The sequence below is a fragment of the Mya arenaria genome, chromosome 3 (genome assembly GCF_026914265.1).
Source record: "Mya arenaria isolate MELC-2E11 chromosome 3, ASM2691426v1".
NCBI classification, from domain to species: domain Eukaryota; kingdom Metazoa; phylum Mollusca; class Bivalvia; order Myida; family Myidae; genus Mya; species Mya arenaria.
In genome coordinates this window covers 50,252,691-50,396,869 of record NC_069124.1, presented here as the reverse complement: position 1 = coordinate 50,396,869, position 144,179 = coordinate 50,252,691, and the positions used below count along the sequence as shown (strand labels likewise).

General features: G+C 36.5%; 6 protein-coding genes across 12 annotated transcripts; 3 read left to right on the top strand and 3 right to left on the bottom strand.

Annotated features, from left to right (window-relative positions):
- Window positions 1–15,032: 15,032 nt before the first annotated feature.
- LOC128227712 (magnesium transporter NIPA2-like) lies at window positions 15,033–23,725 on the bottom strand. The gene is made up of 4 exons (XM_052938483.1): window positions 23,383–23,725; window positions 21,451–21,541; window positions 20,132–20,292; window positions 15,033–19,184 (listed from the first exon to the last, which is right to left on the bottom strand). Exons 1-4 carry the CDS (start codon window positions 23,678–23,680, stop codon window positions 18,424–18,426), a joined length of 1,311 nt encoding a protein of 436 aa, XP_052794443.1. The 5' UTR covers window positions 23,681–23,725; the 3' UTR covers window positions 15,033–18,423.
- Window positions 23,726–25,984: 2,259 nt separating this feature from the next.
- Window positions 25,985–52,760, top strand: LOC128227711 (transient receptor potential cation channel subfamily V member 3-like). Its single transcript, XM_052938482.1, has 4 exons — window positions 25,985–26,987; window positions 28,027–28,111; window positions 48,789–49,032; window positions 49,548–52,760. The coding sequence occupies exons 1-4, from the start codon at window positions 26,084–26,086 to the stop codon at window positions 50,910–50,912; spliced, it is 2,598 nt and encodes an 865-aa protein (XP_052794442.1). The 5' UTR covers window positions 25,985–26,083; the 3' UTR covers window positions 50,913–52,760.
- Window positions 52,761–63,236: 10,476 nt separating this feature from the next.
- On the bottom strand, window positions 63,237–80,829 carry LOC128228935 (magnesium transporter NIPA2-like). 3 transcript variants are annotated; one of them, XM_052940498.1, is made up of 6 exons: window positions 80,706–80,829; window positions 80,280–80,316; window positions 71,427–71,773; window positions 69,523–69,613; window positions 68,210–68,370; window positions 63,237–67,261 (listed from the first exon to the last, which is right to left on the bottom strand). In XM_052940498.1, exons 3-6 carry the CDS (start codon window positions 71,722–71,724, stop codon window positions 66,501–66,503), a joined length of 1,311 nt encoding a protein of 436 aa, XP_052796458.1. In that variant the 5' UTR covers window positions 71,725–71,773; window positions 80,280–80,316; window positions 80,706–80,829; the 3' UTR covers window positions 63,237–66,500. The 3 variants fall into 3 exon arrangements, with proteins under 3 accessions (XP_052796458.1, XP_052796457.1, XP_052796456.1); XM_052940497.1 differs by lacking the exon at window positions 80,706–80,829 and adding an exon at window positions 80,544–80,599; XM_052940496.1 differs by lacking the exon at window positions 80,706–80,829 and having other exon boundaries at window positions 80,280–80,638.
- A 3,272-nt stretch (window positions 80,830–84,101) lies between these two features.
- On the bottom strand, window positions 84,102–100,386 carry LOC128225585 (magnesium transporter NIPA2-like). Of its 5 annotated transcripts, XM_052935469.1 has the most exons (8): window positions 100,346–100,386; window positions 99,261–99,335; window positions 98,848–98,932; window positions 94,738–94,994; window positions 93,880–93,936; window positions 89,799–89,889; window positions 87,353–87,513; window positions 84,102–86,872 (listed from the first exon to the last, which is right to left on the bottom strand). In XM_052935469.1, exons 4-8 carry the CDS (start codon window positions 94,973–94,975, stop codon window positions 86,085–86,087), a joined length of 1,335 nt encoding a protein of 444 aa, XP_052791429.1. In that variant the 5' UTR covers window positions 94,976–94,994; window positions 98,848–98,932; window positions 99,261–99,335; window positions 100,346–100,386; the 3' UTR covers window positions 84,102–86,084. The 5 variants fall into 5 exon arrangements, with proteins under 5 accessions (XP_052791429.1, XP_052791430.1, XP_052791431.1 ...); XM_052935470.1 differs by lacking the exons at window positions 98,848–98,932; window positions 99,261–99,335; window positions 100,346–100,386 and adding an exon at window positions 98,626–98,833; XM_052935471.1 differs by lacking the exons at window positions 98,848–98,932; window positions 99,261–99,335; window positions 100,346–100,386 and adding an exon at window positions 97,008–97,253.
- Window positions 100,387–100,559: 173 nt separating this feature from the next.
- LOC128226888 (transcription initiation factor TFIID subunit 7-like) lies at window positions 100,560–111,857 on the top strand. The gene is made up of 8 exons (XM_052937000.1): window positions 100,560–100,682; window positions 102,960–103,091; window positions 103,541–103,621; window positions 104,262–104,367; window positions 105,232–105,290; window positions 106,589–106,778; window positions 107,094–107,273; window positions 111,037–111,857. Exons 1-8 carry the CDS (start codon window positions 100,608–100,610, stop codon window positions 111,111–111,113), a joined length of 900 nt encoding a protein of 299 aa, XP_052792960.1. The 5' UTR covers window positions 100,560–100,607; the 3' UTR covers window positions 111,114–111,857.
- Window positions 111,858–123,192: 11,335 nt separating this feature from the next.
- Window positions 123,193–134,909, top strand: LOC128229043 (heat shock 70 kDa protein 12A-like). The gene is made up of 5 exons (XM_052940684.1): window positions 123,193–123,362; window positions 124,376–124,522; window positions 128,849–129,085; window positions 130,737–130,878; window positions 133,427–134,909. The coding sequence occupies exons 1-5, from the start codon at window positions 123,219–123,221 to the stop codon at window positions 134,485–134,487; spliced, it is 1,731 nt and encodes a 576-aa protein (XP_052796644.1). The 5' UTR covers window positions 123,193–123,218; the 3' UTR covers window positions 134,488–134,909.
- Window positions 134,910–144,179: the final 9,270 nt, after the last annotated feature.

Genomic DNA, 144,179 nt, shown 5'->3' with positions numbered 1-144,179 from the left:
ACCCACACTTGAGTACATACATACACGGGCCTTGTACGGCCCGCACTTGAGTAAATGCACACACGAGCCTTGTACGAACTACACTTAAGTACATGCATACACGAGCCTTGTATGACCCATATTTGAGTACATGCACACACGGGCATTGTACGACCCACACTTGAGTACATGCATACACGAGCCTTGCACGACCCACACATGAGTACATGCATACACGAGCCTTGTACGACCCACATTTGAGTACAGGCACACACGGGCCTTGTACGACCAACACTTGAGTACATGCATACACAAGCCTTGTACGACCCACATGCATACACGAGCCTTGGACGACCCACACTTGAGTACATGCATACGAGCCTTGTACGATCCACATTTGAGTACATGCGCACACGGGCATCGTACGACCCACACTTGAGTACATGCATACAAGAGCCTTGTACGGCCCGCACTTCAGTACATGCATACACGAGCCTTGTATGGCCCACATTTAAGTACATGCACACACGGGCCTTGTACGACCCACACTTGAGTACATGCATACACGAGCCTTGTACGACCATACTTGAGTACATGCATACACGAGCCTTGTACGACCCACATTTGAATACAGGCACACACGGGCCTTGTACGACCCAAATTTGAGTACATGCATACATGAGCCTTGTACGACCTTATTTCAGTACTTGCATACAAAAGCCTTGTACGACCCACACTTGAGTAAATGCACACACGAGCCTTGTACGACCCACACTTGAGTACACACATACACGAGCCTTGTAAGACCCACATTTGAGTACATGCACACACGGGCCTTCTACGACCCACACTTGAGTACATGCATACGAGAGCCTTGTACGGCCAACACTTGAGTACATGCATCCAAGAGCCTTGTAAGACCCGCACTTTAGAACATGCATACAAGAGCCGTGTAGGAGCCGCACTTTAGAACATGCATACAAGAGCCGTGTAGGAGCCGCACTTGAATACATGCATCCAAGAGCCTTGTATGACCCGCATTGTAGATCATGCATACAAGAGCCGTGTAGGAGCCGCACTTGAATACAAGCACACACGAGCCTTGTACGACCCAAACTTGAATACATGCATCCAAGAGCCTTGTATGACCCGCACTTGAATACATGCATTCAAGTACATAAATCCACGAGCCTGGAAGGATCCGCCCTTGAGTACATGCATACACGAGCCTTGTAGAATCCGCATTGAATACATGCACACACGAGCCTTCTACGACCAACACTTAAGTACGTGCACACAAGAGCCTTGTACGACCCACACTTGAGTACGTACATACACGAGCCTTGTAGGACCCACACTAGAGTACTTGCATACACCCGCCTTGTACGATCCACAACTGAGTACATGCTCACAAGAGCCGTGTATGGCCAATTCTTGAGTACTTGCATACAACCTTGTACGAGCCTGTACGATCCGCACTTGAGTCTTTGCATACACCAACCTTGTACGACCCGCACTTAAAAACTTGCAAACACCAGCCTTGTACGACCCGTAATTGAGTTTATGCATGCACGAGCCTTGTACGACCCACATTTGAGTACATGCATACACCAGCCTTGTACGACCTACACTTGAGTACATGCATACAAGAGCCTTGCAAGACCCTCACTTGAGTAAATGCATACAAGAGCCTTGTACGACCAACACTTGAGTACATGCATACAAGAGCCTTGTACGACCCACAATTGAGTACATGCATACATGAGCCTTGTACGACCCTCACTTGAGTACATGCATACACGAGTCTTGTACGACCCACACTTGAGTACCTGCATACAAGAGACTTGTACGACCCACACCCGAGTGCATGCATACAAGAGCCTTGTACGATCCATACCTGAGTACATGCATACAAGAGCCTTGTACGACCCACACTTGAGTACATGCATACACGAGCCTTGTACGACCCACCCATTGGTACAGGCATACAAGAGCCTTGTACGACCAACACTAGAGTACATGCATACAAGAGCCTTGTATGGTCTACACATGATTAGATGCATAAAAGAGCCTTGTAAGACCCACCCTTGAGTACATGCATACATGAGCCTTGTAAGGCCCCCACTTGAGTACATGCATACACGAGCCTTGTACTACCTACACTAAAGTGCATACATTCAAGAGCCTTGTACGACCTAAACCTTAGTACATACATACAAGAGCGTTGTATGGCACACACTTGAGTACATGTGTACACGAGTCTTGTAGGACCCACATTTGAGTACATGGAGGACCCACACTTGAGTACATGCATACACGAGCTTTGTAGGACCTACACTAGAGTACATGGATGACCCACACTTTATTACATGCATATACGAGCGTTGTAGGACCAACAAATTAGTACATTGACGACCCACACTTGAGTAAATGTTGCTGGCATACAGGAGCCTCGTAGAGCCACACTTTAGTACTTGCATACAGGAGCCTTGTACGACCAACACTTAAGTACATGTATACAAGAACCTTGTACGACCTACAAATGAGTGCATGCATAAAAGAGCCTTGAAACACCAACACTTTAGTACATGCATACACGAGCCTTGTACGACCAACACTTGAGTACATGCATACAAGAGCCTTGCAAGACCCACACTTGAGAACATGCATAAATAAGACTTGTAAGACCCGTACTTGAGTACATGCATACATGAGCCTTGTCAGGCCCACACTTGAGTACATGCATATAAGAGCCTTGTAAGGCCCCCACTTGAGTACATGCATACAAGAGCCTTGTAAGGCCCCACATGAGTACATGCACACAAAAGCCTTGTAAGGCCCCCACTTGAGTACATGCATACATGAGCCTTGTAAGGCCCCCACATGAGTACATGTATACAGGAGCATTGTAAGGCCAACACATGTGTACATGTATACGAGTGCCTTGTAAGATCCCCACTTGAGTACATGCATCCAAGAGCCTTTTAAGGCCACCACATGAGTACATGCATACAAGAGCATTGTAAGGCCACCACATGAGTACATGTATATAAGAGCCTTGTAAGGCCCACACATGAGTACATTTGTACAGGAGCCTTGTAAGGCCCCCACTTGAGTATATGCATACATGAGCCTTGTAAGGACCACACATGATTACATGCATACAAGAGCCTTGTACGACCCGTATTTGAGCACATGCATGCAAGAGCCCTGCAAGGACCACACATGACTACATGCATACAAGAGCCTTGTAAGGACCACACATGAGTACATGTGTACAGTAGCCTTGTAAGGCCCCCACTTGAGTACATGCATACAGGAGCCTTGTAAGGCCCCACATGAGTACATGCATACATGAGCCTTGTAAGGACCACACATGAGTACATGCATACAAGAGCCTTGTACGACAACATATGCATGCAAGAGCCCTGTAAGGACCACACATGACTACATGCATACAAGAGCCTTGTAAGGACCACATATGAGTACGTGCATACAAGAGCCTTGTAAGGACCAACTTGATTTCATGCATACAAGAGCCATGTAAGGCCCCCACATGAGTACATGTATACAGTTGCCTTGTACGACCCGCTATTGAGTACATGTATAGAAGAGCCTTGAACGACCAACACTTGAGAACATTCAGACAAGAGCCTTGTACGGCCAACACTTGAGTACGTACATACACAAGCCTGGTACAACCCGCAGTTGAATACTTGCAAACACCAGCCTTGTATGACCCACACCTGAGTACATGCACACAAGATCCGTGTACAACTAATACATGAATACGTACATACACCAGTGTTGTACGACCCGCACTTGAATACTTGCATATACCAGCCTTGTACGACCCACACCTGAGTACTTGCATACAACAACCTATATGACCTTGTACGACCCACAATTGAGTACTTGCATACACCAGCCTTGTACGATCCACACCTGAGTACATGCATACACTAGCCTTGTACGACCCACACTTGAGTACATGCATACACGAGCCTTGTACGACCTACACATGAGTACATGCATACAAGGGCCTTGTAAGACTCACACGTGAGTACATGCATACAAGGGCTTTGTACGACCCGCACTTGAGTACATGCATACAAGAGCTTTGTACGACCAACACTTGAGTTCAGGCATACAAGAGCCTTGTACTACCAACACTTGAGTACATGCATACAAGAGCCTTGTATGACCAACACTTGAGTACATGCATACATGAGCATTCTAAGGCCCCCGATTGAGGACATACATACACGAGCCTTGTACTACCTACACTTTAGTGCATACATTCAAGAGCCTTGTACGACCTAAACCTTAGTACATACATACAAGAGTCTTGTACGGCACATATTTGAGTACATGTGTATACGAGCCTTGTAGGACCCACACTTGAGTACATGGAGGACCCACACTTGAGTATATGCATACACGAGCTTTGTAGGACCTACACTGGAGTACATGGACGACCCACACTTTATTACATGCATATACGAGCCTTGTAGGACCAACAATTTAGTACATTGAAAACCCAAACTTGAGTAAATGTTGCTGGCATACAAGAGCCTCGTAGAGCCACACTTTAGTACTTGCATACAGGAGCCTCGTACGACCTTCACATGAGTACATGCATACAAGAACCTTGTACGACCCACACTTGAGTTCAAGCATACAAGAGCCTTGTACGACCTACAAATGAGTACATGCATAAAAGAACCTTGAAAGACCCACACTTTAGTACATGCATACACGAGCCTTGAAAGACCCACACTTGAGTACATGCACACACGAGCCTTGTACGACCCGCACTTGAGTACATGCATACAAGAGCCTTGTACGACCAACACATTGGTACAGCCATACACGAGCCTTGTACGACCCACACATTGGTACAGGCATACAAGAGCCTTGTACGACCTACACATAAGTACATGCATAAACGAGCCTTGTACGACCCACACATGAGTACATGCATAAAAAAGCCTTGTATGACCTACACATGAGTACATGCATAAAAAAGCCTTGTAAGACCCGCACTTTAATATATGCATACATAAGACTTGTACGACCCACACTTGAGTATATGCATACACGAGCCTTGTATGACCCACACTTGAGTACATGCATACATCAGATTTGTACGACCTACACATGAGTACATGCGTACACGAGCCTTGAATGACCTTTACATGAGTACATGCATAAAAGAGCCTTGTAAGACCAACACTAGAGTACATGCATACACGAGACTTGTACGACCCGCAGGTGAGTACTTGCATACAAGAGCCTTGTACGACCAACACATTGGTACAGGCATACACGAGCCTTGTACGTCCAACACACTGGTACAGGCATACAAGGGCCTTGTACGACCTACACATAAGTACATGCATACACGAGCCTTGTACGACCAATACTTGAGTACATGCACACACGAGCCTTGTACGACCAACACATTGGTACAGGCAAACAAGAGCCTTGTACGACCAACACATTGGCACAGGCATACACGAGCCTTGTACGTCCAACACATTGGTACATGCATACAAGAGCCTTGTACGACCAACACATTGGTACAAGCATAAAAGAGCCTTGTACGACCCACACTTGAGTACATACATACATGAGCCTTGTACGACCAAAATATAAGTACATGCATAAAAGACCCTTGTACGACCCACACTTGAGTACATGCATAAAAGAGTCTTGTACGACCCACACTTGAGTACATGCATAAAAGAGCCTTGTACGACCCACACTTGAGTATATGCATAAAAGAGTCTTGAACGACCCACACTTGAGTACATGCATAAAAGAGCCTTGTACGACCAACACTTGAGTACATGCATAAAAGAGTCTTGTACGACCCACACTTGAGTACATGCATACATAGGCCTTGTAAGGCGTCCACGTTAGTACATGTATACAATAGCCTTCTAAGGCCCCCACTTGAGTACATGCATACACGAGCCTTGTACTACCTACACTTTAGTGCATACATTTAAGAGCCTTGTTCAACCTAAACCTTAGTACATACATACAAGAGCCTTGTACGGCACACACTTGAGTACATGTGTACACGAGCCTTGTAGGACCCACACTTGAGGACATGGAGGACCCACACTTAAGTACATGCATACACGAGCCTTGTACGACCAACACTTGAGTACATGCATACAAGAGCCTTGTACGACCCATACTTGAGTACATGCATACACGAGCCTTGTACGACCCGTAATTGAGTACATGCATACAAGAGCCTTGTACGACCAACACTTGAGTACATGCATACAAGAACCTTGTACGACCGACACTTGAGTACATATATACACGAGCCTTGTACGACCCACACTTGAGTACATGCATACAAGATCCTTGTAAGACCCACACTTGAGTACATAAATACACGAGCCTTGTACGACCCGCACTTGAGTACATGCATACAAGAGCCTTGTACGACAAACACATTGGTACAGGCATACACGAGCCTTGTACGACCCACATATTGGTGTAGGCATATAAGAGCCTTGTACGACCTACGCATAAGTACATGCATACGCGAGAATTGTATGACCTACACATGAGTACATGCATACAAGAGCCTTGTAAGACCCACACTTGAGTACATGCATACACGAGCCTTGTACGACCCGCACTTCAGTACACGTATACAAGAGCCTTGTACGACCCACATATTGGTACAGGCATACAAGAGCCTAGTACGACCAACGCTTGAGTACATGCACACACGAGCCTTGTACGACCAACACATTGGTACAGGCATACAAGAGCCTTGTACGACCAACACATTAGTACAGGCATACACGAGCCTTGTACGTCCAACACATTGGTACAGGCATAAAAGAGCATTGGACGACCCACACATTGGTACATGCATACAAGAGCCTAGTGCGACCAACACTTGAGTACATGCACACACGAGCCTTGTACGACCAACACATTGGTACAGGCATACAAGAGCCTTGTACAACCAACACATTGGTACAGGCATACACGAGCCTTGTACGTCCAACACATTGGTACAGGCATAAAAGAGCCTTGTACGACCAATACATTGGTACAGGCATAAAAGAGCCTCGTACGACCCACACTTGAGTACATGCATACATGAGCCTTGTACGACCAACACATGAGAACATGCATAAAAGAGTCTTGTACGAAGCACACTTGAGTACATGCATAAAAGAGTCTTGTACGACCCACACTTGAGTACATGCATACCTGAGCCTTGTACGACCAACACATGAGTACATGCATAAAAGAGTCTTGTACGACCCACACTTGAGTACATGCATAAAAGAGTCTTGAACGACCCACACTTAAGTACATGTATACAAGAGCATTGTACGACCCACACTTGAGTACATGCATAAAAGAGTCTTGTACGACCCATACTTGAGTACATGCATGCATGAGCCTTGTAAGGCCCCCACGTTAGTACATGTATACAATAGCCTTCTAAGGCCCCCACTTGAGTACATGCATACAAGAGCCTTGTACGACCCACACTTGAGTACATGCATAAAAGAGTCTTGTACGACCAACGTATGAGTACATGCATAAAAGAGTCTTGTACGACCCACACTTGAGTACATGCATACAAGAGTCTTGTACGACCAACACTTGAGTACATGCATACAAGAGTCTTGTACGACCCACACTTGAGTACATGCATACATGAGCCTTGTAAGGCCCCCACGTTATTACATGTATACAATAGCCTTCTAATGCCCCCACTTGAGTACATGCATACACGAGCCTTGTGCTACCTACACTTTAGTGCATACATTCAAGAGCCTTGTACGACCTAAACCTTAGTACATACATACAAGAGCCTTGTACGGCACACACTTGAGTACATGTGTACACGAGCCTTGTAGGACCCACACTTGAGTGCATGGAGGATCCACACTTGAGTACATGCATACAGGAGCCTTGTACGACCAACACTTGAGTACATGCATACAAGAGCCTTGCAAGACCCACACTTGAGAACATGCATAAATAAGACTTGTAAGACCCGTACTTGAGTACATGCATACATGAGCCTTGTCAGGCCCACACTTGAGTACATGCATATAAGAGCCTTGTAAGGCCCCCACTTGAGTACATGCATACAAGAGCCTTGTAAGGCCCCACATGAGTACATGCACACAAAAGCCTTGTAAGGCCCCCACTTGAGTACATGCATACATGAGCCTTGTAAGGCCCCCACATGAGTACATGTATACAGGAGCATTGTAAGGCCAACACATGAGTACATGTATACGAGTGCCTTGTAAGATCCCCACTTGAGTACATGCATCCAAGAGCCTTTTAAGGCCACCACATGAGTACATGCATACAAGAGCATTGTAAGGCCCCCACATGAGTACATGTATATAAGAGCCTTGTAAGGCCCACACATGAGTACATTTGTACAGGAGCCTTGTAAGGCCCCCACTTGAGTATATGCATACATGAGCCTTGTAAGGACCACACATGATTACATGCATACAAGAGCCTTGTACGACCCGTACTTGAGCACATGCATGCAAGAGCCCTGCAAGGACCACACATGACTACATGCATACAAGAGCCTTGTAAGGACCACACATGAGTACATGTGTACAGTAGCCTTGTAAGGCCCCCACTTGAGTACATGCATACAGGAGCCTTGTAAGGCCCCACATGAGTACATGCATACATGAGCCTTGTAAGGACCACACATGAGTACATGCATACAAGAGCCTTGTACGACAACACATGCATGCAAGAGCCCTGTAAGGACCACACATGACTACATGCATACAAGAGCCTTGTAAGGACCACATATGAGTACGTGCATACAAGAGCCTTGTAAGGACCAACTTGATTTCATGCATACAAGAGCCATGTAAGGCCCCCACATGAGTACATGTATACAGTTGCCTTGTACGACCCGCTATTGAGTACATGTATAGAAGAGCCTTGAACGACCAACACTTGAGAACATTCAGACAAGAGCCTTGTACGGCCAACACTTGAGTACGTACATACACAAGCCTGGTACAACCCGCAGTTGAATACTTGCAAACACCAGCCTTGTATGACCCACACCTGAGTACATGCACACAAGATCCGTGTACAACTAATACATGAATACGTACATACACCAGTGTTGTACGACCCGCACTTGAATACTTGCATATACCAGCCTTGTACGACCCACACCTGAGTACTTGCATACAACAACCTATATGACCTTGTACGACCCACAATTGAGTACTTGCATACACCAGCCTTGTACGATCCACACCTGAGTACATGCATACACTAGCCTTGTACGACCCACACTTGAGTACATGCATACACGAGCCTTGTACGACCTACACATGAGTACATGCATACAAGGGCCTTGTAAGACTCACACGTGAGTACATGCATACAAGGGCTTTGTACGACCCGCACTTGAGTACATGCATACAAGAGCTTTGTACGACCAACACTTGAGTTCAGGCATACAAGAGCCTTGTACTACCAACACTTGAGTACATGCATACAAGAGCCTTGTATGACCAACACTTGAGTACATGCATACATGAGCATTCTAAGGCCCCCGATTGAGGACATACATACACGAGCCTTGTACTACCTACACTTTAGTGCATACATTCAAGAGCCTTGTACGACCTAAACCTTAGTACATACATACAAGAGTCTTGTACGGCACATATTTGAGTACATGTTTATACGAGCCTTGTAGGACCCACACTTGAGTACATGGAGGACCCACACTTGAGTATATGCATACACGAGCTTTGTAGGACCTACACTGGAGTACATGGACGACCCACACTTTATTACATGCATATACGAGCCTTGTAGGACCAACAATTTAGTACATTGAAAACCCAAACTTGAGTAAATGTTGCTGGCATACAAGAGCCTCGTAGAGCCACACTTTAGTACTTGCATACAGGAGCCTCGTACGACCTTCACATGAGTACATGCATACAAGAACCTTGTACGACCCACACTTGAGTTCAAGCATACAAGAGCCTTGTACGACCTACAAATGAGTACATGCATAAAAGAACCTTGAAAGACCCACACTTTAGTACATGCATACACGAGCCTTGAAAGACCCACACTTGAGTACATGCACACACGAGCCTTGTACGACCCGCACTTGAGTACATGCATACAAGAGCCTTGTACGACCAACACATTGGTACAGGCATACACGAGCCTTGTACGACCCACACATTGGTACAGGCATACAAGAGCCTTGTACGACCTACACATAAGTACATGCATAAACGAGCCTTGTACGACCCACACATGAGTACATGCATAAAAAAGCCTTGTATGACCTACACATGAGTATATGCATAAAAAAGCCTTGTAAGACCCGCACTTTAATATATGCATACATAAGACTTGTACGACCCACACTTGAGTATATGCATACACGAGCCTTGTATGACCCACACTTGAGTACATGCATACATCAGATTTGTACGACCTACACATGAGTACATGCGTACACGAGCCTTGAATGACCTTTACATGAGTACATGCATAAAAGAGCCTTGTAAGACCAACACTAGAGTACATGCATACACGAGACTTGTACGACCCGCAGGTGAGTACTTGCATACAAGAGCCTTGTACGACCAACACATTGGTACAGGCATACACGAGCCTTGTACGTCCAACACACTGGTACAGGCATACAAGAGCCTTGTACGACCTACACATAAGTACATGCATACACGAGCCTTGTACGACCAATACTTGAGTACATGCACACACGAGCCTTGTACGACCAACACATTGGTACAGGCAAACAAGAGCCTTGTACGACCAACACATTGGCACAGGCATACACGAGCCTTGTACGTCCAACACATTGGTACATGCATACAAGAGCCTTGTACGACCAACACATTGGTACAAGCATAAAAGAGCCTTGTACGACCCACACTTGAGTACATACATACATGAGCCTTGTACGACCAAAATATGAGTACATGCATAAAAGACCCTTGTACGACCCACACTTGAGTACATGCATAAAAGAGTCTTGTACGACCCACACTTGAGTACATGCACAAAAGAGCCTTGTACGACCCACACTTGAGTATATGCATAAAAGAGTCTTGAACGACCCACACTTGAGTACATGCATAAAAGAGCCTTGTACGACCAACACTTGAGTACATGCATAAAAGAGTCTTGTACGACCCACACTTGAGTACATGCATACATAGGCCTTGTAAGGCGTCCACGTTAGTACATGTATACAATAGCCTTCTAAGGCCCCCACTTGAGTACATGCATACACGAGCCTTGTACTACCTACACTTTAGTGCATACATTCAAGAGCCTTGTTCAACCTAAACCTTAGTACATACATACAAGAGCCTTGTACGGCACACACTTGGGTACATGTGTACACGAGCCTTGTAGGACCCCACACTTGAGGACATGGAGGACCCACACTTAAGTACATGCATACACGAGCCTTGTACGACCAACACTTGAGTACATGCATACAAGAGCCTTGTACGACCCATACTTGAGTACATGCATACACGAGCCTTGTACGACCCGTAATTGAGTACATGCATACAAGAGCCTTGTACGACCAACACTTGAGTACATGCATACAAGAACCTTGTACGACCGACACTTGAGTACATATATACACGAGCCTTGTACGACCCACACTTGAGTACATGCATACAAGATCCTTGTAAGACCCACACTTGAGTACATAAATACACGAGCCTTGTACGACCCGCACTTGAGTACATGCATACAAGAGCCTTGTACGACAAACACATTGGTACAGGCATACACGAGCCTTGTACGACCCACATATTGGTGTAGGCATATAAGAGCCTTGTACGACCTACGCATAAGTACATGCATACGCGAGAATTGTATGACCTACACATGAGTACATGCATACAAGAGCCTTGTAAGACCAACACTTGAGTACATGCATACAAGAGCCTTGTAAGGCCCCCACTTGAGTACATGCATACAAGAGCCTAGTACGACCAACGCTTGAGTACATGCACACACGAGCCTTGTACGACCAACACATTGGTACAGGCATACAAGAGCCTTGTACGACCAACACATTGGTACAGGCATACACGAGCCTTGTACGTCCAACACATTGGTACAGGCATAAAAGAGCATTGGACGACCCACACATTGGTACATGCATACAAGAGCCTAGTGCGACCAACACTTGAGTACATGCACACACGAGCCTTGTACGACCAACACATTGGTACATGCATACAAGAGCCTTGTACGACCCATACTTGAGTACATGCATACACGAGCCTTGTACGACCCGTAATTGAGTACATGCATACAAGAGCCTTGTACGACCAACACTTGAGTACATGCATACAAGAGCCTTGTACGACCCACACTTGAGTACATGCATACAAGATCCTTGTATGACCAACACTTGAGTACATGCATACAAGAGCCTTGTACGACCAACACTTGAGTACATGCACACACCGGCCTTGTACGACCCACACTCGAGTACATGCAAACAAGAGCCTTGTACGACCCACACTTGAGTACATGCATACACGAGCCGTGTACGACCCACACTTGAGTACATGCATACAAGAGCCTTGTACGACCCACACTTAAGTACATATATACAAGAGCCTTCTTAGACCCACACTTGAGTACATGCATACAATAGCAGTGTACGACCCGCACTTGAGTACATGCATACAAGAGCCGTGTACGACCAGCACTTGAGTACATGCATACAAGAGCCTTGTACGACCCACACTTGAGTACATGCATACAAGAGCCGTGTACGACCAACACCTGAGTACATGCATACATGAGCCTTGTGCGACCCATACTTGAGTACATGCATACACGAGCCTTTTAAGGCCCCACTTGAGTACATGCATAAAAAGCCTTGTAAGACACAAACTTGAGTACATGCATAAAAGAGTTTTGAAAGACCCACACTTGAGTACATGCATACACGAGCCTTGTACGACCTACACTTTAGTTCATGCATACACGAGCCTTGTACGACCTACACTTTAGTTCATGCATACGCGAGCCTTGTAAGGTCCGCGCTTCAGTACACGGACGACCCACACATTGCACATGCAAACAAGAGCGTTCTCCGACCCACACTTGAGTACATGTACATGTACATGCATTAAAGAGCCGTTTTCGACCCACACTTGAGTACATGCATACAATAGCCCTCTACGATCCACACTTGAGTACATGTATGCATTCAAGAGCCGTATATATATACATACCACTCAAATTTGAGTTTATGTTGTTGCATACGCGAGCATTTTGCCAGCTACACTTGAGAACATCAAACAACAGCGTTTTACGGCCCACACTTTTTGTGATGCTTCCACTGTATGAAATTCATACTTTGTAGAATTGTTCGTGTTGAGAACCAATTCACAAGTAGCAGAACCAGAAGGATTGCCTTCCTTGGTTGGCAGTCTTCAATAATGACGCCATCAGTCAAAGCTTACAAGGAAATACTGCATAGTTACAGCATAGTGCTCTGGGGTCAACCTTGCCGCACCATACTCACACACGGGTACTGTAGCTACCAGACGCCATCTGCAATAGTTTTGCTAAGTTTTTCCCTTATTTCCAAGAACGCCATTAACAATATATTGACAGAGTTGCTTCCCTTAGTTTATAGAACGTCATTCAAATATTAATACACTCGACTGTTAGACGTCGATTGAGATTTCATGGATTTAACGTCGATTGAGATTTCATGGATTTGCAAGGAGGAAAGTAGGGAGGCCATTACTATCAATACCATTGACCGGAAAAGGTTTCTTAGTGTAAAGAGAACTTACATTGAACTCTGAACAAACAGTTGAAAACCAAAGTGGCTTGATGACAAAGGTTCATTAAAGTCACAATAAATAATTTCAACTAGCCATATTATATTTTATACATACTTGAACATGTATATCACCAAAATAATACATTGCCATAAACATAAAACGAGATTTGACAACATTCAAAAATACCCTATACTGTAATATGAAACATAGGGTATATTACAGTATAGGGTATTTCTTGATTTTGTCAAATCGCGTTTTATGTTTATGGCAATGTATTATTTTGGTGATATACATGTTCAAGTATGTATAAAATATAATTTTTGCTAGTTGAAATTATTTATTGTGACTTTAATGAGCCTTTGTCATCAAGCTACTGTGTTGAAAACGGGGTATTTAAGGAATGAATTGCGGTGTTGATGTCATTATCGGGGTATGAACGTAATTGGGCTGGTTATTGAAGTGTGTGGAGTCCGAAGAAAGGCAAATGAAGTATGTGCCTACGTCAGCGGGTAAGAAGCTGGTTGTCAGCAATGTATTCAGCGGTTATCTGATTTACAATGGGGTGGGAATCCGTTAAGGAAAATATACTCAGATAAGTACTGCGTAGACCAGTAACCTTTGGTGTTTTATTACCAAGAACTTTCCAGAAATTGGCTATAGTTTTTAAGAGGATAATGCACCAGCGCATACATCAAGGAGGACAACTCAGCTGAAAATGAGAACAGCATTTCCTAAATGTATTGGCCTTCTCATAGCCATGACATCGATATTATCAAAAATGTGAGGCGTATAATCAACATCAAACTTGAAAGGATAAACATATGATCAAAGCATAACACTCCATCGAAGAATTTAAGAATATTTGGTATGATCTCCAAGTGCACTATAAAGCCTCCGTTTGTTACAAAAAAATGTTCATACAGTTGATCTAAAGTTCAGTGCTCGAAACAGATGCTCGTTTTGGCAGCCATTTTTGATAAGTTACTTATGGCCAGCTACTGTGCAAAGCTGTTCATGGCACTTTATTTTTAAGAATCGGTTTCATTTCACGCGGTTCATGGCACTTCACTTTTCAGAATCGGTTTCATTTCAAGTGGCTAGTCCCTCTTCCCAAATTCAATTCTACCTTACATAATGTTTTAGTAAATTGATAGATACTGAATAAGAAATACAATCGTTTAATCTTTATTCATAAAATACATTTTATATCCACAATATATATAAAAACAAATAAAACTTGATATGTGTAAAAGGATGGTATTGTATGAATATTTTCTAAAAGTATGGTTACATATAACACGTAAAATGTCAACATTTACGTATAGGTTTTAATTCATTGTGATTAAAACTATAACATTTTATGAAATGTGAACAGCTTCCATTTAAAGCAAAACAGATTGAAAATAAGAAATATAAAGACGATAAATAAATATGGACATATAATGTACAAAAGCACATTTAAGTATGACAGTGGTTCTATGGCCCTACAAACAGTGGCACAGAAGTCAACATGCTTAATATAAATTCATTTACACAAATTAAAAGCTAAATGCTACTATATAAGGACCATTGAAATGTTATTTACGTCCTAATTCGTAAAATATAATTAGTAGCTCTTTGTGATATGATTACCTTTTTTGCTAAAGATAACATATGGTTTACTTCTTCAACATTTCGAATCTAATTACAGCAACATCATTATAAAATATTTTGTGTCTTTTAAAACTGATCACTGTTACGGACTATCCGCAGAAATACATAACAATCCCTCATGTATTATGAGCATAACTATTTGTATTTACATAAAAGAAAATAGCATATATTATGTCGGGAATAAAACAAGTAAAAACATATTTCTCAAGTCACCTACACATATAATTGTATATTACATAAACCTACACTACATGAAAGTTTTATAATTCGTGTTCATTTATAATCGGTCACTACATGTAGGTTTTAAACTGTGTTTGTTTATAATCGGTCACTACATGTAGGTGTTATACTGTGTTCGTTAATAATCGGTCACTACATGTAGGTTTTATACTGTGTTCGTTAATAATCGGTCACTACATGTAGGTTTGACAATCCGTGTTCATTTATAATCAGTTCCTATTTGTAGGTTTTATACTGTGTTCGTTTATAATCAGTCACTATATGTATGTTGTATACTGTGTTCGTTTATAATCAGTCACTATATGAAGGTTTTAAAATCCGTTATTTATAATCAGTTACTATATGTAGGTTTTATACTGCGTTTGTTTATAATCGATCACTATATGTAGGTTTTATACTGCGTTTGTTTATAATCGATCACTATATGTAGGTTTTATACTGCGTTTGTTTATAATCGATCACTATATGTAGGTTTTATACTGCGTTCGTTTATAATCGATCACTATATGTAGGTTTTATACTGCGTTCGTTAATAATCGATCACTATATGTAGGTTTTATACTGCGTTTGTTTATAATCGATCACTATATGTAGGTTTTATACTGCGTTTGTTTATAATCGATCACTATATGTAGGTTTTATACTCTGTTTGTTAATAATCGATCACTATATGTAGGTTTTATACTATGTTCGTTTATAATCGATCAATATATGTAGGTTTTAAAATCTGTGTTCATTTGTAATCGGTTACTACATGTAAGTTTTAAAATCTGTGTTCATTTATAATCGGTTACTACATGTAGGTTTTGTAGTTTGTTCGTTTATAATCGGTCACTACATGTAGGTTTTACAATCCGTGTTCATTTATAATCGATCACTATATGTAGGTTATATACTGTGTTTATTTATAATCGATCACTACATGCAGGTTTTATACTGTGTTCATTATAAACGGTCACTACATGTAGGTTTTACAATCCGTGTTCATTTATAATCGATCACTATATGTAGGTTATATACTGTGTTTATTTATAATCGATCACTACATGCAGGTTTTATACTGTGTTCATTATAAACGGTCACTACATGCAGGTTTTATACTGTGTTCATTTATAAACGGTCACTACATGTAGGTAATATCAGTTATGTTCACTTATTAACTGACTTTATTTGTAGGTTTCATAACTAAAGTTCATTTTAGAACGAATACTACATGTAGGTTGTGTTATCGTATAACATGATCAGTGTGATTACATTCGCGAAACATACAGGCACAAACATTCAGCATCATTTGAAGATACAAAAGAATATCAAATGTCTGAACTTCAAAGGATTTGTAAAATCTCAAAGGTACTTTACATATATACAATCAAAATTTGAGTACACTGTCTATCAAAGATATTGCCGACTGGATATCTATTACAAAAGGGAAACAAAGCTACACGTACAGAGGACAACGGTAAACAATTACAACATGTTTGAAGGAAAGTATTAGCGATATGTTATTAAAGCTGCCAATGATGATATGAAACTAACTCCTAATAATGTTGTTGATGTCTAGGGGAATGATTAAGAAGAGAAATTAAACATTGAACTATGAAGCTAGACAATAGACACAACAACGATATACAGTTTCCATGGTTACTGATTATCTTGATATGTTTTTGCATCCAAGTATAATACCCAGTGTACAATTTGATTGTTCTAGTTATAATGACATCATTACAACACCAAATACATTCGGAACTCCTCGGCCATTTTCTTTCGAAAACAACTTCGAATGTATATAGACGGTTTACAATGTCAGAAATCTTTAGACTTTAACTACGCTGCAAATAGATCTCGTAGTAATTTCAAATTAGAAATTAAACTTAATGACTTAACTCTTGGGAATCTTAATTATGTTCGCAATAATATACTTCCATTGCAATCGATTTAAATTTAAATCTACAAATACAAGCTTAAACACTACATTTAGTTAATAATATAATATCAAATATTTTTAATCAAAATTTAAAGAACTACTTTTCGTTATGTACCGGCATCTGTGGTTGTTTTCGATAGAAAATGGCCGAGGAGTTCCGAATGCACCAAATACGGTCCTATCACAGATTTTCAGGTTAGTTCCCTTTACATATGTCTCCAATATTATGAAAGACAAAAAACACTGTGATATGTAATGGTGATATGTGATGGCCTACAAACACATCGTTAAATGGTGGAAATGAACATCTCTTACAAACATTTTCCGAATATTATACAAAAAAGCCTCTGTTCTACAAAGGCCGATCCGGGATATTTAAATTTTGTTAATTAAATGCGGAGTATCTAAAAGCTCCTAAATTATGCATTATATGCATATTGCTTTGAAATATATTCCTTGTGTACAAGTGTACTAAAATAAATCAATCAATTTCTACCTCAATTATACAATTATATCTATTTGAAAACAAATACAAAATTAAAGAAAAAAATAAACCGAGAAAAAGACCGTTTTCTTGGTAAACGAGAAATTCAATTTGCAGTTTTGCAAAAATATAATGGGCATAATCTTCATGTACAAATCAAGATGAGCATCAAGATGGATGCCTAGTTAAATGATTCAATACTGTGATTATAAAAAAAAGTCTTATGAAAACAAAAACATTTGCACATTGTTATTATGCAACTATTATTCAATAACTAGACTAGTATTCACATTGCTGCTGTATGAAATGTTACTGTTGGAATCAGTCGTTAGACCCTCAGTCATTTTATTTAAATCTGAGTAAACCGGACTTTCGGGATCGTCCTCGTAAATGCCCGTGTGACTCCGGTCGCCAAGGGCAACGGGCTCCTCGTCATGGCTGAGATTCTCGTTTTCTTCGAGAAGATGGTGGTCGTCATGGGCAACCTGTGTCATGACGTCACCGTTCTGGGAACTTAGAGATGTCGGCCTCTTCTGAGCTTTCGGCAAATTTCGTAACGAGACGTTCATGTTCTTGAAAGCGTTCAGTAAAAATATACCCGATATAATGACCATGAAACCTATAAGAGCTCCGATGATATCTTCTAATGTCATCCTACCGAACTCTTTAAACATCACTAATGAAAACATCACAGCACATGACGTGAATAACACGTAATACGTTGGCGTCACTATCGCCGTGTTGAATGTGTCTAGGGATTTATTGAGATACACGAGTTCAATCAAACTACAATCAATCACAATCGCCGCCATTACGTAAGTTAAGAAGTTGTCAAATTCGTTTCGTCCGTAGAACGTTTCCTTGATGGCGACGCCGAAGCCCTTAGCTCCCATGACGGTGAAGGATCCCAGGGTCGAGCAGACGCTGACGTACACCAGCACGTTCTTCTGGCCCCATTTAGGGGCCAGCACAAACATGCTAACCAGTGCGATGGCAATTAGACACAGGGACAAGATGATTATGCCTGAAAAAAATACATACTGAATAAAGTAAATAAAAATATACATAAACATGTATAAGAAAATGTTACAAATATATATTCGTAACAAAATACCTCTACACTACATGTCTAGTACAAATTAATAGTCGCATTAACTACCTAATCGCCTGTTATTAAAAAGTATTTTAGAACTGTATGACTTTTTAATTAACAGTTTCCGTCACCTGATACTTCTGTGTTTCTCATTAAGTTTACCTTATTTGAAACTAGAAATACGTTCACATGGTAACTTAGCCAGCAAAACTACAGTTTAATAAAGAGTCACTTCAAATATTTTATTGCCACAACGCCACAACTTGTTTCCTTCTCATCTTTGTTTGAACGACAATGAGTCCTTACAACGGATTCAAGTTCTACCAGATATTCTATACGACATGGTATGATAACAGTCCCCTATTCTGTACAAAACTGACTTTAGCAACTACAAGGTGAGACATTTGCTGTTAAGATCGTGTGTCTGTCAGCTCCTGTATGTTGCCATTTACAACTTTTCGTTCAAGTCGTTGTTGAATTTATAATGGCTGCATTATAGCTTGACCCCGTCACATCCCCAATGGTCATTTTTTTAAGCCAAAGGGGGGATTTTACCCCCACTGGTTGTTGGGAAATTTAGCCAAAGGAGTAATTTTGTACACAAAATACCGCGGGACATCTAGAGAGGTCCCACAGCCCTGACTATTTGACTATTCTTGATAAGTTGTAATTTAGAAATTTGAAATAACATGTCATTGCATAAAATCATCAACTTGTAAGAATGGTTTATTTAAAAGAATGAGTAAGTCTCGTTGTAATCAAAGTGCAGCTACATATGATCATAAAGTATGTTTTTACTTATTAGCTACCTACATGTTTATATATTTTGGAATTGTAATAATTGCAATGTTGTATTGAATACAGCTCTTCTTATTTACCAGGCTCGAGTATCCGGTCTTTAAGGCTCTTCATGGTCTGTATTTCCTGTTCCTCGGGCGAGTGGACTACGATCAGGGTGGAACCGAGGAGGCACAGCAGGCAGCCCACCTTCCCAAGGAGGTTTAGCTTCTCGTTCAGGAAGTAGCTGGACATGAGCGCACTGAAACCGGAAATAAGAAAATAAGATTGGTTTCACCGTATGGTGATACGGTGAGGATTGAGCCCAGGGTACACACCAGACCGCCAACATTCCCAAATAATATCAGCTTCTCGTTATGGAGTAAGCTGGGCATGAGCGACTTGAAGCAGAAATGGAGAGGGATGAGTTCAGTGGTTTTGGCGGAATGGTAGGGTATATCCCAGGTAGAGTTGATCCTAGAATACACAGCATGACAGTCGAATTTTCGGAGCAGGCTCAGCTTCTCACAGATTCTCGTTCAAAAAGAAACTGGTCATGAGAGCGCTGGACGGCACTGCGTATGGTTTTGTTTGAGAAGACATATTAATCTTAATGGCTCAAGTAGAATTTTAATTTCCGTGCATGCCATGCGGGCTAGTTAAGACTGTTTTAGGGACTCGTAACATTAACCAATCACTTAAAATACCTATACATTGTGGAAGATGCATTATTTCTTCCGGATTACTTGTAAGATTGTGTTTAATCCATACAAAGTACCTAAACGTTTGGATTTTATATAATGCAGATCTATATTTTAAACCTCGTCCTGAAAGTGCTTTTCAAATACCGTAATCCTAATTCATGCTCCCATTGAAAACGCTGGTGTTTGCATTTCTGCTTAAGATTTATAAAATATGCTAATGCCATATATTGACAAAATACTACATAGCTTCTTTATAATAACTAAATCCTTGAAATAAACCTTAATGCTTTAGAACATTAATATAAAAATCTTGTTCCAATACCAGTATATGCTTGTATTTGTACGAGGAAATACCCTGGTATTTTCTTCAACGGAATAGCTGTACAAGTATATAATAACACAAGCAGATCAATCGCTTCAATCAAGTCATTAGCTTTGCCCATTGCTCATAGATTGTTGAATACTTTGTATTGACAATTTGAATTATGAACCGCGACGTCTGCCAGTCACCCCGGTGTAAAATTTTATAATCATATTTGAGAAACATTTATGGATACTAAGTATGTATGGAGCCAAATTTTAATACCATATTTGAGATACATCTCCTTATTGACCAGTTTGTTAAAAACACATTAAATGCGAGCTCCAAATTGATGTTAAGCAAAATATATGTACACGTATGCACCTATGACGTATTTAAAGGTGACGTCACATACCTGCAGATGACGCTGAGGGCGCCGAGGGGCGTGACGAGAGTGGCAGGTGCGAAGAGGTACGCCATGAAGTTCATAATCTCCCCTAGGATCACTGGAAAGGCGGAAGAAAATGTGTTAAACAAATGTTAATGCGCAACATAAAAACAAACAAAAATGAACCAAACCAAACTCACATGCCGTGTTCGATTCCCGGTCTGGGCGCATGTGAGTTTGGTTTGTGGTCACAAAGCCGGACAAGTGGGTTTTCTCCGGGCACTCCGATCCCCCCCCCCCCACAAGTCCACACTCTCGCACAACATCGTACCAACGAGATAGACTTAGTAACTTTCTTCACAATCGTTGTAAAATATATACTGTTTAAACTAACCAAAAATAAATCAATTATACATCATTGACGTCCTTAATGAAACAATTTGTCAGCATTTAATTGCGATATGAATGCAAGCTTTCACAAATGCGTATATATAAAAGGTGGTGCAGCTTTAAGGAGATTTGATTTTTACGTGTCATTATTTGCACACCGTGTCCACTCAACATAGGAGAAATGAATGGACGTCAGAGCGAATCAATGGCTCTATATTTCGCCCGATCACATTTGTACATGGGAAGCATGCAGGCGCGGTTTTTTTAATATTCATACGGCATTTGCATATTTAATCTCAAAACCCATTGATCTCATTAAGATCCCGACGTGATTCCATTTCAAGATGCATAATAGATGAAAATTTAATCATATCTGTTGCTATCAGCGTCGTCGACGACAACCACTCAGATACTCTGTTCAAGTAGATACGCTTTCAAACATGTACGTTCAGTCATGAAACAAGTACATCTCGCACAGGATATGGACCAAGACTGAATAATCTCTCACATACAATTTTAGCTTCTTATAAAAAATTTTATGAAACAAGATCTATTTCAAATATGAATGACAATAATGGATTGCGTTCATCAAAAAGAACATAAAAGGCCTAAAATAATATATTTGGTTCGGGTTCCCCGACCCTACCTACGAATTAGGCGCCGATCCTACAGTTTTTATAGCAGTCTGTGTTTTAATATGTAGTTTAAAATCTTTAAAGTTTTATTGAGAATATTACTTTAACTTCATTCTTACAAGATGACAATTACTTTCTTATATAACGCCTGATAAAAAAGCCTTTCTACCGTACTTGTTTTTGAAAAGGACGTAACCCTAACCAAACAATTCGTTTTGGCCTTACTACAGATATCGTTACAACTTCCGTAGATCAAAGGAGCCGGAATGGGGTTTGCTCTGAATGGGTGATTTGATTCATATAATGTCGGAATTCTATTACAAATTTACAATATCCCCATAGTTACAAGGGCGTGTAAGGAAATGAATCCGGAAGTTCGAACACAGGTGGTGCTCTGTTTAAAGCTATTCCTGGAACAATACCCTTTTTATACCAAACATGAATTGTATAAATCGGTGTGCAGCTACATTACACAGACAAAATAAGTGTTTTATTTGTGAAAAACAGGCAAAATTTCAAAACTGTGTAAGCTTTAACAGTTTGCATCTGTGCATGCAATGTCAACTTGTAGATTCATATTACATAGCATTTACATCCGATCGCCATGGTATATACATGTATATTTAATGCAGTGAATCATTCGGTTTGCTATTAGACCGATTTCAATCTTAGTTGCTTATTGAATACGGCACCGAATTTTAATGGATACACTGGCTGTATTTCTATCAATAGTTGGGGCAACTGTATCAGCTGATTCATAACTTGTTTATATTTCAGTATGTGAGCACATCAGAAAGTAGTTCTGAATCACCTTTAAAAGTTAACAAAGCTGCCGGTAATCACATTGTTAACTTAAAATAAAGTTCTGAACAATCGCCTTATTTATTAATTAGTCTTTGCATCATAAGCTACAAAATTAATCATATCAACTTACTGATAATCATGCCAGCCCACCAAAGCCATTCCTTCAAATACCCGAAGCCTCCGTCACCCGCGCGAGCACCTTGCTTCCGTGACGCGTTCAGCAGCCCCTTCTTCTTGAGGATGAAACTACTTCCAGTAAAACACGCGGACGAGACTGCAAGTCCCAGACCGATCCAAAAGTTCTGGATGGCTTCCTCTTCGGTCTGTTTTGTCCAGACGGTTGTATTGCCGGTGAAGTTGAGGGTGGTTGATTCTATGGGTGTGCCGTTGGCCCCGGGGACAGGGGTGGGTAGCAGTGTTGTCGCCATGGTGATGTTGGTAGAATGGATGAAAACGGCGGTACTAAAGCATGTGGTTCTGGAAATATAAGATGTAAAAATATAACTAACCTTCACAAATGAAGCCAGTACCAGAGGCTTAGCAATGGGATATTAATTTTCATCTACCAAAAAACTGTCGTTCTTTGGTGGAACCGAATCTCAACATGACACATGTATATATGAACAAGCGCGAGTTGCTGTCGAGGGATGCCAACCGACATGTATACAACGGTTCCGTCCAGTACCACTACAGTAGAACCCGAAGCCACAACAAAAGATTCATTCATTGAAATGGCGATACATTTTGGTGTACAAGATCTTGCCAAAATATGTATATAACCATTCCAATGTGCACTTAAGTACAATTCATGGTCTATTAACCTTAATTTTATTAAAGTGATGGTTATTTAAATCACAAAAAAACCTGCATTATCATCATGTTCACCGTGAATTTTACGAGCAGTAAAACCAAGGCTAACTTGTCCTAAAAAGCGCCGATTATTTTAGAAGTTTAATCTAAGGTAAACATGAAAATGGAATTTGACATTGGGGCTTCCCATGAGTCTCTTATTAAATATCTGTGACGGGACATGTTATCCTTTAACAAGTGGGCTGTATTATTAGACAGCAAATATACGTACCTAGGGCTAGCTATACATGTTTATATACACATTTACACGAACTGGGACCGTTTTCCTAATGCTTTTTAGTAAAACATTTCTATTAAATGAAATTCTTCGAATTTTTAAACACACATATTTTAAATACGCTCTATTTTTCATCAAAATTATTAATACGCCTTTACTAATAAGACCCTTATCTTGCTTACTTCCGTGGTTTTGGTGTTTTAACAGTTTTAGTTTTCTTCAAATATAACTTAGGAAAAAAACATTTTTTCACCAAGTTTATTTTTTTAATATGCTTTATGAATACGTGCCAACATCAATATCAAAGTTGAACCCGTAACACATCATGTAAATGTGTTTCGAAATGGTCCTATTAACGAGTAATAGGTCGAATTTAAGATCAGTAGCTACCATGACTTTGTTTATATACTATAAAATATAAATATTGGACATTTTAAAAGTATCGCTTTAATTCCGTTTCCTTTGAATCGATAATCTTTTAATATTATTAATTCCCGCCACGGACAAAACCGAAACTTACAAGACTGATTTGAGATGGTAATTTATGTAACGAAAACCATACAAAACCAAGGTTTGAAGTCCAGGGTTTTAAGTACTAGAAGATACCATGCACGTACAAAAACCAAAACCTGGGTTTGAATACTAGAAGATAGCATGCACGTACTAAAACCATTCAAAGACAATTGATTATTTTGACATTGTGTATGAAGTCCTTGAAACTTAATACCGCCTACACCCCGGGTGTTAGTGACTAAACTTTGGACTTGGTTACTGGGTCAATACTAATAAATGGCTTTTTCATAAAGTGGTTCATGTTATGAATACCCAAATGATGAAACTTGACTCTCAAAGATAAGCTTAAATTAGCCTCAAACAGTGATTAATATGCCCATATTTACCTGGTTAAGTAAGTTTACGATATTACATGTTTAAACTTTGAGGGTTGTTATGGCCTGACATCAATCATTTTTGCCAGATATATATTTCACGTATCTGAAAATTATCTTTAATCCTCACACCGCGGATGCATGTTAAACTGTGCATACGTGACAAATAGCGCATTTACAAAGTGCTGTTTCATATTTATTATACAAATGTATTGCAAATATGATAACATTATCAGACATTCGATCAGTTCAAAAACCCTAGTTGTCCGTAGAAAAGCTTTAAAGCTTCACTCTCACAGATTTACCATTTTTACAACATTTTATTTTTTGTCTTGGAAAGAGCAAATGTTTGCGAAAATATATGCAAACCAATGATATAAGATTGCTGACAAAAGATCGGATTGCAGATTTTCTTATTTCCGTTCGAAAATGTTTTATGGCTTAAACCGTTACTAACGGTTTAAGAAAATGCATAAAACATCAATTTTTGAACTTATATATAAAAATCTGCGATCTAATTTTTTGTCAGCAGTCTTTTATAACTGGTTTCCGTGGATTTTCGCAAAAAATGGCTAGTTCCAAGACAAAAAATTAAAAAGCCTTCAATCTGTGAGAGTCGCGGCAGCTTTAATATCATATTCCCATCAATGCATAAATCGACCGCAAATCTTGTAATTTGTGAAAGCTTGTAGTTTGTGCTATAGTTATTTTATTAAACATTCAATAATGTTTGAAGTCTTTGGGATAGAAACAGTGGGATAAATTTAAACATTTCAAGGTATATATTTTAGAGCCAACACCATTCGTTCAGAAATTGTTTATACCAAGAAATTAAACGTATCAAAAGGAATTTTACAATGGACGCGAATGTATTTGTAGGTGAAGTTATAGATGAAATTATAGATAAAGTTTCATTAACAGATGGTGAAATAAAAGTTAAAATACTTAAATCAGCCATTAAACATATACGCAACCTAAGCGATGGAGCCTTAATAGATCCAGACACGTTGAATGAAATAGACAAGGTTGTTGATAAGTTAGATGAAACTTTTTTGGAACAAACAATAAAAAAAGAAGAAGAAAATTACAATATTCTTTACATTACCATAGAGAAGTACCATTCGTCGCTGAAGGCGGTTTTATGGAAGATGATTGAAAAATACCCGAATTTAATTTCCCTTCCGCGTAAGGAAGAAGATTACGAAGGGCACACCGCCTTTCATTTAGCAATCTGCAAAAATAATCAAGTTCTTGCCAAAAGATTGCTTTACAGGGTTTTCAAGGTTGGGGAGGATAAAAAGAAGAAATTAGGGGAGGATAAAAAGGAGAAATTAGGAGAGGATGGAAAGAAGAAATTAGGGGAGGATGAAAAGAAGTTATTAGGGGAGGATGAAAAGAAGAAATTAGGAGAGGATGAAAAGAAGACATTAGGAGAGGATGAAAAGAAGAAATTAGGAGAGGATGAAAAGGAGAAATTAGGGAAGGATGAAAAGGAGAAATTAGGGGAGGATGAAAAGGAGAAATTAGGGGAGGATGAAAAGAAGAAATTAGGAGAGGATGAAAAGGAGAGTTTAGGAGAGGATGAAAAGAAGAAATTAGTGGAGGATGAAAAGCAGAAATTATGGGAGGCTGAAAAGAAGAAATTAGGGGAGGATAAAAAGAAGAAATTATTCGAAAGACGTGCGACAGGGAGAAACTTTAGGGAAACTGTGATGCTCGGAGAATTGCCTTTGTTCACTGCTGCCTTGTCGTTTAACAAAGGTAATAACGCAATGAGTCAATCGTAGTTTTATAATCAGGACCAAAATCACATCATTTAAAACGTTTTAAGTTACTTTCTTTAGACAAATTGTGTACCGATTTATAAGGCGAAAACAATTGGGCGATAGAGATTCTAGTGCATAGAAGTGTTTGTGTGCACTTTTTCAAGATTGTTTCTTTGTATATTTTTCGTCCTGTTACGGAGTCTACTGATACTTTGGTACATAAGGAAAGAACTATCTGGTAACAGGAAGAAATTGCAGTGTTAAGGATATACATATATTGATTTTAAAGTATGAAAGATAAGGTTAAAGAGTTGTCATCCTTATTTTTCTGAAATAATTCAAATGTATACTATTTATTTATTAGCATTTTAAGCACCGGGTTAAATGTTCTCATTATCTTTCGTACATGACTTCAGTGTCATCCTGCTACCGGAAAGCCTACCAGTTACCGGACAGTTCTTCTTTTATCCCAATTTCCTTCCTGTTTTCCACTTTATCTTATTGATTATCTTCTTCTTTTATTCCAATTTCCTTCCTGTTACCCACTTTATCTTATTGATTATCTATCAAAATGGAAGACTCAATATACAAATTGATTTCCTAGAAGTACGTACATTATATACGGATTATATTTCAATATACATAACAGTAGATCCTAAAATATGAACCGCAACATGAACAATTAATGCAAAAAGCCATTACTTTAGGAATAGAAATTGACGGTTACAGGAGAGAAAGCAAGCATCGGCCAATCACTTTTGAATTGATATATTTATTGCCAAAAGTCTCTGGGGGTCTATGTCTTCTTGTAAGCATTAGTCAAATGTTCTATGAGAACTGAAGATAAAACAATCAAAGAAACTGTTGGTACATAAGTACTCAAAGTGTGCCACTTTTGAAAAATGCCCATGTGTTTGAATAAATAATTATATTTTCAGTATGAAGATGAAACGAATGTGCATGTGCCTAAACCCGTTTATGTTAAATAATGCAGTATTGACTGTATTGTGATAAAAGGACGCTTCTTTTTCCAGAAATGTTTCTGTTTTTGCTGACGAAAGGGGCGGACTTGTATGCTATAAACGAATCCGAAGACAATATATATCACACTCTGATAAGGTAACATTTCCAAATAACATCGCCGTTTATGTTTTCCACTTAACATCTTTTCAAAAAACAAACACATGACCCATTAAAATAAAGTGAATGCTTAATAAAACAGTATATCACCACGACATACAAAAAGTCATTTTCTTTCATTTGGTCAAAATGAAGGGATTCTGTTTAGCGCTGAATAAAAAAACGCTGCCCTATAAGTCGTTACTAGTTATAGCATACAAAATACTTTCATTAAATGTGTCTTTCAATTTTTAAAAATGAAACTGTTTGAACGGATCAATTAATTGTGATTACGTAGTTAAAACTGCAATCCGTCCATTTCAATTTAAAAGCGAAAATTGAATTCACATGCGAAAGTCCCGAAGGCCCTTGCCGCAAAACTGATTAATTGATAATCGCCGAGTCATGAAAATAATCGCAGAAACGCTATACAAATATGTTTCTGTATACAACATGTTTACTACCATATGTATTAATTGTCTTAATACACACTAATCTTATCTTAACGTTTGTTATTTTTTCGATAGGAAACGTGTAATGCGCATGCGCCTATAAAATTTGCATGATAGTGGTAGGCCACCGAAATTACTACACCGGTAATTTGTTCATTTGAACAGAAATGTACTAGGGAGTGTAAATATTACAACATAAATAAACGAAAACATCAAGAACACAAAGTATTAATGCTTTTTTTAAGGGAACCATAATAATACAAATGAGCTTGTAATTGAGATTGTTTATACTACATTAAAGCTGCACTCTCACAGATTGAACGTTTTGACAACTTTTTTTTTGTCTTGGAACAAGCAAATTTTTGCGTAAATATCTGCAAACCAGTAATAAAAGACTGATGACAAAAAATCAGATCGCACATTTTCATTTATCCGCTCCAATATTGATGTTTTGATAATATCGACTAGCCAATCACGCATAAGGAATGAATTCTACTAGGTAGACATACCTAGTAATCATTTTTAATGGAAAATACGAAAAACCTGCGAAAATAAATTAATTGTAAACTATGTGGTACTTCAGTTAGTAAGTTTCAATGCATTGTACACATCGATACCAAGTTTATGTTAGTTTTCGACAATTTTCTTTTTTTTGCTATTTCATCATACGGAGTTCAGCCTCCTTAATTGAATATATGATTTCTAATTGTCTGACACCAACACAACATGTTCAATTTACCAAAACAAAACGTTTGAGCCTTTCATACGTTTTTTTCTGAAACAATGAAACACTTGCCTCAATACGTGCTTTGATAAGATAGCGATCATCGTAGGATACGTGCAAACCAACGCGCGTATCATACGATATCGTACGGTAACATGGCAATCGTACGAATCGTGTGTTGAAAACATGGCTATAGTACGAAGCGTATATAGATTACATGGCGATCGTAGGACACGTGCATTGATAACATGGCGATCGTACGATATGTTAATTGATAACATGGCGATCGAACGACAAGTGCGTTTATAAAATGGCGATCCCAATCCTATTCAACGTCTTAGCCCTGTTTTCTCTAAAGGCATACCACGTTTCACACTCAACGCCAACCACTGGAAAAAAGATCCAGTCTAATGTAATAAAACTCCGTTGTAACGGGTTATGGTTTGTAGCCGTCTACTCAGTTTTCCCTGCCATTGTATTTGAATTATGGATTGTCCAGCTCATATTGTTATCTGATGATGTTCACCGTAATCCTGGTCCCGATTCATTTTCATCAAGTTCAACAGAATCCAGTTCGGATTTATCAAAACTCCTTTTGTCACAACATCACGTCTCATTTATCCATTACAATGTACAAAGCCTGCAAAACAAGGTTGATACACTTTTCTCTGAATTGAATGGATTTGATATTATAGCTTTTTCTGAAACATGGCTTAATGAATCAATCTCTTGCGAAGATATATCTTTCATTGGTTATCACACGGTCGAGAGACGTGATAGACCAGGCGACAGTCATGGTGGTGTTTGTGTATTTATCAAGGATAGTATACACTTCACTCGCCGCCTAGACTTAGAAATCAATTGCCTGGAAAGTATATGGGTCGAAATTACTTTGAAAAGCCGTAAGCGTTTACTGTTGGGGACATTTTACAGACCACCAAACTCATCTAGCGCGTATTGTGATTCTATAGAGGACTCTATGGAACTTGCCATTGATACAGGAATCAGTGATGTAATAATAACTAGTGATTTTAATTACAACTCAAGCAACTCAAGTTCTTCCAGGCGTATTCAAACCTTATGTTCTGTCTATGGACTTTCGCAAGTTATAACCGGGCCGACCCACTTTACTGAAAATACCTCATCCACACTAGATATGATCTTCGCTTCAAACACTAATAGCTTAATATCTTCGGGTGTTGGGGATCCTTTTCTCCCATCCAATATTCGGTACCATTGTCCTATATTTGGAATACTTAAATTCGCTAAGTGTAAGACAACCTCGTTTCCGAGGCAAGTATGGTATTACGACAGGGGTAACTACGAGGAGCTACGAGGTTTTCTCGACAATACTGAATGGGACTCTCTTTCTGATGCAAATATTAATACATACCCTTACAATGTAACTAATTTTGAATCACCCCAAAAGATGTATCCCAACTAAAACAGTCGTTATTCGACCAGACGACGTTCCCTGGATGACTTTGCATTTAAAAAATCTCATTCGCAAGCGTAAACGGTACTATAAAAATGCTAAGAGTAAAAACTCAACTCTACTTTGGGATAAGTTTCGAAGTTTTCGAGACGAAACCTCTCTGGCCATTCGGAGTGCAAAGGAAACTTACTATTCTAATCTTTCGGAAAAGATTTGTTCTGGGTCTGTCCCATCTAAAGGCTGGTGGACGATTTTAAAGTCTTTTCTTAATCCTCAATCTAAGCCATGTATCAATGCAATTCAAGATCCCACTAACGGAGAACTGTGTCTAGATGACGCCGATAAAGCTGAACTGATCAATACACATTTTAGAAACCAATCTTTATTAGACGATAGTGGTCATGTCATTCCGCCAGTAAACAATCGCTACGGTAATACTAATCTTGATAAAACTGATAAAATACAAGCATCAAAACAAACAAATAAACTTCTTTATTCAATACAGCAAAAACATATTTTCAAACCACCATCTGAAATTAAATGGCAACACGTTTTTCCAAACTTAAATGACAATATACCATGGGAAACTATTTACAGACAAACTTTTACAACGTCAATAGACTCGTCCCTACGAAGTTTTCAGTATAGGTTTCTGTTAAGAATAATACCAACAAATAAATATCTGTATATGTGTAAATTAAAAGAAACCAATCTATGTGACTTATGTAACATGGAGATAGATACTGTAGAACACTTATTCTGGGAATGTCTGAAGATACAACCATTATGGAACGAACTAAATAATTTCATTACATCTAAATCAATGAATATTTGCATTACCAAACAGGAGGCGTTTTTAGGAATTCTTGTTAAAGGAAAAAACACCCTTATTTGCAACTTCCTTATTCTGTTAATGAAATTTTTCATATTCTCAGTAAAATATAAAAAAGCAGTACCAACATTTCAAGCGTATAAACAATACTTAATACTGAGAGAACAAATTGAATCGCAAATTGCACTATCAAACAACAAATATGAAACCCACATAAGGAAATGGCAGTGTTTAAAAATCAAATAATAAAATAAATATCACAGCAATAATAGCACAAACCGTAAGAAGCTGTTTTTTTCTACTATTTATGATATAATAATACTCATACAATCCATAGGGGAGAGCAAGAATGTATGCGTGTGTGTGTGTGTGTGTGCGTGTGTGCGTGTGTGCTTTGGTGTGTGTGTGTGCGTGCGCGTGTGTGCACGTGTGCGTATGCGCATATAGAAAATGCATAGAATTTTGTTTTTGTATGAATCTGTTCTTGATCTGTTTGTTAAAATCAAGGCTATGCAAAAAATGAATGAGAAAATAAATAAATAATAATCTTGATAATATAACTTTGCTACCAAGTGATATCACCGACGTTTTAACCTCCCTCCCCATAAACAAAGCCTCAGGTCCTGATGGAATAAGCAACCGAATACTAAAAGAATGCTCGCACTGTTTAGCTCGCCCGCTGTGTGTCCTTTTTAATACATCTCTTTCTACCGGTCAGTTTCCCAAACAGTGGAAAGATGCCAATGTATGTGCAGTTTTCAAAAAGGGAGATCCGTCACTTCCTGTAAACTATCGTCCTATTTCCCTACTTAATATAATGGAAAAAGTGTTCGAGCGGGCAGTATATAAACATTTGTTTAATTGTTTTATATCTTCGTGATATAAACTTTCTAACTTCGTTTCAGTCAGGCTTTCGGCCAGATGACTCCACTGTTAATCAACTTACCTTCCTTTACAACACTTTTTGCAAGGCATTAGATGATGGCCTTGAAGTTCGAACAGTATGTTTATATAAGCAAGGCGTTTGATAAAGTTTGGCACAAGGGTTTGCTTGTGAAGCTTCAAGAAACAGGTGTCCATGGCAACTTACTATCGTGGTTCCGTGACTATCTGAATAATCGTAGGCAACGCGTAGTTCTCCCTGGCTCCATGTCTAGTTGGGCCCAACTTAAAGCCGGTGTTCCGCAAGGTTCCATTCTATGTCCCCTTTTATTTCTTATATTCATAAATGACATTGTTGTTAATATTGGTAGTAATATTAGGTTATTCGCAGACGATACCAGTCTGTACATTCTCGTTGATGAGCCCTTGAGGGCCACTGAAATAATCCAGAGGGATATTGATAGCATAAGTACTTGGGCTGATAAATGGTTAGTAACCTTTAACCATGCAAAAACTATGTCAATTTTGTTTTCCCGAAAACGACAACCTCGTTTCTATCCCTAGTTAACTATGTATGGTATTTTTTTTTTCAGAAACTAACTCGCACAAACATCTTGGTTTGGTCCTTTCCAGTGACTGTACATGGCACGAGCACTTTGAGTACATTAGAAGTAAGGCCCTCAAACGCATATGCATCATGCGAAAGCTAAAATTCCGTTTGGACAGAAAATGTCTAGAAATTATCTATTTTTCATACATTCGCCCAATGCTTGAATATGCTGATACAGTGTGGGATAATTGTACAAACTATGAAAAAATGAACTTCAAAAGATTCAAAATGAGGCCGGTAGAATCGTCTGTGGGGCTACAAAGCTAGTATCTATTTCCGTTCTTCACAAAGAAATGAGCTGGCCTACTCTTTCAGAAAGACGACTCAATCACAAACTATGTCTCTTCTATAAAATTGACAACGGCCTTGTACCTGAGTATTTATCATCTCTTACACCCCAAACTGTTGGTTCTCATAATTATCCACTACGCAATGCATCTAATACAAGAACGGTTATGTCACGTACTAGTTCTTACTTTTCCTTTTTCCTTTCTTCTTCTGTACGTGCATGGAATGAACATTCTCGGGATGTGCGGGACAGCCCTTCTATTGCTTCTTTCAAGAGATCTATTTCAAATCAATCTTCAGTCTGCCCTCCATACTATTACAACGGTAGCCGTCGCTTGCAGGTACTCCACGCTCGACTGCGTACTAGTTGTAGTGCCCTTCACCTCTTTTGCAAAAACATAATAATTTCTGCTCTATGCGAATGTGGTGAAGTTGAAAGTAGCACTCACTTCTTCCTGCATTGTCCCTTGTATACGGATATTCGACAAACCTTAATTCGTGATATGTCTAGAATCACACGTGTTGACATTGATATCATTATCAACGGTGATCCCACCCTTAACAACGAGAGCAACTTAAAAATCTTTAGTTTTGTTCATAACTTTTTACAAAACTCGAAACGCTTCTGATTATGCTATATTCCCAGACTTGACCCTTTCTACCAAACGGTACAGATACCCAACTATTATCAATCTAACTATCATCAAACTTACATATATTCTCGCTCTGTCTACTTTTGTTTTCATCCATGCTCTCTTTTCTTTTTGTTACCGAAATCATCATTTTTATACACTATTTCAAACGCTTTCTTTCGTTCTCTTAAGATAATATTCTGCATGTTTTCATTAACAACATATATACATGTAATTAAAATTGTCTAACCTTCTTATTACTCTGCATAACGTGTAACTTAATTCTCATGGAGAGAAACTTTATAAGCTATGCTTTCGTTTCAATCCGATTCAATATATTAATGCAAATACTTAAATAATATTTAACGTGTATTATATGTATATAAAGATATATAGATATGTTGAATAAAATATGTTTAAATCAAAATGGCGATTGTACGATTCGTGTATATAAGAGGGCAATCGTACGATACGTGTAATGGAAACATGGCGATCGAGCAATAAGTGCATTGGTAACATGGCGATCTTCCGAAACTTGCATTAATAACATGCCTATTGTACGATACGTGTGTTGATAAAATGGCGATTGTACGATAGGAGTGTCGACAACCTGGCGATCTAACTATACGTGCGGTGAAAACATGGCAATTGTACGATAATGTTGTGATCGTACAATACATATATTGATAACATGGCTAGCGTACAAAATGTGCGTTCATTACATGACTATAGTATTATACGTGTGTTGATAACATTGCGATCGTACGATTCGTTCGTCGAAAGCATTGCGATCGTACGACATGTGTATTTATAATATGTCGATCGTACGATCAGTGCATTGATAAGATGGTGATATTCCGATACTTGCGTTGTTACGATTGAGATGATATGATTTGTGAATTTATAATATGGTTATCGTACGATACGCGCGCTAATTACATTGCGATCGTACAAGAGGTTCGTTGATAGGATGTCGATCGTACAATACATGCATTAATAACATGAGTATCGCACGATACGTGCCTTGATACGATGGCAATCGCACGATACGTGCGTTGATACGATGGCAATTGTACGATACGTGCCCTGATACGATGGCGATTGTACGATACGTGCCCTGATACGATGGCGATGTACGAAACGTACGTTGATAACACAAGTATCGTACGATATGTGCGTAAATAACATAGCGATGTTTCGATGATATGATGGCATTCGCATTGATTATATCGTACGAAACGTGCGTTGATAAGATGGCGATCGTACGATACGTCAATTGATACGATGGCGATCGTACAAAACATGCGTTAATAAGATGGCGATCGTACGATACGTCAATTGATAAGATGGCGAACGTACGATACGTCAATTGATACGATGGCGATCGTACGAAACATGCGTTGATAAGATGCCGATCGTACAATACGTCAATTGATAAGATTGATAACATGGCGATTTTACGAATTGTGGGTTGATAAAATGGCGATTGTACAATTTGTGGATTGATACGATAATATTGCGATAGTACAATATGTGCGTTGAAAATATTGCGATCGCACGGTATGTGCTTTGATCAGATCGCGATCGTTCGATTTGAGTGTTGATACCATGGAGATTGTACGTTACGTGCGTTGATAACATGGCGATCTTAAGATTCGTTCGTGGATAACATGGCGACAGTACAATTCGTTCGTTGATAAGATTGTGATAATATGATTCGTTTGTTAATGACATTGCGATATTGCGATACGTTCGTTGATAACATGGCGATCTTAAGATTCGTTCGTTAATAACATGGCGACAGTACAATTCGTTCGTTGATAAGATTGTGATAATATGATTCGTTTGTTAATGACATTGCGATATTGCGATACGTTCGTTGATAACATGGCGATCTTAAGATTCGTTCGTTAATAACATGGCGACAGTACAATTCGTTCGTTGATAAGATTGTGATAATATGATTCGTTTGTTAATGACATTGCGATATTGCGATACGTTCGTTGATAACATGGCGATCTTAAGATTCGTTCGTTAATAACATGGCGACAGTACAATTCGTTCGTTGATAAGATTGTGATAATATGATTCGTTTGTTAATGACATTGCGATATTGCGATACGTTCGTTGATAACATGGCGATCTTAAGATTCGTTCGTTAATAACATGGCGACAGTACAATTCGTTCGTTGATAAGATTGTGATAATATGATTCGTTTGTTAATGACATTGCGATATTGCGATACGTTCGTTGATAACATGGCAATCGCACGATACGTTCGTTGATAACATGGCGATCTGACGATACGTTCGTTGATAACATGGCGATCGTACGGTACGTTCGTTGATAACATGGCGATCGTACGATACGTTCGTTGATAACATGGCGATCTGACGATACGTTCGTTGATAACATGGCGATCGTACGATACGTTCGTTGATAACATGGCGATCGTACGATTCGTTCGTTGATAACATGGCGATCTGACGATACGTTCGTTGATAATATTGCGATAGTACGATACGTTCGGTGACGAGATCATGATCGTGCGATATCTGCGTTGATAACGTAGCGATTGTGCGATAAATGCGTTGATGAGATGGTGACCGTTCGATATGTGTGTTGATGAGATGGTGACCGTACGATATGTGTGTTGATGAGATGGTGACCGTTCGATATGTGTGTTGATGAGATGTTGACTGTACGATATGTGTGTTGATGAGATGGTGAATGAATGTACGATATGTGTGTTGATGAGATGGTGAGCGTACGATATGTGTGTTGATGAGATGGTGACCGTACGATATGTGTGTTGATGAGATGGTGACCGTTCGATATGTGTGTTGATGAGATAGCGATTGTACCATAATTGCCTTGATAAGATGTCGATCGTAGGATAAGCACTTACGATACGATTTTTCGTACGATCGTTGATAATACGACCCCAATGATAACATGAGTACGAAACATGCATTGATACGATGGCGATCGTATGATATGTGCATTGATAACTTGGCGATTGAACGATATGGGCATTGATAACTTGGCAATTGAACGATATGGGCATTGATAACCAGCGAGTGAACGATATGGGCATTGATAACTTGGCGATTGAACGATATGGGCATTGATAACTTGGCGATTAAACGATATGGACATTGGATAACTTTTTTTTTTTTTTCCCTCAAACTTTTTTTATTCAACAATCTATATGCATTTTACATTTCATAGTAAAACATTACATAATACAAAACTTACAAGCATGATATAGCAAAGCAGTAAATTTATGTAACAGTAATCAGTAATAATTAACATACTACGAATGTGCACATAAATCAAGAACGACTGAAAAAAGGGAAAAAAGGGAAGAGTAAGAGAAAATAAATATCATAGAACATGCATGTAAAAAAAGATATAATTGTTTATATGATACATTGTATTATTCTTTTGCATGAAAAACTTGAAATCGGAAAAGTGTAATTACAAGAACAAATTTCTTACAATTGCCCAATCATTTTTAAATTTATCTGAAATATTTGTATTTTCATAAATGTTCCATGCTAACTGAAGGCTATTTTTGAAACCAATTACTGTTGGAACACACTTTTTTCTTTTACACAGAAAAATAAATTTCTTATATTCTAATAAAAGTATATCAAATTTGAAGTTATTGTTGCCAGAACCTAACAGTACAAACATAATGTTAATGACAATACTTGAGTCATTAATATTCAACTTATGTACCATATCCTGCAATACCGGCTGTATTTTATTGCAATCCCAAAAGAGATGTAAAAGAGTTTCTTCATGGCATTCACAAAAGGAGCAAATATCATTTTCGACCAGCTTCATTTTATATAATAATGAATTTGTTGGTAATATTCTATGAAGAACTCTGAACTGTAACCATTGAATATAAGAATCTTTTGTACACTTAAATACACAACTATAGACATTTTTCCAATTAATATAGATATTTTCATATTGTAATAACCATTTATGTTGACTTGTTGGAATTTCATTATTATTAACAAAGATTTTATATAGAAATCGGTTTACATTTTCTTTTGTCAAAATTGGGTTTATAAAAGTGTTCATACATTCTACAAAGTTAAAGTCATTAAGCACAAATTTAGAATGCCTCATATAGGCCTTTATCGCAGAAATTAATCCATTATAGTGTAGGAAGTTGACCTTGTTATCAATTATTGCTTCAATTTCCATCAGGCTATACATATTTCCATTGGCATTAAAAACATCTTTCACACAACGTTATCCCTTATTGTATAGGGTATGAATAAATACATAATTTCCATTACCAAACTTGTGGTTGTAGAATAATGGCATATGCATAAATTGATTAATATTTTCTATACAAAACTTATCAATGTATAACATATATGCATTAATAACATCTTTCCAGAATGTGTTTGACCTCTTTTTACAAATAATTTCACAAATTTTCTTTCCACAATTCAACAATTTTTTAACTCAAATAATACAGACATTAATTTAAAGCATTTACTATTTCCATTCAATATACAATTTCTAATCCATTTTATCTTTAAGCTATACATATAACTTGTAACATCAATCATATTAATACCCCCTTCTGGAAAATCTTTTTTTAAAATGGTACTCTTAATTTTTGCTTTTCCATTCCACACAAACTCAAGGAATAAATCATTTAACTCTTTCAGAAAATCATTTGGTAAACTAATGAAAAGGTGTGTAAATAATGGAAGTAAAATTGACTTAACTACCGTAAGCCTGTCAATTGGTGTGAGTTTCCTTTTTTTCCAATACATAATGCTGTTTTTAACTTTTAACAATTTTTCATCAAAATTTATCTTACCCATTTGATTTAAATCCACATCAAAATGTAACCCAAGTAATTTGAATCTAGTATCTCCCCATGACAGTTTAAATTTTGTTTTTATGGATCGTGATGAGTATTTTAGTGGTCCTTTCCAAACTAATTTGGTATTATCATAGTTAACTTTAAGCCCTGATAATTGTGAAAAATGATACAACAAATCTACCACCGTTCTCACTGTTTCCTCAGTACCATCTAACAGAAAAGATGTATCATCAGCAAATTGTGAGATCTTATATTCCTCACCATCAATAACAATACCTTTTACAGTTTCATTGTTTCTAATCATAATTGCCAGAATTTCTGAACATAAAATAAACAAATATGGAGAAATAGGGTCCCCTTGTCTACATCCTCTTCCTATCTTAAAAAACTCAGACAAGTGTCCATTTAATTGGATCGCAACTTCAGTATTGTTTTGTATGGTAGCTGGTTTAGGTAAACAACTAACTCCAGTTAGAAGACAACATTTTATTAGTTCTTAACAGCATGGATGCTACAAGCAGAGTGCATACATGTATGAATGGTCAAGTGTATTCTGAGCAGAGAGACTGCTATTGGCTAGTGGGCGATACACCTTTACTACAGTGGGTTGGGCTTATCAGTAATTGGCAGCTAGTCCAATTATGTAACATCTCTCTTTCTTTGAAGTAGGGTTCTCACAGTCAGTACTGGAGTTCACAGCTTGTAGTAATTTGCTAAGTTCCTATGTCAATAAATGCACAGCTTGACTTATCCATTTTATGACTGCATAGTTTATATTACATGTCTTGGGTTTTCTGCTAATGTAAGAACACTCTCTATTATATCTAAAATCTAACAAGAATTAAACATATAAACATGAAAAAGTAGTTCCTGAAAACATTATTTACATAGTCAATACAGCATGTATTTACAATGAAAGTTTCTGAGGCATTTTGACATTCCGACCCGATCTCGTTGTATAATAAACCCTATCATCAGATGTCTGACAATGGCTATCTGAAATTGGCTGTGCTTGTGAGTTGACAGGTATTTCAACTGAAGGGGAATTAAATGTTTCCTCTGATACTTGTGGCTGTACTGTATTACCTAGAGAAGATGACTTTTCTGTAGCAGGACAAGGTATTGGGCTAGGATTTAGATCAGAGGTGGATGGATTTGACTGATAAGATTGACCATTGGTGGGAAAAGGTTTCTCATTAGTTTTTAAAAGATGTTGCCTGTTTCTTCTGTATAATCCTTCGTTCTCTTTTTTGACAACATATGACCTATTGTTAACCCTTTTTTCTACTACAGCAGGTAACCAACGTTTTCCTTGCCTTACCCTTACACTTTCACCTATTTCAAGAGATCTGAGTGGCTTAGCAGACTGGTCATGATAAAACTTTGACTTTTGTTTGGAAATATGCATTTTGTCTTTAACAGTCTGCATATCATGTACTCGTGGCTTAAGCTGTTTGTCTACTAATGGCAGTGTTGACCTTAACTGTCTGCTCATTAAGAGCTGTGCAGGGGATTGACCACATTGTAATGGGGCATTGCGATACTCTAACAGTGCTAGGTATGGGTCATTTCCTGCCTGTTTTGTTTTTGTGAACAGAGACTTAATTGTCTTGACGGTAATTTCAGCAAGTCCATTACCCGAGGTGTGACCTGGGGAAGATGTTATGTGTTTGAAATCGTACTGTTCTGCAAATTTGTTGAACTCTAAAGAGTCATAGCATGGTCCATTATCAGATCGTAAAACTTCTGGGATGCCGTGACGGCTGAAGTAACCTTTCAATTTATCAATCACTGTGACTGACCTTGAGTTTGGGAGCATGCTAACCTCAAAATATCTGCTGTATGCATCTACCAGCAAGACATATTCAGAATTGTTCCAGTGGAACAGATCTGTGCCACAGATTTGCCATGGTCTATCGGGCACTTTGCTAGGTTGCAGGGGTTCCTTTTGATTTAAACACCTGTGTTCTAGGCAAATTGGGCAATTTAGCACTAGTGATTTTATCTCTGAAGACATATTTGGCCAAAACAGAACCTCGCGTGCGCGTTGTGTGCATTTCTCTACACCAAAGTGACCTTCATGAATCTTTTCCAACATTAAGGGTCTGATTTCCTTGGGAATAAGGATTTTGTTTCCTTTCAGTATAATGCCATCAACTACTGACAATTCATCCCTAAAGTTCCAAAATTCAAGAAGCGTGCTGGGGTATTGTGGTCTGTCATTTGACCATCCTTCAAGAATAACCTTTGCAAGTAATTGCATTTGAGAATCTGACTCTGTGGCAGTCCTTATCAGCTCCATTTTCTGATCACTTACAGGTAAATTTGACATGACAGCGTGTACATGCACGTCTAAACCTTCTGCAATTTCTGGGTATGTGTCAGGTAAATATTTGCGAGACAGCGTGTCTGCTAGAGGAATTTGTTTACCTGGGACAAATATTAAATTCTACATCGTATTTCTGCAACTGTAACAGCAAACGTTGCAAACGTGGGGGTGCACAATGCAAGCCTTTTTTCCAAATTGCCAACAGTGGTTTATGATCGCTCTGACATTTGATTCGTTTACCATATACGTACTGGTGAAACCTTTTGCAACCAAAGAAAATGGCATATAGCTCTTTCGTTATCTGAGCATAGTTAACCTCTGTTTTAGTGAGAGATTTCGAAGCAAAACTGACTGGTTTCTCATCTTGCATGAGAACTGCAGCAAGGCCATATTTGGAAGCATCAACCTGTAGAGTTATTTCCTTTTTGGGGTCAAAGTAAGCTAATACAGGACCTGGACTCTGAGTTATGACATTTTTGACTTTCTGAAATGCTTCCTGTTGGGGCATATCCCATACAAATTCTACATCCTTAGAAAGTAGTTGCCTTAAGGGCAGTGTGATTTCAGAGAGTTTGGGTGCAAACCTTTGAAGGTATGTGACCATTCCCAAAACAGTTTGTAGTTCTGATTTTGAATTTGGTGGTGGCATGTCCTGTATGGCCTTGACTTTAGCAGGATCCATTTTTAGTCCCTCAGAGCTGAGAATGTGACCAAAGAAGGGGATTTCGCTCTTGCCTATATCGGTCTTATCTGCATTAAGTTTTATACCCATTTCACGACATCTCGTCATGAGCATGTCAAAATTGCGGTCGTGATCTGCATGATCCTTACCAAAAACGACAATATCGTCAACAATTGTCCTAACACCTGGCAAATTTTCAAGACAATGGTCCATTTTTTCTTGGAACAAATCATTTGCGTTATTCAGGCCAAATGGTAACCGCAAGAAACGATACCTGCCAAAGGGGCTGTTGAATGTTGTCAGGTATGAAGCCTTTTCTGTGAGCTTAATTGACCAATAACCACTGCAAGCATCAAGCTTTGAGAAAATGGTTGCATTTGACAACTCTGGCAATATGTCATCAAGCGTCTTGTTTGGATAGTGTGGTCTTTTGATTGCGTCATTGAGGTCTTTTGGATCTAAGCATATCCTTAAAGAACCGTTTGCTTTTTCTACAGTGACCAAACTGTTTACCCAGTCTGTAGGTTCAGTGACTTTGCAAGTGACATTTAGATGTTCCATGCGATCAAGTTCTACCTTGAGTTTGTCTTTAATTGCGACAGGGACTTTGCGAGGTGGGTGAACTACAGGTAAGACGTTTTCATGCAAGTGAATTTCACATTCACCTGGCAACTGACCAATACCTTCGAAAACGTCTGCGTATTTCGAGAGGACTTTATCCTTTGTGAGAGGTGTGTGATTTACATTATCTTTGCTTGGGGTACTAGAATTCATTGCAAGTACAAGATTTATCAGATTCATTCTCAAACATGTCTGTAAGCCTAATATGGGGCTTGAACCTGATTTAACTATGTAAAACTCTTCATTGTAAGTTTGACCATTGTACTTACAAGGTATGGTTATGTAACCTTCCACGCATAGTGGTTTGCCATCATAAGCAGTGAGGCGTTTCTGAGCTTGTCGTAATGGACCCTTTAAGCTTAGTTTCAAGTACAGTGACTTTGGGAGGACATTAACTTGCGCACCTGTGTCAATTTTCATGTCTATTATGGATGTGCCTACTTTTACTTTGGCAAATGCTTGGTTTGACAATGAGTCATGTTCAATGCTATTTACAAAGAAATCATTCTGAGAGTAACAATCGAGATCAGATCTTATATCAAAATTGTTTACCTCATTGACCTTCTTGCTGTCATTGTCCTTCTTGCGACACATTTTTGCGAAGTGGTTCAGTCTATTGCAGTAAAGACACACTTTTCCCTTGGCAGGGCAGTAGTCTTTCCTTTGGTGTTTGTTACCACAATTGTCACATATTTGAATGTTAGTCCTTGCACTTTGTCCATATTTGGAACTCCGGGCTTCACTATGTCCATATTTGGAGTTCTGGGCTTCAGGCTGTCTGTGGAACGTCTCCCTCTGTGGCGGCTTGGTCCTGCCTGGTTTCCGACTCCCAACTGCATTTACAAATTGTCCAATTGCAGTGATATCCTTCACTTGGGACTGGCTGAGCTCATGGGTGCGAGCTAGGTCTATACACTTTGTCAGTGTGAGCTCTGATCCTTCATTGATTAGCTTTTCACGGATTTTGTTTGATTTAATCCCAAACACAATGTGATCTCGGATCATCTCGTCTTGAATCCCGACTGGGTAACCACAGTCCTTTATAAGAATTTTCAGCTGCGTGACGAACGACTCGAATGGTTCTCCATCTTCCTGTGCGCGTGACTTAAACTTGTAACGGCTGAAGATGTGATTTGACTTCGGGGCACAGTAGCTCTCAAATCCGTCATAGTAATTCTTAAGTGTCTTGTTGTCATTGTCACTTAAGTTCCATGTGGAGAAAATTTGTCTTCCTTTTTCTCCAACCCATAGCATTAAGTAATTGCACTGGGCTTCCTCAGACTTTTTGTTTAGAGGTCCTCCAAACATAAAGTTTGCGTGCTCCTTGAACTTTCTAAAAGCACTTGGCAAGTCCTTTGACTCCCAATCCATTCTAGGATTGTTTTGTGAATCCATCTTCTTAAAATGGCATAAAACACAAAGACAATTGTCCACAGAATGTAGTGAACTTCGTTAATCCGAATTATACGTCATTGTCACTTTTCTTCTGCCACCATGTTTTGTATGTTAGCTGGTTTAGGTAAACAACTAACTCCAGTTAGAAGACAACATTTTATTAGTTCTTAACAGCATGGATGCTACAAGCAGAGTGCATACATGTATGAATGGTCAAGTCTATTCTGAGCAGAGAGACTGCTATTGGCTAGTGGGCGATACACCTTTACTACAGTGGGTTGGGCTTATCAGTAATTGGCAGCTAGTCCAATTATGTAACAAGTATTAAACATAAAAATTCTTATCCATTTTTTAAACATATCACCAAAATTGAACAGTGACAAAGTCTTTTCAATAAAATTAAAAGATATGGAGTCAAAAGCCTTTTCAAAATCAATCAACATCACTAGGCCAGGATTTTTTTTATCATCGCATGTTTTCATAATATCATACAACAATCTTGTGTTTTCACTTATATTTCTACCTTTAATGAATCCTGTTTGATCTTTTGAAACTAAGGTATCTAAAACATTTTTCAATCTGTTGGCTTTACTTCCTGAAGCTATCTTGTAAATAACATTTAAAAGAGTAATAGGTCTCCAATTCTTCAAAAACTGTTTAGGCTTACCGTCTTTCGGTATACATACAATTGTTCCCAATTTGATATTTCTAGAAAATGAATTAGACAAAAAAGCATGATTAATCGCTCTTAAAATAAACTTTCCAATATCTTTCCAAAACATTTTATAAAAATTTACGGTAAAACCATCACAACCAGGACTTTTATCATTTTTCATTTGTTTGACAGTATCTGAAACCTCTTCATATGTTTAAAGTCCCTCTAAAGAGTGTGACTGCTGATTGTTAAGTACATTATAGTTGCAATTATTAAGTTTAGTTTGTATATCAAAGTCACATGGTAAATTTTCCTTATAGAGATTATTATAAAAATTATAGGCTTCTTTCAAAATTTCCTCTTGTTCCAAAATATAAGAACCATCTTCTTTTTCAATAAATGGTATATGCTTAACAGCAATAGTTCTTTTTTCTAAATTGCAAAAATAAGTAGAAGCCTTTTTTTCCATTTTCAATCCAATTTGCCCTAGATCTTATTACAAATCCTTTTAGTTTATTGTTTCTTAATTCACTTAGCTCTGTCTCTAAAATAAGTAGTTGATATTTATTAGTATCTGAAAGATTTTTTTGTAGTTCTAAAATATCATGAAGCAACTTTTCCTCTTATATATTTCTCTCTTTTGATTTATAACTAGCATATGATATAGTTTTACCTCTAATTTCCACTAACATAGTTTCTAGAAATAATTCATCGTTTATTACAAATTGTATTTCTGATCTGTCCATTTTTAACACAGCATTACAATCATATACTGGAACACAATATTGTAAAATAATCTCATCAATTTTTCTTTTCACAATGTTTAAATAATCCATTTGAGATAAAAGTGAGTTATTAATTTTCCAAAGGCCCTTGCCATGCTTAGCTTTTGATAAACATAATTCTAAAACAATAATTAAATGATCAGATTTGTAACAAATATCTGTATCACACTTTCTAACATAATTTACCATATTATCTGTCATCAAAAAAACCTCCAGTCTACCTTGCTGAAATGTGTTCAATCTCCTCCATGTATAATTTCTAGTATCACCATGTAATTCTCTATATGTATCTAACAAGCCTCTATCTGGCATGATGTTTAACAATCTCTTTCTAGCTCTAACATTGTTATTTATAGATTTGTAATTCTTGTAGTCCAACTCTGGATTTAGCACTAAATTATAATCTCCACAAATTATATACTTATCTACATTATTAAATGTATCTATTTTATCAAAAATCATATTCAAGAAATTAGGACAGTCATTGTTTGGTGCATATATATTAGCTAACAAGAAAACCATATCATTGTACAATATTTCAATCATAACAAAATTTCCACTATTATCTTTTACTACATTACAAATTTTCACATTCAAATTTTTCCTAATGAAAATAGCGACTCATCTAGCATTGGATTTACCATGACTAAAAAAACATTCTCCATTTCATTCTGAATATATTGTTTTCTCCTGCTCATTTGTAAAATGTGTTTCCTGAATACAGGCTATATCAACTTTTTTTTCTTTGAGTAAATTTAGTATATCAAGGCGTTTTTTAGTATTGTTAAGCCCGCGGCAATTATAAGAATACACTATTAAATTAGACATCAGTATATGTTGTGTCTACATACTCATTCAGACATCTATAAAAAGTGTAACTACATTTCATAACAATGAACTCAACAAACATTTTTATGTAAAAAATATTCATACATTGCATGTTAAAATTTACAACAAAAAGGAACATAAACAAAAGGGCAAATTTGAAAACTCAAGTTTTCACTTATTACATAGAACTATGTGTATATTATTTACATGAACATAACTTATAAAAACTTTAATGACTTAAATAAAGTCCAAACTTAAAGGTCATTATGTATGACAAAAACTTATCAACACCTGATAATTGCTGTAAATAACATTTCTTTATACAATATATTGAATAAAGGATCAAGTATTTAACAATATGGCAATCACTGACCGATCACATGGCAGCATTTACCTGTTGGGGTTGGGTTTTAGTTGCAAAATCGTTAGTTTTTATCAACGGTAAAAAGTATATATATCTAACAAAAACATTTCTTGTTTACGATATATGACATTTAATCTATCATCTTGAAAGTAGTTTTTCACTCCATGGTCTAATGAGAGAGAACCAAAAAGCAACATTAAATTACTAATGTATGCATAACAGATATCTTAAATACTTTAAACCTGAAGCTTCCCCGGCAGTCCTTGGATGAAATAAATATCGATGAAGTATATACCTTTAAAACAACAAGAAAAGGGTATCAGACCAAAAAATGATTTTTAAACAAAGTTAAGAAAAAGGAAGACATTTTCAGATATTTCCAGGTCAGTAGTGTAATTATGAAAAAAAGAATAAGCTCAGATATACTTCATTTTTGGCCCCGCTTCATTCTAAAATCAGCAATTTTCTCATTTATATCATCATAAATATCAAATTTAACACGCTCTTGTTCGCGGGTCTGTCCATAAACTGATCCATTGAAAAACCAGCCAGTCTCTATTTGGTCGTGGTCATAAAGTCTGTTTATCAGGATGGTGTTGCGGCGTGTTACGTCATCTGTTACACGGTGCCCTGATGACCTAAGTTCCTTCCTCTTTCTCATGACACGGTTTTTTACACTAGTGTTTATGGTTTTAACGATAACCGGCCTTATCCCACCCCCTCTGGTTGGTAGTCGGTGTATCGCCAGGATCTCTTCCCTACGAATCGCGGTACTCTCACCCTTCAGAATCTCGCCCACTTTCTCGACAAGCTTGTCCTCCGTCTCACCCCGCTCCTCACTTACCGCCATCATCTTAAAATTTGTTTTCCATGAATATTGTTCATTTTGATTTGCCATCTTAATTGCATCTATGCTTCTTGTTTCGTTAAATTGAGCTCTTTCTTTGAGGTCGTCAATTTGCTTTTGGAACTTTTGGGTGGTGGTTGATAATTTTTCTGCAAGTTGTTTTTTATCAAATTCTAAGGACTCAATTTTATCATGAAACTGTTTACATTGTTCTTGTATCTGCTCTGAGACTTCTTTTTGGAGTTTTACTTCGAGAGATTTCAATATTGTAGTGACTGTTCCGGTGATCAATTTTTCAATGTCATCTTTTTTCATTATATCATCTCGCAATTTAGTTATTTCACCTGAGATTTCATCTAGATGTATGTTAATGGCAGTTATATCACCCACACTTTCGTTGCTCACCTCCGAAAATGACCTTTTATTTGGTGGTTCTGAATGTACTTTTCCTTTAATTGTCTGTTTTGATTTCAGCGGTTGGGTTTGATTTTTCCCACTCATGTTGATTTTTCACTTAAGAGTTTTGACCTTCAAAGTGTCCACTTTATCGGTATGTAATCCCTGATCTCTAATCCCATAAAACACTGTCTACATTTGTATAGCACACTGCCCCAGGTGTTGGTAGTTCATGTATTCCAGGTATTTGAATTACTCAGGTGTGAAAAAGACAAAGAAAATTAACATTTCTCCTTTTTTCTTCTCACTTGTAAAACTTTTTTAATTTAATTTTTCATATTCACAAAGCCTGACTTCTAAGAAACATATCTATATAAAAATTGTCACATAAGTCCATTTATTTCCCATGTAATAAGTGAAAAACTTAGAGAGAAAATTTTCACACCACCATTATCCTGTGTTACTCGCATTACATAACTTTGCGATTGAACCATAAGGGCATTGATAATTTGGCGTTTGAACGATATGGGCATTGATAACTTGGCGATTAAACGATATGGGCATTGATAACTTGGCGATTGAACGATATGGGCATTGATAACTTGGCGATTTAACGATATGGGCATTGACAACTTGGCGATTGAACGATATGGGCATTGCTAACTTGGCGATTGAACAATATGGGCATTGATAACTTGGCGATTGAACGATATGGGCATTGATAACCAGCTATTGAACGATATGAGCATTTATAACTTGGCGATTGAACGATGTGTGCTTTGATTACTTGGCGATTGAACGATATGGGCATTGATAACTTGGCGATTGAAAGATATTGGCATTGATTACTTGGCAATTGAAAGATATGGGCATTGATAACTTGGCGATTGGAAGATATGGGCATTGATAACTTGGCGATTGAAAGATATGGGCATTGATTACTTGGCGATTGAACGATATGGGCATTGATAACTTGGCGATTGAACGATATGTGCATTTATAACCTGGCGATTGACCTATATGTGCTTTAATATATGCAACTAATGCCATTTTACCAGATATGCTCACTACTATCAAAACAAAGTAGACGATGTCATCAACATGCTTACAACTATCAAGGCTATTGACAAAACAAAACAGAAGGAACTCAAAGCTGAACATAAAGATTCAACCAATGCCACGTCAATGGGACCAAAGCCTGGAACACTCTGGACTTGGAGAAACAAATCGGGTTTGAATCCTTTAGAGCTAGCGACGAAATTCGGTCTTTGTGACATATTCGTGATGATATACAACTCACAGGTAAACGTTCACCATTAGCCACTTATGCTCGGTAAAGTTCACATTTATTGTACATGTATATACATTTTGACCGATAATAAGTCTTATTTAAAGTGTTTGCCATATGTTACTCTTATCACATTCTGTAGATTGAAAATAAAAGAAATATGTCGTTGTATATGACTCATGTCGAATAAACTCTAAGTTGTATTATGCTATATACAGACCCAAATGTTATTTTAATTGCGTTTTCAGTGTCCTTTTTTATCATGAATTGCGTATTGAATTAAAGGAAGCTTTCATATGGAAAGTTGTTTCATGGCTTGTATTCATTTAGTGCCTATAAAGTAGTTATATATTGGGGATTGAGCTTTGTCATGTTGACTACTCACATCAAGACTATATTCCAAAAACAAAAGTATTCTTATGGATTATGCTAGCATTGGAATTGATTGATCTATATTTCTTCTATATAGTCTTGTTCTTGCTCTATATTCTTGTATAGTCAATCCAATTACGCACACGTCTTTTTTCAGCCGTACTTTATTGGACAATCAAACGATGGACTGAAAGACATTAAGAAGTTCGATATAACGGACTTAGATCCTATTGTGCACGACGCCAGTGATTCCGGATCCATCCTGAACTTCCTTTTCGAAATTAATCCTTCGAAAGCAATGCCTTTTATTCGTACGCCTCAGATCAGCAAAATTATTGAGGAGAAATGGTCACACTACATGCCATGTGTCTATATTTGGTTCATTCTGCACTTGGCATTCATGAGCTTCCTCACGTGGTATGCAATCGCAAGTTCGGAACAGAATTTCAATGACGAGACGCAATTCAATGTTGATGCACCTCCTTCCTACAGGAACCTTGATACGGCTACTGTTATAGTTTCCCCCTGTATTTGCCTTTTTGGGGGACTTCTGTACACTTTGCCGGAAGTCGTAAAAGTTTTAAAATCTGGGTGCACGTCGGAAACCGGAACTCTTAGTACAATATGGACTTGGATGAAAAACCCAAAACTGAATCCCTACAGTAATGGGGCTTACAGAAGCATTATCGTGCTTTTTGCGACCAGTTTAATTTTGGGCAGTTGTTTTGCATTGGTGGTCGGGGTGCATCAAGATTTCAAATACGAACAGTACTGTTTGTACATTTCAGTTATAATTGGATGGCTGTTTGTTGTATTCTTCCTTAGAATGTTCAAGCATTTCAGTTTCTTCGGCGTTCTTCTTCAAAAGGTGATTTTCGGCGATATCACTCGGTTTATACTCTTTTTTCTCCTAATTATCTTTGGATTCGGTACGGCGATGTTTATGGCCATTCAGGGCTCGCCTGCTACAGATGATCCAGAGTACTCCACCTATGGCAGAACCTTGTTGTCCATGATAAAACTGATAGGCGGAGTAGGAGATTCGCCAAGCTTCTACGAGACAAGAAACCCGGGAATATGCGTCACCATCTTTTTAATCTACATCGCCATGACAGCTATAGTCATTCTAAACGCTCTGATCGCAATGATGGGAACAACATGCACGCAACTGCTTGAAAACGTTGATAACGTACACTCCCATGATCGTTATTGGAAACTAGAACGTCTCTCCATAATTTTGTTCTTGGAAAGCATCCTTCCTGAGTATTGGATCGCGAGGGTCGGGAAGAAGCCGAAGACTGAAGACGAAGACGACCCCAAAAAGGATAAGCGATATCTGGAGATCCGTTCCATTACCGATTTAGACAGCAAGGAGATCGTTGATAAGAGAGAAAACAATTTACAAGAGTTGCAAAGACCTGCACGAAGCATAGACATTTATCACATCAACCAATGTGAACATTTCAAACCATACCAAAACTTTAGGTATATTTCAGATTGTCCACAAGATTCCAAAAAATGAGTGCGTGACGCTAATCTTGCATAAGATGAGCACATTTTTTGTTTGTTTTTATTTAAAAACCTTTAATTAACTGTCTGTAACAATTGTTCATTAGTGATTGACTAGAAACATCCTTTTTAATAAGTACCTATACTCCTATTAATGTATGTACATAATTGTTTGTAAATATACGCCTATGAATGTATGTACATGTATAAATGGAAGTATACGCCTATGAATGTATGTACATGTATAAATGGAAGTATACGCCTATGAATGTAGTACATGTATAAATGAAAGTATACGCCTATGCATGTATGTACATGTATAAATGTAAGTATACGCCTATGAATGTATGTACATGTATAAATGGAAGTATACGCCTATTAATTAATGTATGTGCATGTATAAATGGAAGTATACGCATATGAATGTATATACATGTATAAATGGAAATATACGCCTATGAATGTATGTACATGTATAAATGGAAGTATACGCTTAATAATGTAAGAACATGCATGTTTAAAACTTACGCGTTTTAATGTTTGTTGCCTATATGGCCTATAAGTGCATGTAAATCTACATGTATGTTTGACAATATGTGTTTATTAATTCATGTACATGTATAAATGGAATTATTCGCCTAGGATTGTTTGGAAATATACGCCTATTAATGTATTTACATGTCTCTTTGTAAATATACGCGTATTAATGTATGTACATGTTGGTTTAGAAATCTACGGGCATTAATGAATGCACATGTATGATTGTTTGTAAATATATGCCTATTAGTGTATGAACATGTATGTTTGTAAATATATGCCTATTAATGTATGTTTGTAGATATACGCAGATTAATGAATGTACATGTATGTCTGGAAATATACGCCTATTAATGTATGTATATGTATGTTTGGAAATATAAGACTATTTATGTATGTTTGGAAATATACGCCTATTTATGTATGTACATGTATGTTTGGAAATATACGCTTATTAATGCATGTACATGTTTGTTTGGAAATATACGCCTATTAATATATGTACATGTATGTTTAAGAATATACGCTTATTAAAGTATGTACATGTATGTTTAGAAATAAATGCTTATTAATGTATGTACATAAATGTTTAGAAATATACTCTTATTAATGTATGTACATGTATGTTTGGAAATATACGACTTTTAATGTATGTACATGTATGTTTGGAAATATACGACTTTTAATGTATGTAAATGTATGTTTAGAAATATACGCTTATTAATGTATGTACATGTTTGTTTAGAAATATATGCTTATTAATGTATGTACATGTTTGTTTGGAAATATACGCTTATTAATGTATGTACATGTTTGTTTGGAAATATACGCTTATTAATGTATGTACATGTTTGTTTAGAAATATACGCTTATTAATGTATGTACATGTATGTTTGGAATTAAATGCCTATTGATGAATTTACATGTGTGCCTGAATTAACCTCTAAATATTTTTAACATTTAACGCCTACACTAAGGTTTACGGCTATCCGTTACCTGTTATATCGCAGTACATACTACATAAGTTGTTATCATCTTCTTTTTACAAGTCAACAATAAGTTGGGTGTGACCTTCGCTTAATATACCAAAAAATGATGACGTCACTTCCTGTTTCCTTTCATAAGCCTTTGACAACGGGTAACATATTTTTTTCCACCCAAATTCGATTCCGTTGAGACATTTCTGCAATCGGTATTCCCTCAATTACTTGTGTAATGATCAATGAAATCGCTAAACGAATCGTTATCTGTATATCTCAATTCAGGCGCGTAGCTGTCTATACACGAGTCAGCGGCCGAATCCACATGATTCTGACAAAAAATACAAAATACAAAACAAATCAGCCAAAGTTGTAGTTTGCGTACTTGACTACATAATCCTATAACTAACTGTCCATTTTCCAGTACTAAATAAAGCACCTCAGAACGCTAAGAATGCACCATTGTTTTTAAAATGTTCCGAGGGGGCATGCCCCAAGAGCCCCCTTGCCCTCAGCACAATTATGAATCCACATGAAAAGAGGGCTAGCTATGCCCCAGCAAGCAATATTTGTTATGTTTTTTCTTTAATAGTTCATTGTCTGGAATCGGCAATTCCATTTATCATAGCTTTAGAATTCAGGATGTGTACGGGCGCCGGGCGATGGCGCTCACAGGTCGTCCGCAGACACATTAGCAGCTGCCTACGACTAAGTTAATTTAGTCTCAAAACGTGATCTCAAGACAGCACAAAACCGCCATACTGAAACTCGTATCGTTGTAGGCCTTGTGAACATCTGTTACTTTGTGAACTTCCGTGAATTTGTGAAAACTCGTGGCTTTGTGAACTTTTGTGATAAGGTTAACATGTATGATCAAGTCACGACCCCGTCTCCAAGCCGTGCATTCTTCTTCCAAAATTTAAGATTAAATGGCATTCATATACAGACATTTTAATTTATCAATGTTTGTAGATAATTTATATGTGTAGCCTTTTATAACTGAAACAATAAGATATTGTGATACATGAGTGAAGTTTATAGAACAAATACATACTGTGGCGTAACATGAACAGTCTTGATTCCTACAGTGTTTATAGTTTAGCGTCTAGATACCTAATTTGAAGCCGTTGGTCATATTGCATAACCGGGGTCTTTAACAGTAGACACAAGATGCCCTTCAAACACCTGAACATACACGATGTCTGTCGATCATTGGCATGTTTAAAATCCCTCTATCAAGTTGTAATCTAGAAGTAGATTTGTTTAATAAGGGTTGCCGTTTATTGTCCCATGTAAAATCCACAATCACTTAATCGATCATTTCTTGGTACTTGTATGATATCCCGTTTACTTCAATTCCATTTATCGTAATCGTTATTACTTCCTTGTAGCGTTCAATGCACGATTTAAGTGTTGATACAATATTTTATTTTCGAAATGAAAGAATCGTAATTCGAGGTTAAATTTATAAACATGGTGTATTCCTATACAAGGGGTCTAATGAGTTTAGTTCCTAGTTTGTTATTCCTTAAATGTCGGAGAGTTATCTATTAGCAAAGCTGTGGATATTTATTTATTAAGTAAAGACCCAGAGGCCCTTTCATGCTCTGATAAAGTATGATTTAAAGGCGGAAGCGATTTTTCATTTTTGCAAAAAAACTATATAGGTTTGGGAGGATGTGGTGATTGTGTAGACAATTTCCACCCATACAAGTTGGTCAAAGGTAAAAGGTTTGTGAGCAACAGAGAGCATGAGAGTAGGAAGATTGGGCGACTAGAACATTGAGTTTTTTTCTTGTAAATGTATAAACATGTATACACGGGTCGTGTACGACCCGCACTTGAGTACATGCAACAAGAGCCTTGTACGACCCACACTTGAGTACATGCATACAAGGGCCTTGTACGACCCACACTTGAGTACATGCATCAAGAGCCTTGTACGACCTACACTTGAGTACAAGCGACAAGAGCCTTGTACGACCCACACTTGAGTACATGCATACAAGAGCCTTGTACGACCAACACTTGAGTACATGCATCAAAAGCCTTGTACGACCCACATTTGAGTACATGCATCAAAACCCTTGTACGACCCAAACTTGAGAACATGCATCAAGAGCCGTGTACGACCCACACTTAAGTACATGCAACAAGAGTACATGTATAAGGGAGCCTTGAACGACCCACACTTGAGTACATGCATACGGGAGGCTTGTACGACTCATACTTGAGTACATGTATAAGGGAGCCTTGTACGACCCACACTTGAGTACATGTATAAGGGAGCCTTGTACGACCAACACTTGAGTACATGCAATAAGAGCCTCGTACGAACCACACCTGAGTACATGCATACAAGAACCTTGTACGACTCACACTTGAGTACATGCATACAAAAGTGTACCCGCACTTGAATACTTGCATACAAGAGCCTTGTACGACCCGCACTTGAGTACGTGTATACAAAAGCATTGAACGACCCGAACATGAAAACGTGCAAACAAGAGCCTTGTACGACCCACACTTGAGTACATGCATACACGAGCCTTGTACGATCCACATTTGAGTACATGCACACACGGGCCTCGTACGACCCACACTTGAGAACATGCATACAATAGCCTTGGACGGCCCGCAATTGAGTAAACGCACACACGAGCCTTGTACGACCCACACTTGAGTACATGCATACACGAGCCTTGTATGACCCACATTTAAGTACATGCACACAAGGGCCTTGTACGACCCACACTTGAGTACATGCATACACGAGCCTTGTACGACCCACACTTGAGTACATACATACACGAGCCTTGTACGACCCACATTTGAGTACAGGCACACACGGGCCTTGTACGACCCACACTTGAGTACATGCATACACGAGCCTTGTACGACCCACACTTGAGTACATGCATACACGAGCTTTGTAGGACCTACACTGGAGTACATGGACGACCCACACTTTATTATATGCATACACGAGCCTTGTACGACCCACACTTGAGTACATGCATACAAGAGCCTTGTAAGACCCACATTTGAGAACATGCATACATAAGACTTGTACGACCCGTACTTGAGTACATGCATACATGAGCCTTGTAAGGCCCCCACTTGAGTACATGCATACATGAGCCTTGTAAGGCCCCACATGAGTATATTGTAACGACCTCTAAAGTCAAGGCAAAACTTCTTTCAAGTCAGGGAAGATGTTGAAATACAACGAACACCGAGTTGAATGTTTAACGGTTTATAGTGTATTCTTTAACTTTGAATCATAAACATCAAACACATGTGTAGTCAATAGATATCAGTTTAAGTTGCATGGGCTCTTTAGTTTTCTATATTTGTCAACTATTAATTATCTTTTGTTAAAACAACTTGTTATAAATATTAAAGTAATGTCAAAGTACTAGACTAATAGATCAGATTTACGGGTGTTTTCTAACCCAAACGAGCTATTCGACAACAAAAACCCAGCTCAAACATACGAGGGTAAACTTACCCAAAACGAGCTATCCGACGTCAAAGATCAAGCTGCTGATCCCGAAAGGAACGCTGTTTATATAGAGAACCAGATATGCCCACGTGATCAAAACTGACCAATGGCGGCTGGACCGGTCAAACGTCCAACCAATCACCGGAGGACCGGAGGAACACTGACCAATCACCAAAGGACCGGAGGACCGCCTAACAGAACAGAAGGACCGGTACTCACAGTGCCCATCGGGCGGTCCGGCAGCCATGACAGTTTGTTTACATTATTAAATTTACAAATTCAAGACATAAAATCAAGCAGTAGCGAAGTGGCTCAAAATATAAATGATTATTATAGGACAACTACTAATAAATAATGTTTATCTAATTACGAAGATGATGAAACAGTTATACTTATCAGTTCAAATACATTCAACACGTATATGTAAGGTGGGTGGAGAACCCCCCTTGTATGTACATAGCAACAGGAATTATATGATTGGATGGAATTTAAACAGACATGACCTAAGGTAAGTGCAACTTTATAAAACATATCATAGTCTTTAAATATCTCTCAGTATTGTATATTAGTTCCACAGAAAGATGGCAAGTACATGTCCAGGTGAGTAACCTGCATAATGGCAGGGTCATTACAATATGCACACAGGAGCCTTGTAAGGCCCCCACTTGAGTACATGCATACAAAAGCCTTGTAAGGCCCCCACTTGAGTACATGCATACATGAACCTTGTAAGGCCCCCACATGAGTACATGTATACAGGAGCATTGTAAGGCCACCACATGAGTACATGTATACAAGAGACTTGTAATGCCCCCACTTGAGTACATGCATCCAAGAGCCTTTTAAGGCCACCACATGAGTACATGCATACAAGAGCATTGTAAGGCCACCACATGAGAACATGTATACAAGAGCCTTGTAAGGCCCCCACTTGAGTACATGCATCCAAGAGCCATTTAAGGCCACCACATGAGTACATGCATACAAGAGCCTTGTAAGGCCCCCACATGAGAACATGCATACAGGAGCCTTGTAAGGCCCCAACTTGAGTACATGCATAGATGAGCCTTGTAAGGACCACACATGAGTACATGCATACAAGAGCCTTGTACGACCCGTACTTGAGCACATGCATGCAAGAGCCCTGTAAGGACCACACATGAGTACATGCATACAAGAGCCTTTTAAGGACCACACATGAGTACGTGCATACAAGAGCCTTGTAAGGCCCAACTTGATTTCATGCATACAAGAGCCATGTAAGGCCCCCACATGAGAACATGTATACAGTTGCCTTGTACGACCCGCTATTGAGTACATGTATAGAAGAGCCTTGAACGACCAACACTTGAGAACATTCATACAAGAGCCTTGTACGGCCAACACTTGAGTACGTACATACACAAGCCTGGTACAACCTGCTGTTGAGTACTTGCATACACCAGCCTTGTATGACCCACACATGAGTACATGCACACAAGAGCCGTGCACAACCAACACATGAATACGTACATACACCAGTCTTGTACGACCCGCACTTGAGTACTTGCATACACCAGCTTTGTACGACCCACACCTAAGTACTTGCATACACCAATCTTGTATGACCTTGTACGACCCGCACTTGAGTACTTGCATACACCAGCCTTGTACGATCCACACCTGAGTACACGCATACACGAGCCTTGTAGAGCCACACTTGAGTAAATGCTTACAAGAGCCTTGTACGATCCACACCTGAGTACATGCATACGCTAGCCTTGTACGACCCACAATTCAGTACATGCATACACGAGCCTTGTACGACCTACACATGAGTAGATGCATACAAGGGCCTTGTAAGACTCACACGTGAGTACATGCATACAAGGGCTTTGTACGACCCGCACTTGAGTACATGCATACAAGAGCTTTGTACGACCAACACTTGAGTTCAGGCATACAAGAGCCTTGTACGACCAACACTTGAGTACATGCATACAAGAGCCTTGACTGACCTACACATGAGTGCATGCATAAAAGAACCTTGTGAAACCCACACTTGAGTACATGCATACATGAGCCTTCTAAGGCCCCCACTTGAGTACATACATACACGAGCCTTGTACTACCTACACTTTAGTGCATACATTCAAGAGCCTTGTACGACCTAAACCTTAGAACATACATACAAGAGCATTGTACGGCACACACTTGGGTACATGTGTACACGAGCCTTGTATGACCCGCACTTGATTACATACATACAAGAGCCTTGTACGACCCACACATTGGTACAGGCATACAAGAGCCTTGTACGACCTACACATAAGTACATGCATACACGAGCCTTGTACGACCTACACATAAGTACATGCATAAAGGAACCTTGTTAGACCCACACTTGAGTACATGCATACACGAGCCTTGTACGACCCGCACTTGAGTATATGCATACAAGAGCTTGTACGACCCACACATTGGTACAGGCATACAAGAGCCTTGTCCGACCAATACTTGAGTACATGCACACACGAGCCTTGTACGACCAACACATTGGTACAGGCATACAGGAGTCTTGTATGTCCAACAAATTGGTACAGGCATACAAGAGCCTGGTACGACCAACACATTGGTACAAGCATAAAAGAGCCTTGTACGACCAACACTTGAGTCCATGCATACATGAGCCTTGTACGACCAACACATGAGTACATGCATACAAGAGCCTTGTACGACCCACACTTGAGTACATGCATACATGAGCCTTACAAGGCCCCCACGTTAGTACATGTATACAAGTGCCTTCTAAGGCCCCCACTTGAGTACATGCATACACGAGCCTTGTACTACCTACACTTTAGTGCATACATTCAAGAGCCTTGTACGACCTAAACATTAGTACATACATACAAGAGCCTTGCACGGCACACACTTGAGTACATGTGTACACGAGCCTTGTAGGACCCACACTTGAGTACATGGAGGACCCATACTTGAGTATATGCATACAAGGGCCTTGAACGACCAACACTTGAGTACATGCATACAAGAGGCTTGTACGACCCACACTTGAGTACATGCATACTCGAGCCTTGTACGACCCACACATGAGTACATGCATACAAGAACCTTGTACGACCGAGACTTGAGTACATGCATACAAGAACCTTGTACGAACCACACTTGAGTACATGCATACACGAGCCTTGTACAACCCGCACTTGAGTACATGCATACAAGATCCTTGTAAGACCCACATTTGAGTAAATGCATACACGAACCTTGAACGACCCGCACTTGAGTACATGCATACAAGAGCCTTGTACGACCAACACATTGGTACAGGCATACACGAACCTTGTACGACCCACACTTTGGTACAGGCATACAAGAGCCTTGTACGACCTACACATAAGTACATGCATACACGAGCCTTGTACTCCTACACTTTAGGGCATACATTCAAGAGCCTTGTACGACCTTAACCTGAGTACATACATACAAGAGCCTTGTATGACCCGCACTTGATTACATACATACAAGGGCTTTGTACGACCCACACATTGGTACAGGCTTACAAGAGCCTTGTACGATCAACATTTGAGAACATGCACACACGAGCCTTGTACGACCAACACATTGGTATAGGCATACAAGAGCCTTGTACGACCCACACATTGGTACAGGCATACAAGAGCCTTGTACGACCAAGATTTGAGAACATGCACACACGAGCCTTGTACGACCAACACATTGGTACAGGCATACAAGAGCCTTGTACGACCCACACATTGGTACAGGCATACAAGAGCCTTGTACGACCAACACTTGAGAACATGCACACACGAGCCTTTTACGACCCACACTTGAGTACATGCATACATGAGCCTTGTACGACCAACACATGAGTACATGCATAAAAGAGCCTTGTACGACCCACACTTGAGTACATGCATAAAAGAGCCTTGTACGACCAACACATGAGTACATGCATAAAAGAGCCTTGTACGACCCACACTTGAGTACATGCATACATGAGCCTTGTAAGGCCCCGACACATTGGTACAGGCATATAAGAGCCTTGTACGACCAACACTTGAGAACATGCACACACGAGCCTTGTACGACCAACACATTGGTACAGGCATACAAGAGCCTTGTACGACCAACAGATTGGTACAGGTTTACACGAGCCTTGTACGTCCAACACATTGGTACAGGCATAAAAGAGCCTTGTACGACCAACACTTGAGTACATGCATACATGAGCCTTGTACGACCAACACATGAGTACATGCATAAAAGAGCCTTGTACGATCCACACTTGAGTACATGCATAAAAGAGCCTTGTACGACCAACACATGAGTACATGCATAAAAGAGCCTTGTACGACCCACATTTGAGTACATGCATACATGAGCCTTGTAAGGCCCCCACGTTAGTACATGTATACAATAGCCTTCTAAGGCCCCCACTTGAGTACATGCATACACGAGCCTTGTACTACCTACACTTTGAAGCATACATTCAAGAGCCTTGTACGACCTAAACCTTAGTACATGCATAAAAGAGCCTTGTACGATCCACACTTGAGTACATGCATAAAAGAGCCTTGTACGACCAACACATGAGTACATGCATAAAAGAGCCTTGTACGACCAACACTTGAGTACATGCATACAAGAACCTTGTACGACCCACACTTGAGTACATGCATACAAGAGCCTTGTACGACCCACACTTGAGTACATGCATACAAGATCCATGTACGACCAACACTTGAGTACATGCATACAAGAGCCTTGTACGACCATCACTTGACTACATGCACACACGGGCCTTGTACGACCCACACTCGAGTAAATGCATACAAGAGCCTTGTACGACCAACACTTGAGTACATGCATACAAGAGCCTTGTAAGATCCACACTTAAGTACATGTATACAAGAGCCTTCTTAGACCCACACTTGAGTACATGCATACAATAGCAGTGTACGACCCGCACTTTAGTACATTTATACAAGAGCCGTGTACGACCAGCACTTGAGTACATGCACACAAGAGCCTTGTACGACCCACACTTGAGTACATGCATACAAGAGCCTTGTACGACCAACACTTGAGTACATGCATACATGAGCCTTGTGCGACCAATACTTGAGTACATGCATACACGAGCCTTAAAGGTCCCACTTGAGTACATGCATAAAAAGCCTTGTAAGACACAAACTTGAGTATATGCATAAAAGAGCTTTAAAAGACCCACACTTGAGTACATGCATACACGAGCCTTGTACGACCTACACTTTAGTTCATGCATACACGAGCCTTGTACGACTTACACTTGAGTTCATGCATACGCGAGCCTTGTAAAGTCAGCGCTTTAGTACACGGACGACCCACATATTGTACATGCAAACCAGAGCGTTCTCCGACCCACACTTGAGTACATGTACATGCATACAAGAGCCGTTTTCGACCCACACTTGAGTACATGCATACAATAGCCCTATACGATCCACACTTGAGTACATACATGTAAGCATTCAAGAGCCGTATATATACATACCACTCAAATTTGATTTTATGTTGTTGCATACGCGAGCATTTTGCCAGCTACACTTGAGAACATCAAACAACAGCGTTTTACGACCCACACTTTTTGTGATTATTCCACTGTATGAAATTATACTTTGTAGAATTGTTCGTGTTGAGAACCAATTCACAACTTACTCAAGTAGCAGAACCAGTAGGATTGCCTTCCTTGGTTGGCAGTCTTCAATAATGACGTCATCAGTCAAAGCTTACAAGGAAATACTGCATAGTTACTGCATAGTGCTCTGGGGTCAACCTTGCGGCACCATACTCACACATGGGCGTTGTAGCTACCAGTTGCCATATATCTGCACTAGTTTCCCTAAGTTTTTCCCTTATTTCCAAAAACGCCATTGACAATATATTGACAGAGTTGCTTCCCTTAGTTTCAAGAAAGTCATTCAAATATTAATACACTCAACTGTTAGACGTTGATCGGGATTTCATGGATTTAACGTCGATTGAGATTTCATGGATTTGCAAGGAGGAAAGTAGGGGAGGCCATTACTATCAATACCATTGACCGGAAAAGGTTTCTTAGTGTAAAGAGAACTTACATTGAACTCTGAACAAACAGTTGAAAACCGCAGTGGCTTGATGACAAAGGCTCATTAAAGTCACAATAAATAATTTCAACTAGCCATATTATATTTTATACATACTTGAACATGTATATCACCAAAATAATACATTGCCATAAACATAAAACGAGATTTGACAAAATTCAAAAATACCCTATACTGTAATATGAAACATAGGGTATATTACAGTATATGGTATTTCTTAATTTTGTCAAATCGCGTTTTATGTTTATGGCAATGTATTATTTTGGTGATATACATGTTCAAGTATGTATAAAATATAATTTTTGCTAGTTGAAATTATTTATTGTGACTTTAATGAGCCTTTGTCATCAAGCTACTGTGTTGAAAACGGGGGTATTTGAGGAATGAATTGAGGGGTTGATGTCATTATCGGGGTATGAACGTAATTGGGCTGGTCATTGAAGTGTGTGGAGTCCGAAGAAAGGCAAATGAAGTATGTGCCTACGTCAGCGGGTAAGAAGCAGGTTGTCAGCAATGTATTCAGCGGTTATCTGATTTACAATGGGGTGGTAATCCGTTAAAGAAAATATACTCAGATAAGTACTGCGTAGACCAGTAACCTTTGGTGTTTTATTGCCAAGAACTTTCCAGAAATTGGCTATAGTTTTTAAGAGGATAATGCACCAGCGCATACTTCAAGGAGGACAACTCAGCTGAAAATGAGAACAGCATTTCCTAAATGTATTGGCCTTCTCATAGCCATGACATCGATATTATCGAAAATGTGAGGCGTATAATCAACATCAAACTTGAAAAGGATAAACATATGATCAAAGCATAACACTCCATCGAAGAATTTAAGAATATTTGGTATGATCTCCAAGTGCACTAAAAACGAAGCCTGCATGCCTCCGTTTGTTACAAAAAAATGTTCATACAGTTGATCTAAAGATCAGTGCTCGAAACAGATGCTCGTTTTGGCAGCCATTTTTGATAAGTTACTTATGGCCAGCTACTGTGCAAAGCTGTTCATGGCACTTTATTTTTAAGAATCGGTTTCATTTCACGCGGTTCATGGCACTTCACTTTTCAGAATCGGTTTCATTTTAAGTGGCTAGTTCCTCTTCCCAAATTCAATTCTACCTTACATAATGTTTTAGTAAATTGATAGATACTGAATAAGAAATACAATCGTTTAATCTTTATTCATAAAATACATTTTATATCCACAATATATATAAAAACAAATAAAACTTGATATGTGTAAAAGGATGGTATTGTATGAATATTTTCTAAAAGTATGGTAAAATATAACACGTAAAATGTCAACATTTACGTATAGGTTTTAATTCATTGTGATTAAAACTATAACATTTTATGAAATGTGAACAGCTTCCATTTAAAGCAAAACAGATTGAAAATAAGAAATATAAAGACGATAAATAAATATGGACATATAATGTACAAAAGCACATTTAAGTATGACAGTGGTTCTATGGCCCTACAAACAGTGGCACAGAAGTCAACATGCTTAATATTCATTTACACAAATTAAAAGCTAAATGCTACTATATAAGGACCATTGAAATGTTATTTACGTCCTAATTCGTCAAATATAATTAGTAGCTCTTTGTGATATGATTACCTTTTTTGCTAAAGATAACATATGGTTTACTTCTTCAACATTTCGAATCTAATTACAGCAACATCATTATAAAATATTTTGTGTCTTTTAAAACTGATCACTGTTACGGACTATCCGCAGAAATACATAACAATCACTCATGTATTATGAGCATAACTATTTGTATTTACATAAAAGAAAATAGCATATATTATGTTGGGAATAAAACAAGTAAAAACATATTTCTCAAGTCACCTACACATATAATTGTATATTACATAAACCTACACTACATGAAAGTTTTATAATTCGTGTTCATTTATAATCGGTCACTACATGTAGGTTTTAAACTGTGTTTGTTTATAATCGGTCACTACATGTAGGTTTTATACTGTGTTCGTTAATAATCGGTCACTACATGTAGGTTTGACAATCCGTGTTCATTTATAATCAGTTCCTATTTGTAGGTTTTATACTGTGTTCGTTTATAATCAGTCACTATATGTATGTTGTATACTGTGTTCGTTTATAATCAGTCACTATATGAAGGTTTTAAAATCCGTTATTTATAATCAGTTACTATTTGTAGGTTTTATACTGTGTTCGTTTATAATCGATCACTATATGTAGGTTTTATACTGCGTTTGTTTATAATCGATCACTTTATGTAGGTTTTATACTGCGTTTGTTTATAATCGATCACTATATGTAGGTTTTATACTGCGTTTGTTTATAATCGATCACTATATGTAGGTTTTATACTGCGTTTGTTTATAATCGATCACTATATGTAGGTTTTATACTGCGTTCGTTTATAATCGATCACTATATGTAGGTTTTATACTGCGTTCGTTAATAATCGATCACTATATGTAGGTTTTATACTGCGTTCGTTTATAATCGATCACTATATGTAGGTTTTATACTGCGTTTGTTTATAATCGATCACTATATATAGGTTTTATACTGTGTTTGTTAATAATCGATCACTATAATATTATGTAGGTTTTATACTATGTTCGTTTATAATCGATTAATATATGTAGGTTTTAAAATCTGTGTTCATTTGTAATCGGTTACTACATGTAAGTTTTAAAATCTGTGTTCATTTATAATCGGTTACTACATGTAGGTTTTGTAGTTTGTTCGTTTATAATCGGTCACTACATGTAGGTTTTACAATCCGTGTTCATTTATAATCGATCACTATATGTAGGTTATATACTGTGTTTATTTATAATCGATCACTACATGCAGGTTTTATACTGTGTTCATTATAAACGGTCACTACATGTAGGTAATATCAGTTATGTTCACTTATTAACTGACTTTATTTGTAGGTTTCATAACTAAAGTTCATTTTAGAACGAATACTACATGTAGGTTGTGTTATCGTATAACATGATAAGTGTGATTACATCCGCGAAACATACAGGCACAAACATTCAGCATCATTTGAAGATGCAAAAGAATATCAAATGTCTGAACTTCAAAGGATTTGTAAAATCTCAAAGGTACTTTACATATATACAATCAAAATTTGAGTACACTGTCTATTAAAGATATTGCCGACTGGATATCTATTACAAAAGGGAAACAAAGCTACACGTACAGAGGACAACGATGAATAATTACAACATGTTTGAAGGAAAGTATTAGCGATATGTTATTAAAGCTGCCAATGATGATATGAAACTAACTCCTAATAATCTTGTTGATGTTTAGTGGAATGATTATGAAGAGACATTAAACATTGAACTATGAAGCTAGACAATAGACACAACAACGATATACAGTTTCCATGGTTACTGATTATCTTGATATGTTTTTGCATCCAAGTATAATACCCAGTGTACAATTTGATTGTTCTAGTTATAATGACATCATAACAACACCAAATACATTCGGAACTCCTCGGCCATTTTCTTTCGAAAACAACTTCGAATGTATATAGACGATTTACAATGTCAGAAATCTTTAGACTTTAACTACGCTGCAAATAGATCGCGTAGTAATTTCAATTTAGAAATTAAACTTAATGACTTAACTCTTGGGAATCTTTATTATGTTCGCAATAATATACTTCCATTGCAATCGATTTAAACTTAAATCTACAAATACAAGCTTAAACACTACATTTAGTTAATAATATAATATCAAATATTTTTAATCAAAATTTAAAGAACTACTTTTCGTTATACCGACATCTGTGATTGTATTCGATAGAAAATGGCCGAGGAGTTCCGAATGCACCAAATACGGTCCTATCACAGATTTTCAGGTTAGTTCCCTTTACATATATCTCCAATATTATGAAAGATAAAAAACACTGTGATATGTAATGGTGATATGTGATGGCCTACAAACACATCGTTAAATGGTGGAAATGAACATCTCTTACAAACATTTTCCGAATATTATACAAAAAAGCCTCTGTTCTACAAAGGCCGATCCGGGATATTTAAATTTTGTTAATTAAATGCGGAGTATCTAAAAGCTCCTAAATTATGCATTATATGCATATTGCTTTGAAATATATTCCTTAATGTGTACAAGTCTACTAAAATAAATCAATCAATTTCTACCTCAATTATACAATTTTATCTATTTGAAAACAAATACAAAATTAAAGAAAAAAATAAACCGAGAAAAAGACCGTTTTTTTGGTAAACGAGAAATTTGCAGTTTTGCAAAAATATAATGGGCATAATCTTCATGTACAAATCAAGATGAGCATCAAGATGGATGCCTAGTTAAATGATTCAATACTGTGATTATAAAAAAAGTCTTATGAAAACAAAAACATTTGCACATTGTTATTATGCAACAATTATTCAATAACTAGACTAGTATTCACATTGCTGCTGTATGAAATGTTACTGTTGGAATCAGTCGTTAGACCCTCAGTCATTTTATTTAAATCTGAGTAAACCGGACTTTCGGGATCGTCCTCGTAAATTCCCGTGTGACTCCGGTCGCCAAGGGCAACGGGCTCCTCGTCATGGCTGAGATTCTCGTTTTCTTCGAGAAGATGGTGGTCGTCATGGGCAACCTGTGTCATGACGTCACCGTTCTGGGAACTTAGAGATGTCGGCCTCTTCTGAGCTTTCGGCAAATTTCGTAACGAGACGTTCATGTTCTTGAAAGCGTTCAGTAAAAATATACCCGATATAATGACCATGAAACCTATAAGAGCTCCGATGATATCTTCTAATGTCATCCTACCGAACTCTTTAAACATCACTAATGAAAACATCACAGCACATGACGTGAATAACACGTAATACGTTGGCGTCACTATCGCCGTGTTGAATGTGTCTAGGGATTTATTGAGATACACGAGTTCAATCAAACTACAACCAATCACAATCGCCGCCATTACGTAAGTTAAGAAGTTGTCAAATTCGTTTCGTCCGTAGAACGTTTCCTTGATGGCGACGCCGAAGCCCTTAGCTCCCATGACGGTGAAGGATCCCAGGGTCGAGCAGACGCTGACGTACACCAGCACGTTCTTCTGGCCCCATTTAGGGGCCAGCACAAACATGCTAACCAGTGCGATGGCAATTAGACACAGGGACAAGATGATTATGCCTGAAAAAAATACATACTGAATAAAGTAAATAAAAATATACATAAACATGTATAAGAAAATGTTACAAATATATATTCGTAACAAAATACCTCTACACTACATGTCTAGTACAAATTAATAGTCGCATTAACTACCTAATCGCCTGTTATTAAAAAGTATTTTAGAACTGTATGACTTTTTAATTAATAGTTTCCGTCACCTGATACTTCTGTGTTTCTCATTAAGTTTACCTTATTTGAAACTAGAAATACTTTCACATGGTAACTTAGCCAGCAAAACTACAGTTTAATAAAGAGTCACTTCAAATATTTTATTGCCACAACGCCACAACTTGTTTCCTTCTCATCGTTGTTTGAACGACAATGAGTCCTTACAACGGATTCAAGTTCTACCAGATATTCTATACGACATGGTATGATAACAGTCCCCTATTCTGTACAAAACTGACTTTAGCAACTACAAGGTGATACATTTGCGTGTTTAGATCGTTTGTCTGTCAGCTCCTGTATGTTGCCATTTACAACTTTTCGTTCAAGTCGTTGTTGAATTTATAATGGCTGCATTATAGCTTGACCCCGTCACATCCCCAATGGTCATTTTTTTAAGCCAAAGGGGGGATTTTACCCCCACTGGTTGTTGGGAAATTTCGCCAAAGGAGTAATTTTGTACACAAAATACCGCGAGACATCTAGAGAGGTCCCACAGCTCTAACTATTTGACTATTCTTGATAAGTTGTAATTTAGAAATTTGAAATAACATATCATTGCATAAAATCATTAACTTGTAAGAATGGTTTATTTAAAAGAATGAGTAAGTCTCGTTGTAATCAAAGTGCAGCTACATATGATCATAAAGTATGTTTTTACTTATTAGCTACCTACATGTTTATATATTTTGGAACTGTAATAATTGCAATGTTGTATTGAATACAGCCCATCTTATTTACCAGGCTCGAGTATCCGGTCTTTAAGGCTCTCCATGGTCTGTATTTCCTGTTCCTCGGGCGAGTGGACTACGATCAGGGTGGAGCCGAGGAGGCACAGCAAGCAGCCCACCTTCCCAAGGAGGTTTAGCTTCTCGTTCAGGAAGTAGCTGGACATGAGCGCACTGAAACCGGAAATAATAAAATAAGATTGGTTTCACCGTATGGTGATACGGTGAGGATTGAGCCCAGGGTACACACCAGACCGCCAACATTCCCAAATAATATCAGCATCTCGTTATGGAGTAAGCTGGGCATGAGCGACTTGAAGCAGAAATGGAGAGGGATGAGTTCACGTGGTTTTGGCGGAATGGTAGGGTATACCCAAGGTAGAGTTGATCCTAGAATACACAGCATGACAGTCGAATTTTCGGAGCAGGCTCAGCTTCTCACAGATTCTCGTTCAAAAAGAAACTGGTCATGAGAACGCTGGACGGCATTGCGTATGGTTTTGTTTGAGAAGACATATTAATCTTAATGGCTCAAGTAGAATTTTAATTTCCGTGCATGCCATGCGGGCTAGTTAAGACTGTTTCAGGGACTCGTAACATTAACCAATCACTTAAAATACCTATACATTGTGGAAGATGCATTATTTCTTCCGGATTACTTCTATGATTGTGTTTAATCCATACAAAGTACCTAAACGTTTGGATTTTATATAATGCAGATCTATATTTTAAACATCGTCCTGAAAGTGGTTTTCAAATACCGTAATCCTAATTCATGCTCCCATTGAAAACGCTGGTGTTTGCATTTCTGCTTAAGATTTATAAAATATGCTAATGCCATATATTGACAAAATACTACATAACTTCTTTATAATAACTAAATCCTTGAAATAAACCTTAATGCTTTAGAACATTAATATAAAAATCTTGTTCCAATACCAGTATATGCTTGTATTTGTACGAGGAAATACCCTGGTATTTTCTTCAACGGAATAGCTGTACAAGTATATAATAACACAAGCAGATCAATCGCTTCAATCAAGTCATTAGCTTTGCCCATTGCACATAGATTGTTGAATACTTTGTATTGACAATTTGAATTATGAACCGCGACGTCTGCCTGTCACCCCGGTGTAAAATTTTATAATCATATTTGAGAAACATTTTAAAGTAAGAATGGAGCCAAATTTTAATACCATATTTGAGATACATCTCCTTATTGACCAGTTTGTTAAAAACACATTAAATGCTAGCTCCAAATTGATGTTAAGCAAAACATATGTACACGTATGCACCTATGACGTATTTAAAGGTGACGTCACATACCTGCAGATGACGCTGAGGGCGCCGAGGGGCGTGACGAGAGTGGCAGGTGCGAAGAGGTACGCCATGAAGTTCATAATCTCCCCTAGGATCACTGGAAAGGCGGAAGAAAATGTGTTAAACAAATGTTAATGCGCAACATAATAACAAACAAAAATGAACCAAACCAAACTCACATGCCGGGTTCGATTCCCGGTCTGGGCGCATGTGAGTTTGGTTTGTGGTCACAAAGCCGGACAAGTGGGTTTTCTCCGGGCACTCCGACCCCCCCCCCCCCCACACAAGACCACACTCTCGCACAACATCGTACCAACGAGATAGACTTAGTAACTTTCTTCACAATCGTTGTAAAATATATACTGTTTAAACTAAACAAAAATAAATCAATGATATATCATTGACGTCCTTAATGAAACAATTTGTCAGCATTTAATTGCGATATGAATGCAAGCTTTCACAAATGCGTATATATAAAAGGTGGTGCAGCTTTAAGGAGATTTGATTTTTACGTGTCATTATTTGCACACCGTGTCCACTCAACATAGGAGAAATGAATGGACGTCAGAGCGAATCAATGGCTCTATATTTCGCCCGATCACATTTGTACATGGGAAGCATGCACGCGCGTTTTTTTTAAATATTTATACGGCATTTGCATATTTAATCTCAAAACCCATTGATCTCATTAAGATCCCGACGTGATTCCATTTCAAGATGCATAACAGATGAAAATTTAATCATATCTGTGACAATCAGCGTCATCGACGACAACCACTCAGATACTCTGTTCTAGTAGATACGCTTTCAAACATGTACGTTCAGTCATGAATCAAGTACATCTCGCACAGGATATGGACCAAGACTGAATTATCTCTCACATACGATTTTAGCTTCTTATACATTTTTATGAAACAAGATCTATTTCAAATATGAATGACAATAATGGGTTGCGTTCATCAAAAAGAACATAAAAGGCCTAAAATAATATATTTGGTTCGAGTTCCCCGACCCTACCTACGAATTAGGCGCCGACCCTACAGTTTTTATAGCAGTCTGTGTTTTAATATGTAGTTTAAAATCTTTAAAGTTTTATTGAGAATATTACTTTAACTTCATTCTTACAAGATGACAATTACTTTCTTATATAACGCCTGATAAAAAAGCCTTTCTACCGTATTTATTTTTGAAAAGGACGTAACCCTAACCAAACCATTCGTTTTGGCCTTACTACAGATATCGTTACAACTTCCGTAGATCAAAGGAGCCGGAATGGGGTTTGCTCTGAATGGGTGATTTGGTTCATATAATGTCGGAATTCTATTACAAATTTACAATATCCCCATAGTTACAAGGGCATGTAAGGAAATGAATCCGGAAACACAGGTGGAACAATACCCTTTTTATACCAAACATGAATTGTATAAATCGGTGTGCAGCTACATTACACAGACAAAATAAGTGTTTTATTTGTGAAAAACAGGCAAAATTTCAAAACTGTGTAAGCTTTAACAGTTTGCATCTGTGCATGCAATGTCAACTTGTAGATTCATATTACATAGCATTTACATCCGATCGCCATGGTATATACATGTATATTTAATGCAGTGAATCATTCGGTTTGCTATTAGACCGATTTCAATCTTAGTTGCTTATTGAATACGGCACCGAATTTTAATGGATATACTGGCTGTATTTCTATCAATAGTTGGGGCAACTGTATCAGCTGATTCATAACTTGTTTATATTTCAGTATGTGAGCACATCAGAAAGTAGTTCTGAATCACCTTTAAAAGTTAACAAAGCTGCCGGTAATCACGTTGTTAACTTAAAATAAAGTTCTGAACAATCGCCTTATTTATTAATTAGTCTTTGCATCATAAGCTACAAAATTAATCATATCAACTTACTGATTATCATGCCAGCCCACCAAAGCCATTCCTTCAAATACCCGAAGCCTCCGTCACCCGCGCGAGCACCTTGCTTCCGTGACGCGTTCAGCAGCCCCTTCTTCTTGAGGATGAAACTACTTCCAGTAAAACACGCGGACGAGACTGCAAGTCCCAGACCGATCCAAAAGTTCTGGATGGCTTCCTCTTCGGTCTGTTTTGTCCAGACGGTTGTATTGCCGGTGAAGTTGAGGGTGGTTGATTCTATGGGTGTGCCGTTGGCCCCGGGGACAGGGGTGGGTAGCAGTGTTGTCGCCATGGTGATGTTGGTAGAATGGATGAAAACGGCGGTACTAAAGCATGTGGTTCTGGAAATATAAGATGTAGAAACATTACAAATGAAGCCAGTACCAGAGGCTTAGCAATGGGATATTAATTTTCATCTACCAAAAAAACTGTCGTTCTTTGGTGGAACCGGATCTCAACATGACACATGTATATATGAACAAGCGCGAGTTGCTGTCGAGGGATGCCAACCGACATCTATACAACGGTACCGTCCAGTACCACTACAGTAGAACCTGAAGCCACAACAAAAGATTTATTCATTGAAATGGCGATACATTTTGGTGTACAAGATCTTGCCAAATATGTATATAACCATCCCAATGTGCACTAAAGTACAATTCATGGTCTATTAACCTCAATACTAATAAAGTGATGGCTATTTAAATCACAAAAAACTGCATTATCATCATGTTCATAGCGAGTTTTACGAGCATTAAAAGCAAGGATAACTTGTCCTAAAAAGCGCCGATGGGTACAAACACGTCATTTTTGTAAGTTTAATCTAAGGTAAACATGAAAATGAAATTTCACATTAGGGCTTCCAATGAGTCTCTTAAATATCTGTGATGGTACATGTTATCCTTGAACAAGTGGGTTGTATTTATTAAACAGCAAATATACGTCACTAGGGCTAGATATACATGCTTATATACACATTTACACGAACAGGGATCGTATTCCTAATGCTTTTAAGTAAAACATTTCTATAAAATGAAATTCTCTGAATTTTTAACCACAAATATTTTAAATACCCTCTATTTTTCATCAAAATTATTCATACGCCTTAACTAATAGGACCCTTATCTTGCTTACTTCCGTGGTTTTGGTGTATTAACAGTTTTAGTTTTCTTCAAATTTAACTTAGGAAAAAAACATTTTTTCACCAAGTTTATTTTTTTAATATGCTTTATGAATACGTGCCAAGATCATTATCGAAGTTGAACCCGTAACACATCATGTAAATGTGTTTCGAAATGGTCCTATTAACGAGTAATAGGTCGAATTTAAGATCAGTAGCTACCATGACTTTGTATAATATAAAATATGAATATTAAACGTTTTAAAAGTATTGCTTTAATTCCGTTTCCTTTGAATCGATACACTTTTAATATTATTAATTCCCGTCACGGACAAACCGAAACTTACAAGACTGATTTGGGATGGTAATTTATGTAACGAAAACCATACAAAACCAAGGTTTGAAGTCCAGGGTTTTAAGTACTAAAAGATACCATGCACGTACAAAAACCAAAACCTGGGTCTAAATACTAAAAGATACCTACTGTACTTAAACAAACCCGGGTTTAAACACATGAAGATAGCATGCACGTACTAAAACCAAAACCTGGGTTTAAATACTAGAAGATACCATGCACGTACTAAAACCATTCAAAGACAATTGATTATTTTGACATTGTGTATGAAGTCCTTGAAACTTAACACCGCCTACACCCCGGGTGTTAGTGACTAAACTTTGGACTTGGTTACTGGGTCAATACTAATAAATGGCTTTTTCATAAAGTGGTTCATGTTATGAATACCCAAAGGATGAAACTTGACTCTCAAAAGATAAGCTTAAATTAGCCTCAAACAGTGATTAATGTGCCCATATATACTCGGTTAAGTAAGTTTACGATATTACATGTTTAAACTTTGATGGTTGTTATGGCCTGCATACTGACATCTATCAGTATTGCCACGTGCAGATATACATTTCACGTATCTGAAAATTATCTTAAAACCTCACACCGCGGGTGCATGTTAAATTGTGCATACGCGACAAATAGCGCATAAATGCTGTTTTCGTTTTCAGCTTGCTTCACATTATTGTTAACAAAACATAATATTCCTTTTTCAATACAATTTCTGAAAAGTAGAATCCGGGATGACATTAGGCCGCTCTATTTATAACCACACTCATACAAGATAAAATATGCACTTACATATTGTTTTTTTGAGGAAACTGAAATGCAGTTTCACATTTGGATAACCAGTGCACTGCGTCGGTATTCATAAAACTTCCTTATTGAAGTAGCTTATTGGTCATCTGGTATATTATTATTATTTCTTAAATATTTTACTTTTATTGACTTTAAAAATATATACTTCTTTCAAAACATTATTATTCTTTTCTGTAAAATTGAGAATAAACATTTTTTTAAAAACTCGACTTAAGTAAAGTAATGACTTAAGATGTTTTATAAATACCGACCCTGGGTTCTAAAGCCAGGTATAACGGCCCTGGGTTCTTAAAAGCCAGGATATGCACTCGAAATTCGTACAGCTTATAGCTGTTTTTTTCGCATTCGAGAAAAAATGAAAGAATGGCTAGAATTAAGAGTCCGGCCCTGATTTCTCGAAACTTCTTAAGTTTAACAGGCTTAAGTAGCTTATTTAATAAGCAAAATGTCGTGATTGAACTTGTTTTTTAATGAATAAAAGTTAGTTTATTTTGCCAAGTTATCTGACAGATAACCCATATAAAAAGTCTTAAAGCTTTCAAAGAAGTAAATATTACACAAATTATAGAAGAACAAAAATAGTGAGATTAGCTCAATTCTGTTATAATAGAAGACTTGAGTAGTTTCGAGAAATCGGCCCCAAGAGGACTCCTGTGAACAGTTAAACAATGTCTTCGCCTAGTGTCCAATTACCACGACAGTATGTCTTATGATTTATGCAGAACCACGATAACGACCTTAATGTTGCGAAGCCTAGTTCTTTGAGCAGTTACCATGGCTGACCTGTGATCATCGGTGTGTGTATAGATATATGTATATATTACATATATTATATAAACTAACCCTAACCCTAAGCAAATAACAGATATCACTTAAATAGGAATCCTGGCCCAGAATGAATGTGTGCATTGCATAATGAACTCGTCGCCAATATTTTTGCAATCATCGTTTCAAATTATTTCAACTTCAATCAGTACTTTATTATATAACTGTCAGTGCTCCAGCTAGGCCTAAATAGCAGGATGGGGCACCCCGCTGCCCTTTTCAAGCACCCTGCTATGCCCTTTTGTTTGTTTTGTTTGACAGAGTCAATTTTCAGAAATAAGTATGAAAATAATAAATATAAATAGTTTTGACACTAAATTAAAGAAAACAGCTAAGGTATTCATAACTAACTATTGGGATTGAAAGTAATTACAACAAATACACAATAAGAATTCAACATTGGCCCTTGCAAGTGCCCGATCAAGGCTCATTGAAAGTGCCATTTTTAACCTCGCACCCTGCCCTTTTCAAATCCTGGCTGGACCACTGTAACTGATAAAGATATGTATTGTAGATGTGGGATATAAATAATTATAATGTTCAAGGCAATGGTTTTCGAATCATGACACAAGTTATTCATGTATTAAGGCTGCACTCTTACAGATTTACCGTTTTTGCAACTATTTTCGTATTGGAATGAGTCAAATTTTACGCAAATGTCTGAACACCGGTGCTATAAGGATATGGATAAAAGCGTTTTTAACGATTTAAGAAAATTAAAATTTCGGTAGTGTTTCCACACAATTGAGATCTGTTCTATTGTGGGTTATCATATATGCCTGATTTTAAAATACGGATGCCAAAATAAGCTGATTCTGAGATAAAAAGGGTTGAAAAATCGGTCAATCTGTGAAAGCGCAGCTTTTAAGTTACGACAGTGCAATTTAAAATAATAAATTCCGTTTCATATTATTATATAATGCTCTAGTGATTTAATACATACCACTCAAAGGCTTCGTTATCAAATGCATCCAATATATAAAACTATTGTCATAAATCATTGAACACTTTCAAGTTCAAAACTTGAATATTTCTGTGTTCCTAATGGATTTTCAGAAACAGCTGACGGCATCTGCAGACGACATTATTGATGTGACAGACGACAATGTATATTGAAACAAATACTTCTAATGGCACAGAAGGTAGACAGTACAAACATGGTCGATTATCAGTAGTTTATCAAATCCGAAATATGGCTAATATTATCAAATCCAGTAAGCTCTCGGGGCAGGAAAATTATAAACTGTAATGGTAAATGATGCATCCCAGAGAAAATATGCCGACATACACAAATCATAACTTTACATCCTTTACACACAATACTGTACAGGTTCACGCAAATAACATAAATATCCTTTCGTCACCATTGTCAACAAACATTGTTTTATTATCATTTAACGTCATTTACTTGAGTAAAACTTTAAACATAAGTTATGTTTTTACCGAATGCCATACATAACATACGCGTGCTGACAACATGTGACAGTTCTGCATCTTTGACAGCTTGGGTAACACATATTTCATGCTCTATGTATTTATATGATGAATAACAATAACACCAAGATGTCTGTCTTCCGTCATGAGTCTACGATCTTGTCAGGGTCGAACTTTGAAGAACTCAACAACCAAACCATCCCCTAAACATTACACCGCTGAGCAACAAAGACGGACTTGCATGGAATATAAATATGGGCGTCCTTTAAACCGACTCCGTGGCCTAGTGCTGAGGGCGTCCGCCTCCGGAGCGGGAGGGCGAAGGGTCGGCAAATAGGATCGTTAGAAGGTGGTGTCTTAAAAGTCCAGCGAATATAAGAAGTACTTATTTTTTCGTCATGAATGTCATTGAATACGAATATTACTTCCTCCTTGTTTGCCCCAAATATGATAATTTACAAAAATAATACCTTAAATCTGTTTCCCCTGGGAACAACCAACTTGGCGTGCTACTGCTTGTCCTGAAAGCTTTTGTTACTGACCATTGTCCGATACTTAGACTAAACAAACACGCGACTAAACAAATCAAAGAATCAATCTCATAAGTTGTTAGTTTCGTTTTATCTATAAACCCATGACGGTTTTTATGGCTTTAGTAAAAATAAGCCTTTCAAAGATTATACAAAATAAACAATGAACATTTATACCGAAACCAAAAATAAATTGAAAGATAATACAACAGTTTTACTTAAGATTTAGATCAAGACAGAATCACAGTATTTTCACAACTTGGGGAAAACTAAAAAGTACTTCAGAAGCTCATTTAATCAATACATGATATTTGTCAACAGATCAGGTACCATACAGGTATTGGGTCGGCTTTTCTAGAGAATAAGATGATCGATCATTTCAGAATCTCAACAAAGGAAATCAATGGGCGGGTAAGGAAGCTGGCGATAGGACGGCTTTGAGTCGATTAAATGACGTCATAGAGCGCTCGTTACTCACTTTGGTTTCCATAAAAAATCAATTTCGGCATGTGAATACTCCGAAGGAGTACTTGAATTGTTTCCCTACTGATTCCTAGAACTAAAAATACTCTCATTTGTTTATTCAAATAATTGTTTAGCCGGCGACATCCCTTGAAGACCATTCGCATCATTATTAACATAATTGCAGACGTCAAATAATATCAAAAGATCCATTTTCCAATTTACATGTTCCTTTAACAGCGACACAGGAGTTCTTACCAATAAAGATTTGGGCCCGGGTTTGTCACTGATTCCGTTTTTAAATTTAATTCAACTAGATGTATTAAATCAAACCACTTTCACAAGCACAGACCGGTCATCAAAATGCTGCAGCTGTTGTGAAAGATGCACTAAATGAAGTCAACCAATCTTCACGAGGGCAAATAGCTTGACCATAACCTAATTTCACATTGACATCCCCTAATTGCTATTGCATCGCGTGCAGCGATAGCGGTGCCCCCAGGATCCAAAACTGCGGCTATTTTACACCATGACGTGCACAATGATGGGGAGATAAAAAAACCTCTTCAACATTTCATAATGAGATGATCATACAGAGATAGTATTTATAAATATTCTACAGCTCATACATTGAATAGATGGGAAAATGAAAAGGATCGAAAGTTCGCCATTGATCGATATGTATAATTATTTTGCATAGTATTTATCAAGCGTTTACCTTGAAGCAAAATTGTGAACTATAGTTGTTCTACCAGTAACCAAAAATAGCCATTGGCTCCTGTAAATGTAATAAATTATTTAAAGGATATAGCATGTTTTCAATACTTTCTAACCACCAAAAAACAACAAATGAAAAAAACGTTTTTAAGTTAAACAAAAACTTTGGCTACTTAGAATGGCGCCGACTAGGGCAAGTTAGTGTAAGCCAGGATTTTTTTCTGGCAAACCCCTTAACAGTCTGTGGTATGTGAAGCCAGGGTTCGAATTTAACTTTGAGGAGCACTCGCAAAATTTTGCGAGTGCATTTTGAGGCAACTCGCAAAATGAAAAATCAACTTGCAATTATATTATTTGCTTTATTCCCTTATAATTTTATGAATATTAAAAAGTATCAATCTTGAGTGACTCGACAACTAGAACTTGTTGATGGCTTATTCTATTTGGGGGGTACGGAAAGACTCATCAGATGCTGGCAGCTTTTTGATAACAGAGCTGTCCAATAATTTGACATTGTTTACCCTCGCCATCGGGTAATTTAAAACCCATTCAACAAGCACGCTACAGATTTCATTAAGCCTATAGTATTAAAAACAATAACATTATAAATTTAAAATAAATAAAAGCAACAGTAAATGTAGCGTGATGCTTGGACCATGAAATATATCGATCAACGAAGTCTATTCATTTTGACAGTTGGGCGGAAATATGTTCAAAGGTTGATGGGATTTACATATAGTGCGCGAAAGCGCTAAATTTAGCCAATGGTCGAGCTAGGTGATTACGTCATTTGAATTCACTTTGTTTTATGCACGCCTAGGAGCATCACGGAAAGATTCGAGATAAAACTCGGCCTTTTCCGTATTTGTTCTATTTTTGAAAACTTACTAGAGCGTGACTCCGTACTGTCTTCTTTATACTGGTAGGCTGTTTACACTCGACTACGTAGCGGAGTTAGTTCATGTTTAATCTACTTTCCTTTTAACATTTTGTGGTCTAGAAAAAGCCACTCGCAGAATTTTGCGAGCTTGAATAAAAGTTACTCGCAATTTGCAAATGTCGCTCGCATTTTGCGAGTATGCGAGTCTAAATTCGAACCCTGGAAGCATCCATGAAATAGTTTTATTTATTCTACTACGAGTTTCAAGTTTTATCTAAGCTCAACACATATACATGTGAATATATGCAGATATACATACTATAATAGTAAAAATGTTAATAAAGAAAAATAAACCAAGCTTTCGGGAATAAGAGCTATAAACTATTTTGTGACTATGAAAATACATTCTTTTCATAAGTAAAGATACTTTATATACACATAATTGGTATTTAGTATAAAAAATATATTATTACAGATAAGAAGATCAGTTAGGTTGCATTGACGGTGGGTTCCTAAAAATAAGCATGCGGTAACATACTAAATAGATGGCTTTCAAGATTTTAGTTTTAGTTAGAATGCAGGAGATTTTAATCAATCACGGGAAATAATTCAATGCCAGAGTCCGGATAAAATCATTGATATAGAAATGGAACTCCTTGAAGAAATTGTCAAAGCTTGAAAATGTACATGATTTTAAAGATTATTCCCGTAAATGAGAATGAGAATATAGTGCATTATCTAGAAAGAGCAAGATTCGTCTTCTAGATTATACGTATATACAAAGATAATGGTTTGGAATATTCAATGAATAATTATGTAAATGATATTGTTAATCTTAAGTGCATGTTAAAAAAATAGTATGCATTCAATAAATGTGCCAAGCTATTATATTCCCCAGATCATACATCCAAACAAATCAACGACTGAATTTATGATCGGCCAGCCAATACTTTAACATGCATTACATGCTATGGTATTGTAATGAAATCCACGAACATGCATAATGAATGTATATTTTTTTAATTTATATGCGGTCGCGGCTTTGCGAAGGTGGCCGTTGTACATTACATCAATCATAAATGTATATGGCGCATAAATACTCCCACTTGATGATTCACGATTAAAATATTCATGTGTAAACATTGGCCACAGTGATAATTAATCACACACGTGCTACGAGTGACCAGGGGTCAAATAAAAGTCTGATCCTGATCAAAGACTTAAACCTATATATTATACTTCAGTGACTACATGCCTTTGTTTCAATTTAATAATAAGAAGTCATACAATTTCAAAATATCTTATTTGACAGCGAAATAGTCACAATAATGTTTTTAAGCATTTGACATTATGTTCCAATAGACTCGCCAAAACAAAACAAAAGGGCTGATAAGCGGCTGTTTATATGGACTAGCAGAAGACATTCAGACAACGCGACAGAACGTGACATGATACAGCAAAGATCATGCATGCCATTAGTCTCAGAATAGCTGATAAAGTGTTTCTGATTTAACCGATGTTTTTTTGTTTTTGTTTTTTAATTTGACATCATCACATACTGATGTATAAGAAGAATTTAGAACAATTGACAAGTCTGAAATTGTTAAGAAAGATCTCAATAACCAAATAATTGGTAGAGCTAAATACATGTTTAGTTAAGTTTTACTTAAGTTTATAATAACGCATCAAAAATATTAATAAATTGTTATAGACTTACCTAAATTTACTGTATTCAATTCACCACTACGATTTATCTGTATTAAAATAAAGAGATAAATCCAATTGAGAAGGAACAAAGAATCGTAAAGTTCATTAACAAATTTCAATAGACTATATAAAGTATAGTGTATGTCACAAAGTATATTTTTAACTTTAAACTATCGTCGGTGCAGTTCAAATAGAAACAAAACTATCCATGATGAACAGTTTCGAAATAATATCCATTCTTTATGTCTTATGATTGAGTCACTATCACTCCTACATTTTTCACCATTGACCCATTCAAAGCTATAGATCAACCCATATATACGGGTAAATGTTAAAAGATCCGTAGCTGGAATGTATAGAATTGAAAATCAATATACATATTTCAAGTAAAGCTAGTCGTTCATACAATGTACATAAAGCAACCGTAGTTTCGCACCTTGCTAGGTCAACCATGCGGCATTGTTTGATCAAAGGCCGGTTTACCTGTACAGGTAAATCCGAAATGTCAACATGATGTCATGGCGACACATTCACATGCGATCAAACTTATCGATTTAAAGTAAAACTCTTCGATTAAAACATTTTTTATCCAGATGTATGCTTGTTAAATACACTTGTTCTAGATTTGAATTCAAATATTCGAATTAACGGTCGTCTGCATGTAAATAAGGGAAATAACTGCATTTTGGATTCCAGCCGTCATTGTATTTATTGAATATAAGTAATTTAAAGAAATATTTCTGATAGTATTCAGTGAAGTTTCGGAAAGAACTAATTATGTATTATGCATTTTATGAATATATATATGTACTCTTAGAGAATGACAGATTCGTGCAATTCTAATTCCAAACGAATTGGATTCATGGTATTCTGTTCTGTTATTAAGTTTGGACGTCTGAATTTCCTGATGTTAAAAGTTGTGACAATGCCATGCTGGTATATTCTCAAAGAATGGTTTTGCGCTTATATTTGTGTTATGTCCATGAAACGGCTACCGTGACTTAACAGAGACCCACTCTGTTCATTTTGAAATTAGCTCTATATTTCAAAACAAAATAAAGCTTAACTAAAAATAGCCTCAATGAAATGCGATGATTATGAAATATGATGTCATTGTGATGTGACGCATTTACGATCCAACGTAAGATTGTGTATGTTTGTTTTACTCCTTAGTTCCTGACTTATCATCAGTGTATTTACCTTACAAAATTATATAATATCATTTAATATGTTTCCCCCTCATCAACTTCGCGTGCATTTGGAGCATACATGATTTGAAACGATGTGTACACACTGTAAAAAGAAAAGAAAAAAACGTCAAGTACTAATACCTCTTTCATACAACACATCAGTCATGGCCAAGTTTCACTGGGGTAGACAATATATCCCCAAGAAAGTAGAGCATGCACCAAGGTCAATAGTTCAAGAAGCATGATCAAAGCTAGTAATTTGTAACCACGTGACAAAAAACATACATTTTTATTATCTATTTTTTTAAACATGTACAATCTTAACTGATCCAGTTAAGCAATACTTATAAACATGGACACGATGACCACCTGAGTAGCGTTTAATATGTTGCTTTATATGTTGCTTTTAATAAGGCGAACATTATTTGAAAGTTAGATGAAGATTGGTTGGACACTATGTTTAAACTTTTTTTCCCAAATATTTGACCAAAGAATGTTTACAATGGTTTTCAAACATTTCACCTGATAATCTTTCCCCTTGGACATTTCATGAACATTTGATAGAAAGTGTGGCCTCAAAATGTAAACTAGTTTTTTTTTCAAACATTTAATCTAGAAATCTACTTACTGCTGAACATAAACCCCAGTCGAACATGACCTCAGTGGCGGCTCCAGGATTTTACGTTTGAGGGGGCGAAGCTTATTGGAGTAACCTTTTAACCTGCGCCCCTATCCCAGAAACAAAATGTATATGGTTTAAAGTGTTGGCATCTGCCAAGTTAGTGCAGCTTATATAGCGAAAAAAATTGGCTCAGTTTAATAAAGATTTATTGGGGAAAACATTTGACCTCGCGTGAGTGGCCGAGTTTTTAGTCCGTCATAATCCATAATCTTACAAACATGGGATAGAAATACGGCCTCTATCTAGAGAGTCGAACATTTGACCTTGTGACCAACTTAAAGCTGCACTCTCACAGATTGACCGATTCGACAACTTTTCATTTTCTTTTCTTCTCAGAATCAGTTGAGTTTGGGATCAGTGTTCTAAATCAGTCATATAGGATAACATACAATAGAACAGATTTCAATTGTTTGGAAAACTGTCGAAATTTTCTTAAAGCGTTAGTAACGCTTTAATTAAAGGGGTTGTACTCCGTATGATGAAATAGCGAAAAAAAAATTGTGTCGAAAACTGACATAAACTTGGAATCTATGTGTACAATGCATTGGAACTTACAAACTGAAGTACCACATAGTTTACAATTTATTTATTTTTCGCAGTTTTTTCGATTTTGCCATTAAGACTAGGTATTTCTACCTAGTAGATTTCATTCCTTATGCGTGATTGGCTAGTCGACGTGATATTACCAAGTTAGGTATATAGCTTAAATATTCCAACCGTTAAGGGTAAGCCTTCATAGCACAGTGGATACAACACTGGAATGCAATGTTGGCGACACCGGTTCTAACCCGGTCTCCGACTCGATTTATTTTTTACATTTTGGTATTTTTTTACAATTATGATATCCGAAAGAGTTAAACATTTTATGAAATAATTGTCATGAGATTCGTTACAGAAAAAAACTTCTTTTGATGCCAATCTGGTGTACAGTCCTTTTAAGCTATAAAACATCCATTTTCGAGCGTTTATATTTAAAACTTCGATCTGATCTTTTTTCAGCAGTCTTATATTGCCGGTTTTCAGACAATTACGCAAAACTTGGCTCATTAAAAGACAAAAAATAATAACTTGCCAAAACAGTATATCTGCGAGAGTGCAGCTTTTACGATCGCTTATGACCTTATTATAACTTGGCATAGATTTCAGACGAACGAACGCATAATGACTGGACATAAAATAAGGGCTTAAGAGTTTTAAGAAGTTTGTTTGCACTTTGTTTAGTGGTTTGTTCTCAACATTACCGATCACGAAATTGCATCAGATATCATTGAAAACCATCCGTATCAAGTTTCATGAAGATTGAGTATAAAATGTGAAAGGTCAAGAAACGTTTATTTTGAGTCCGTGCAGTACAAACGTACGATCATGAACATGTATCTCGGTATGTGCTTTTTCATGAAGATTGGACAAAAAAGGCGACTTTCAAGAATGTTTGACCTAGTGATTTGTTTTTACCCAAATGACCATTATCTAAGTGTTATAGCTTTCACAAAGACTGTCATTGTTATGAGGATCGGGTAAAAATGCAACTTTAGGAACAAACGCTAGAGGGTTACTAAGCTCAAGTTTTTAAATAAAATCTCTTTATGCTTGACAAAGCAAGATTCACAATGATAAGCCACAATGCACTCTTTGGGATCTAAGGTACATGTACTTGAACATTTGTAAGCATATTGCCAGTGTGAGCCATTTCTCTGTATATCAATTTAGACCACCTAATATCAGTCATTGAAATTAGACTTTTGGATGAACAAGCCCGAATTCTTATACTTTTGGCATAATTTTTTTAACAAGCCCTGCTATATAAAATTCAGAATTTGCGCAAGACCGAAACATATTTTACCAGTGCAGGCTAGTGGGCTTGTGTTAATTTCGACAGTGCAGGGCTAGTGGGCTTGGGTTAATTTCGACCACTGTAATACATTACATCTTCAGAATCCTTAGACATTTTCACACAAACTAACTCTTTTCTCTGTTTTATTCAAAGATTTATACTTAAACAATAACTAGAAAACGTATACAAAATTTTAAACTCCACAAATAGAGTATCATGATCTACAATGAGATGGCAGCTATCTGAGACTTCATAAATAAAACATTAACAAACAATATGACTGATGTGACAAAATAAAAATACGCTGAAACTGAAGTCATAACATCTATACCCTGAAACTATAGTCAAACATTCATACTCTTAAACTGTAGTCATAACAGCTTTACTCTTATATTGAGCCATAACATCTTTACTCTGGTACTGTAGTCAGGACATCTGTACTCTGATACTGTATGCAAACATCCATACTTTAAAACTGTAGTCATAACAGCTTTACCGTCTTAAACTGTAGTAATAAAATTTATACTCTGAAACTGTAGTCATAACAGCTTTACTGTCTTAAACTGTAGTCATAACAGCTTTACTCTTAAACCGTAGTCATGCAATTTATACTCTGAAACTGTAGTCAAACAATTTATACTCTGAAACTGTAGTCATAACAGCTTTACTGTCTTAAACTGTAGTCTTAACATCTTTACTCTGAAACTGTAGTCATGCAATTTATACTCTGAAACTGTAGTCATAACAGCTTTACTGTCTTAAACTGTAGACTTAACAGCTTTACTCTGAAACTGTAGTCATACAATTTATACTCTGAAACTGTAGACTTAACATCTTTATTCTGAAACTGTAGAGTAAACATCTTTACTCTGAAACTGTAGACTTAACATCTTTACTCTAAAACTGTAGTCATAAAAGTTATACTCTGAAACTGTAGACTTAACATCTTTACTCTGAAACTGTAGACTTAACATACATACTCTGAAACTGTAGTCATAAAATTTATACTCTGAAACTGTAGACTTAACATCTTTACTTTGAAACTGTAGACTTAACATCTTTACTCTAAAACTGTAGACTTAACATCTTTACTCTAAAACTGTAGACTAAACATCTTTACTCTGAAACTGTAGACTTAACATACATACTCTGAAACTGTAGTCATAAAATTTATACTCTGAAACTGTAGACTTAACATCTTTACTTTGAAACTGTAGACTTAACATCTTTACTCTGAAACTGTAGTCTTAACATCTTTACTCTGAAACTGTAGTCATAACATACATACTCTGAAACTGTAGTCATAACATACATACTCTGAACTGCCATAACATATATAAACTGAAACTGTAGTCATAATATCTTTACTCTGAAACTGTAGTCATAATATACATAATCTGAAACCGACATAACATATATACTCTGAAACTGTAGTCATAAAATCTTTACACTGTAGCCGTGCATTCTATTTTCCTCTTCTTACCCTTTTCTTTCCATTATATGTGTATGTAGTATTTATAAATTATTGTTTTTCTCATAAAAAACTGGCCTTTTGCCAAAACAATATTGATACATAGCATCAAGAGAATACTTTGTTTTTAAAGTTATACATTATATCACTGAACATATCTGAATCTTCCACCCAAGAGCAAACAGCTACACATAATACCAGTCAGGTATGGATGATCTTAATTAACTGAATGGTAAATAGAAGCCATGAATAATAAACTGCTATGTATACAGACACAGCTTGATCAAATAAAAAATATACAAATAATATCATAGAAATGCGTGTTCCTTTTTGGACACTGACGTGCTTCAACATCAAAGACTGCTTGTCTTGGAAAACGGAGTAGGAAATAAAATAAAAACATTTTGGTAATCTCTTTTCATATAGTTTAAAAAGGTCATTTGTTAAGGTTTAAACTTCAGTAAAATTAACAAATAATATCCAGAAATATAAAATGTTTATACAATAACAAAAGACAAAACTGAACAAAATAAATCTAATAATACCCTATTTGGAAATAATAAACATATTCTACCTAGAAATACAAAAACAAATCAATAAATATACTGATATTTAACATTGCAACATTATATCACAGATCAGAAATGAGTGACTTCATTATTAAAATGCTTGTCATCTTCTATATCAAGTTTATTAACATGACCGTTGGCCTTAAGATGCCCATTACTGAAGAAACGTTTTGGCATTTTGAACGCAACCTCCCCAATCTCTAAGTGGTCATCATCAACATACACAGGACTATCGTGGCATTCCAATAGTAGCGAGTCATTTTCGTCTTCACTTTCGTTTTCCCTGATTTCAAGAACAAGATCGTTGTCTTTCTTCAAGACGGGCATTTTTGTGCCGTCGTTGATATCAATTTCTTGACCAGCTTTCTTTGCTTTCGGTAAATTACGCAATGATATATCCATGTCTTTAAACGCATTGAGTACGAATATACCAACGACTATAACGAAAAATCCAATTATTTCGCCAATGATATCGTAAACTGTCAACTGATTAAACTCCTGAAAGAGTGTCAAAGTGACTATTGCAACAGCGGAATTAAATAACACGTAATACGTCGGTGTAACCACAGCAGTATTGAATGTATCTAATGCTTTATTCAGAAAATTAATCTGAAACAATATGTTCACGGCCACAACAGCCAACATAACGTAAGTGAGCCAGTTAGTAAACTGTTGCTCTCCCTCAAAAGTCTGCTTGAGGGCGACCCCCATCCCCTTAGCTCCAGTGACAGTCAGTGCCCCCAGGGTGGAGCATATGAACACATAGACCACCACATTGGTTTGGCCCCACCGTGGGGCAAGGAATACAATCCCAATGATGGCTGCGATGATAAACACTCCAACCAATGTCAGGATAGCTGAAAGAACAAATGATTATGTATAAAAATATTAATTGCAATGGACCTATTTTAGACTTTAATATTGAAGAAATAAGAGTTCAACTAGAAAATAATACTAGTTTGAAATTTATTGTCTTGAATAGAAAGAATCAAACCAGTATCGTTTAAGACAAACAAGCTATCAAACTTATGCCGATGCTTGTTTTGTTTTTCCTCAGTTAACCAGAGCATAACAAAACAAATATAGCCAGAGTAATGGGACTTGCCCCTCTTATGCTGTTTGTCATCATGAACATGTGTGCTAAATTACATGTGAATATCTTAAACACTTTCAAATATATGACTAAGGTTAATGCTTTTGCAAGACTATGAAAAGAACCAAGATACCAGGGTATTGACACCATGGCTATGACATTTGTAAATATCTTCCTACCTGACCCATAAGAGGTACTGAACTTATAAACCTAAAATCATCAGAGACATATTAATTCCTCTGACCTGGCTGCTGTACTTTGTGTAGAAGTTCCTCCATGGTTTTGATCTCAGAGTTTTTAGGGGAGTGTATGACCATCACAGTGGAGCCCAGAATACACAGAAGGCAGCCCAGTTTCCCGAGAAGGTTCAGGCGCTCCTTCAGGAAATATGAGGCAAGTATAGCACTGAAATAAATATGTATTTATTTTTTAGTACCAGTATTAACATGAATTAAAATCTTAATGATTAAGAATGGGCAGAGTGAGAAAAATCTGACGCAGGGAATGTGTATGGAGTGAGTGGCAGTAGGCGGACCTTTAAACACCTGCGATAGCTGAAATTCTTAATGATTAAGCCTAGTACGTAATGATTGCCTATCAGAAATTTCATTGGCTGACAATGTAGGTTGTTTTCTAATGAAGGTTAGTTTGCATGATTATAACCAGCAACTATTCACATTATTATTCAACTATCATGTCCTAGTTTATGACATAATGCGCCCAGTCGTGTTCAAATGCTCAATTATGAACAATAAAACATATTGGGTAAATGCATAATCATCTCATTGATTACACAATAAATGATTTTCAGACAATTTTCATAAAAACATTTGGTAATCTTTAACAATCTTGTGGGGTCAATAGTTGGCTTAAATTTTACACCAAATACCTTTGTTCTTAAATCAAACCTTGTTAAATCTTTCTGCAATTCTTTTACATAATTAAAGATATGATTGTTTATCAATTGACACATGTTGCTTAATATGTATATCTCTTGGTCAAGTCTTAGCACGCTGTTGCAGTAATTTGAACTTAATTCCCTGTTCGCTCTTGTGCTGTTATCAACCTTAAATTGATCGTCATTTATTCAGGACCTCCTGAGAGAAAATTTCAACATTGCAAAATAATATGTCTATATTTTTGTTTATAACCTATAGTTACTTAAACTGAAATAGAACAGAAATGTTTGCTGTTGTAATTTCAAAATGATAAGGATGATTCAAGCTATCATATAAATAAATTCTCAGTTTACATTGCCGTATATAGCTTATCCAAATAATTAAAAGTATTTTAAGTATTCACACTGATATTACTTTAATGTTTAATAAACTATACTCCTTAATTTGATTTCAAGTATATATATTAAATACATTCATTTTTTATAATCATTTATATAAATTCTTAAATGTACATTATATAGTTCATGCAAATAATTAAAATGTATTTAAGTTTTAAAACTGCTGTTAATATCTATTTTAATAACTACAGTCTAATTAACTAAATTTTCTGTACACTACTTGTTCATCTTCTATAAAGACTTCGTTGTAAGGCAGTTGCATATACTCAAACATAGCGAATGTAATTTGTTTTTGTAATTTGGATTGATCATTATGTACGAATATTTGTATTTTTGCCATTTTGTACAATATTTTTCCATATTGACTTTCTTGTTATTAAATATTCTGTTCTGTAGCTCTATGTATACAAGGTGATCAATAATAAAGATATTGGTAATCCAGCTAGAAAAACAAAGTTGCAAAACAATGATATGGATATCCTTGAAGTTTTCTATAGTCAAAGTCAGACCTGCACACAGACCACAGCAGGGAACTAGGTCTTTGACAGAAAACATCTGCATAAAATACATGCATGTGCGACAAATTTACTTCATATCTTCCTGTTGTGCATTGCTCTGACATGATAAATTGTATACCGGTATATATATTAAAGATCCATCACTGCTCTGTGCTATCACCCTATGAATTGCAGAATGCTATCATGCGTTATGCATATTTATTACTTATGTCAGATGAAATTGTAAAGTCTATCTGAATTAATTACTGTTTTGTTTTATAAGCGAATAGGAGATCATTCTAAAATGCACGGGTCTTAAAAGACATTTAGAGCATATCAGCCAACACATTCTGCATTCATATTTGTATATATTGTATGTGTATTTGTGGTCATGAAAAGGATCTAATGGTGTATTTAAAAAAAATGAAGACTATTTAGACAAGATCATATACATAAAAAAAGCTTAATGAAACTGATATTGCAGCATTGCCAAAGCTGTGGTTGGTTGCTGGTGGCAACACTGTGACACTTTTGCTTGAAAATATAACACTTATTCTTATTACCACAATATGGTATATACACTTGAAGATGTATTAAAGTAAAATGTTAGCATCCATACTAAGCAACATGAATATAAAAGAAAGTCAAATCTGATAGAAGTTTAATGTTAATGAAGCAGTTTACTAAATAATTTAAGAAAATTCTAATTCTAAAAACCAAGCAACTGTTTCCCCCCCCCCCCCCCTAAAAAAACAACAACAACTTATTTGATTCAGATATTTAGGAGGTTTGAGTAAAGTTACAAATCTGTAAACCCCTTAATGAGCATGGCATTCCTCTGACTGCATGGTAACATTCTGTGTTAAATTCTTCACATGACTGAAAGTTCTGCTCACCTAAAGATGACACTTAAGGCTCCGAGCGGGGTGACGAGTGTGGCCGGGGCAAACGTGAATGCCACAAAGTTACAGACCTCTCCAAGAACCACTGAAATAGCAGAAGTAACAATGTAACATTCAACAAGAAAACTATAAGCAGATGCCAACATTTAGCCACTTTTTCTTTAGTTTGCAAAGGGGCATAATTTGACAAATAGTTTAGACAGAGTAATGTGTCTTGTTCCATTTATCTTTATTATATATCTTGAACAGATTTCCAATATGATCACAGTTTAAGTTTTTTTTAAGATTCCAAAGCCTCAACTTCCTAAAATGACAACACCATTGCTTCAAAAATATACTTTTCTTAGAAAAACAAATGTGCTTAATTAGTATCGGTATCAATTAAAGTTGGGAGTAGGATTTGTTATTGTAATTTATCATAGCAGAATAAAACCCCATTCATGTTCATAGTTATATGTTGGAAAATAAGGAGATGTTGACCCTTTAAAGTTCTAGATAAAAAAACGTAACATGAATACAGATTGTAGATAAAGGGAATAATATACAGCCGAACACCGTTAATTCGAGCCCCATTGCCTCGAACTTACTTCGGGCTCCATTTTTTTCTCATTGGCTCAAACTGAATGTACAGGAATGATTTCTTTCTACTGAATGTAAGCATTCTTGCTTGGCTAAAATTTCCCAAGACTCAGGTATTTTTGCCAGTCCCCTAAGGAGTTTAAGCCAATGGGATTTGACTGTAGTCATGTATACTTCAACATTCTTTCATTTTAAGGCAAACATATTTTCAAACATATGACAGTGTTTTAAACATATTCCATTTCTTTATCCATCCTCAATCAACTAAATCATTTTCCTATGAGTTTAAATTTGGAAATTGGAGTTAAGCCACCATACTATACAAAATTTTAAATTAATCTTTTAAGAGTTTAATTATATCATCAATATAGAGAATAATAATTTGCATTTATCATGCAGTGTATTAAATATGGTAACCAAAATCCACTCAAATTAAATGAGGACATCCATAATCTCCAGCGCTGTGGTATAATTTTATATTGATGACTTTTCAAGGCAGGCATATTACAATATATGTTAAAATAATGTTTTTTTATCAAAACATGAACATTGAAGCCCATGATCACCTTTACCGTGTTTGGGAGCATTTCCTTTGTTTTTGCAATACATTAACTCCTTATTTGGAAACGATAACTGATAGACAGAGCTTAAACAATATAAACTACTCACATATTCACCTAGACATTTGCAGGGGCGTAGCGTGGGCAAAATTGAGTTTACTCGAAATATGGATTTGTTTGCGGGGGATATGGGGGTCCTCCCCCAGATTTTTTTTAAAAAGAACTCAAAATCAGGGGTTTAAGGGCTTTTATTGATATCAACTGTATTGTTTTTTAAGTTTTTTTTGCCAGACTTTCAACAAAACACATTCTCATTCGATCGGATATATCAAGGTTCAAATTCATGATCTACTTCAAAGGTATAACTACCAGTTGTTATAGTTCGGTAAGATAAATAACTACAGACGTTATATAAAAATTTTCAAGTTAAGAATTGTCTGTTTGATATATTGTTCCTTTTCATTGTTAAAACACGAACTATAAGAGCTAATCTTCTATTCTTGCGCCTAGCAAAGATGTCAACCACACTCTCGGAACTGATCTCCCTTTCTCTGTAAATGTTCATCAAACCTAACCTAGAGAGCCGTTCTGTTGTAATGTTGTTTCTCAGATACGTTTTCACGCACTTTATTGTCGAAAACGACTTTTCTGCTGTTGCCATAGAAACTGGTATAGCCAGTAAAATTGACAGGCACATTCTTATCTTTGGATACAATTTCAATGGAGCTCTTTTTATAGCTGTTTCAAGTGAGTTTGGGACATCTTCCGGCGTCACTGCTGTCCATCTGGTTTTCCAACGTCGAGCTTCGTTGCAGAATTGATCATTGTCGCCATTGATATCAGCCTCAAATTTTGTAAAGACTTACTGCACCGTCTCATTTTCCAACTCAACAACCTGGTTTGGAATGAGGTACTGTGCCCAAAACGCCCATGTGGAATAAGAAGACGATCCCTTAATTCTGTAATGAGATGGTCTACGAATGGATTATACATGTTTCTTCTCAAGAATTCTGATGGTGTTGCTGCTGGTGCATTAGGCCTGTTTTTCTGCCTTTTAGCGTTACGAGTAATCAAAGGCTCCACTCCAACCTGCTGCGCCAAAACCACCGCTTTAGTAAACAAATTGTCCCAAGTACCATCATCGTTCATATCATTAACGAGTTGGGCTGTTAAACCCTTGCCTCTAACGAAGCTTTAACAAGATTGCATTTTTCATTCTGCAACATCTTAGACATAGGGATGAGGCACTGTGAATGTACTCGACAACTACAAGAGTGACGATGAACACGAACCGTAAGATACCGCTTCTGTATGGTACAGCCTTTGTATCTCCATGTTCAGTTGCGAGGTCATTCAGTTAAACATAATAAATACTCGAGCTAGGTTACCGTTCGTAAACAGAGTTGACACAGCGCTAGCTCTACTGAGCAACTAAATAATTGGCGTATTTTGTTATAAGAGTTGGATACTAGTATATTTAATCCGTTTAATACTTACAGTAAGTGAGAATTTATCTATGCTAGACCCCCCTATATCCATTCGAAATATTTCCATTGTCTTTTTCACATTTAAAAATGATTTTTATTTTGTTTACTTTCAGTTCAGAAGTTTACTCGAACGAGTAAACGAGTATGCCACGCTACGCGCCTGATTTGTATAGATAAATCTTGATGTTCACTATGTACAACACGCAAGGAGTAATGACATCATAGTTTATTTCAATATTGCGCTCTGATTGGATGAGTGCAACGTTATTTAACCAATGATATAGGCTATTAAAAAAATCAGCTGTTCTCTATTCAAACATATGTTGTCGGTTTCTTTTTTTTAAGAACAAATATATACTCAATTGCAGAAGATACTGCAAATTTTAAATCGTAATGAATATATTTTGTTAAATGTGATTATAAGTATCGATGGTGCTTCATGGAATTTACACGCGTGCCCTACTGCATTCAAACAGCATGAACACAAGAAAAAATGGGATCAATCCTTAAATAACACATTCTTGTTATTGGATGTTACTCATGACAACAGGGAACAATACAGTGGCATCTGACTTACTACCCTCACTTGAAATTATACACTAACTTGAAACGCTCGTGTATAATTTCAAGTACTTGGGTTGTGGGTTCGGAAACTATTACTCTGACAATGACTTCTGACAGTCATATTAAATTACAGTCCTTAAATCAGGGCTGACATATTCAACAATTCAGCTAGATTGAAATTTAGAGAATATCACCCCAACATAAAAATTTGTCCCCCATGAGAAAGGATATCTAGATCCGAGTGTAAAATAATCCATTTTGGGGGCTATTCAATGTTTTTCATTGCATGCAGTACATATTTGTATGACTCATTCTGTAATTCCAGCTTCAGTCTGATGTTTGACAGGCATCTAATTTGTTCTGAGCCATTAAGATTGAGCAAATGCATCAAATTATTGCAGTATTGCAGAAATTCCAAGATAAAGCTTGGAATTTTCATTCTCAACTCAATGCTTTTTGTGAAATTTCACCCAAAATTACGGTGTAAATATGGTAGGTGTTCCCAAATGCCTAGAATTATAAGGCCCCTTGGCAGATACTAGAGTGGAAAGAGGGTGCCCTTCAGCAGCGAAATTTTGCGCAATATCTACATTTATGATAGAGGATAAATACAGAAAGACACTCTAATTATAATATTTTTTTGGACTTAGTCATCATGGTCCCTCATGAAATTTTATACTCATAATATTATGGATGCTTTCCACTGTCAAACTTGCACTAGTTTTTTAAAAAAAATGTGTTTTTAAATTCCAGAGGATATTGATCCCCTGACGGGTGACCATGGGATGTATCGGAATTCAGGGAGATTTTTCCCCTGCCAGAGGATATAGTATGCATGGATCCCTCTGGATCTGGGGGTCTATTTTCTCTCCACGATTCACTTACTGAGTCCCATGCCGATCCACCATTTCCACTCAAGCAGGTACCTGTGTCCACCCTCACCTGAAATGCGGGTCACAAATCATTATAAAATTACATATACATAAGTCATAGATGATTACAGAATAATAAACGTAACCACAGATTAAAAGACATTTATGGCTTACCCACTATAGTTCAGTGCATATAAGTAATTCACAATCATAGGCCACACCTAATACATAGTCTGTTACATATAGCTCTATTATTTACAATTGCAAATAACTGGTACAGTAAATGTGTAAGGTTTCAAATTATAGACTTGAAATGCTTTAATATTGATCTAGAAATTACTTTTCCATAAAAATACTATGCTTTGCAATCTTTTTTCTTGTAAACATTATCATTATGCTTACTTAGCATTTGTCTAGAACAACTTTAAAGTACAAATATTAGATGCATGTTTAAAAATAAATGCTGAAAATTATGACTTATATTTGGAGAAGTAGCAATATTCCAAATAATGTTAAATAAAGAAATCGACTTAAGTTAGGAAATGACTTAAGATGTTTTATGAATACTTCCCCAGGTCAACTTAAGATGTTTTATGAATACTGCCCCAGGTCATCATTTCAATCATTTAAAACTCATTTGATATTTTTGTTGTAATTATTAAAATAACATGAAAGTTAAATCAGATACTACAGTCAAAACCTGTTAGCTCGATATCGCTTGGCTCCATTTCCTCAAACTTGTTGTACAGGACCGATTTATTTTTACTCTATGTAAGCTTTCCCTCTACGCTAGATATTCACAAGGATGAAGGCCTGTCCCTAGGATATCGATCCAACAGGTTTCGACTGTAAACATTTATAAAAGACTCACTAGCACGAGTGTTTCCCTCTTTCTTGCCCATACTCATTAGCCCAAGTTTCTGTAAGATGAAGCTGGACCCGATAAACAGGCTGGAGCTCACGGCCAGGATGAGGCCGATCCAGAAATCCGATATGGCCCTCTCTGGGGCTGCTGTTGTTGTCATGTTATTTGCCAGGGTGGAGTTTGGGTCCAACATGGGGGTGGTGGTCGACCCCGGCCCCAGCCCTGCATCCAGGGTGGTACTCATAGCTGTGGCTCAATCAAGCCTGGAAGGACGTGTTATATTAGTTTATATGAGCTTTTGTTATATGTTTTTCGGTGATTTATAGAGATTTATCAGTAAAATAGAAATAATGAAACAGTGAAATAACAATTAGATATTTTTCACTGTTTTGAATTTTCGGCCTGCTCTATTCTTCAAATGTCAGTGTGCACAGGGCTGGGACACAATTTCTAGGACATGATTTTCGAAATGATGTTACAATTGCTTACATTTTGGCATACTTTCCTGAAGAACTACAGTAAGCTATCATTTTAAATCCTTTTTAAATGTATATCAAACAGAAAAAAAAATGTTTGTTTCTGTGTAAGATTGTTATAGATTTCACCTCGTGAACATCAACAGTAAATATTTAACTCGTAGCTACGCTACTCATAAAATAAGATTTTGGTGCTACTTCTGCATAAAATATTATGATATTACAGTGAAAGAAACAATTATCCTCTATATTCTAGCTTTATTGTGATGTGTACACAGCTTGTAGCTGCGATATTCTTCATGTATAACTTTTAAATAAGCCCATTAGGAATACAAACTTATCTTTTACAAGTTTTAAGTGCAACAAATGGCTGCGATGTTTAAAAAGAGTAATAAAATGAATTATTAAGTTCCTCAGACCTGTAACAATGCAAAACAGTGCATTGCCTTGGAAAAGTCAAGGCTTGCAATGAAATCAAAGAGAAATTATGAAACTTACAAATTGTGTTGATCAAAAATGATAAAGAAGCACAGAATTCCAGCCAAACACATGAACAACAAGTAAATTGAGGTAAAATTTGCAGGTAATGTATAAGTAATCCCCTAGCCAGCCCATGAGTAGGTATCTCACTGTGCTACCAGCTGATTCACCTGCCTAGAAGCTGACTGGAGCAGATGGATGGACTTGTATATAATGAATGATTAGCATTTGCACCCTACAAGGTCGTTTGTATGAGTAAAATATTTTCATAACTACTTACAACAGCAGATTTGATCTCAGTTCATCTTAAATTTCAATGTTTTAAAGTAGTTATATTTAAAACATAAACAAATTTTTTATTTTTTTTTGCAATTTTCAAGTTTGTTTAAAGACTTTTTCAGTTTTTGTCACATTGATATATGATCATTGCTAACAATTGCTCAAAATATTTTTGTTTTCAAAACTAAAATATCATTATAAAATGATTATTTCATTTTTTACAAATTGACACAATAATGTAAGAAAGCCACTAGAGACAAAACACACCCATCTATGAAACAGACAAAAACAATGTAACTATTCAATCAGGGACATATATATATTCCATTGAAATGTACTTGCTAGCTTAGTACCAACTAATGAAATAAAGGAAATGACATTATACCTTACATTACACAGTACAGCCACTTTTATTAAAACCATTCTTTTTAAATTCCAAAGAATCAAGTGCACATAACTTGTGTCATTCCAGTAGGTCCAAAGATGTTAAATAACAATGGTCAATGTCAATATAAAAATGCAAACAATCCTAAGCTTTAAATACAACAGACGAATACATTGAAAGCAAACACTGGTAATATCATTATTGAAACATTTTCACAATGCCTTCTTTTCATGTACTGTTGGTGAGATGAGAGGACAAACAATGTACTTGTCATAGGACTGCAACCATAATGCCTGAAGGCTTCTATTTAATACCAATATCTGTTAAACAGACAAACACATTTTACTAATATAATTATTACAATTTCTGTACAATTCTATACACTTATACACAATTAATAAATAGTTTGTTTGGGGTTTGCTGACCGACTGACAAAAATATTGCTACTGAAAAAATTATAGTAAAATCTGTGGAAAGACACACACAATTTCTGATATTTGTAACAGTTTTGTTAAAATTCGACACTCAATGTTACAGCTAAAATCTGGAGATAAAATTGAGATATACAAAGCTAATTCTAGCATTGTTAAAAAACTGTTACAATATAAACAATATGCTGAGCTGACTATAAAAGTAACATAAGAAAGGCCACAAACCTACAAACAAATACCTCTTCCTCATGACAATAATAAATGTGGCGTGATCACTGACTAATGAATGACCGAGACTAGAGCTCATAAGTAACATGACACAGATATGGAATGCTTTAAATTCGTAGGGTGTTACTCCATTAGTCACCATTGTATGGAATCATTCAATCTGTAGCCACCTTCACATGTAAAGTAATACAGTTCAAGAGTAATTGGTATAAGTATATTATAAATTTACGAATCAACATATTTTTTCATTCCTGTTAAGTATTAAATTTAATGTTATTATTTTAGCTTAAGAGTTATGAAAGGGTGCTGCATTCTGTCCTATTTCGAAACTCCCGTCTGCACTCATGGAAGTCATTCTAAAATGCCGTCAATGCTTCTCCTTTTTTCAATGATGTTTAGGCTAAACCTCATTGAAAGAAGAAGCCTGGACGGCATTTTAGAATGACTACCCTCATGGTGACCAGTATGAGCACATTTCTGCCTACATAGAATTTAATGCTTAAGATAATCAAAATTTTCATTTATTTGATATTTTTTGAACCATACTGTACAAGTTTGGCAGGTGAAACATAATATTACTTCAGATAAACACAATACCTAACATTTTCTGTCAAATTTCTAAAGTTCAAGTTCTTTTAAGCCAATTACAATGTGCTCTTTTACCCCACTCTTGTTAAACCAGGCTAAAACACTTAATTTTATTTCAGTCATGCAACATATTAAAGCTTGAATTCTTCCGAGTGTTGATTTCCGTTTCTTCATTAACTGCACTTAAACATGAATGTTTGGTTTGAAAGAACAAGCAAGCAATAATCATGAAAAATAAATCAAACAAAGAAGAAACTGTTAAATAAATAAAAAGGAAAGGACATCATCCTTCAAATTTGAACAGTAAAGTGTGTTACTTGATAATATTTCATAGTCACTAAGGAAGTAAGATAATACTTTAGTTACTTGACAATCAATTTTGACAATTAACATATGGTTTTAGTTAGATTTTATGATAAAATACAATTAAAATTCAAACAAGCATCAGTACACTAAATTGTTAATGAAAACAATGTATTTGCATAATCTAAGCTATCCAAAAAGCACAGACCAAAAAGCAATAAGATATTAATGTTCTTCAACATATTCAATTCTTTACAGTACTATTTTCATTGTCCCTATAAAATGCACATCTTGTATTCTATCAAATGCGTAAAGATTGAATGCAGGTAAAATAAGCTTAAGACTCTAGATCCCTGATTTAAGATACATAATTGAATAATGCCACCAACGGCACAACAATGGACTTATAAAACTTACATAAACATTATAGGCCACAATGTAACATTGCATGAAACACTTATATAAGCTTTGTTAAATAGTAGTTAATCTTTTATAAATCGCAATACCTTGCATTTTATTTCCACCAAGTTTAGGCGTCAATATGTTCTTTTTATTAATGTAGACATTCGCATAAAAAATAAATCTGACAGCTTGAAGCAACTGTTATAGAAATACATTTCCTATGCATTGCTGTAAAATATACTTGAAACAAAATATTTAAAATGGTTCCTTCTTTCATTAAAGACTCTCTTTAGATCTACAAAGCATTTAAACAAAAACATACCCAAATATTCTTAACTTCCTGAACCAGTTCAATCACCAAGAGCACTGTGGCTGTATTGCATTTAAAAGTAATTCAATTCCTCTGCCAATAAAATATTGAAAAACTATTCAATATGTTACAATAACCATCGCTCTATTATTCCAAGTATAGATATTCGATCACTGAGTAAGACACTACACAAATACCAGTAGTTCCAAATTAATACATAATCATAGTGCTTACTGTGTTTTAATCGATTGAAACAGGTTGTCACGCGTCCAGCCATACCTTCTGTGCATTCGTATTTAATTCTATAGATCAGCTTATTCTGAAAGAAGTAATAGTAATCTATGCTTCACTAGTCAATGTCAATAATACAAGAGCCAGCATTACTGATCAACCATTTCAAGATCTGATCAATAGCTATATATACCTTGGTCTACTAAGGTCAGCTAGTTTTATAACCAACCGATTCTTTAGAACAAAATTAGAAAAATAATTGCCTTATGGAACTATGTATTTTGATGAGACCTTTTTAATTTAATAAATAAAGGATTTTGTAGTGGGATAGAGCAATGCAATACCCTAGTTTGATGTACAGATATACTGTTTACTTGTTAACCATTATCTCATTATGAATTAAATATAAGACATACCCGAGAAATCAATAAAGGCACACAACTCCATCTTCGAATAAGCTATTGTTGAACAAGGTTGCCTGATTTCTGCCCCTTTAATATAAGGTATGCCTATAAACATTGATTTATCAGTTTATGACAATCTGCTGCATCATCAGTCAAACATTTTATTTCAAATCAAACAATCTTTACCAATAATACATGATGTATCAATGAAATAAAAATATCTCATTTATGATAGTTTTTTAAGAACCTGTATTAGCTGTAAAATCTACATCAATGAAATAAAAATCTCTCATTTATGATAGTTTTTTAAGAACCTGTATTAGCTGTAAAATCTACAGACTTGAAAGTATGATGCAATTTCGAAACAGCTGCCCCTGGCTTACTCATGATAAATAGTTGTATTGTGTCCCATGACATGATAAGCAGCCCATAAAATGTTGTATTTTTTTAATTTCAGGGTCAAGACTGATTTTACCCAACTGAGGCCACAGCCAACAATTTAAAGTAAGCCAGGGGCAGCTTTCAAGTCTCTGTGCTAAAATCTCTCATCTAGGCCCTTTCACCATTATGGTCTACAATGCTGCCAGCTGGAACCCACCGTCTTACATTTGGGATTAATCTTGAGGATATTTTCTGCTAATCTGGGCTGTATAATCAGCAATGGGCATTTGGGATTTATTCTTCAATATCTATGTTATAGAACTTTGTTTTCACGTTTAGATGCATTATGATTTTTGTTCAATATTTTTTTCATACTTCACATACATACAGGCTTATTTAAGACCACAGACATTCAAAATGTTTTCATTTAGGATTTTTGTCATCAGAGCGGTAAAAAAAACCCCACTATAACTATCTGTCATCCATATCAACACATACAGTTCTGAAAAAACTTCAGTTGTACTGTACAGTCATTATAATGGTGAGAGATGTTGGGGAAAAAACAAATCCTACTCCGGCTAGTCCCATAGCAAAATCTATTATTTCTATAACACTTGGAGTTAAATGAAAAATGCTGAGGCTTTATAATGACGATATTGTGTTAAAGTTGTACAAAAGTATTACAAAATCAGGGGCATTTAATTGATTATGCTTACTCAATTCAATTGAATCACAAAATGCACACTTGAAATAAATTTCCATTTATATGCTAAAGTTCGTGGACAGATTGGTAACAAGGGAAATAACCGCCACTTATTTCGCCGCTCCCTGAGGAGAGTGTTGTACGGTACAGTACGGGAAGTAGCCGCTGTATTGAATTTGATCAACAAGGAGAAACAGTTCCTTCCCTTAGTTTTAATTTTGCCACGACTTCAACATTACGAGTTTAGGAAATATAGTTATTGTCATTTTAATAGGATGTCGAAGAAGAAAGAAGGAGGCGGAGAACCAGCATATGATTTGGAACAACAGTTTATTATGAGGCTTCCTCCGGTGCGTGAAAGTTATCCTTTGTCTTTGTCATTTTTGGTATAGAAATGATAAAATTAAATGATCTGTATACTTTAAACTTAAAGGGACTGTTTTAGACTAAAATGAGTTTTCCCGGTAATGCATATCAAAACGCTAACTTTATCATTATTTAACTGTATCATATAGAAAGTGCAGAACAAATACAATTTTAGTATTTAGAAGTATTTTGGTGTTAGTTTGGTGTGAAACCACACTGGTAAAATCAGGTAACCAACGCCTTAACAACTAGGCAACCAGGACTTATCCAAAAGTATGAATATGGATCTTTTGACATTTTAATAATAATACATTGCTAACATTGCATGATTATATGATACATTGATAATATCACTTCATAATATTAGTCCAAATATTTGTATGTCAGACAATGCTAATGTCCGTCGGACAGTCGGACATGTCCGGTATATTTCCATTTTGACCGACGAAACTTTTGTTTTGGTCGGTCACAATGTCCGGTGAAAAATTACAGTCAGCACCGTTTAATTTTCGGAAAATTTACTTTCAGTTTTTAAATAAATGTTCAGAGCTATTTTTAACTATTATATCATGATTATTCAGCGTGTTAATCCGTGTATCATTATTTGTAAACCCCGTTTCGACATGTTTCCGTAAAAGCCAATAAAACACGCAAGGTTCCGATCTCAGCTCGTACTATAATACTTTTATTATTTTACGGAAATGTTCGGAAATTACAAAATTCCGTATGTATTTATTTTCGGCGAAGTGGTTCCCGGCAATCGTGTTAATTTAAATATGATGATTAAATACCGAGTTGACTTTCTTTCCGCTCTGTTTAACATTGCCAATAACAAGAAATCTACTTTCGTTTTTGCATAAATGTTGTGCCTGAGTTTGACTTGTAGTACAATTCGTTACATTTTATAACTGTACTTTATCTTTAATTTAAAGATGAATTAAAAGAGTAAGATCTAGCAGTTCCATGGGTAGGCGAACCAGATATGAGTTTTTTTGGGAGGCAAGGGAAGAAAAAAATTATGACATAAGATTCGAATATTGATTTTTTTGCATGATGTTTAGCTTTTTTTGTAATTTATTATAGTACTGTAGGTCAAATCTAACCAAAAAGATCTAAACCTGTTATAATGGGGAATTACAAAACTTATTTAAAAAGAGGCTTAAAATCAAGGTTTAGGCTGATGTAACCGAATACTGTTTGTAACATTGCGACAGGTAAAAATTTGTTGCGACAGGTAAATTTTAAGTGTTTACCTGTCGCTATGTCCTGTGAAGGAGAAAAAGTTTTCGCGTTGTCTGGTATGTTGACAGATTTTTTGTACGATTATTGATATGGCAAATCCTTCACATACTAATTGTTTTGTACCAAAAGTGGGTAGTTATTCCGGTCAGGATTCTGGGTTAAAGCATATTGCATCTATAAAATATTATAAAAACAAGATAATGTTATTTTATATTAGTAATTTAGTTCTGTACACAAAAAAATAAATATATATCCAAAGAAATTATGATGAGTTGTCTTGAATGTATTTTTCTTACTGTCAAAAGATAATGATACATACATGAAGGTCACCTGCAAGGCTGCGGTTCACTGTTTTACAACAGTTGGAACACTTCGGCCATGGCCGAGTTGTTACAATTGTATTTACGAGGTCTATCTCTAAGCTTGCTGAAGATTGTTGAGTTGCTAACGCTTGGCATAATTGTTGTCTGTGTCAGTCAAGTTATGTTTTATTGGAAAGGTAAATCCTGTGATTTAATGCATTTATTGCTTGTTTTGTGCTAAAAATCTTTGCTCTTACATGGTAAAATATGAATATAAACCTTTATTATCTATTTCAAACATAAAATACTTCTCTAAATACAATATATTTCAAAAAAACCCTGTTTTTGCACAAACCTGTTTAGACGTTAGGGATTGGAAAAATCCCGTACATGTCTATTATTTTAGACTAATGATAATGTCAATCACCGAATTCTTTCAAAATAAGACAAATAAAAATTTGGTTAAGAAATGAAGAAATGACATTGGAAGAAAAGCTTAAGGCAATGTTTTTATGTCTTGTTAAAAGGCACACAAACAATTGGAAGAAGATTTTTTACGTTGAGTTTATTTTTATAATAAATTAGTATATTAGCCATTGCCAGTTCTTATGAATACATCTGGTGACTTGGATAAGTATGATATAAAATTGAAAGCTGTGTATTACGGTACATGTATTAACATGTTGTTATGTAGAACTTGGTGTTTTATTCCTGCAGGGTCCAGCAGAAGCTCTGAGACAGGAGTTAAGGAATGAGAGTCCACACGTCAGGGACAGATTGAGTATAGAGCTGCAGTCTGACCTCAGGAAGGGGGCCATCAGATACGGAAATGACTACATACCTGCCAAGGTATAAAAGTTGGTCTTTAACATATGTGATCAAAATTAGAAGAAGCCTGCAAGTCACACTTGTTACAATTTCTTCATTCAAGAAATAATGATAGCTTTCGGGCTTCAAAAGCTTAATTTCAATGATAGTTAAATGAGGACATTTTAGTTTTCATTAGATGTTTCTTAAGTTGGTCTATAACTGAATGTAGCCTCCCTTTAACCTTCACATGTTTTGCTTGTGTGAGAAATGTTGTTATTAAGATCATATATAAATTGTGAAGAAAAATGCATTCAAGAGTACTGAAATGCATCAAACAATGTGTTAACATAAGGTTTTGGTCACTGTCAGTGTGTTCTTCTTCAGTAATAGCTTTAATAACAACAAGACCGAGTACTCTTTAAGTTTACTTCAAACACAGACAAAATTTTATTACAATAAAATGAAAAGACGTTTCATTTCCTTTTCAGATGGTAGACCTGCCATGTATTATAGAATGCCACAAAACAGTTGACATGAAAACGTTGTATAAAACTGCAGACATATCACAGGTGCAGTATGTTTATTTTTCTATACAGGTTGGAGGAATGTTTAACTTTCTATACATACTAAAGGAATGTTTAACTCTCTATACAGGTGTAGTATGTTTATCTCTCTATACATGTTTGAGGAATGTTTAACTTTCTATACATATTGAAGGAATGTTTAACTCTCTATATTGGATGGAGGAATGTCTCACTCGCTATACATGTTGGAGGAATGTTTCACTCTCTTTACATCTTATTGGAATGTTTCACTCTCTATACTGTTGGAACTTGGAGTAATGTTTAACTCACTATATACACTGGATGAATTTTTAACTGTCTATAGATACAGGTTGGACAAATGTTTCGCTCTCTATACATGCTGGAGGAATGTTTCACTGTCTATACAGTTAAATGAATGTTTACTGACCAGAGTAGAGCTAAAAATTATGATTTGCAATTCTGCATAAATAATAAAAAAAACTTCTTTTAAAAGTAATTTTAATATAAATGTACTTAATTGTAGCTTATTTATATTTAATATCAAAATGAGATAGTCAGAATGAATATATTTGCATAGAAAGGCAAATTATTAAAAAAATGCCTTAACTGTATTGATTAACTTGTAGTACAAGTCTTAACACAACCACACTTCTGCCTGTATTAGATTCTAATCCCAACAACGGAGGATGACATAGCAGGAGATGAAAATGAAGGCCCCGGCAGTAAGAAGAAAGGTGACAAAGATAAGAAATACCTCTACAACCATGGCAGTAAGTATTTGACCTCATCGGGTATTGGATCACAGTGCAAATTTTGTAACGTCATTGAAGAATATCAATGATTTCAACAAAATGAGAAAAGTTCTAACCACAATGTTAACACATTCATACCTCCATTTCTTTAAAACATTCATTTTCAAAATAATGAAGTCTTCATAGATTCATAGATGGAAATGTGATCATGAATAGTGGTATTTTATAAATATAACTGACTCATACCAGTAACTCATCAGTGAATATCATAGCAATGATTATGTTTTTTGCACAATGAATCAGCAAATTAGTTCCTGTATTGATAATTTACATGTTAATTTGAAACCACATTCAATACTAAAGGTATGAACTATTTAATCACCGCCGAATTGAATGGCTTCTCACGTATTATCCTCTTTCAAATGTTTAGTCATGTAGTTAGTAGAGGGTACATGTAATAAGAAATCATGGTATTACTTTTATTAGAGGTGTGTAGTTAACAGATTACTTTGCTGTGAAAGTTACAAAGCTGTATGTTCAGCTGTAGAAGAAAGCAAGATAACTCTTAACATAATAACAGAAACCTGCCTCTTTCTCAGCTGTAGAGAAAGCAAGATAACTCTTAACATAATAACAGAAACCTGCCTCTTTCTCAGCTGTAGAGAAAGCAAGATAACTCTTAACATAATAACAGAAACCTGCCTCTTTCTCAGCTGTAGAGAAAGCAAGATAACTCTTAACATAATAACAGAAACCTGCCTCTTTCTCAGCTGTAGAGAAAGCAAGATAACTCTTAACATAATAACAGAAACCTGCCTCTTTCTCAGCTGTAGAGAAAGCAAGATAACTCTTAACATAATTACAGAAACCTGCCTCTTTCAGTTACACCTCCTTTGAAGAATGTCCGGAAAAGAAGGTTTAGGAAAACATTGAAAAAGAAGGTACATATACATCATATTTCTACCTTTATCAGTGACAGTTTTGGATGGAATGAGCATGCTCAGAACTGCATTTTCTCTAGTTAATTTGTAATAGTAAATACATGTTGGAATTGTGTTGTTGTTTGAATAGAGCAAGTTAGTTTCTAAAAATATTACATCAGGCCAAAAAAATATATGTTTGTTTAGGGTAACCTTCCCAAAATTTCTAGGTAGGGTAGGTAGGGAAGTTTTTTTTGTTTTTTTTTCAAAATATGTCGTACATTCAAACTGCACGACCAATCAAAACATGTATAACAAAAAAATACCGATCTTAATCGTCTGAGCACTTTACAATATCTTGGCAAGCGTCCAATTCGCATTTATCTGCCATTCATAACTCTCTATTCGCTAACAAATATTTTTTTCTCAGAAACGATAAAAAATAGTTAGGGTCGGCGCATTTTTATAGGTAGGGTCGGGTTACCCGAAACAGATATACATGTATATTTTTTTTTAGGCCTCATTAGAGTATGAGATATAATTTTTCAATCTAATATTCTCTTGTTGCTTGCTGATTTCGCATTACTATATCAACATGCATTTCTATTGATTGGTATTAAAGCAATGAAATAAGGGTTGCCAATGTTGATATGACGCAGCACAAGAAATTTGGCAAACCATATAGGCAGCACTTTAAAGATTGAAGAGGTCTAATGGCAAAAATGTAGGGTATTGCACCTGGATCTCTTGTATCTCACTCTGTTTCTTCAAGTCTTCCAATGCCTGGATTTGACTAGGAATTGCTGTCACTTATAACTCATGTCTCTTATGGAATTTAAACACAATTTCAGTAGTGATGGCGTCACAGTTAGGTCAAGCCCTAATGTAGCCAATGGGCGCAGACAGACCTTGATAAACTCAAATAAACAAGCAAACAAGTGATAACCAGTACATAACAAGGATGTGATTTATCCATTTGTTTTACCCATTAAAAATAGTTGACTGGTTGTTTTTGGTTGTTATTTTATTTTTTGTTTGTATTGACACTCTAGTTTGCTTCAAAACCTGTTTTGCTTCTGCAGCAGGGTGCTTCACCCCATTTGACCCCCACTAGGGGCCTAAAGCGCCCCCAAAACCCATCACCAAAATGGTTTCACCTCTTCAGCTGCCAGGTCAACCACATCCCTGCATTACTTTATCATTAAAAAACTCCAAAAAGGTATTTAATTCTGGAGCGTCTGATCAAGTGTCAGTTATGTGAACCATATGGCCATTACTACTGATTTAAATGTTACCATTATCTTTCTTCCTTTTCATAGTACATGGAGCAGCCGGACATTGAGAAAGAGGTGAAGCGACTGTTCCGAGCAGACTATGAGGCTATCGACGTTAAGTGGGAGCTGATTACAGAGGATGAGAAGGGGGCAGGGGAGAAGGGGGACTCTGCAGGAGGCTCTGGAGCAGGGGCGGGGTTAAAAAGGACAGACACAGCTACCAGTCTAAATATGGGTAGGTGTTATACTTCTGGAAGGGATCAGCTTCTGCATTTTTTCATGTAAGAAACTGTTTACAACATTGTTTATATGATATTGGAATGTTTTCAACAGTATGTCAAATTTTGAGAAATTTTTTTATTAGGTTTATTTTTTTTATAGTTTTATATTTTGTTTTGGATGAATGCCAATACAAATTTCAAATCAGGCTATGTCGTCAAATAAACACTCAATATAACAAAAAAAGACTGCCATGCCTTAACCCTCCATTGTCAATTATCTAAATATATATTAAGAGAGACTATAGTTACACTGACATTCTTATTCACAGACATATTTGGCGATCTGAGCTCTTCAGAGGAGGAGGAGGAAAAGGACATCAATGTGTTGGACAGCGAGGACGACGCTTCCCGTCTACAGAGCGCCCAGCCGGAGGAGATTCCGGCAGAGGATTACCTTGCCATGGACGCACTGGCTATAAGCAACCAGGCACTCTTGGAGTCACAAAATTGTGAGTGGAGTACAATGTATACAGCGAATGTTGCAGTTGAAACCTAGCGTTTGGAAAGAGTTATGACAAAACAATAACTATCATATACCCAGATAGATCTGGAGACTATATTGGAGTTGCGCATGTCAAGTCCTGTCACGTCACATCACAAAATCTTGTGATGCATGTAGCTCAAAAAGAATTACAAGAAACAAGAATCCTTATTTAAAGTCCAGTATATCTTAACAAGAAACGTTAGCTCAATGAGCTATTTTCCGACAATTGCACCTACGCACATGAAGCTTCACATAAATGTTGGTCAGTATGAATTTTTTTGTGCATTTACAAATTGTGTGATATTTCACTACTTCAGCAAGAGTTATGGCCCATGATTTGTCTGAAAATCTTGTGATGCATATAGCTGCAAAGGTATTGCACGGACACTCATGAATATTTATAGAACTGACATTAACATGCCCTTGTGAAAATGGTCTGAACACTATTCAGGGAGACATAACAACGGTAAAATATGAATGTGTTTGATAGCGCATATGCTCATATTGTTGATTCAAAAACATAAAATTCCTGCATTCAGGCAGTGTTCAGTGGTATTCATCACTTCTGTGACAGCTTTTGTAACAATTTTAGCTCATCAGTTTTTCAAACAGAAAATGACATTCCTCATAACAGTTAAGGATATTAACATAAAACTTTGTTCACATATATACCGGGTAATATCTCATCACTTTGGCTACTACATGAACCACTTGTTGTGTTAACATAGTTATTTCCCATGGTTAACTGAAAAAAAACAGTGGAGTGATGTTGGTATCTGCTTCAGTAACTTTTGCAGCCATCTGGATTGAACTGGCTGGGATAAATTTATGCTTTTCTCTAGAAATTTCTACTTACTCCGAAAATTGAGTGGTCTTTTGGAAAAAAAGATTACTCCAGTTTTGTGTCAGAATACTGCAGAATATGTGCATGTATTTCATAGAATCGCTTACAATAAGTTACCTTGAGGTTTTTTATCCCCCACCAAATCGAAGATTTCGGGAGGGGGATATTGTTTTGGCGTTGTCCGTCCGTCATTCCGTCCGTCTGTCCGTCCTTCCGTTCGTCCGTCCGTCCGGTACCAAATCTTGGTAGGCATTGATCAGAAAATGATCAAACTTGGTCAGAATGTTCCCCTTGATCATATCTCGACCACTTTTAAAAGTGGGTCACATGGGGTCAAAAACAAGGTCAGTAGGTCAAATCTTAGAAAAATCTTTGGAACTTACTAGAGGCATTATAAATACAAGGTCAAATATTCATGAAACTTAATCAAAATGTTTTCCTTGATGAACTTTTGGTCGGAATTAAAACTGGGTCACATATGGTCAAAAATTAGATCACTAGGTCAAATCTTAGAAAAATCTTGTCCAGAATCATATCATGGTAATGATTGGTCAAGTTATGTTCCAAATTGGTCATGATGTTAACCTTGATAAAATATGGACCACTTAAAAAAGTGGGTCACATGGGGTCAAAAACTAGGTCAGTAGGTCAACTCTTAGAAAAATCTTTGGAACATACTAGAGGCATTATACATGGTCAAATATTCATAAAACTTAATTAGAATGTTTTCCTTGATGAAATCTTGGACTTATTTAAAACTGGGTCACATATGATCAAAAACACATTAGAGGCAATATGTATGGTCTTATTTTCATGAAACTTGTTCAGAATGTTTTCCTTGATGAACTCTTGGAGCTGTTAAACTGGGTCACATGTGATTAGAAATTAGGTCACTAGGTCAAATCTTTCAAAAATCTTGTCCGAAAGCTATTTTATGGTGGTGTTTGGTCTGATTAAGTTCAAACATGGTCAGAATGTTCTCTTAGGTTAAATTTCGACTGCGTTTTAAAATTGGGTCATATGGGTCAAAAACTATGTCACTAGCTCATATCTTACAGAAATCTTGGGAGCACTCTAGCGGCAATACATCTGCTCTAATTTCCATGAAACTTAATCAGAATGCCTCAATTAAATCTTGGAATAATTTGAAACTAGTAGGTCATGTGGGGTCAAAAATGAGGTCACTGAGTGAAATCTTAAAAAAACCTTGTGGACACTCTAGAGGCTATATTTTTTGCATATATATCTGGACCAATCTTCATGAAACTTGATCAGAATGTTTGCCTTGATGAAATCTTAGATTAGTTTGGAACTGGGTAACATGGAGTCATAAACTAGGTTTCTTGGTCAATTCTAAATGTTACATTATTTACAATATTTTTTTTTTTTCAAACAGTTGCAATCAAACTCAAACTCATATTTATATATTTCATCAACAATTGATTTCCATTCCTTGACTAAGCCCAATCAGGCGGGGGGTATCAATTTAACAAATTTGCTTGTTAATTGCTGGGTGGATGTGTTGATGACACTAAGGTAACACACTCCATTTGCATTACAATTTAAAAGGTTTAGTCTTATGAGTGTTGAATATATTTCTAAATTAGAAAACAGAAATCTCCAAAAAGAAATCTGATCAAATAAATTTGAAACATATATTGGGCTCATTAATCAGAACTTTGTTTATTAGTTAACAATGTTGTTAACTTTATCATTGTTAACTTTTATTGATACAGAACTGGGGGGTTAATGGATACACTGGTGATATGCTGTATTTCTATCAAGACTTGGGACAACTGTTTCAGCTGTACTTGTTTGTATTTAAAGTGGTACTGTTATTCAAAATCAATACATACACATGTATAACAAACATACCGGTACATTTTGACTGATAGACCTTTAGCTACGTACTAAATAATGCATTTATGGAAAACATTGATTACTGATAACAAGATTATAACCCTGTATTTCATAGCTGAAAACAAACAATATTAAATGGATGGTGAATACTAAAAGATTTACTGTAGTTTACTATAGGCTCAAGGTATAAATACCGTGTTTTATGCTCATTTCTTTCAAATTAAACTCGGTTTCCTTCATAAGAACCATTGTTTTCGACATCCTTTTTGGAATGTTAAAACAGTAGTATTAATTGTTGTAAATCTGATTTGGGAGTAAGAGTGCATCTTTAAATGTGAGAACATCATCAGATAATTCATGTTGAGAATTTAACAACGATGTCGTTAATTATGTTGATGACTTTAATAAATTTCTGAACAACCACCCCAATGTGTCCACTTTTGTCATTTACCTGGCAAACTTTTCATGATTTTTCTATGTGGACTAGATGGTAAGAGAATCTGATTAATGGCTGTTTTTACTGTAAATGTAATACGCATGCTTATATTACATTTACATAAATACCCATATAAATAAGTCTATGAAATACATGTTTTCAATAACATACAATGTTATCGTATGTAAGAAAATTGTTTAATAGGCATGAGTGATATAACTTTACAATAAAAAACGAATCAACAACAAATTAAAGCAAAATTAAATTTTAATTTAAAGTTTTTTATGTTTTATTCCAAAATTATACATGACTTTTTGTAATGGAATAATGCATTTAATTGAACATCTAATTTTAATTTATTTGTTTGTCTATCATTTTGAAAGGCCACGCTTGAGTTTTGAGAGAACCCCCCCCCCCCCCCAGCTAACTTAAAAATAAAATGGATTTGACATTATTAAAACTTCACAATAAACATAAATATAAATGTGTGGTATAAGGTATTAATGCTTTGTTATGTTTTTAGATGTTGCCATATTCAATATGTATAATTAAGGAATTATTTTACCTACTCCATTTTTCTGTTTCCAGCGGCGGACTTGCTGGGAGCGCAACTGGACATGAAACAGGAGTCAATGGCTGCCAGTCAGAACATACTGGACACTTGACCATAAGCTATTGGAATACAGCATTTCAATCCCTGAACACTTGACCACAAGCTATTGGAATACAGCATTTCAATCCCTGGACACTTATCCACATAGTGTGGATTTACAGCACAACCTTAGTTGTAAATAAGCTGGTCTGTATTGTCATACTGTAGTTTAAAAAAAATGGCCAATGGACTGTATATATACACACTGAGGTGGATAAGTTGTTAAAGGATACAGCTTATATTGAATATGGCCCAAGATCAGTGTGGATTCTCTTGACAATACATGTTCCATCTTTGACACCAGAGAACAGTGCTGTACTGGACTGTGGGCAATGACCAGTGAATAACATGTATACTATGACTGGCCAATAGTCAGGCAAAAACATACTGTGACTCTTACCCTCGAAAGTACTATTTTATGAGGTAATTAAGACTTGCTCAGAACTGCGGTCCATAAATAACAACAACAATTAGGGTATCATCGGTGATGTCACTATCATGTACACATTGTGAAATATGCTCAATGTTAAAATAAAAAATATAAAGATTAAATATATAAAAAGACTGAATCCAAAAGGGAAATTTAAGTTGCTTTGACTTAATGGCTATAATGTGTTTGTTCCTCTGGATTTGAATGGAATGCATGCATTTAATACAACTTGATTATATGCTTTCTGGTTGTTCATTGAAATTTATCAGTGAAATAAAAATGATATTTCACTGTTTCAAACAGTGGAAATATCAAATTGACATTTTTCACTATTTTGAAATCTTAACCCTCTTTCATGCCCAAATCACACATCGGCACACTCAGGACTGTGATACAATTTCAACAAATTAAGTGGCATTTCATATCCAATTAGGCATATTAAAAATACAAATTGTTTCAGTGTAAGAACGCAATATATTCACCTTGTGAACACCAAAAGTGACTATTTCACTCATGGATGCGCCACTCGTGAAATGTGACTTGATGTTCTCTTAGGTGAAATGTATTGCGTCTTCAAACATCTGAAACAAACAATTATCCTGTATTTATTTGTTAACAATGCATATTTATTATTTCAAATATTTTTATAAAACGTATGCAAATCAAGGCGTAACGTTTCTGTATTAATTATTATGACATTTTTCAAAAAATTATGTTAGCTATGTGGCCGTCAATGCAAACAAACATGCTTTGAAAATGCAGGTGCAACTGTTATAAGTTGTAAAGCATGTGGTTAAGAACTTTAGCATTGGTTATGTTTAATGTTTAATGATTAATATTTTGAAATAAAACAAACAAACTCAACGTATTATTCTCTTTGTCAGATATCAGTTATCAATAAATATCACTCTTGAAGTTTCAAAACTTCACAGACATGACGTCAGAATTTCGGTATTCTCGTCTGGGTCTGGGTCTGCTGAAAACACGTTATTTTCTAGGACAGTTAGATCATATCATGTATAATTTTAATGACTAGGAATTAAGGACCCTCCCTCCGCTCGCTCCGGCTTCTTTAATCGTTGAAGTTTTCTACAGAATGTTTAATCTGTTAATGCACCAGTCAATTGTAACCACGGCCCCCAGGTCCGGAGGTATACCGGGGATAGCCGGGGAAATGGGCCGTGTTTTTACCTTTGAGGTGGCCCCGCAGTGCCGGGTGAATGCGGTGGTTTTGTCTTCGCTTTAAATATAGCGGGAGAATGGGCCTAACCTACGGACCCTGGGATGCGGGGGCATTTGGCGGGGATTTTACCATCTGTTCGTCCCCGCAGGACGGGGATTTTAGCCGGGGTTGGCGGGACCGAGAGTCAAAGTCCCCGCTATTCTCCGAACCTGGAGGGGCCGTGGTTGCAATTGACAAGTGCATAACAACAGTATACTATGCATCCCATTACTCAAAAGCTGTTTAAATTGTAGCCAATTATATTTTATTCAACGAATGGAAAATTGAGAAAGTACAAATATGCATGTAACTATAATTGAAGGTAATCTGAGACATAATTTCTTATCTCATGTGTATTCCGAAAGAGAAATATCAAGGTATTGTCATAAAGTAGGGTACGCGTCAGCTGAGTCGTTGTCCTAAGCTGCGTCATCGCCTGGGTCATCGGCGTCATCGACCTGTGCTGCGTCATCGGCGTCGGCTGCATAAACGGCGTCGGCTGGGTCAGCAGTGTCGACTGCGTCATCGACTTTGGCTGCCTCGTCGGCTGAGTCATTGGCGTCGGCTGCGTCATCTTTGTTGGCTACGTCAACAGCGACAACAACTTCATCAGCGTCGGCTGCGTCTACGGCACCGCCATTGTTCAAACACAGACTATGACCATAACTAAGTTACTGAGCAGTTATTCCACTTAATCGACACAGAAAAACGGACGAGAATTGGCTTCCGTTCTGTGCTCTTGTTTTATAATGAATTTTATTCTTAACTGGAAACCAGGCATGGAATATTAAATATGAATGAATATGTCATTCTGAAATAAAAGATATACCTTTTGTTGGCTAGATATAGTTTGCATTATTTACATAAAACAACCCCATATATATTACCATCCGTATTACATTAAGGCATTCATCTGTTTCCTGACGAGGCCAATATTTATGAGAAAATTATGCAAAACGGCCTAGTTAGAACCGACCTAACATGTAGCATGAACTATGATCGATCGTGTTTGATGTTTGAAGTGAAAGACCGATAGGCAGGCGCTGCGATTAAACTTGATTCATTCTGCTCCATTCAACTCCGCACCCATAACGGAAATGTAGGCACCATTTGATAGCAAAAACACTTCCGGACTAATATCCACACTGTGATTGGCTACTCGGCGACGCGATTTTTTTTTACCGCGAATCTGTTTTTTCTAGTTCCATTCATTTCGACGGCGGTCTTAGGCTTTATTGATCTTTGGCTTAGCTTTAAGTTCTTTCGTGCTGATTTTCTCAGCTAACAGACGACAATTTGACTTCCACGGGATTACGTGCAATTACGATGCTAAAATCAATCCTTGTACACCGACTGCCATCAACGACTCTGCAGTCAACATCGCCATCGTTGTTTATTTGCGATTCGGAACGTTGTAGTTTCTAAGAACGCGGGAGGTTTCTTTGTTATTCCGGTTTCTATGGAACTTGGCATAACCTTATTATGAGGATGGGTTTTTGAACTGGTGACGGTATCGGGTATTTTGATATAATCGAAACATGAAACCGCCACAGAGAGCAGAAGTCTAAAAGACAGTTCGATCCAATTATTGCAGAACATGGTTGCTGTTTGACTCATGCGAATATTAATAAAGCATTTTATCGCTTTGTTGTAAATGACAAACGACACTGCTGTCGCAGCATAATTAAATATTTTAATTGGAACCTAAAACGTGACATCCCATATGTGATAAAGATATATGACAAATGATGCCGTAATAACTTGAAAGACCGGTGACATATATAATCGTCGTCAGGAACTCTTCAGCTACACACTTATAGGTAAGGAACTTTATCTAACAATAGAGATTACATGTGTCGAGTGTACATTAAACACCGTTAATCCGAAGTCGTCGGGACCCAGATAAAAAAACTTTGAATTAACGATATTTCGGATTAAAAATTATTATTTTGATTAGAAAATGACGGCGTTCGCGAATAATTGGTGACGTAAATTATTTTAAAATAAATGTGGACCGAAAAATAAAATCGAAATAGCCGGATAATTTCGGATTTAAGGTGTTTAAATGTATTCGATTTATATTTCATAAACACTTGAACTGTATTTAGAAAGTCTTAGTTAGGAATGTATTCATGATATTTTTTTTCTTATCTGTTCTTTTTACGTTACTGTTGCTTAATAAGTTCGTGTTTTTTATCCTCTCCCTCTTAAGACAGTAATAACAATTTTCTGCGTTCCAATCACATTATTTGAATTCTAACATGCCATTCCTTTACCGAAGTTTACAGTAGATGACATTGCTTCAAACTTTTATGCACATGTCACATACACAACAACAGTAGCTGTTTTCCTTTGGAACGAAACATTCCAATCGTATTATACCAGTGTGTGTATACCACGGGATAAATTGCGTCATAAATGCTACGTCGGAAGGCCATATTTTGCTTCGAATGAAGACTTAAAACAAAGGCAACTTCACTATTTCTTCACCATATTAGATGAAACACAGCACAGTCTACGCCTCTTACGGAGCCTCGCCTTCGGTCTTTTACCAGAGTTTGATTGAGAGTTTAGTTTCTTCAAACACTTCGAAAAACCTTTTCACTATACGGCCGTCTGACGGAGCACTGTCAAAACATTGTTATGGAAACAGGTTTGTTGAAGTGTTTGAGGAAACTAATCACCTAATTAAACTTCGGTATTAAACGAAGGCGGGGCTCTTTAAGTGGCATAGACTGCCCTTTGTTTTATTTAAAATGGTGTAGTTAAAGAAAAGTTATCTTTGATTTAAGTCTTCATTTTATGCAAAATGTTGCCTTCCGACGTAGCATATATGACGTAATTTATCACGTGGTATACACACACTGATGACGTAATTTATCACGTGGTATACACACACTGTATACTATAGAGTCTCAATAGTCACAATTCAGAATCGCATGTATGAGAGAAAAGTGTCAGGAATTAATGAAACTTCTCTTTTTTAATCGTACGTTTGGTTGTTTGGTTGTATTTTAACAAACATACGATGAGTTCCCATAGTCAGTTCCATTTGGCCATTCGGTCCTATGCCGATCCGCAAATGGGCTTTCGTCTAGAAACCCAACTTTGTTTTAATATTTGTATTTTGTATTTTTAAACATTAATTTAGCTTATTTTAACAGATTACTAAAAAAATGACGTGTAGCACTTTCTATCTCGTTTTCGTTGAAAGAGAAACACTGTGGATTTCCATTTTAAGAGGCCAAGATAACATTTCAGTGGTGGGGTTCGAACCCATGAACTTTTCGTAAAAGGCAGGCACGTATAGATGCAATACTACACTCTCCATAAAAAGGCTCACACTTTAAGTTGGTTAGTTATTTATATTTACAATTAAGTGGATTGACCGTTTGATATATTTAAATAACTCAATTTCTGTGCAAATCCATAGTATAAAAAGCGACCCCGGACGACCCTCACGAGAACACACCGCTTTTTCCTCAAACCATTACTAGTATATGTATATGTATTCTGTGTTATAAAATAAATGTTGTTTAAAAAGAACACGCCGCTCTCAAAGTATTCACATTTTTATACATGTAGTGTTTGAAAGCTGCACTCTTAGTGATTTACCATTTTTACATTTTTTTTTTATTTTTTGTCGTGGAAAGAGCAAATTTTGCATACATATCTGCAAACCAGTGAAATAAGTTTGCTGACAAAAAATCAGAACTTGCATTTCCATATTTCCGATCGAAAATTAATGATTTATGGCTTAAACCGTTACTAACGGTTTAAGAAAAAATGCATAAAATATCAATTTCACAAGTTGAACTTAAATATAAAAATCTGGGATCTATTTTTTTGTCATCAGTATTATATAACTGGTTTCCGTGGATTTTCGCAAAAATTTGCTCGTTCCAATACAAAAAATAAAAAAGTTGTTAAAATGTTCAATCTGTGGAGTGCAGCTTTACTATGATTGTTATATTTATACGGAATCTTATGATGAACATACAACATAAAACGGTAGTTTCAATGATAACGAAAGTGAAATATTTCCCGCCCTACGATACCATAACAATTAAAACAGCTACAAACATTGTACAAGTGGTGTAGGAGTGTGTGTCTGGTTTTGAACCTCTTTCTATCCCGGGAACGTCATATCTAAACATATTTGTAGAAGATTATACCATTCAATTCGCCATTTGTTGATTCTGTTATTGAACAAAATAATTGGCTATATTTTAAATTCAATAGAGTATTTCACGAACCAACACATCGTTGTCAGTCATGTGTTTGTTTTTATCAAAACACATTTTAAAAGCTAGAACGTCGGATACTGATCGAATCACTGCTTTGTTAGAGGGGCAATCGTACTTTTCAGACATTCATCCATTTATTGATTCGTTTAAAAACGCTTTTAAATTCAGTTCCGGAAAATGATTTTATCTTTGAAACCAATTGTCTGCTGGCACGATTATGTTAACAATTCAATAATTGGCTTCTACTATGTTGTCGGATTCATAGGGATTTGACAATAGGTGAGCGATTTAGAGCTTTAATAATATTCTTGGAATACCCAAAATCATATGTGGTGTACACTGATACACACATCAGAGCAGGGGTGCATAAAAATTGACAAATCATGCACTTGATTGAGTACCAATTTCAGGCAATTCAAAGAAAAAGTATACATTTATTTCCTGATTTTGATTTCTTTTGCTCTATTACTCGCTACGCGTGTTAACGGAACTATCCACAAGATGATACAATTGCAAGAAAAGAAGAAAATTGCCAAAAACTTGCATAAAATTGATATCGTTATGTACAACGCATTGAATCTTACTTACTGATGTTTCACATCGCTTACGAAACATTCGCAGTTTTTGCGCATTTTTTTCAATTTTAATTTTACTGGATTTGTCTTCTTCATAAATAACAAAAAACGTTGGTGTATGTATCTGCACAACACACGTGACTTTCACATGCTAAATATATACACTATAATTTAGGAAACTATTAAGCGCTATTTTTAAACCTGTAAATTTAGCTGAGACAGCGATAAAATCATCTTTTAATCTTGTAAAGTGGCATATTATCGGCCTCATACTAGCTCGTATATTGACAGTTTTAGGCTTGTTTTGAAAAAATACTGTGTTTGTCGATTTTGGGACCATCTTGTGTCTAGTAGTTTTAAAGGTTAGGGGCTTATTTTTGACGCCATCCACTAAAATTGTGAAAACATATACATGCTGCTGGTCTCCCTTAAAGAAGATCTACATTTATTAAGTTTTAGAAGGAAGAAATGTGTTAGTGTCAAAAACCTCTTGTATGAGGAAATTAGAAAACATGAACGTCATATAGGCTCTGAAATAATAAACTTGGTAGTTTAAAATGGGATTTATTTTAGCGAAAAACAGACCGTTGCCGTGTTAACGAGAATACGATTTAAATTAGATATACCACATGCGTGTTTAATAATAGCATTCTATTTAAAAAAACAAAAAAATGTTTTAAGTGTTGACAAATGAATAAATTTAAATTGATTGTATAATTATTGCATACGAGCAAGACAATTAATATACAATGTAAAAATAAATAAAATTTAATAAATGTCTTCATTACATCAAAAATAAAATTATTTCATAATTATATATATATATGTCACTTATGACAAAATTTATAGCTTTCATGTTAACATATATATGCATTCCAAACATCCATGGTGATGATCTCATATTTACATTTAAGTATTAATTGTTGAAGAAAAGACAATCAATTTTATATATTTAGTCTAAGATGAAATTCTCTAACTGTTAAATGCACTTGTTAATGAATAGTTGATAGTTTAGGTAAACTCCTTAAATATAAATGTATACACCTTATAGCTAATCAATTGTATATATGTCATCAATAAATCGATATCCGCAAATCCTTACAATAGACCACCTATACGAAACGAAAAATTAGGGAGCCTTGGGAATTTTACTAAAGAATTAAATATATACATGCATATATAAAAACTGTTCTTACCTGAATCAAAGTTAAAACGCTTTTATACAATACAATAATATGTATATTAACAAAATAAATATAAAAGAATTGGGCCAGGCCGATTGTTCAGAATTATGTTACAGGTAACAAAGATGTTAACGGTACCATTGTTAACTTTCAAATCGTTATTAGTCTGAAAGTTTAATGGACACACTTGTAATCTGCTGTATTTTAAACAAGACTTTAGGCAAGTGTTTTAGGTGTACTTTTGATATTCAAATATAACATGTTTAAAAGTTAACAACGATGTCGTTATGCATGTTGTTAACTTTAACAAAGTGCAGACCAATGGACTCACTAGAAACTGGAGGAGCAATCCCAGAAGCAAACAATGAGGATGGTTAACCATGTTTACAAATAGGATGGTTAACCATGTTAACAAATAGGATGGTTAACCATGTTTACAAATAGGATGGTTAACCATGTTTACAAATAGGATGGTTAACCATGTTAACAAATATGATGGTTAACCATGTTTACAAATAGGTTGGTTAACCATGTTAACAAATAGGATGGTTAACCATGTTTACAAATAGGATGGTTAACCATGTTAACAAATATGATGGTTAACCATGTTTACAGACACAAAGGCCAGGGTCAAGGTCATACACTTAACGAAAAACTTACAACGTCATTATAAAACAATGGCAGATAAAATTAGCATTGATTTAATTTAAGTTTTATCAAATTTTGATTTAGACTTATATCAAACTGTTATCTTTTTTTCTTATTTAAGGCCAATCCAAATTATTTTTATGTTAAGTGTCAAGAGTTAGTGCGAAAACCTAGCTTCATGTATCCTGAAAAAAAAACGAACCCTTAAAACCGAATACTAAATAAATGATATCCTACGTAGAATATAGCCACCAGTGCCGTCTTATTCCATTCTGGACCATTCTCAATTGTAAGATAGATTGAGTTTAGGTAGCCACCAGGGCCTCCTTATTCCATTCTGGACCATTCTCAATTGTAAGATAGATTGAGTTTAGGTAGCCACCAGGGCCTCCTTATTCCATTCTGGACCATTCTCAATTGTAAGATAGATTGAGTTTAGGTACCAAGTATTTTTGGCACGTATGCAATCTTTTTATTACATGTAATAGAGGATTCATAAGCAGATCAAAGAACCAACACATTAACAATAAAAACAATAACTATAGCTAAACACAGTTTAGTTTAGTTTAATTAAAACAATTTAGTAGCCTTATTGGAAGAGGTTTGGTTATCATGTTGACCTTATTGAGTCAGACGTATTTTGTAATGCATTAATATTAATGAACAAGCCCTTCAAACACTTCAGCTAATTGTAACTTTGGTACAGTATATATATATTTATAATGAACGTTTAAACATAAATCACAAAACGAAAAAGGCATAGAACAACACATAAAAAAGGTTTAGAATTGCACCATTTATATAGCACCATGTTCTTATAATAGGTAGCATTGTCAGTCAGAGATGGCGAATATTTTTTCAATGATATTTTTTATAATTATTTATAAAAACCTAGTTAATTCCCCACTGACTGATGTTTCCACCTATGTCACAAACAGGCTCATTAATGATTGCCTGTCTCAGGCAGCAAGTCGTTGCCAACACAAACATCACGACAACATAACCACAACGACAATGTTTTTTATAACATGGAAACAAAACATCTCATTTAAAATGTAACAATACTACAAGTGCGACGCAATTAAATATTTAAGCAACACAGTGAAACCGAATATAAACTTTATTGAAATGTTCTGGTCATAATGACTTTGAGCGATTTAATTATTTTAAAGCCATAGCTCCTGGAGAAACCACAGGGGACAGAAGCAAAATATGTTTTATGTTTTCCTAGCCTATATGTAATAGATACAGTTCGAATTTTTCTTCAAAAGTCGAGGATAAAATTGGTGCTCGTCCTAGCAAAGCGGTTTCTTAAGTCTGTAAGAGGACACTTTATGCAGAAAAAAACGAGTAAATGTATCAGACTTATATACGACGATAAGATATTTTTTCCGAAATATAAGCATAAGCTTATCAGCATGGCCTTTCTATATACAATATATCGGCTGGTGGTATAACTCGAATTTGTCGTGCACATTCCCCTTACAACCGTAAGAAGACACTTTTTCATTAGCTCTGCTGGGGGAATAGTCGTATAAAATTTTATATTATATACACATACGACAGAAGCAAACCATTTTATGTTTGTTAAGTATGTGTGTATATAGTTTATACAGGTTGGGTGAAAAAAATGCTTCTGTCCCCTGTGGTATAAATTATGACTCTATCACCGTAATTGAGACAGTGATTTATCGATGAATCAGCGATGCCATCTAATTTGCTTGCATTTTATTTAGTATCGTAACTATTGTGTCATTGTTTGGAAAACAGATCGAACGTGTTAAAACATTTAACTTTGCATGTCTCATATAGCCTTATGTCTGTAAATAATTGAATTCTGCTGTTTCGAGGTAGCATTTGTAGGGCATTTGTAATATTTGTAGGGCATTTGTAATATTTGTAGGGCATTTGTAATATTTGTAGGGCATTTGGGCATTGTACTTTTGATATTTCTGTTTGTGAAGTGGAGTGGAGTAGATACTTGGCTAGCATTTACAATTATTCCGCCACCTTGAAATTGCTATTTGCTATCATATTTCTTTTGTGGAGTGAAGTGGAGTAGATACTTGGCTAGCATTTACAATTATTCCGCCACCTTAAAATTGCTATTTGCTATCATATTTCTTTTTGTGGACTGGAGTGGAGTGGAGTAGATACTTGCCATTTACAATTATTCCGCCACCTTAAAATTGCTATTTGCTATCATATTTCTTTTTGAGGAGTGGAGTAGATACTTGCCGTTAACAATTATTCCGCCACCTTAAAATTGCTATTTGCTATCATATTTCTTTTTGAGGAGTGGAGTGGAGTAGATACTTGCCTATCGTTTACAATTATTCTGGCACCTTAAAATTGCTATTTGCTATCATATTTCTTTGGGTAATAAGGTTAGCGCGGGTTAGGATTTTGAAGGCTATTAAGGTTCTGCTGAATAAGGGTTTGGGTTAAAATCACATGAAAAGTTGCAGACCAAAGGTACCAACGTTTATGTATGATTTGGGGTTTGTTCAACGAATACCATTCTTATGATATTAGCTTTTATTTTAAACTCCTGGTCTGGTATTTATAAAACATATTCATTTCCTAACTTCAGTCATTTTTCTAATTTAAGTAGCTCACTAGTTATATGATATTATAACTTTATAATATCTGAACTACTTTATTCTCATTAATTGTATGTACTGAACTGTACGTATGGAATGGGTCTTTGTTTAAACTTCTGTACGTATGGAATGGGTATTTGTTTAAACTATTGTACGTATGGAATAGGTCTTTGTTTAAACCATTGTACGTATAGAATGGGCCTTTGTTTAAACTCATGTACGTATGGAATTTTTAAACTCCTGTACGTATGGGTATTTTTTAATTTCTTGTACTTGTTATATTGGTCTTAAACCTTTGTTTATATTCTTTTATGTAAGGTATAGGTCTTTGTTTAAACGTTTGTACCATTAAATTGCCATTTGACCCTTGTTTAAACTGTTTTCCTTATTACATGGGTCTTTGTTTTAACTCCTGTACGTATGAGTATTTGTTTAAACTGTTCTCCTTATTACATGGGTCTTTGTTTTAACTCCTGTACGTATGAGTATTTGTTTAAACTGTTCTCCTTATTACATGGGTCTTTGTTTTAACTCCTGTTCGTATGAGTATTTGTTTAAACTGTTATTCTTGTTATATTGGCCTATGGCCATTGTTTAAGAAAATACTTGTGGTATTTGTTTAAACGCCAGTCTTTTTTTACATATGGGTCTTTGTTTAAACGTATATACTTGCGATGTGGGTCTTTGATGAAACTCCATCGCACATTCAAATCTATCGTCTTGTTTACCAACGTTTATGCACAAATCAGATTGTTTTCCGAAATACGTATAAACTGATTACTAAATATCGTTTAATGAAGAATTGTGCCCTAGTCTGCTGTCAAAGGACTTGGACTGAATAACGCCCATGGAAAGGACACTTAATGAATGTTGTACAATACCACGGAAATCGAAACAGATAATTGGTCATCAGAAATTTCCAGACAGACATTCTCTAGAAACTCCGACGAAACATTGCACTGATTACACAAACAAATAGGAAAACAACTATTGTAGAGAAACTGGTTCAATGCATAATATCTCGCCGCATCAGAGCTAACGTTTCACTCGCCTAAAGACGAGAAAACCTGGTGTCCAAAAAGCAGTGTGTTATAATGAAGATTTGATAGAGCTTTTGTTTTATTTTGAAAGTGAATGGGGGCTTTAAAAACTCTTGCTATATTTTTGCAGACGAGATAACGTGATGCCCGAAATTCGGCACGTGTCACCATGGAGATAGTGATGTGTATTGACGTGGGGAGTAGCCACACGGGCTACGCGTTCTCCTCGCGCCAAGAGTTTGAGGCCCGGCCGCTTGATATCCATCAGAACGAGGAGTGGATGTCCGGTCACGCAAACCTGCACACATATAAGGTGGGGACTGGGACCGTATCCATAAAGCATCATAAGTCTCTCTTTTTTAACTTAAGTCAATTTCTTTAAAAAATCAAAGTCAAATTTAAAAAAAACTGTTTAAGTGTTTTTAAATTTAAAGTGTTTTTTCTTCAACTATATCAGATCTAGGAAAATAATGTAGTTTGGAAATTCTGACGTTTTTATTTCATATTACTAAAGAGATACTAAAAAAAGGAAAGTGACTTAAGTTAAGAAATGACTTTAGAAGTTTTATGAATAGACTGAGATTTCCATGTTAATCATTCTGATTATATTATTACTTGAAGATTATTTTGTAACTTGAACATCTAGGGAATGTATTTCATTTTTCAGAGTGCGGATGCGGATATAAGCCTTATTTCGAGCAGGATGTATACTTACACAGTTTTTCAGAGCAGTGTGGTTTTATAACACCATTCGGCTATGGGTGGCGCTACAACGCTTTTAACAATATTAACGAGTTAACTTTCTCTACGTCAACATCTTAACGTTTTTGCTTTGTTCCATGCACCGGACCAATTGCTCTTTAAAACAGACAAGTCAGGCGTTCGATGCTACAGTCCCTTCCAACAATCTTCTACAGTTTACTGCCTGTAGAACATCACAACTTTCTCACTATGTTCTAGGCGTCGAACTTCTTGTTCCTTAAAGAGGACAATACTATTTAGGCATCGGGCTAGAAAAAAAGATAGACGCTACCTAGTCTCCTTCATACATGTTGTTTCATAAGCATGACAAACTATTTACGCGTTGGGCTAGGATAAGATAAACGTTAATTAGGCCTACTTCATAGCCATCTTCGCGGTTTTACTGTACACCTTCTGAAAATCATTGTACTAGGCACCTCTGTTCTAGGCGCCGAACCTCTTGTTCCATAAACAAGACGATACTATTTAGGCGTCCGGCTTCGAAGATGGAAGAAACTTCCTAGGCTTACATCATTAGCATCGTGAGGGGCTTTATCTTAATCCTTCTGAATCTCTCCGTTCTAGGCGCCGAGCTGCTTGCTTCTTAAACAGGACAAGACTATCCAAGCGTTTGGATATGAGGCGGAGCGACGCTACCTCGCCCTCCTTGATAACAAACAGCATGACCAGTTCTATTACTTCCGGCGCTTTAAGGCTGACCTTAAAACAAAGGTAGGAATATTCTTTTGTCCAGGTTTATGCATTCACTAAAAGTTTTTTTTATACACTTACGAAATCGGAGCACCTCGGCTATTTATATCGGAAACAACCCCGAATGTAGTTCGTAGTTTTAAAAATAATAATAATAAAAAAATAAAGTAATAATAATAATAATGCTTATAATAATGCTAATAATAATGATAAAATAATAATGCTAATAATAATAATGCTAATAATAATAATAATTATAAAAATAATAATAATAATAATAATAATAATAATAACGATAATAATAATAATAATAATAATAATAATAATAATAATAATAATAATAATAATAATAATAACGATGATAATAATAATAATAATAATAATAATAATAATAATAATAATAATAATAATAATAATAATAATTAAATGTAGTGTTTAACGTGTATTTTGTATTACTACGTTCAAATTGATACTAAGTGAGTGGCACTATTCATAAATAATTAAGATTCCTAGGATTAAAATATGGTTTAGCTGCTAAATTGAATCTACTACACAATCCACTTGCATCGTAAATTAATGTTAAGAATTCTGACATTGTAAACCATCCATAAACATCCGCATTCGGATTTTTCGGCCATTTTTCATCGAAAACAACCCCGGATGTATACCGATACATCAAAAAAGTAGTTGCTAAAAAATAAATAAAAGTGCAAGTTAATTGTAGTGTAGTAGCTGTGATTTGAATAGCTTAGTTTAAATTGATTGCCAGTGAAGTGTATTATTGCATAAATAATTAAGATTCTCAGTGCTCAATTGAAATTACTTCGCGATCTACTTGCTGCGTAGTGAAATGAAAATATTTCAGACACTGATAACCGTCCATATACATCCGAGGGTGTTTTCGATGGATAACGGTCACGGTGCTCCGAATGATACATCCTACTAGTAGGTTGTTATCGATGGATAATGGTCACGGTGCTCCGAATGATACATCCTACTAGTAGGTTGTTTTCGATGGATAATGGTCACGGTGCTCCGAATGATACATCCTACTAGTAGGTTGTTTTCGATGGATAATGGTCACGGTGCTCCGAATGATACATCCTACTAGTAGGTTGTTTTCGATGGATAATGGTCACGGTGCTCCGAATGATACATCCTACTAGTAGGTTGTTATCGATGGATAATGGTCCCGGTGCTCCGAATGATACATCCTACTAGTAGGTTGTTTTCGATTGAAAATGGTCACGGTGCTCCGAATGATACATCCTACTAGTAGGTTGTTTTCGATTGATAATGGTCCCGGTGCTCCGAATGATACATCCTACTAGTAGGTTGTTTTCGATGGATAATGGTCACGGTGCTCCGAATGGTACATCCTACTAGTAGGTTGTTATCGATGGATAATGGTCACGGTGCTCCGAATGGTACATCCTACTAGTAGGTTGTTATCGATGGATAATGGTCCCGGTGCTCCGAATGGTACATCCTACTAGTAGGTTGTTATCGATGGATAATGGTCCCGGTGCTCCGAATGGTACATCCTACTAGCAGGTTGTTATCGATGGATAATGGTCCCGGTGCTCCGAATGGTACATCCTACTAGCAGGTTGTTATCGATGGATAATGGTCCCGGTGCTCCGAATGGTACATCCTACTAGCAGGTTGTTATCGATGGATAATGGTCCCGGTGCTCCGAATGGTACATCCTACTAGCAGGTTGTTTTCGATGGATAATGGTCCCGGTGCTCCGAATGGTACATCCTACTAGCAGGTTGTTTTCGATGGATAATGGTCCCGGTGCTCCGAATGGTACATCCTACTAGCAGGTTGTTTTCGATGGATAATGGTCCCGGTGCTCCGAATGGTACATCCTACTAGCAGGTTGTTATCGATGGATAATGGTCCCGGTGCTCCGAATGGTACATCCTACTAGCAGGTTGTTATCGATGGATAATGGTCCCGGTGCTCCGAATGGTACATCCTACTAGCAGGTTGTTATCGATGGATAATGGTCCCGGTGCTCCGAATGGTACATCCTACTAGTAGGTTGTTTTCGATGGATAATGGTCCCGGTGCTCCGAATGGTACATCCTACTAGTAGGTTGTTTTCGATGGATAATGGTCCCGGTGCTCCGAATGATTCATCCTACTAGTAGGTTGTTATCGATGGATAATGGTCCCGGTGCTCCGAATGATTCATCCTACTAGTAGGTTGTTATCGATGGATAATGGTCCCGGTGCTCCGAATGATTCATCCTACTAGTAGGTTGTTTTCGATGGATAATGGTCCCGGTGCTCCGAATGATTCATCCTACTAGTAGGTTGTTTTCGATGGATAATGGTCCCGGTGCTCCGAATGATACATCCTACTAGTAGGTTGTTTTCGATGGATAATGGTCCCGGTGCTCCGAATGATACATCCTACTAGGAGGTTGTTTTCGATGGATAATGGTCCCGGTGCTCCGAATGATACATCCTACTAGGAGGTTGTTTTCGATGGATAATGGTCCCGGTGCTCCGAATGATACATCCTACTAGGAGGTTGTTTTCGATGGATAATGGTCCCGGTGCTCCGAATGATACATCCTACTAGGAGGTTGTTTTCGATGGATAAGGGTCCCGGTGCTCCGAATGATTCATCCTACTAGTAGGTTGTTATCGATGGATAAGGGTCCCGGTGCTCCGAATGATACATCCTACTAGTAGGTTGTTATCGATGGATAAGGGTCCCGGTGCTCCGAATGATACATCCTACTAGTAGGTTGTTATCGATGGATAATGGTCCCGGTGCTCCGAATGATACATCCTACTAGTAGGTTGTTATCGATGGATAATGGTCCCGGTGCTCCGAATGATACATCCTACTAGTAGGTTGTTATCGATGGATAATGGTCCCGGTGCTCCGAATGATACATCCTACTAGTAGGTTGTTATCGATGGATAATGGTCCCGGTGCTCCGAATGATACATCCTACTAGTAGGTTGTTATCGATGGATAATGGTCCCGGTGCTCCGAATACATCCTGCGAGTAGGTTGTTTTCGATGAATAATGGTCCCGGTGCTCCGAATACATCCTGCTAGTAGGTTGTTTTCGATGAATAATGGTCACGGTGTTCCTAATACATCCTGCTAGTAGGTTGTTTTCGATGGAAAATGGCCGAGGTGCTCCGATTGACACCTACGAGGTTCAAAAACAAATTATAGTCAAGGTGCATGTATTTTCGATTTATTGAAATGAATGACTTTCATATATGAGTTAACATTTTTTCGGATTGCTATTTTTATGTTTCCATAATGTACATTAAAAAGACCTGACAATGTATCAATCAATTCAAATTGAATATTTATGCCTTAATTAATACGTATTTTGTGTTTAATGCTATTGATGTCCTTTGGTCTCATAAAACTGTTATTTAAGGCGTTTTACGTCATATATTTCATTTAATGGATATTACAGCATAACCCTTATTTTTTATTTGTTTCATATAAATATTAATAGCACGTTTTAATCTAACCATAACCATATTAAAATGTTTTGCACGAACATAATAGTTTTTAAAAAAAACTTTATTTGTTTAAAATTATGCTTTATCATTATCGCGGTAATTCTGAAGCATATGTTTTATGTGTAATGCAACATTTGTGGTCATGGGCTTAATTGTTTGGGGCATAAATATGGTGTTGCCTTCGTTAATGAATACAAATAAAGACACTTCGAACTTCTTAATAACTCTCCTAATACATTCCTCACGACATTTAAATATCTAATTGAATCTTTTTTTTGCTTCTTTTAATGGGCTGGACGTCTGGTTCTTGCCACAGTGTGGTAATTTGTCATGTCTCGCCTCAGAGATATGAAATACTTTTGGGGGACAATTTTTTGTCAGAGTTAATTAGAATACAACTCACATTTTCGCCAATTATCCGCTACACTCACCCTGCGTCAGGTTTTGCGTTGACAATGTGTCAGCCAATGTGGTTGTATTCTTAGTCAGTTCGATGACCTGAAGTTGTATCTTTATGATTAAGAAGCACACTACCCATATTCTTAATAATTAAGAGTTTACTTTATGTCATCTTATTTTTACACAGAGGACAAAATTGCTTTTCAAATGGCCATACATTATTATAACCTGGCCATTTAACATAGCCAAAGTTTTCTGCTATAATTTAACTATTTATACATCTAAATAAGTTTGATTTCAAAACAATGCTTGGTAAAACCATATTGTTTTATTGTTTAACTGAAATACACAATATATATATATATATGGGCCAATTATATACCATGTGTTAAACATGAGTAGAATATGCTTGTATCTGCTGACTTTTTTTCGTTGTAGCAATTTCGAAAAGACACGGTTATTGAAGAAGAGGGAGGGAAGTCGATTAACGGAATAGCACTATTCAAGGAGGTGTTCAAGTATCTGCGGGGTCATTTTATGGATACATTAGACGAGAGTGCTCGCTACGGAAATATGGACGCCGTAGTTAGGACGTACAACATACGTTACGTCGTGACCGTTCCAACCAAGTGGGACAACGCTTCGCGAGATTGCATGAAATCTGCCGCGAAGAAAGTATGTACACTTTTGTAAACTGCAGAGCCATTCGGAGCTCCTCGGCATTTTTTTTATCGAAAACAACCTCGGATGTATTTGGACGGTTTACAAAAAGTGGTACGTTTAAGTCCGATGCAAGTAGATCGCGTAGTTATTTTATTTAGCAGTTAAATTTGATAACTTAACTCTTGGAAAACTTAATTATGTTTGCAATAATACACTTCAATGGCAATCATTTTATACTTAGATCAATAAATACAAATCTGAAACACTACATTTAATTAATGATACAATTCAAAATTTTACGAACTACTTCAACTGATGTACCGGTATACATACGAGGTTGTTTTCGATACAAAAGACCGATGAGTTCCGAATGCTGCAGAGAATGAACATTCATTTAAGGAATGAATTGCGGGGTTGATGTCATTATCGGGGTACGAACGCAATTGGGTTGGTCAATGTGTGTGGAGTCCGAAGGACTCCACGCGTACTTTGACCAACCCAATTGCGTTCATATCCCCGATAATGACATCAACCCCGCAATTCATTCCTTATATTTACACCAATGGTTCATTATTTCATTCAAGAATTGTTAAAAAAAATACTTCATTTCATTTAAGAAAACCTTTCAGTAACCCGTTCTTACCCATTCGGTAAATAGAACGACCCGACTATAACCGGAAACATTTTTTTTCAAATGACGTCACAATAACGCGGGAAAAGATCAACCACTTGAAATCACTTTAAAACGTAAAATTAAAACACTTCTGGTACCAATATATTTAAAATATAATAAACTAACACTTTTAAAAATGTTGAGCTATATTTTACGGGACCTGCAGACACAATACAACCAATAACAAGATCAATAGCTTTCATGTATATTGTTATGCAATGAATTACGATCCGAACATATCCGAAGATGTTGCGTTCATCGATTGATGAACGCAATTGCCGAAAGGCAGTTCATTTAAGGAATGGAAGTTGAGGTGTAAATATAAATGGATGTTTACGTAGAACACAACAGGTATATGCGTATTTGCAATTAAAGTGACGTCATTGCAAACTTCGTCATAATGGGCTTCGAAAGAAATAAGCATTAAGAGAATTATATTATTAGATCACATGTCAACTTTTCTTAAAATTATAATCGTAAAAATGTAAAAAGAATAATAGTGGTCTCATACGTTGGGTAGAGATGGCATATATAGTTATTATCTCGTTACAACGATGTAGTATCTCGTTCAAAAGATTGATCTCTCTCGTTAAAACAGCAACGTAACTAAGCGTCTCATGTTAACGACATACTTATCTCGTTAAAACGATGTATGTTCTTGTTTAAAACGAATTACGTGTCTCTTTAAAACGATGAAGTATCTCGTTTAAACGACTAACATATCTCGTCGAAACGACATAATTGGCCAATCAGAATCATCTAATAACCGCGCATAAGCATGGGCGAAGAACGGGTGATCATCTCTTGCCTAAGCCATGTTTACAATGTCGCGACTTCAGTTGATATTATTTCGCCATTTTGATTGACCAATAATGTCTTTTGAACGAGATAAAAATACAGCACGTATGTCACCTCTGTGCCACCGTAGCTTAGTCTGTAGTGAGTCTTTACTAAATAACAATACCATAGAACATATTTTTTTTATTTCAGGGCGGCCTAACGCCATGTGTCTTGTACAGCGAGACAGAGGCTGCTGCCCGCTACTGTAGACTGATTCCGTTGAGAGTAGGCGAGGACACGGAATTTTATTTCCAGACGCCGGCTTCTAAACAAGTCATCGTTGACTTCGGAGGTTTGTTTAATTTACTTCTAAAAAAACAATTTATGCGAAAATGCATGGAAACGAGTGATATAAGACTGCTGACAAAAAAACAGATCGCAGACTTTCATATTTCAGTTTAACTGAAATGATGTTTTCTGCATTTTTCTTAAACCGTCAGGACAAAAGTTGTCAAAACGGTAAATCTGTTGACAGTGTTAGTTTTGTCAACAGAAACTTCTGAACAAACAATAGCCGATTACCGTGATCGCTTTGGTTGGCTTCCCCCTTTTAAAATGCACTGAAATGCACTGAAAAACACCCAATGAAAATTTACTGTTTAAACACCAACAGTAAGTCTCGTCTTGTTTATAATAAAAAGGAAACATACCATGAATCATTGATATATAATGTATATTTTTATTCGTTTAAGCTGATTAAAACGGCAAACTAATTCTTACGAAAGTACAATATGGAATGATTACTTGAGCTTTAAAAGAATGAATCGATCAAGCATGTATTCATTTCCCTATTTTCGTCATTTTCTTTCATCTGTAATCATCATTCATTATTTCAATAAAATCAATCGATCTTTGAATTCAACGAAACGTTGTTGCAAATGATTGGTAGTAATTACTTTGTACCAAGATGTCTAAATATCGTGCACGGAGGTTTCTTTTGATGAAATCGCTGTGTCACATTGGAGTCTCAAGTCTGAAAGTTTGTTATTTCATGTCTAGTGAATTTGGTTCAGTGTGGTCCGAAAGTCTGTAATTGGTGTTGCTTGAAATGGGGACAGTCTGGTCAGCTTCTTGGAACTTGTTCATCGCCATCTCAAGTCCGAGAGTCTTTGATTTTTATCCAGTGAGCTGGTATATTCTGGTTAGAAAGTCTGTTTTATCTGTTCTAGTAAATTCGGGACAGTCTAGTCAGCTTCTGAGAACTTGTTCATAGTCAGTGGCCTAGTTCAGTCTGGTCTGAAAGTCTGTGAATTCTGTTCCAGTGAATTCGGGGCAGTCTGAGCAGATTCTTGGATCTTGTTTATCGCCATCTTAAGTTCGAAATTATGTTATTGAGTGAACCGTTACAGTCTGGCCTGAAAGTTCTGATCTAGTGAATCCGGACAGTCTGCTCTCAACGTCTGCAATTTCTGATGTAGCTAATTTGGAACAGTCTGGTCTGAAAGCCAGCAAGTTCAGATCTAGTGAATCGGGACAGTCTGCTTTATAAGTCTGCAATTTCTGGTGTAGCTAATTGGGAACAGTCTGGCCTGAAAGTAAGAAAGTTCAGATCAAGTGAATCGGGACAGTCTGCTCTCAACGTCTGCAATTTCTGATGTAGCTAATTGGGAACAGTCTGGTCTGAAACTCCGAAAATCTTTTATTCTCAAGTGAGTATGGATATTCTGACCCGAAAATCCAATTATTCCAAAAGTACGTTTCTGATCTGGTGAATCAGGACAGTCTGGCCTGAAAGTCTGTAAGTTCTGATCCAGTAAATCGGGACAGTCTGGCCTGAAAGTCTGTAAGTTCTGATCCAGTAAATCGGGACAGTCTGGACTGAAAGTCTGTAAGTTCTGATCTGGTGAATCAGGACAGTCTGGCCTGAAAGTCTGTAAGTCTGACCCAGTAAATCGGGACAGTCTGGCCTGAAAGTCTGTGAGTTCTGATCCAGTAAATCGGGACAGTCTGGCCTGAAAGTCTGTAAGTCTGACCCAGTAAATCGGGACAGTCTGGACTGAAAGTCTGTAAGTTCTGATCTGGTGAATCGGGACAGTCTGGCCTGAAAGTCTGTGAGTTCTGATCCAGTAAATCGGGACAGTCTGGTCTGAAAGTCTGTAAGTTCTGATCTAGTGAATCGACACGGTCTGGCATTGGCCCGTACTGCAAGTTCTGGTGTATGTATATGGGAGACAGGTACCATCCCAAAACGTACGTACAGAGAAATAAGAGAAAAGGGAAAAACATATCGCCAATTCAAATATATTTTTTTAAAAACCGTCTATACTAATCATGTGATCATCAGATCAAAAACTTATTTTCGACCATTTGGTATATTCGACAAAATACATGGGTTTGTATGTAAATAGTCACCCTCTCCTCTGAATGGCAAGGCCAGTATCCATAAAACCTCTTGAGTCTACTCCTAACTTAAGTCATATTCACATAATACTTTTTTAAATACCTTATTGTTATTATTTGTATGAAATAAACATACATTTAGGTTAAAAACACTGTTGGACCGCGAAAATGACATCGAGCGTGGAGAAATATCGACCCTCAAAATATCGAGCCATCCGATCGAATTTTATATGAACAAAGAGTAAAACAAAATCGGTCCTTTTAATCTGGTTCGAGCCAACGAGGATATCGAGCCATGCGATATCGAGCCAGCGAATTTCGATGTACTTCTCTTTAAATATGACCATGCCATTTTTAGGAAATCGACTTAAGTGAGGAAATTTCTTAAGATGTTTTATGAATACTAGCCCAGAGAATTGTACATTGTTGGTTGAACATATTTTGTCTAACATAACATGAGTGCATTTCATAGAGTACAATTGTGCCTTGGTGTGTTCCAGGTTGCGGTGTGGACACAGCGGTACAGGAGATAGGAGAGGACGGATCCATAACGGAGTTCCCGAAAAACCTTGGCACCACTTCCGGTGCAACCCGCGTCGACTCAGACTTCCAGAGATTCTTCTTCTCATTGTTCGGAAACGATTTTGCTGACACGTATGTGAAGAAGCACAAGTTGGACTTCCTGGAACTGCAGTATGAGTTTGAGATGAAGAAGAAGCGATTTACGCTTGAGTCGGACCTTGGTGCGAGTCTCGAACTTCCGCATTCTTTGATAAAAATGTACACTGCGAAATATAAACAGTCTATACAGTTCCTCATAGATGATTCTGATTACGTAGGTAAAATAGTGTCTAATGACGAGTATCTAATACTTAATAAAAATGTGATGAAGGATATTTTTGGCCCGGCGGTAAAAAGCACTGTTGGATATCTGACAAACTTGACACGTGACCCGGAAGTGAAGCAATGTGATGCTATAATTCTTGTAGGGGGATTCGTTGATTCTGCCGTGGTTTCCGGCGCCGTGAGGTTTTATTTTCCAAATTCAAACATGATAACTGTCGAAGAAGCGGAACTGTGTGTGTTAAGGGGCGGAGTTCTACTAGGCCACTCCCCAGATCCCGATTTCTCGTTCCAAAGTAAATTCTCATACGGTCTAGGTATGGCAGTGCCTTTCAATGAAAACACTCATCCTAAGAAGAAACGGTTCATTGCGGACGAGGTTCAGTATTGTACGGATGTCTTTCAACCGCTGATATTCAGTGGTAAAAAGTATAAAATTGGCGAGTTGTCGCGGTCAGTGACCTTGAGACTCAACAGACCGAATCAAAAACGGTTGGCTGTTCCAATTTACGTTCTGCGTGATAAAAAAGTTCAATTTACGACGGATGAAGGCTGCTCACCCATAGGGAAACTGATAGTAAATTTAGAAGACCGCAAACAGGGCAAGGCCGCGGTCGAGATTCAGATGACGTTGCTAGGCGATTCACTGGTTGTCATGGGGACAGAGGAAGGGTCAATAGACCGAACAGATGCGGCGTTTCCGCTTGTATGGAAATGAGATTAGATAGTTTTAAAGATTAAGTTGATGTTTTCATGGCCTCAGTTCATATGGCATTGCTTGATTACCTTCTTGGGTGTGATGGAGACACAGTAGCACACTGTTTGTAAATGCAAATATGGCCTTTTATTTTTATAGAAATGATATTACGTGCGTATGATTAACTCTTGCTATAAATGATACTTCCATGTAGAGGTTCGATTTTAAACTTACAATTTATAAGCTTTCATAGAATTGTGTGTGGAACTGTACTCAGCCTAAGTATTATCATATACCTTATTCTTAAATACTTTTTTGTTAAACGTTTTATATACCTTTTAATATCTTAATCTTACTTAATAAATATCTTTGTTATCATTAAATTAATATTTTGAATATCGCCTGAAGCTGTGCAGTAGTGTTGATTTGACTGCTTGGTGACCCATTTTGAAGGGTTGAAGTGTAAAGAAAGAATATGTTAAAAACAATATACCGAAATAAATATTACAAACATGCATTTTTAGCCTTAACAGATTACAAAATAGGTTATTAATCGTTCGATTTCAGTTTAAATATGGAACAAAAACACAAACTACCATTAACTTACCACGGTAATGTTATATTGGTCACTTATTCTTGATAATAGATATCAATTTTTAAACCCTTCTAAATGATACCAAAATTATACATGATTACCAGACTTCAAAATTGACCATTATCGCCAATGGCTCAATATGCTGCAATAAACTTACACTTAAAGGGAATCATGTTTTTGGACCAACAATTACTTTTCCCGGTAATGCATATGAAAACATTTATTTTATTATTATTTAACTCTATGATATCGAAATTACAGAAAAGTTTTACACTTATAGAAAAAAAAACGTATTGTGGTTTTAGTTTGGGCGAATCGACACCGGTAAAGTAAAACAATAGGGACCAGACGCCTTAACCTCTACGCCAAACGTACGTATACAAAAGAGATGGATATTTTAACCTTATAAGTTTTCAAAACACATTGATAACGGCACGTGATAATGTCAATCAACCAATCAGGCAACAACAAATCGCTCATAGCCTTGATTTACGCTAATGAAAAGTGTGGCCTTCAAATAGTTTCCTTTATTTCACTCATTCCAATACAAACATGGATAAATGAGGTAATATCAAATGATAAATGTCACAAAAGCGAACAAGTGAAATACATACATATATAGGTTTGATTTCTTGATAATGTATTTTATAAATCGTAAATTGTCAGTGTAATCTATTTGTTTAAATTCTTGTCACCTACATAAGTAAATTAATGGAGAGTCAATCAAATATCATTTATCAATTAGAAACTAAATGGCTCAAATTCTGAGTATGTCAAAAGGCATGTCATACAACTTCATTGTATATTGTTTTCAGTTTAATTGCTTTAGAAAAACAGTATTAAGTTCAATATCAAATTTCATTCCAAAATACTCTAGAAAAAACGGGCGAAAAGTGGCCCCCAACTAGGATATTAGCAGTTTTTATCGAGTGTTAATTCTCTTGTTGATGCATCTTTTTAAACTTAGATTATATAGGTCATTTATCTTAATACCAATTTAGAAAAAGGGAGTTGTCATCCCAACTTGTTGTTAATAGATAGTTTACGATAGACAAACATTTTAAACGCCTTAATGACACACCAAATTAATGTTTCGTTCCTCGGATTTTTGTCAAAAAAATTGGAGCGAGCGAGCGAAAAACAACAACAACAATTTTGTCAGTTTTCATAAAACCCGAAGCGAGCGAAGAGTGAAAAGTATTTTTTTCATATGATCAATACAAATAAGAAATATTGTTCAATAAAATCGCCCTTAAATGCAATCTAGAACTGAACCTCTAATGGACATTGGGAAAATGCCCGAATACATACTAATTATTAAACCGTTTTAGTACACACATTATAAATTGGATAAACCAAATTCTAATATAATTAAAACATACTTCTAGTTTGACAATTATGCATAATATTAAAATAAGTCTGCTTTTAGGAAAAAAATTGAAATGACTTATATGAATCTACCTGAATCATTTTAACATCATTTGCAACTGTATCTAGACATTCATTAGGATCGATTTTGAATGTTTAAAACGTGATGCTCTACACTGGCATCTTCAAACATTAGACTCCATATACATTTAAATTTCTTGACTTAATTTCGTTTTGATTATCACAATAAATTCAAGTACAAGAATATGTTCCGAGTACTTTTATGGTCAGAGAGGTGTTTTTACGAGGGTTGATCCAGAATTACGTGGACTTTTTTGATAATTCAAATATCATTTCACATAGAACGTAGAAACTTCACATTCAATACATATAACACATCTTATATAATTCCTGCAATTTTCAGAGCAAAATATTGAATTATCCTGGATTATGCTGTAAAAGAAAGTTGAAATTAAGAAGAAAAACTTAGCTTAGGCTTACCTATTTTATTGGTCTATCCGGCCCAGTGTTAATATCGCTATATATGTGAAAAGATTTGTTTGAAAACTGTTGTTTTGTAAGAATTTGGTCAAAAATGACTTTGATACATCAATTTGGACCAAACTATGAACCATGTTCCTGTTGAGTGAGCCTGTTTTGTTTAGTATTGACGTTATAAGGTAAAATTCTGGTCACTTATATTTTAACTTGAATCAAATTATACTTAAATGAGTCATTGTTCATTCCGATTTCCATCCAAAAAGAATCACTTATAACTAGTCCACCTAAATTGGCCGTCACCGAGTATTTTGGCGATTTTTTAACTATGGCAGACTCGAGACGTCGTTACAGGGATGCATTAGAAATGTCAAAATAAAAAATAGTATCCATGATCGCTCAGTATTGTAGCTACACTAATACGGTATACCGCTAGCAGTATCAGATACACATGTTTAATTGCATAATAATTGATTCAATTAATGATCCTTTAGTGCATGAGACGATGAAAAATGACTTTCAGCATGGTCAAAATACATTTATTGTCAAAGATATGATTAAATTTCCAAATATTAAGCCACAGTGTTTATACCGGAAGCCACCATTTTGATTGAATTTATTGAAACCAATGCTAAACCGATCGAAATACAGTATAAAACACCAAGCATCGGTTACTTAACTTAACAAAAACACTTAAACTAGCGTAGAAAATTATCATTGATTATTTTTTCAGCCTTTAAAAAATGATAACTTCAAAAAATCTTGTTGGTGATAAAAATATAGAAGCGGTCGCACAAAACAATAAATATTTTTACATTTAAAAAAAAAATAGAAGCGGTAAATCTGAGGAACGAAACATCAATTTGGTGTGACCTAAGTTTTGACTATCAAGTTTTAAATGTACATTTGATATATGACTCCGCTTTTAAAATACATCAATAACTGTATTTGTTTGCTTGTTTGCTTGTTCATTGAAAATCACCATTGTCATCGCGGCAATAGTTAAAAAAAATCAAAACAAATTATAATCAATATTGGGGATTTGAATCATTCCATGAAAATTTGAATTAGTATTGCCATTTAATATATATACATATATATAAACGCAATAAAAAATTAAGACGAAAATAAGTGGTTAACAAAACAAAACAAAAATCTATTGGCTCTTGATTATTATGCATTGTAATAAAGTATAGCAATACAGCATCGAAAATATATATAGAATATACTGGGTGAGTACCTAAATCAGAACAGTACCTAAATATGGAACACCCATCATAAAAGTGTTTTTCTGATTGAGATCAGTTTATTTACGATTTTAATCAATAAAGACGTTTGTCTTAGATATATATTCCAAAGAACACGATCCTCCGGTAAGTATTTCAAATACTGCTAACATTTGAAGTTTTTCATGTTCGAATGTCAATACATAGCACGCGGGGGAAAGACTTCATGCTTGCCACAATCAACGCATACTGGTACAGCCTGTATTTTATTGAAATCATCAAATTTTACTGACAAAAATAACAAGCTGGAAATAACAAAAATTATTAATTTACTTAAACAAACCATGGAGCAATAATTTTAAAAGAATACATAAACATAAATAACGAAATAAAACTGTTCCATATTTAGGTACTCCAAGGACGAAATTGGCAGTCCTTAAATATGCGGTTAATAAAGTACTTTTCATGCAGATTGGTAGTATCTTAAAAAATGCCATTTATATCAACCAATTAGTCTTGAATCCTAGTATGCTGATGGAAAATTTTGTAGTTGTGGTGCAAGTCTAACTTAAAATATTTAAAAAATAGGGCCGAAAGTGTTCCGATTTAGGTATTCACCCAGTATAGTATAATTAAACTACTAGTGTTGCTGCTCTTATTTCAACGGCTTTCGCTACTGCTACTGGAACTGCCGTTACTTAGATTACTGCTACCGCTGCTTATTATTATGCTACCGGTATAACTTATATAACTACATCTGCTGTTGCTACTGTTGCTGCTTGAGCTACTGCTACCTCTGTAGCTAACATTTTGCTGCCACCAATGCCAACGCTACTGCTGTTACTGCTTTTTGTTACTGTTACTAATATCACTGATTCTACTGTTGTTTGTGATGCTGCTTATGGTATTACTAAAATTACTGCTACTGCTATTGCTGCTGCTCCTGTTGCTGCTATTTTTACTTCTAAGACCCTGTCACACTGTCACGACATGCATCCACGAATACTGGTGAATTATAACTCGTCAAAAAATGCCACGAGATGACCGCGGCTTCCGATGCTGTGTACATCAGTTCGACACCTGCTCAAGTTCTCTTCCATGTGAATACGAGAGTAGTACGAGATTCGTTTGTTAAAACCGAGTCTTAGCAACATCGGTACGATCTGTGTACGACACTCTTTCGACAACCACAGATATTTCTCGAGTTATGCTGATATGTGCAAGATATCTTAACGAGTTATTAAGAGTGAGCTTCGAGAATGTACGAGACAGGACGACACATGGCGAACTGGGTATAAATACAGATGGTGCTGCACATCAGGAAAGCAAGCTTTTCCAGGTCACGGCCAGACATTTTACAGCAAATACTTAATAATACCACAGATCTTCATAATATAGGAGTGTCAATAACATTTGTCTGGATTCCTAGCCACATAGGCATATTAGGAAATGAACAAGCTGATAAAATTTTAAAGCAAGCATCAAGACAAGGTTCACGAACAAATATCAAATTAAGCGTGTCTGAAGCATACAGCTGGATAAAGAAACTAACAAAATACAAATTTGTAAGAGACTTTGAAATATATAAATTGGAGCACAATTTTGCGTATGGGGAAATCAACACTACAATCAAAACACACAGTACAAATACACTAAAAGATAAAGTCTACACACGACTTCGATTAGGAACTAGCATGCTAGCTGCTGAAAACTATGCAAATACTGAATGCTGTAACCAATGCGATGGCAAAGAAACATTTTACTACATTTTCTTCAAATGTCCATCATATAAGGAACAACGGGAAAACCTCAAAACAGAACTACTAAAACTAAATATGCCAGTAATTGATAGAAATCACCTCCTGTTTCCAGAACCTGATCATTCAGAGACGGTAAGAAGAGCAGTACTTGCATACTTATCGGAAATAAAATACTTAAATAAGATCTAATACCACACAAAATATGATGGCATGTAATGAACAGGGATCTAAGTAAAATCTATAACACTAATAAATCAACAAATCCAAACAAAATTAAACATTTTTAAGCGACCCGTGCCCAAAACGGACAATCGTTTTGACAAATTTGAAGCGATACTCAAGTTATAAATTTAAAATAAAAACGAGGAGAGTAGATCCGGGTGTGTCACACGATATTGCCCGATGCATATCATTACCCCGTAGGGTACGCATTCCGGGTCGAAATCCTACTTCCTTGAAGTAAACACCAACACACAAAAACACTAATCAATCAACAAATGCAAACACAATTTATCCTTTTTTAGCGACCCGTGCCCAGTACGGACGCACGTAATGTCAAATTTGCGGCGATACTCAAATTATAAACGAGGAGAGTAGGCCCGGGTGTGTCACACGATATTGCCCGATGCGTATCATTACCCCGTAGGGTACGCATTCCGGGTCGAAATCCTGCTTCTTTAAAGTAAATAAGAACAAGAAAACATCGGGCAAATACATTTTTGAACTTTAAAAACAAGTTGCTTCCTTACAGTATAAAACCACACCAGAGCCCAGGCCTGGCGAATGCTCGGCAAATTCAAAACAATACTCAATAATGAAAGGAACAGGGTTCTCAATAAAGTCCATAACACTAATCCAACAATAAAACGAAACAAATTTTAAGCTTTGTAAGCGGCCCGTGCCCAGTACGGACGCGCGTAATGTCAAATTTACAGCGATACACAAATAATAAAATTAAAATAAACACGAGGAGAATAGGCCCGGGTGTGTTACACGATATTGCCCGATGCATATCATTACCCCGTAGGGTACGCACTCCGGGTCAAAATCCTACTTCCTTAAAGTAAACAAAACAACAAAATATGGCGTAAATACATGTTCAAACTTTAAAAACAAGTTCCTTTCTTACAGTATAAAACAACAACAAGCCCAGAACTGGCGCAGGTTCGGTTAATTTAAAAAAATATTAAAACCCCCCAAAAAACTCAATAATGTAAAGAACAGGATTCTGAGTAAAGAACATAACACTAATCACCAAAAAATCCAAACATAATTTAATAACCTTTTAATACGACCCGTGCCAAGAACGGACGCACGTAATGTCACATTTTCAGCGATAGTCAAGTAATAAATTTAAAATAAACACGAGGAGAGTAGGCCCGGGTGTGTCACACGATATTGCCCGATGCATATCATTACCCCGTAGGGTACGCATTCCGGGTCGAAATCCTGCTTCCTTACAGTAAATAACAATAACAAAACATTGCGTAAATACATCTTCGAACTTGCTCCCTTATAGTATAAAACATCATCAACAACAACAACAGAGGCCAAGCTTGGAGTAGGTTCGGTCAATGTAAAACAATACTCAAGAAATGGACTTAACGTAAACCTAAAATAAAGAGCACGACCATTGTAAACGCCACGAACCACTTATCTGGACCCTCTACAAAAGGTTGGTAAAACAAGGACTACAAATAGCCGGATGTATATAGAATATTTATGCTATCACTTGTTCTACTGTTTGAAATTATCGAATTATATTTTATTATACGAAAATAACTTCATGGACTTATGCATGGTATCAAGAACGATATAATAATTGACTTTTCAACCGAATCCGGTATACAGACACTTAATCTCTGGAGGTATGAGATGAACGCGCATTATTTTGGTTTCTAATACTTTTAGAAGTTCTAAATTATTTCAATGATGTATATTCTACGTTGAGGTGACAAAACTTTTCTTTTCCTTTCTTCTTTCGTTTTCACGTGAAGGGACGAGGTATAACAGAGTATGATGTTACACATCGATCTAAGCATAAATTAGTAAATGCAGGTCACCTCAACAAAATAACGCCAAACGAAACCAAATTATATTGTGCCCGGAAGGGGATAAAATCAAAATTATTAAGGCTCAACGAATTCTTCTAAATTAAAGCTTGTACACAACCATAGTACCAGTAGAAGTCCATGATGATGCATGTTATATGCTATGCAAGGTGGCGGTGTTGTTTTAATAAAGCCTCAGGTCCAGGTGCATTGTATGAGAAACTCACTTGACCCAGGCCTAATTGATTAAAAAAAATATTCAAATTTAGTAAATAAATATATATACACAAATATAGCATACACCGGACCAGGGGCTACAAATAAAAAAATGAAAAAAATAAAAAATAAATAAATAAAACGGGTGTATATATATATATATACTTGTACATTTAGAAAACAATCAGGTAAATTAATAAGTTTAAGTTAAAAAAAATATTAACGCACTCTTTGGTCTTGAATAATTTTTAGAATTTAAATAGTGAGGCAACTCGGAATTCGACAACAATAAGGGCAGTTCACATAATTATATATGTATATGCATACTGGACGAAACGTCCAGTTCTCAGAACACTTTCTTAACAATGAACTGTCCGCAAGTCTTGCTCATCCTTCCACATTTAGAGTAGTTAAAGATTTTTAAGGCACGCGTGCTATCCAATTCCTACATTACATTATAAGACCAAAGTTATAAAATAAAATCCAATAGGCAGAGCTGTGGGACTACTCTAGGTGTCATTCATTGAAGGGCCCGCGGCATTTTGGGATCAAAATTACTCGTTTGGCGAATACCCCACAAACCGGTGGAAATAAAACTCCTCCTTTGGCCTCAAAAATATGTTTCAGTCACACTAGGGGATGTGACGGGCTCAAGCCATAATGCAGCCATAGTGCGCAGGCATACCTTTATAACCCCAACAATAACAACATTCAGTAGTGTAGAGCTGTGGGACCACTCTAGATGTTATTCATCGCCGGTTTCGCGGCACTTTGGATACAAAATGACTCCTTTGGCGAATATCCCATCAACCGATGGGGGTAAAACTCCCCCTTTGGCTTCAAAATTCTGTTTTAGTCACACCTGGGGATGTGACGGGGTCAAGCCATAATGCAGCCATTATAGGGCGCGGGCAGACCTTTATAAACTCAACAACAACAACAACAACAGGACCAAATTCCAGTTGATCAGCGTAGGTGACGCTTCGTAGAAATTCAAAAGTGTTGTTGGTGCAGGGGGTGGTGACTCAACATCTGGTTCCAAAGCCACCTTTTGTCTTAACGGAGCCTTTCCTTTTCTCTTCGAAGGCATGACTAGTCTAACAATGGTTTACCTCTTGTTAAAACAGTGATGTTTACTGGTTGGAATCTTCAGAAGAAATGATGCAGTGATTTTTCTTGATATTATCACATTGAACTCGCCGGAAGTCGCAACAGTCTTGAGGACATATCGAAGGGGTACGTACAAACTCACAACATTTCGAACGAATCTCGAGCAGAGATCGTAATAATCTCCCCCTGAGTTGCTGCTGAATTTGTACATTGTCGAGCGACTTTAAGAAACGGCGATAAGCGGCGACAAGTGAAGACATGTCTACCACAAGTGTTCGAGTTTGTTCGACCTCCCTACCACATGTACTCGATATGTGTAGGAGACGAAAACTCGTACGACAATTTTAAACCGTTTAAAGTTCTCGCCACTGCTTGCCGAGTACTTTCTTTATGAGGGGACATGCCTTCGACATGCAACGACAAGGATTCGAGTCCAACACGACACATACAGAGTTTAGGCGAGTTGAAACTCACAACAACTCGTAGCCGAAAGTCGCCACAGTGTGACAGGGGCTTTAATATTACTGAATGGCATAACGGTTCCTGTGAAACCGAACTATCCTGATATGATTAGTCTTGAATATCAAACAAATGGAGAGATTTGCTAGTCACGTGATAACCATGGACAAGCAAATGCATGAGGACTTGGATTCAATATATGATATCGTTCAACAAATAACATTATGAATAAGTTTACATTTCAACGTAAGCACACATGCGATGTCAAGGTAAACTGGTCCAATTTGAGTGAATAATCTGTGATCACTTTTAACATTCTTTTTTGTTTGAAATTCTATGCAGCCTATTGAGTGACCAGTTAAGGGTCGGCAGCGACGCAAAAGACAATTGAGGGACCAACATTTTAAATATTTTAAAAAATCAACTTCTA

Excerpts from the sequence above, each read along its gene's own strand:
- LOC128227712 (XM_052938483.1), bottom strand. The coding sequence starts at position 23,680 with ATGGCGACAACACTGCTACCCACCCCTGTCCCCGGGGCCAACGGCACA. Across the intron at positions 20,293-21,450 it reads GCCCTCAGCGTCATCTGCAG|TGCGCTCATGTCCAGCTACT; the intron begins GTATGTGACGTC and ends TTCCGGTTTCAG. Across the intron at positions 19,185-20,131 it reads AGACCGGATACTCGAGCCTG|GCATAATCATCTTGTCCCTG; the intron begins GTAAATAAGAAG and ends TATTTTTTTCAG.
- LOC128227711 (XM_052938482.1), top strand. The coding sequence starts at position 26,084 with ATGGACGCGAATGTATTTGTAGGTGAAGTTATAGATGAAATTATAGAT. Across the intron at positions 26,988-28,026 it reads TGCCTTGTCGTTTAACAAAG|AAATGTTTCTGTTTTTGCTG; the intron begins GTAATAACGCAA and ends TTCTTTTTCCAG. Across the intron at positions 49,033-49,547 it reads TGATGATATACAACTCACAG|CCGTACTTTATTGGACAATC; the intron begins GTAAACGTTCAC and ends GTCTTTTTTCAG.
- LOC128228935 (XM_052940498.1), bottom strand. The coding sequence starts at position 71,724 with ATGGCGACAACACTGCTACCCACCCCTGTCCCCGGGGCCAACGGCACA. Across the intron at positions 68,371-69,522 it reads GCCCTCAGCGTCATCTGCAG|TGCGCTCATGTCCAGCTACT; the intron begins GTATGTGACGTC and ends TTCCGGTTTCAG. Across the intron at positions 67,262-68,209 it reads AGACCGGATACTCGAGCCTG|GCATAATCATCTTGTCCCTG; the intron begins GTAAATAAGATG and ends TATTTTTTTCAG.
- LOC128225585 (XM_052935469.1), bottom strand. The coding sequence starts at position 94,975 with ATGAGTACCACCCTGGATGCAGGGCTGGGGCCGGGGTCGACCACCACC. Across the intron at positions 89,890-93,879 it reads GTGGATCGGCATGGGACTCA|TGGTTCTTGGAGAGGTCTGT; the intron begins GTAAGTGAATCG and ends CTGCTATTTCAG. Across the intron at positions 87,514-89,798 it reads GCCTTAAGTGTCATCTTTAG|TGCTATACTTGCCTCATATT; the intron begins GTGAGCAGAACT and ends TATTTATTTCAG.
- LOC128226888 (XM_052937000.1), top strand. The coding sequence starts at position 100,608 with ATGTCGAAGAAGAAAGAAGGAGGCGGAGAACCAGCATATGATTTGGAA. Across the intron at positions 104,368-105,231 it reads ATACCTCTACAACCATGGCA|TTACACCTCCTTTGAAGAAT; the intron begins GTAAGTATTTGA and ends TGCCTCTTTCAG. Across the intron at positions 107,274-111,036 it reads ACTCTTGGAGTCACAAAATT|CGGCGGACTTGCTGGGAGCG; the intron begins GTGAGTGGAGTA and ends TTCTGTTTCCAG.
- LOC128229043 (XM_052940684.1), top strand. The coding sequence starts at position 123,219 with ATGGAGATAGTGATGTGTATTGACGTGGGGAGTAGCCACACGGGCTAC. Across the intron at positions 129,086-130,736 it reads TGAAATCTGCCGCGAAGAAA|GGCGGCCTAACGCCATGTGT; the intron begins GTATGTACACTT and ends TTTTTATTTCAG. Across the intron at positions 130,879-133,426 it reads AGTCATCGTTGACTTCGGAG|GTTGCGGTGTGGACACAGCG; the intron begins GTTTGTTTAATT and ends GGTGTGTTCCAG.